The sequence below is a fragment of the Notolabrus celidotus genome, chromosome 15, assembly GCF_009762535.1.
Source record: "Notolabrus celidotus isolate fNotCel1 chromosome 15, fNotCel1.pri, whole genome shotgun sequence".
Lineage (NCBI taxonomy): Eukaryota > Metazoa > Chordata > Actinopteri > Labriformes > Labridae > Notolabrus > Notolabrus celidotus.
This window is the reverse complement of record NC_048286.1, coordinates 6,013,411-6,157,589: the sequence shown is the minus strand read 5'-3', so window position 1 is coordinate 6,157,589 and position 144,179 is coordinate 6,013,411. Positions and strand designations below refer to the sequence as shown.

General features: G+C 40.2%; 10 protein-coding genes across 14 annotated transcripts in view; 7 read left to right on the top strand and 3 right to left on the bottom strand.

Moving 5' to 3' along the window:
* Positions 1-14,893: 14,893 nt before the first annotated feature.
* Positions 14,894-17,752, top strand: LOC117826210 (frizzled-8-like). Its single transcript, XM_034702117.1, has one exon. It carries the CDS (start codon positions 15,152-15,154, stop codon positions 16,898-16,900), a length of 1,749 nt encoding a protein of 582 aa, XP_034558008.1. The 5' UTR covers positions 14,894-15,151; the 3' UTR covers positions 16,901-17,752.
* Positions 17,753-33,013: 15,261 nt separating this feature from the next.
* On the bottom strand, positions 33,014-34,144 carry LOC117826634 (gap junction delta-4 protein-like). The gene has a single exon (XM_034702835.1). It carries the CDS (start codon positions 34,142-34,144, stop codon positions 33,014-33,016), a length of 1,131 nt encoding a protein of 376 aa, XP_034558726.1.
* Positions 34,145-39,900: 5,756 nt separating this feature from the next.
* LOC117826215 (cyclin-Y-like) lies at positions 39,901-72,209 on the bottom strand. Its single transcript, XM_034702122.1, has 11 exons — positions 71,647-72,209; positions 47,590-47,664; positions 45,242-45,259; positions 44,901-44,935; positions 44,509-44,603; positions 44,362-44,397; positions 42,213-42,270; positions 41,964-42,083; positions 41,406-41,572; positions 41,031-41,193; positions 39,901-40,726 (listed from the first exon to the last, which is right to left on the bottom strand). Exons 1-11 carry the CDS (start codon positions 71,798-71,800, stop codon positions 40,610-40,612), a joined length of 1,038 nt encoding a protein of 345 aa, XP_034558013.1. The 5' UTR covers positions 71,801-72,209; the 3' UTR covers positions 39,901-40,609.
* Positions 72,210-81,350: 9,141 nt separating this feature from the next.
* On the bottom strand, positions 81,351-101,869 carry LOC117826217 (cAMP-responsive element modulator-like). Of its 2 annotated transcripts, none has more exons than XM_034702123.1 (8): positions 101,727-101,869; positions 98,577-98,691; positions 98,361-98,495; positions 95,105-95,193; positions 94,868-95,010; positions 92,283-92,450; positions 83,389-83,548; positions 81,351-82,975 (listed from the first exon to the last, which is right to left on the bottom strand). In XM_034702123.1, the coding sequence occupies exons 2-8, from the start codon at positions 98,679-98,681 to the stop codon at positions 82,831-82,833; spliced, it is 945 nt and encodes a 314-aa protein (XP_034558014.1). In that variant the 5' UTR covers positions 98,682-98,691; positions 101,727-101,869; the 3' UTR covers positions 81,351-82,830. The 2 variants fall into 2 exon arrangements, with proteins under 2 accessions (XP_034558014.1, XP_034558015.1); XM_034702124.1 differs by having other exon boundaries at positions 98,361-98,492; positions 101,727-101,868.
* A 7,140-nt stretch (positions 101,870-109,009) lies between these two features.
* LOC117826211 (tripartite motif-containing protein 16-like) lies at positions 109,010-111,174 on the top strand. The gene has a single exon (XM_034702118.1). It carries the CDS (start codon positions 109,060-109,062, stop codon positions 110,749-110,751), a length of 1,692 nt encoding a protein of 563 aa, XP_034558009.1. The 5' UTR covers positions 109,010-109,059; the 3' UTR covers positions 110,752-111,174.
* Positions 111,175-114,178: 3,004 nt separating this feature from the next.
* LOC117826214 (tripartite motif-containing protein 16-like) lies at positions 114,179-116,763 on the top strand. The gene has a single exon (XM_034702121.1). The coding sequence runs from the start codon at positions 114,204-114,206 to the stop codon at positions 115,878-115,880; it is 1,677 nt and encodes a 558-aa protein (XP_034558012.1). The 5' UTR covers positions 114,179-114,203; the 3' UTR covers positions 115,881-116,763.
* Positions 116,764-118,633: 1,870 nt separating this feature from the next.
* On the top strand, positions 118,634-121,219 carry LOC117826209 (tripartite motif-containing protein 16-like). Its single transcript, XM_034702116.1, has one exon. The coding sequence runs from the start codon at positions 118,681-118,683 to the stop codon at positions 120,355-120,357; it is 1,677 nt and encodes a 558-aa protein (XP_034558007.1). The 5' UTR covers positions 118,634-118,680; the 3' UTR covers positions 120,358-121,219.
* Positions 121,220-125,663: 4,444 nt separating this feature from the next.
* Positions 125,664-128,213, top strand: LOC117826213 (tripartite motif-containing protein 16-like). Its single transcript, XM_034702120.1, has one exon. It carries the CDS (start codon positions 126,136-126,138, stop codon positions 127,825-127,827), a length of 1,692 nt encoding a protein of 563 aa, XP_034558011.1. The 5' UTR covers positions 125,664-126,135; the 3' UTR covers positions 127,828-128,213.
* A 2,699-nt stretch (positions 128,214-130,912) lies between these two features.
* Positions 130,913-133,387, top strand: LOC117826212 (tripartite motif-containing protein 16-like). Its single transcript, XM_034702119.1, has one exon. The coding sequence runs from the start codon at positions 130,913-130,915 to the stop codon at positions 132,602-132,604; it is 1,692 nt and encodes a 563-aa protein (XP_034558010.1). The 3' UTR covers positions 132,605-133,387.
* An 8,091-nt stretch (positions 133,388-141,478) lies between these two features.
* pard3ab (par-3 family cell polarity regulator alpha, b) overlaps positions 141,479-144,179 on the top strand; it is a 372,199-nt gene continuing 369,498 nt past the window's right edge. For 3 of the 4 annotated variants that reach the window (XM_034702113.1, XM_034702112.1, XM_034702111.1), the window contains exon 1: positions 141,479-141,886. In XM_034702113.1, coding sequence (XP_034558004.1) covers positions 141,767-141,886 — 120 coding nt within the window. In that variant the 5' untranslated portion in view covers positions 141,479-141,766. The remainder of the gene's footprint in view (positions 141,887-144,179) is intronic. The other variant, XM_034702114.1, reaches the window with a different exon arrangement.

The following is a 144,179-nucleotide window of genomic DNA, read 5'->3' as shown; positions in this document are numbered from 1 at the left end:
CTTCAAAACAGTGCTTCAGAACAGATGGGTGACGTCACGGATACCACGTCCATTATTTATTCAGTCTATGGTGTCCGCCCCTTGGAAAGAGGCTATAGTCCTCGTCACAGTGCTTCCGGCCCTGACCCTTTTCTACGTGTCTTCAGTTGTCCTATCAAACATCGGCCGTACATTGCGTCACATCTGACTTCTCGTCTCTTGTCTTCTTTGAAATAATTGCAGTATGATAAACTCTACTCAGCATTTATCATTTCAAACTTCAACATAATACACTTGAAGTCGCTATGATTTCCTCTACACAAACAATCAGGGAAAGTAGCGGAAGCTGAAACTTGCAGTCTGACTAGCATAGAAATGGCACTGCCAACTAGTGTTTGGGCTGAGTTTTGCAGAGCAATGTGGAGACTCAAACATACAAGTATGTAGGGCTCACGGCAGCATTGCCAACTGCAACAGCTTAGAGTCAATGTAGAAGTATAAACAAGATTGAGTCATGGGTGTTTTTAATATGAGAGATATGGTTGCTCTTGATCCAAAGAGACAAGCTGGTGAAGGGCAACATGCCAGACTGGAAGCTACGAAACAGCTAACCACAAATGAATGACATAATCTTTGCTTACTCCAATTTTTTACAATGGGTCAATATTTTCAACTTCCCCCTCTTCATTTCAGAAGTTTATTTCTTTAGCTTTACTACACATTTTACTGATAGCTGTGCAGACTAAATTTGAGTACTGCAATCCCAGCCTGGTAGTTAAGATTGTTTATTTCCTTGATTATGTCTGGCTTACCTGCCTGTCACAAGTTTCACCCTTCCTACCTCTAAACCCTTCATCTTCATTTTCACACCCACCTTTTCCTCTTTACTCCAGCAGACCCCCTCCCTCTTCCTCACTCCCACGTAGACCCGTGTTCACCCCAATAATTCACTCCTGTCTGCTTGGGGGAGGCGGGAGTGCTCTCAGTTTACTGTGAGCCAGTTGATGTGTCTGTCTGTGTGTGTGTGTGTGTGTGTGTGTGTGTGTGTGTGTGTGTGTGTGTGTGTGGGTGTGTGTGTGTGTGTGTGTGTGTGTGTGTCTGTGTGTCTGTGTGTCTGTGTGTCTGTGTGTGTGTGGACTGCTGGATTTGGGTTGACAATGGGCGTAGGTGGGTCAGCAGGTTGGGTGGAGGCTGCTCGCCAGGTCTCGTCTGGGTCGAGGTCGGCTCATCACCTTGGTGTGGAATGTGTGGATCCTCCAGGTACAAACACATGTATGTACACTGTCTGCAGAGAGCAGCTGCAAACCTCAGCTCTGTCGAAATGTTTAAGTTGGAATGAGACAACTTCTGAAAACCTGATACAAAACAACCCAGTCTCACAGCAATTCATGAAATAGTGTTGAAAACATACCAATGAGAATCGTGCATCCCTATTTTTGTTGTGCAAATTTCAGACCTCAGTGTGTCAAAAAGAAGTTTAGTAGCTGCTTGCAAAACATGCAACTTAAGCCAGTCAGCTTGACATATTACATAGTGGCGGCACAAATTTTGTGGCTCATCAGCTTTCAGGCCTTTCAGTCAGGAAGCTCGGACTCTTTCACCCTGTCAAATAGTGTTTGTGTCCCTTTTGGAACCAGATCTAATGTATCTAGCAAATAAAAAATGGAATACATATTTTTATTATAACTAATATGCCTTGTGTTGCCAGTTTAAAAACTGCAAACACTTAAACTTTTCGACAGAAACCATGTAAGGGATGTGCGAATTGTTGTGCAAATAGAATCTGGACAGGGTGAGACAAGACTATGACTTGAAGAGGAGGGATGTTGTAGCACCAAATCACAACAAATGTTATCTGAAGACTCTTTCCAAACAGAGCAGGTCCAGACCGCACTCTATGTTCTATTATTAACAAAGACCCAACATCAAGACAGGATAAGATCCAGTCCCATCTCACAGACAAGACTCAGTCTGATCTCATCTTAATCCACCATGAGCAGAACACTTTGCAGCATTTAGCAAGTTACAGTGGCAAGGACAAACTTTCTTTAGCAGGCAGAAACCTCCAGCAGGACCAGACTCATGTTAGACACACATCTGCTGAGACCGTGTTGGAGAGAGGGATAGAGGGAGATGAAGAGAGAGAGAGATGATAGCGGTGAGATGGATAGTAGTAGTTGTAGCCTCTGGACTGCTAACCATACATTATCCCACTTATAATCCTACTACTAACTACAGATACGAAAAAGATGACGCTAAGCATTGATTTGAAATTGATTTGTAATAGCAGGTTCAACAGTTGGTAGCACTTTCATGGCAGCAGTATTCTTATCTGCCTATTTGTGGATTAAATTAACATTAAACTCAACATTTTCATTCATTTTCAAGTCTTAAAGCTGGGGTTGGAAGTCAGATTTAGATACACTTTTTGTTATACTGGTTAAAATGATCTTTATGTCTAGATGGAAATCAATACATAATGTGTTCTTTAAAAAGAGAGAAAAAAAGCCGCTATCTACACCCAGAGTAAGAAAGAAAGAAGAAAGAAAGAAAGAAAGAAAGAAAGAAAGAAAGAAAGAAAGAAAGAAAGAAAGAAAGAAAGAAAGAAAGGTACTTTATTAATCCCCAGGGCGGAAATTAAATTTTTTCACTCATGCTATTTTGGACATGCGGGTTAGACGGAGTCCTGAGTTAATACTACATTCAAATTCATGCTAGTTTTCTGTGACTACCAACCCTAGCTTTAACATTTGCGGGGGGTTTTGGCATTCTTATTAGTTGCAGAAAATAATCAGGTCCTTCCTTGTAACTCTTTTGTCTGCATTTTCTTCTCACCCAAACTTTTGTGTAACTCTGACAAAGCCCATACCCTGTAGTAGTTTGTGATTCCCTTGTGTCTGTTTTCTTCAATTTGTTAGACGTCTCTTTCACTCAGCTTCTTCTTCTGCTTGGTTTTACTCCTCTTGTCTTCTTTCCTCTACTGGTGACTGGTCAACCATTAACCACCAATCTTAAGTTTTGTGCCCTCCACAGGACTTGGGAGTAAAATTAAAATGATCTTCTCTAAAGTTTACGGGTGCGATCGGAGACTTTTTTTCCACATTGTCAACAGGAGGAGGTGACATCATAAACTTTGTAAATTTGCTGGGCTTCTTAAAGATATGAGCACAGAGTCTGACTAAATTCAACAGACACTGTTACTTAAGGAGCTAACAGAGGTAAATATTAGCCGGGAGTAAGTAATGTGTGAGTGAGTGTGAGTAAAAGAGAGGAAGGAGTGCATGGCTGACTGTTTACCCTCGGTGCAGATGTGTGTGGGTTGTCTTTCTGAGTGTGTGAGTGTTTATTAACCCGTCTGTGCAAATGTGTACATTAGACAGATTTTTACCAAATGAGTAAAACGAGGCCACTTAAACTGGACAGGAAATAAGCCGAACCCTCAGACTCACACGCTGCGTACATGTTATTTCAAGCCCAAATTACACATCATCTGATATCCGTCCTAAATGGCTTTTCCAGCTTCACTGCTCCAAAGTATTCTGAGGTAGAAGGACAGCCGTAAAGAGGGGCCAACAGGTTTACCAGCGGCATAAAGAAAAGGAGACACAAGGCCAGCTCCACTAAGTTGAGGGAAACCTGCCAAATCCCCAATTCCCTGAGAGAGGGAGGATAAGGCCCAGGTACTTCAAACATGCTAGGCTACTTGTCTCTTTTTCAAACATTTACACTCACAGCTGTAGCTCTGCTGGGAAGTTGATCTTCCCAAATGTTTAGGACTCTATTTGCTGAAGGGATTGGATGGTAGATTTTTGAGTAAATGTGAAATAAAACGAGAAACAGCTCTATTTCTGTCGTGTTGAAAGATATCGCTTGTTTCTTAAACGCAAATGTTGCTTGAGACAGACAAGTCCAAATTTGGCCCAAATCCATAAGCTCTGTCATTTCAGGGTTGCATTATAAAAGAAACACATAAGATACCAAAGTAAAGCCAGAGCACTGATGAAAGGAGATTACAATAAAACAAGTCATAAATTAGTGAACATGAGACTACCAAGAAAATAATGTATAGATTTCTTACCTACAATCTTTTTTCTGAGTTGTTTAAGTCTATGCAAACAAAATAAATGGAGGATGAAGTTGTTTTTTAGATTTCTCTAGACAAAAACAACTAACTTCTGGACTATAAAATGCAACCAGAAACCATTACCGTCACTAATGCATTACTGTGCATTAGTGACGTACTAACTGCAACAGAAATCTAAATTTCCCCCTTCAGAAGTTGGTGGAGACCAAAGACAGAGTTAAAAGAAAAGAATATCAGATTTTCAAGTTGCAGTTGTTTTAATACTATCCTCTTTTTGAAAACGTGACAAGTCTGAAAGTTCATTGTAGGTCTGGGGAATGACCCAAAGCAATGAGCTCAATGAACTTGAGATAAACTACAAATGTCCGAAAAACAAAATGTGCAAAAAGTAGCTGATTCAGTTTTCACTATAAATGAATAATGGTGCTTACAGCTGCAGTCTGTAACCTATTTTTACATCATTGTGCTCACCACTGACTCTCCAGAAAATCAGAGTTGTGTTGAGAATACCCCAAAGATGGTAAAATTGATTGGATAATGAAGACACCTTTTGAATATTTGGGCCACAACCAAGAACATGGACAATACTGCTGTGATTCATGTGGTGTTATGATGTGGATTTTAATGATAGTAACTAAAAGGAGCTTTAAATTCTCTCAACAAGCTAACACATGCTGCTTGATCAAGAACAAAGTGAATTTGTGTAAAATGACCTGTCACACATATGGCACAGCGGTCTTATTTAGAAAGGTGCAGTGTGTCAGCTCTGCATGCCACAGCTCACTCCAGAAGGACAAGCACTAATGGAACACTAATGGCTTTCAACATGGCTACATTTCCCACCTCGTCACTGTTTCTACCCGCTGGACAGCCTCGATGACAAGCTCCCTCTGAGTCCGCTCATAAAACACAGCCGACGGCTCAGAGGCAAAAGTGCCGGGAGGCTGTCGTCACAGCTCTTAATGAATCCTCAGGTCTGTGCAGGACCAGAGGAGGCCTAATGTCCGTGTTTACCACGATGAAGACGTCATCGCTTCTTAAGAAAGAGCGTAATTATAAACATGCTGCTGCTGTTTCCAGCGGTGGGGATTTAAGAGCAGCCCTCCTGTCGCTGCAGGGTCTCAATGACGCCCGCAGAACAAGTGACGATTTAGAGGGGCTTGTAGTAACACCCTCCAAATTTAAACTACAGTAGGTATGGGTGGATTATGGAGGGTGCAGGAGACAAGCAGAGACAAATGGCCACAATTAGGCAGCTGGTTTTACCACATGAGGAGAGAAACACTTCAATAATATTGCTTTATATAAGCTTCTTTCTGTTGAGGCCCTTCATTACCAATTGGTCCTGAACCAGTGCTTTAACTGGGGCGTTACGCTCTGGTCTACTATACCCACACTTTTGTATTTAATCCATTGGCGTACCAGGACATTTTCGGCATACTGGATCTTCTTACCAGCTGCCAGTACCATTTCCTGTCCTGTTTCTCTCTGCAATTTATAATGGTATCTAAAATGCATTACCCATTGCTCACTTTGTGACACTTGCGTCCTTTCACTAGCTTTTCATGACGCTTACTTGTCTGTTTTTCGCCGGAGAGCAACGTCAAATTAACTGGAACCTGCAAGTTTGTAAAGTGTTGGAAAAACAAAGAAAATACATACGCCAACATGTGACTAAGGGAAATACTGACACTTTCTTTTCCCACTTAAAGTACTGAAACCAAAACCAAAAATATATAACACAGAAGAACATATCAGACCTCAGTTGGAGTAAGAATTTCCAATATGGCAGCCACCATCTTTGGGTTTCATCATGCCTCTTCGGGAACAAAAAAAGTGACATCCATGTTTCATACTATAACAGGACGAGTCGTTCCCCAGGGGTGATCCAGGAACTCAATGGGTCCCTTAGGAGCCTCTAAATACCTGACTCCGCTATGTGTTTGTTATTGTATATTCTTTAAAGGCCTGCTCCTGTGAAATTTGGCCTTTGCACAGCAGTTCAGGCGGGGCGGATGAAGCCTGATGTGAGTCACGTGGTCTGCAGAAGCAGAGTAAGATGCAGGAGATACTACTTTTCCAGAAATATCTTTAGAAAATGTTAAGTTGTAAACACTGCCTGATGAATTGTTGTTGAATTTGGGGTAATAATCTACTAGTGAAACCATCAAAGTGAATCACTGACAATGAAACATTTCAAGCTCATTCTGACCTCTTAAGAAGAGCAGATAGACTTTAACATCGCTGGATGGATTTCTAAGTATCTAAGTACCCGGTAGTCTTTTAAATGTTTCTTTAAAAAATGTGATCTGCATGTTAAACTTTTCAGGTAGTAACTTGAGCACCAGGCTTCTTTCTCTCTTGACTTTGGCATTTCAGATGTTCCTTTGTGGTCATTAGTTTAATTAAAACAGAGAGATAAGGTCCTTTCCTTGCACAAATGTTTGTGTAACCAGACGTGAGCTCTTGGATATCTTCAGTACTTATGCACCTGTGCTACATTTCTGACCTTTTAGTTCTTATCTGCTGCTCATAATGTGTTTCAAACTGTGTGGGCGTGTGTGTTGGTTTCAGGCGGTTGGCTAACAGACCTGTCATGATCCAGCCCAGCAGTAGACTGATTGGATGGGAGGGTTTAGTGTCACTGTTTGCTCTGGTTAATGAGCGGAAGGAAGGTGAGCCAATACAATACACACACTCTATCAACAGAAGGACACTGTCAGGGGTGTGTGTGTGTGTGTGTGTGTGTGTGTGTGTGTGTGTGTGTGTGTGTGTGTGTGTGTGTGTGTGTGTGTGTGTGTGTGTGTGCTTTCAAGGGTGACTGCTTTAAGCCTCACATCCTACCTCAGGCTGATTAGTAGTGACTCTTTAAGTAAACACTCCGCTGACTGCAGAGGAATCTAACCTGTGGAAGGAAGGAAGGGAGGAATCCTCCATCCATCAACGACCAGGAGCGCTGAAGTGCACACCTGACCTCAAACTTAAATTTCCTCTGCTTGTGGACAGAAAATTAAAGACTTCCTATCTGAAATGAGACACTCAGAAGTTAAAAACACATTAAAGTTTTTCCATGAAATGAAGTTTCATTCAAACCTTCACAGTTTGAAAAACATGCCAATCTGGTCTCTGATCTGAAAAACGCAATACTTACCGCTCTGCGTAAAGTGACATATCATTAGACCGTGTGACATTTCCAAAGTCTGGATCATCTAAGTTATGGAAATACTTCTCCGTAAATGGATGCATGGATTTTTCTGAAACCCTTCATATAGTTATTTATACACTGATTATTTATCCGGCCAGTGAGAACTCAGTGACAGCAACGTTCCCTCCGAGATCAAGGGTGGCGTCTACAAGACCGAGTCCAAACTTAAGGAAAGTAAACATCTTCAGAAGTCAGGGGGGCCTCCACGTCTTATCTTGAAGTCATACATCAGATCTAATTACACCCAGGCCTCTTCACCAAGTTCTAAATCAACTAAATTACCCTGGGGAGAGAGGCGACACAAATATTTATTTAATTGCTAGCTTTAGAGAGATATTCAAGAGGAGTTCAATGAAACTGGGTCAGATTGGTTATTGGTGATTGCAGGAGGAGGTTGTGGGAAATGATGAGTTGCTTCGTTTTTAGAGAGAAGGTGATTTAATCTACGTGAAGCTGTGGTCTTTGTTCTCCTGGCAATCTATACAAAGCAGGTTTTATAGAACAACACATTTAAAAATCGCTCAAAACCTTAACGCCTTTCTTTGGCGTACATCTCGTCTTTAAGTGGTTAAACTGTGCTGCACTTATTACCACCAAGTCAACAATCACACTGGGTGGATGGGGGATGTTGGCAACAACACTTAAAGGTGCTGTGAGAAGTTTTCATGTTGTGTTGACTCTTAGGACTCCTCTGTAGTATTTGTGACATCACCCATCTGTTTCTGAAGCGCTGTTTTGAAGCCAGTCGTCTGCAGGGGCCATATTGGAAATGCTGAACACAACCAAACTTCGTCTGAGCTAGTGTGAGGGAAAGAGGCGGGCCTTTAGCGTTTTCGCTGACAGCTACAGTGTGCCCGCCTGTCAAACAAGTCAGCCATGCCCTTATTTGGGCAAAACTTGCTGGTTTAATATCTTTGAAAATAACGAGTTATACAAAAATTCAATACAGTTTGTGTCAATAGAGAAGTTAGCTTTTCAGACCCAAAAGTTTTTTGAACCAGGCTGTAAACATGTTTATTTCTGCTGCAAAGATTGTCTTCTTTGAATTTGAGTGTATGTGGTTTCCTCTGTTTCTGCAGCCAGTCTCAAGTGGACACTGGATGAACTGCAATTTTAAGTACTTCCACATGGGCTTCATATTTTAAGACTGGAGGGTTGCCGCTTGGAAATTAGAAAGACTGCATTTCCCATGAGCACCATTACCCGCTGTCATGAATATGTGTCTCTTTCAAAAAGCATGCTTTTTTTTTTAAGCAACTGAATGGATACAGATCTTCTTTTTAATCTTACTTTTCTTTGTTCAGAACAAATTTTAGCAGGATTCCAACCCGAACTTGGTCTCAGCAGATGTGTGTCTAACATGAGTCTGGTCCTGCTGGAGGTTTCTGCCTGTTAAAGGAAGTTTGTCCTTGCCACTGTAACTTGCTAAATGCTGCAAAGTGCTCTGCTCATGGTGGATTAAGATGAGATCAGACTGAGTCCTGTCTGTAAGATGGGACTGGATCTTATCCTGTCTTGATGTTGGGTCTTTGTTAATAATAGAACATAGAATACGGTCTAGACCAGCTCTGTTTGGAAAGAGTCTCGAGATAGCGTTTGTTGTGATTTGGTGCTATATAAATAAAGATTGATTGATTGAGGATGCAGAGTGACAAGGTTGCATATTGATTTGTAGCTACATCAAATTATTAACAGTAACGTAACAACGACTCAACTTCGTAAACTCTTATTTATTACTGTTCGTCAGCTTACAAAAGGTTAGCAGACATGGCGGTTTATTGTTCCTATCACAGCCCCGGTGTCTTGATATGGTCTCCGCTTTCCCAATAAATGTCTGAATAACGTAAATATGCACACAGTTTAACTCCTAAGTCTTCAAAGAGCAGTGAAGCATTCCCATACCAGCATAAACATGAAATCCCGTTCATAGCCATTTAGCCCTTTTAGCTAGCAAAGCCTGGTTGTAGAGTTTCTCTGTCAAAATAATACTTCAACAGGAAGCGTTGAGGTATTGTAATAGATAAGTGATTCTCAAATGGGGGTCCGCGTACCCCAAGGTACCCCTAGGGGTACGCGTACCCCCATTTGAGAATATCTTCATGTGTGTCAACGTGTCCTGAGTCTGCCTGGTTCAAAGTTTGAAAAAATGTTCCATCTGTCTGAGCATTTCAAACTGAATTTGCTCTTTTGTTGGATACCATTTTATGTCAAGGATCATGTCACTTTTATTTAAAGACTTTATAACATTTGCATTTTAACAGCTCATACCTGTCTGTGCTGGTTGCTCTGACTGTTTTGCAGCATTTTTAGCAGCATTAAATTCAGCTGCATTATTTCATTTGTGCACTCCTGTAATGACAAAAAGCCAAAGTGAAATGACAAAATGTCAATCACCTCAAATGTAGCACCTTATGTTGTTAGAAGAATAGTAGTTTGAGATTACCAGAGGGCCAAACTTCCCATGAGGAGGTCACAAAGACAAACATTTCAGAGTTTCACAGCACGCCTCAGTAGCTCTGTGAGAACCCCCCTCCCCGTCCCTCGCCTTTTTCTTTAGCAGCATGAACTTTGAGAGCCCTGGGAGAGTCTGGGGGTAAAGAGGGAGGCAAGATAGAGGAGTGGTGGGCAGACTGGAGAATGCAGAAATCGACTTCTAAACAGATGCAGTAATTCCATTTCCACTCCTTTAAATTTGGTATGCAGGGGGCCAGCGTGTAACTCTAAACCCACTATCGCTGCTGCACACAGAAAGCAGGAGGCGTAGTCGACAGTTGGTGGCTGGGGCCGCCGAGTCTATCAGCCTTGTTAATCAATACGGGTTCCACTCTGATAGACAGCGATTGGTGTAACCGATGCTCAGGCTGCTATTCCGTCCTCCTGGCGGGAAGAGGAGGCACCTGTTCCCCGCCACTTTCACCTGCGGTTCACAGCTCGGCTGGAGACGGCTGGCCCAGCGTGAGGCCTCTGGATCAGCCCCAAAATGTGGCTGCATGATCATGGGAATGTCTGAGGAGTCTCGTTCCACCATGAGAAAAATGTTCCACCTGTTCTGACATAATGACGGCTAGTATGAAAAATTAGAACTGAGCACTTTATAAACTACTAAGAGATTGTAGTTTGGTGAAAGATGTACAGCTCAATGTGCTCCAGAAGTTAATACTCAGATCTTTCACTTCCTTCATTTGCACCAACTTTAAAATATGGAGATTTAAGAAAATTATATATGTGCCTCTTTATTCTACCCCAGGGAGATAGAGGTTTTATGACTATCTTTTGGAGCATGCAGACAAGAAGAGCAGGTCAGCCTGAAATCTGTTTGTAGTCATTGCACTCCCCAAAAGATGCAACTTCTGAAAATAAAGTCAAATGTGGAGGAGATAAAAATCATAGTATTGCAGATGGAAACATAATGGTAACATTTACAAGGTACTTCCAATAGTAACTGAATTACGAACTGGGTTATTGCATTTTAAGAGGCCATGTCTGAGTTTTTTGGTACTGGCAGCGCCCGCAACCTCAATTTCAGAGCACTTATTTCCAGAGTTTACTGTTTTCAAGATACAGAAGTTGTCACACGATACTTCCGCTTCCCTTAGTAGTGACCATTAGGTCTGTTTGCTTCATATTCGCTTTCATTCAGAGTAATTTTAACAAGAAACTGCAAAAACTGCTGATGGGAATCTTGACATTGCATTAGCAGCTGAAGAAAAGAAAAGCAACAGGTAAATACAGATTTGAGGAGATGCAATTGTGGCATTTGTAGACAGTTTCTGCAGATTTGTACATGCAATAATGACTAAATGTTTCAAGCGCAAATACTATTCGATAATCATTGGCTTCTATTCAACGATTATTTGAATAATCATTGACCATCCCTAGTGAATACTCCAATACTTATGGCAGCCGACAAAGACAGAGGATCTGCAGCAGTCTTAAAGAGATGCCTGCTGGCTGCAGAAGCTCTAACAATGCAAATTCAAAAACACATGTGGAACACAAAATGAACACAACAGCGAAAACACACTGTAAATAAAATGAATTTAAAAAACGTGCTGCAAGAGGCCAAATCAACTGCATTGACAGAGGATGTGCTGCAAATATACAAACAATACAAAGTCAATTACAGAAAAAGTAAAGGCCGCTGCAAATCAGGACTATTTACCAGAACTGCTCCAGGCCTGCAGAGTTGTTGTGTTTGTTGTATGTGTTTTTGAATTTTAATCATTCAAGCATTTGCATGTTTTTCCTGATGAAGATTGAGGGGCCGTTGCAGATCCACTGCTCTTGTCAGCGATTCATAAATATTAGCTTAAAAATCCCTCCAATGTAGACAACTTCATAATGACATGGTAGTAGATACTAATGTTTGTAGTTTGGATTGTTTATTTTGGCTAAAGGAGTAATGATTGCCACATAAGACTACAGTGAGTGATAACGGTTCAAGGAAATGTTCTACTTTGTGTTGATGCCCGTTCACTCAACACTGTCAAACCTATCTTTTCACAATACACACCAGTCAGCCTGGACCCCCAATTTACAGAAGGTACAACGAGCCTCCTTTAGCAAATATTAGAGTTTAAAACCAATTAGTCCTGATAAAACCCTTTTCACTGTAAACACACCGCCTGTCTGACAAACCGCCTCAGCTCCATGTGAAGACCATGAATCCAATAAGAAGTGTGAATGACTTTAATTAGTGCTATCACAATGCTGTATCTGCTCATGTTAGCTTATTTCCTTTAGGCTGAGCTCGGAAATGTTTACACACACACACACACACACACACACACACACACACGCACACACTGTTCTGTTTGTCAGGCCCAGTGGTGTGTTGCTGTAATCACCGGCCCAGCATGCTCTGAGTGAAACATTGGCAGCGGCGTTAAGACAAACAGCCTCCCTCCCTATAGACCAAGACGACCCCCTGCTGAGGGCTAACAAGACCACATTAACCTCCTGTACCACACACACACACACACACACATTCCTCCCCCTTTTTCCACAGCATGCAAACACCTATGCATGTTTTCTCTCCTTCTCCCACTCAGGCATCTCGCTCTGAGGACACATGTGAAGACGAGTGCTGGTCCTTCACAGACTCGTGCTGGCTTGTGGATTTTTTTTAAAAACATTTGCTGGTGAATTATTGATTTATTGTTTCTTCATAACTTTGCAGCAGAAATGTAACTATTAGGGTTACAGCTCAAAGATCAACAGAAGCTCCTTCATCTCACAGATATGCATGTAATGATCAGAGTGTTGGAACTCAGTGATACAGTGACATAAAAAAACGCCAATGTAAAATGCATGTGAGAGAAGAAAACAAGTTTCAAGTTCTCTTTCCTCGATACAGCGATACAAGACTGAGGAGAGGGGGGAAGTGATGCAGCGTCTATTTCAGAATGTTTCATACCTTCTCACGAGATAGTGTCACTTCTCTCCCACCTGACTGTCCACTTCATAAAGGTGTCCTTTTTATCAGGGAGTTAATTCTGTGTCAGAATTAACTCAGCCCCTTAGATAGATGTCTCTCTGAATATTAGAGCAGCTCTGCAGAAGGAAGAAGAAAAGAAGGCTGAGAAGAAGACGCACTTAAAACTGCACTTGTATTGCAATAGTAGGCACCTCTGTCATAAGGCCTTGCACTGTTTGTAATCTTATTGTATTATATTTATTATTGCAGTTGGCTTATTTTTTAGCTTAGCTTGTTTTTTGCATGCCTTTTTAACTTATTTCTACAAAGCTTTGTATTTATTCTAATATTTATTGTTGCACCAAGGGTCTGAGAATAACAGAATTTCAAACCTCTGTATGGTAAGTACTGCAGAATTGACAATAAAAGAAAATTTGGCATTAACTTTTAATAGCATATCTATGTTTTAAATACTGTTTATTTTAACTTGAGTTTATTTGATTAGGACAATGCACATTAATCAACATTTCAACAGCATTTCTCAATGTAAATATGTCAGGATTAGAACAATAACTACATTTCATCCGTAGTCCTGAGGCAGGTACTCACATGAAACATTAAACCTGATTTAAAATTACAGGATGTCACAAGACAGTTAACAGGACACTACACAAACTGACTCACAAACAAATTTTACATACAAAACGTACACTTTGGTGACATTATAAAAACAGGATGGAAGTGAGGACAAAGCCCCAGGAACGGGCATCAAATGAGGAAACAGATTATCCATGAGTACATGACTGGTTTGTTTTTAATGTTTAAGTGTTTTTTAAAGGTACTGTAGTTCTCAAGCTCCCTAATATGAGCTGATAGTTTGTTCCAGGACTGTGTGCCTCTGACAGGCACTACCATTTGGCTGAATTTGGTTTCACGTCTCGGTACATCACAGTCTCCTTTTGTTTTTGCTCTAGTGTTTATCATACTGTGGCCTTTTTTTGATCATTTTGATCAATGATTGAAGGGCAAGGCCATTTAAAACTTTAAAAACAAGACAGATGTCAGCATAGATTTGAAAATTTTCAATGTTTAAAATATTATACTTCCTGACTATGTTGCAAGAAAGGAAATGGAGAGGTTTCCTGTCCTAAATATGTTTTCAAAAGTTAATTTCTCTCATCTATTTATTAGAATGCATTTCTCTTAGGTGTGTTGAATAAGATCAGGTGTATATCTGTTAATACCTTGATCAATTATTAATAGAGTATATATATATATATTAATGTGTCATGGTAGTTTTTTTCCTCTCCTGTATTGCCCTCACTTATTGAAATTGAACCCAATTTTTCATAAGACGAGGGCATGTGGAGATGATTTTCTGTAAAAGAAAAATCAAGGATTTTTTTTAACCTTAAATGTACATTTTGTGCTTTTTATTTGTTGTTCAATAAAATATATGTAAAAAGGAAACAGTTATCATATTAAATCAGATAACTTGCAGCAACTCTGTGATGTTTAACCTTTTATTTCTTGTCATAAATTCAGTGTAAGCTTTCAACCTTGACCAGTGAGACTTCTTCAGTCAGCTGTCAGATTTAAATGAACTAAATCATCACTCTCATCCCAACATAGCAGATTCATATCAAACCCATACATGTTCAGTGTTTCTTTGTCAATTTAACGTCTTTTTTAAAAATACTCTTACTGTTGACTTTATGGCCTTTTTGCCAGTTAAGCAATTATTATTCATTAAATCCTATTAATTCATACTGAGTTTTCATTATATTTATGATGAAGACAAGGTTTGGGTGAATAAAAACTTTCAGGACAGCTTTCAACAGTGAATTTACAACACTGATGCCGTGGTGCGTTCAGGCACATGCTCTGTCCTCCTCGCCTAATGAGTTTGTTAAGCATTTTGTCAGTTTACCCCCAACCGTCTGCATCCCTAATTACATTTCTTCCTAATGTCTCTATTGTATTATAACTCCCACTCAGCTTGTTTGTAGAGGGCAGTGTGTGTGTGGGGGTATGTCTGTGGGGGGGTGTATTTGGGGGTGTGGAGAGAGACAAAGTGATTATAACCCTTCCTCCAGGGTGAACATTTTAAACAAACACCTATGGAGGGAACACTTGATTGACTTATCCCCTCCCCGCCCATGCCGGGGGAGTGTCCTCGCTGCTGCTGTATAAAACCCAAACGCACCCTCACACAGCATTGCATGCAGAGATAGAGAGACGGTGCTAGACCGACACAAAGAGAGAGAGAGGAGACTGACAGTGCTCCAGACTGTGTGAAAGTAACGCGCCTGTTTTGGGATATTACAGAAACTACAGATGAACACAAACTGTCTGCGCTTTAGCATGAGTTCAGCAGCATTTCTGGATTAACCGGACTTGCAGCCTACTTGCAAAGTGCAAGTTCGCTGCCACTTTATCGAGGACGGAACGCGCACAGAAAACAACGATGGAGAAGAGCATCCCGGGATGGTGCTGCGTGCTGTTGACTCTCGTCCTGCACGGAACGAGCTGCATGGCTGCTAAAGAGCTCCAGTGCCAGGAGATCTCCGTGCCTCTGTGCAAGGGAATCGGCTACAATTACACCTACATGCCCAACCAGTTTAACCACGACACGCAGGACGAAGCCGGCTTGGAGGTGCACCAGTTCTGGCCACTGGTAGAGATCAAGTGCTCCGATGACCTGCGCTTTTTCCTCTGCAGCATGTACACTCCAATCTGCCTGGAGGACTACAAGAAGCCTCTTCCTCCCTGCAGGAGCGTGTGTGAGCGGGCTAAAGCTGGCTGCGCTCCGCTCATGAGGCAGTACGGCTTCCCCTGGCCGGACCGGATGAGGTGCGACCTGCTGCCCGAGCAAGGCAACCAGGACACGCTGTGCATGGACTACAACCGGAGCCAGACAACAACTGCGTCTCCTGTGGTGGCAAAGCCGACCAACCGCCCCCTGAAGCCCTACAACCCCAGGAAGAAAAGCAACATCGGCCGGGGGATCCCCGGGAAACACAAACCAGCCACATCTCCATGTGAGCCGGGATGCTTCTGCCGCGCGCCCATGGTGCCGATGACCAGTGACGGCCACCCGCTGCACAACCGCGTCAAGACGGGACAGATCCTGAACTGCGCCATGCCATGTCACAATCCGTACTTTACCCAGGAAGAGAGGACTTTTACCGCCTTCTGGATCGGCCTCTGGTCCGTCCTGTGTTTCATCTCCACTTTTGCAACTGTGGCGACTTTTTTAATCGACATGGAGAGGTTTAAGTACCCAGAGCGCCCCATCATCTTCCTCTCCGCATGCTACATGTTTGTGTCCATAGGATACATTGTCAGACTGGTTGCCGGACACGAGGAAGTGGCATGCAACAGGGAAAACGGCGCAGATCACATCCACTATGAAACCACAGGTCCTGCGCTCTGCACCATCGTCTTCCTGCTGATTTACTTCTTCGGCATGGCCAGCTCGATCTGGTGGGTGATTCTCTCCCTCACCTGGTTTCTCGCTGCAGGTATGAAATGGGGGAATGAGGCCATCGCCAGTTACGCACAGTACTTTCATTTAGCAGCCTGGCTAATCCCCAGCTTGAAATCTATCGCAGTTTTGGCGTTAAGCTCTGTGGACGGAGACTCTGTTGCTGGTATTTGCTACGTTGGCAACCAGAACTTGGATAACCTGCGCGGTTTTGTGTTGGCACCGCTTGTTATCTACCTGTTCATCGGCACCATGTTCCTCCTGGCCGGGTTTGTGTCTTTGTTCCGGATCAGGAGTGTCATCAAGCAAGGTGGCACCAAGACTGACAAGCTTGAGCGGCTCATGATCCGGATAGGAGTTTTCACAGTTTTGTACACCGTCCCAGCAACTGTCATAGTAGCGTGTTACTTTTACGAGCAGCACAACAGACAGACGTGGGAAATTACGCACAACTGCACGTGCATGAGTGACCCGAACAGACAGCGACCGGACTATGCTGTGTTCATGTTGAAATACTTTATGTGCCTCCTGGTGGGTATCACCTCAGGAGCCTGGATCTGGTCAGGGAAAACCCTGGACTCCTGGAGGACTTTCTGCACGCGCTGCTGCTGGGGGAGTAAAGCCTCAGCGGGCTCTATGTACAGTGACGTGAGCACGGGACTCACTTGGAGGTCCGGGACAGCCAGCTCCGTGTCCTGCCCTAAACAGATGCCACTGTCCCGGGTTTGAGCAGGAGCAGATGATGGTTATCCGCTCAAATGCATCTTATGTCACTTGACTCTAAAGACCTAACACCAGCGCAAATATGCTCTTTGGGGGGGTGGGTAACAGACTGTTTTTAGGGTGTTTTTTGGTAAATTATTCGAGGTGAGTCACCAAACTGCCAGTTTAGATGAAACTATGGTCACGAGCACTCCCCTAATGTGAGCATGTGTTTGCATTTTACGCTCCATTCAGCTCGTAAAACTTAAGACCAGTTTGGATTTAAACTTGTGCTCCTTTCTTGCCTTATCCAAATGACGTCTATGGGTTTGAATAGGAGAGGGGGGGTGGGTATAGGGGAGGGGGGGCTGACTAATTGTGTTGGGATTGTCCGTCAGCGTGTTGTAATTAGCACATTAATGAGCGCCTAATGGCTCCTCTTTAAATAATGAGACTGTCAGCAGCAGAACAATGTACCTGGCACGAAGAATGCAGAGCCTTATCTGAGCTTAATTGAATGCGTGCAGCTGACAAGATCCCCCTTGTCGATAGGTTATATGGTATAGCTGAGGCTCTACTTTTTCTTTTTACTGTAAAGAACCGCTGTGTCTTAAACATTAAGATTCACAATGAGACAGCTCTGCTTCAATGAGGCCATCACGCCGAGCTGCTTCTGTTCAACAGATGATTTATACATGATTCAATGCCTTAATACTGTCTCATACGGGTTGCATTAGCGCGTAAAGTGTATTTATATAATTATTTGTGTACATATATTGTACATTTGTATATGAAAATTTACGAGATTGTAAATATGTATAATTTCAACTTTGATAGAAGAATTTATTTTGAGAATAAAACAAGTTTTATTGAAATTTTCTTCATCTGTCCTGGTCATTCACGTCCACAACTTTGTTGTTAAATTGTACATTACAGAATATTTGACACATTTTGTTGAGGTGCCTGATTTTAAAAGAAAAATGACATCTCTTTTTAGCGCAAAGTGATAGAAACAGAACTTCTCTGTGCGTAATTGTGGAGTTTTACAGTAAAGGCAACATAGATATTCAACTCAATGTTGCCTTTAGGGCTCCATGGGATCTGTAAGCTTTATTAAATCTCCACGATGTTGCAGGTTCACATGCTGTGAGACGCGGGGGACAACATCGGCATGGCAATAGGGCACAACAGGTGGTCTTCTTAGTTTAATGCCCCCCTGCGCTTTAGTCCTGCTATTAACTTTTGGCTTTTGTCCTCTGTTAAACCGCTGATCCTGGATACATATGGACAGATTTATCTTATCTTTGTTTAACATTAACTCGTTTAAAAGTGATCCGTGTCAGCGGAAGAAAATAGTTTATCCTTGTTCTCTTGTTTTGATCAGCCTGTTTCAATTTTCTGAAGAAACGTTTGGAATGTGAACTCAAACAGGAAAAAGCAGCAGAAGCTAAAATAAAAATCATTTAAAGACGTTTACAGCAGTTACGCATATATCTTATTCTTCATGGTAATATGTGTGGACAGCGTCCAGGTAACTCTCAGTAAAGGTGGTGGTGCCTCAGGCTGAGGATTAAGAAGTCAGACAGGAGGACAAGACAGGGATTTTAACTGCAGGGCGCACTCAGCCGTGCGTAAAAGATGATTTCAGCTGTGCAGTGTGTGGTCTGTTATGTGTGCCAGTGACACTTAGTATCATTGTCAAACTGTTATTTGGAAAATATAATAAGACTGTAATATTGCAGGAGAGCGCTTATTAGTTAGGCCAACTTTTCTTGGAACTTACTGCAAGTCTCAACACATATCAGATTTGATTAATTATTCGTAAAGTTAAATGACACAAACGATTCTCACAATTAAGTCTATGTGCTAAAACGAAGCAGTAGACGGTGGAACCCCATGAAGGGTAAGAGAGGAGAGATAGATTAAGTTAGGCTGCCACCTGGTGGTCAAACGATACGGACAAGAACCGCCACCAAGCATTCCTTTAGTATAAACCATCTCAATTCAATGTAGCATTTGTTCTGATTGCATTCAGTCACCGAACAATTTCCCCATTCAGTAAAAAAAAACACAGTATAAAAAGTAAGTTGTTTGTAAGACATGTCTCTTTTTATAAAGCTCCTGTGACGAGTTTTGAACTAGTTATGAAACAGAATTAAATCTGATACTTCTTTATGACCTACAAAAGCAAATAAGACCATCAGTGACAATAATTGTTATTATTATACGTCACTGCTGCAGGGTCGGGGAATTGAACAGCATGCTGAAAACAGCCCATTATAAATGTTTTGACCACAAAGGTTCTCAGTGAGTGATGCATCTGAATGTTGAAAGAATGGAGGCACACCTCTACATTACAAAATCAGCCAACAGGATGTAGTCTCTGTGAAGTCCCCATAGCTTTCTGGAGAGACGTTAGCCCGACAATGGCGGACCTCACGTTGGAAATGATTCCATCAACGTGGACATGGGCAAAGAGGTGGAGCTGAGGCAGGCTTTTGGCCTCCAATCAAACAGCTACGACACACTCACCTGTCAGTCTAATCATGTATAACTCTGCCTTTATCTTATCCACACAGATTCACCAAAAAATGACCTCCTGTGCAGTGTGTAGGAACAATCAATGAGCTACACGTTATACTCTACACACTCCGTGCCCTGTCTCTAGCACTGCATGGCAGCACCTGTCCAGAAGCTGTATCTGACACTTCCTCATGTTGTTTTCCTTCTGTCTAGATCTTTACTTCTGTTGTACTTACTCTCAGATGTTCGTAGATTAAGACAAAAGCATCTGCTAAATGAAAATGTAACATTGTAACATACCCAAACATGTTGTAGCAACAAACGTGTTTCATTTTAATGTTAAAATTGGCCTGTAAACATGAGACCTATGGAGGATTCCTTAACCTCTGCAGCCAGCATCAAGTGGACAAATAAGAAACTGCAGTTTCTTTTAACACTTTTTGTTGTGGCTGCAAATGAGATTTTCACATCCAAAGGCTTCATGCTTTATGGCTGCACTGAATTCAAACTGAGGTGTTCTTTAAAAAAAATTTACATTCTGGATGAAAAGAACATATTCAGAAAAATCCTGAAGTTGCCTCAGATACCTGATAGCGTTCAGTTACACCTGGTGCAAAAGATGTGTTTCTTGTTTGTGTCTTAGCATTTATTCAGTAAAATGGTGGAAGACTCTGACTTTAACACAATGACCTCTGAAGCTGTCCTTAAAGTGTTGATGAAATACAAATCAGTTACTTCCTACACAGGTCAAGTCCACATCCGTCAAGTCTGTCTCCCTCAATAATTAAATCCATCAAAATCAAGAGACAGCCAGTCCTGTTTACTCTGAAGAATGAGGACAAATTACTCTGCAGCTGCTTAACCATGTGACAAGTTAGCTTCCTCTTCCAGTGTCTGTGTGTGTGTGTGTGTGTGTGTGTGTGTGTGTGTGAGTGTGTGTGTGTGTGTGTGTGTGTGTGTGTGTGTGTGTGTGTGTGTGTGTGTTTGTGTGTGTGTGTGTGTGTGTGTGTGTGTGTGTGTGTGTGTGTGTGTGTGCGTGCGTGTGCGTGTGCATGTGCATGTGTTTGTGTGTGTGTTTTGGCAGGATGAGAGGTATTTTCCCTGAAGCCCACATGCAAAATCTCCACAGAGGAAATGGGTTGAGAGGTCGTGCCCAATCCATCTCCCTTTAACATAAACAAGGCGCTGACCTGCGCGTCAAGGAAGAGCTCATCCCGGAGAGATCCCATTCGTGGAACAAAACTCTTCTTCATGGGCTAAACTGGGATGTTAATGAATGCCATCCTTGTCGACTGATCTGATTAGCAGTGTGGGTCTAATTTCTCTAGAATAAATCATGTACTGATGTCTGGGTGGTTTAGACTGGGCCGTTAAAGGTCACATCGCGGGGGGAGACTATCATTGCAGAGTGTATACAAAGCTGGGTGGGAAGCATGTTGCTTTCAATAACAGCTATTGTCATGTCATGGCTGATTTACATTGCAGTCTTATACAAATATTTCTTCTAGCAGGACTAACTGACATGCCATGTGATGGACAGATGACCTCACTGCTTTCTGCCCCCAAAGCATGCTGGGATAAACGGCTGCATTTCTCTGAAATAAAGAGAAAACAACTTCAGAGAACAAAATGTATTTAATAAAGATTTCATAGCACTTATCAAAACAGACGTTACAAAGTGCTTTACATCATAAAAACCCAGAATAATAAAAAGGTATGTAAGGGAGACATACAGAGCTAGCAAAACAATGTAAGAGGAACAGCTGAATAAAAGAGTAAAAGAGAAACTACTATAAATCAATCAATCTTTATTTGTATGGCACCAAATCATAACAAACGCTATCTCAAGACGCTTTTACAAACAGAGTAGGTCTAGACTGTACAGAGACCCAACACCAAGACAGGGTAAGACTCAGTCTTAGTCCACCTTAATCCACCATGAGCATTGCACCTCGCAGTATTTAGCTAGTTACAGCGGTGAGGACAAACTTCCTTTAACAGGCAGAAACCTCGAGCAGGACCAGACTCATGTTAGACAGACATCTGCTTCAACCAAGTTGGGTCTGGAAAGAGGGATAGAGGAGAATAAGAGATAGAGGGAGTGATGATAGTGATGAGACGAGTAGTAGTAGTTGTTGCCACTGGAATCCAGCACGTCTGTATCAACTGGGGTCTGGAACGTCCACAGCAGGAGGACGTCTACGGCAGCTCAGAGGAACCCACGAGACAAGGGAGCTCAGGGACTCCAGAAAGGTCTATGGTTAGTAACTTTCAATGCGATGGGTAGAGTTAAAGTAAGTGATGAGGCGTTGGGGGGAAGTGGGTGAGATAGGATCCTAGTGTGTCAGTGTGCTAGTTCCCCCGGCACTCTAAGCCTATAGCAGCATAACTAAGAGCTGGTCCAAGCCTGAGCCAGTTCCAACTAAAAGCTTTATCAAAAAGTAAAGTTTGAAGCCTAATCTTAAAACTAGAGAGGGTGTCTGCCTCCCGGACCCTGACTGGTAGATGATTCCAAAGGAGACTAAAAGCAATTAAAACAATAAAACCTTTAAAATCAGCAAAACAAATAAAAACAATGAGCTTCTAGCAGGACTAACTGACATGCCATGTGATGGACAGATGACCTCTCTGCTTTCTGCCCCCAAAGCATGCTGGGATAAATGGCTGTATTTCTCTGAAATAAAGAGAAAACATCTTCAGAGAATAAAGTTTATTTAATAAAGATTTCATAGAGAATAAAAGGAAAACAATAATAAAAGTAAATTAAAAATGAATGTAGCATCATGGATAAAACAATATTACAAGAAGGCCTTTCATAAAGATATGTTTTCAGCTGGGATTTAAAAAAAGATACTGATGCGGCTCTCCTGAGATCCTCAGACAGGCCGTTCCACAGTCGTGGAGCCTGAACTGCAAACGCTCGGTCACCCTTAGATTTTAAGTTTGCAACAGGAACTTTAAGGAGGTTCCTGTCTGAGGATCTGAGGCTGCGCCCGGGCTAGGGTGACAGCAAATCACATATACAGTATATTCAGGGGCCAGCCTGTGAAGTGCTTCAAAAGTGATAAGTAAAACATTCAAATCTATTCTAAAAGCAATGGGCAGCCAGTGTAAGATCATTAAAACAGGAGTGATGTGCTCTCTGTTCTTGGTTTTTGTTAAAAGTCTTGCTGTTGAATTTTGTGCCAACTGAAGTCCATCCATCCATCCATCCATCCATTTTCTTCCGCTTATCCGGGGTCGGGTCGCGGGGGTAGCAGTCCAAGCAAATTGACCCAGACATCCCTTTCCCCGGTGACACTTTCCAGCTCCTCCTGGGGAATCCCGAGGCGTTCCCAGACCAGGCAGGAGATATAATCCCTCCACCGCGTTCTGGGTCTACCCCGGGGCCTTCTCCCAGTTGGACGTGCCCGGAACACCTCTAAAGGGAGGCGTCCGGGAGGCATCCTTATCAGATGCCCAAACCACCTCAGCTGACTCCTTTCGACGCGGAGGAGCAGCGGCTCTACTCCGAGCTCCCTCTGGATGTCCGAGCTCCTGACCCTATCTCTAAGGCCGAGCCCAGACACCCTTCGCAGGAAACTCATTTCAGCCGCTTGTATCCGCGATCTTATCCTTTCGGTCATGACCCACAGCTCATGACTATAGGTGAGGGTTGGAACGTAGACCGACCGGTAAATCGAAAGCTTTACCTTCCGGCTCAGCTCCCTCTTCACCACAATGGTCCGATACAACGTCCGCATCACTGCTGACGCTGCACCAATCTGCCTGTGGATCTCACACTCCATTTTACCCCCACTCGCGAACAAGACCCCGAGATACTTAAACTCCCCCACTTGGAGCAAAGTCTCACTCCCCACCGAGAGAGAGCAATCCACCGTTTTCCGGCAGAGAACCATGGCCTCAGACTTGGAGGTGCTAACTCTCATCCCGGCCGCTTCGCACTCAGCTGCAAACCGCCCCAATGCCCGCTGGAGGTTCCCGCTCGAGGAAGCCAACAGAACCACATCGTCTGCAAAAAGCAGAGATGAGATTCCAAGCTCCCCGAACTGGAGACCCTCCTCCCCCCGGCTGCGCCTTGAGATCCTGTCCATAAAGATTACAAACAGGATCGGTGACAAGGGGCAACCCTGGCGGAGTCCAACACGCACCGAGAACGCGTCCGACTTTGTGCCAAGTATGCGGACACAACTCTCACTTTGGTCATACAGGGACCGGATAGCTCGCAGTAGCGGCCCCCGAACCCCATACTCCCGCAGTACCCCCCACAAGAGCCCCCGTGGTACACGATCGTAGGCTTTCTCCAAGTCCACAAAACACATGTAGACTGGATGGGCTCCCATGCCCCCTCCAGGAGCCTCGCAAGGGTAGTCGATTAATATATTTTTGAGTTATACCTGTTAAAAGCCTGTTACAATAATCTAATCTAGAAGAAATAAAAGCATGAAGAGAATGAAAGCATTTACTGTTTTCTTCAAGGTAGTGCAATTACACATGTCTGGACACTGTTGCAAAAGTTTTCTGTTTCCATTCACACATCCAGCAAACACAGAAGATTATCCTTATAAATATAAAAACAGTAAGTCCAATATTTCTTCTTTTCCCCCTTATTCATTTACATTTAGAAGAAAATCTGATAATGTGTCTCAAGGGGGAAAAAAATTCAATAGTGCAACCACTTTGCTGCTGTTGGAAACCAGCAGGTCAACTAAATAAAACACACATAATTAATTATCATCCATAGATAAAATCAAAAGATGAGATGTTTGGACAGAAAATGTTGCCTTAGCATGAACACTACCAGTCAAAAGTTTGGAAACACCTTCTCATTCAAAGGTTTGTATTTATTTTAATTATTTGAAACACTGTAGATTAATACTGAAGACATCAAAACTGCCGCTTCGGTACCGGTCTGTCGTGGTGAAGAGAGAGCTGAGCCAGAAGGCAAAGCTCTCAATTTACCGGTCAATCTACGTTCCAACCCTCACCTATGGTCACGAGCTGTGGGTAGTGACCGAAAGAACGAGATCGCGAATACAAGCGGCCGAAATGAGCTTTCTCCGCAGGGTGGCTGGGCTCAGCCTTAGAGATAGGGTCAGGAGCTCAGACATCCGGGAGAGGCTCAAAGTAGCGCCGCTGCTCCTCCGGATCGAGAGGAGCCAGATGAGGTGGTTCGGGCATCTGGTTAGGATGTCTCCCGGGCGTCTCCCTGGGGAGGTGTTTCGGGCATGTCCGACTGGGAGGAGGCCACGGGGAAGGCCCAGGACACGCTGGCGAGACTATGTCTCTCAGCTGGCCTGGGAGCGCCTCGGTATCCTCCCAGAAGAGTTGGTGGAAGTGGCTGCTGAGACTGCTGCCCCCGGACCCGGATAAGCGGAAGAAGATGGATGGATTGACATCAAAACTATGAAAGAACATATATGGAATTAATGAATGAACAAAAAAGTGTTAAACAAAGTAGAATATGTTTTATATTTTAGATTCTGTAAAGTAGCCCCCTTTTTCCTTCATGACAGCTTTGCACACTCTTGGTATTCTCTCAGTCTGCTTCATGAAGTTGTCTCCTGGATTGGTTTCTAATTAACATGAGCCTTGTCAAGAGTTCATTTGTAGAACAACTTGCCTTCTTAATGTGTTTGAGACCATCAGTTGTGTTGTTCAGAGGTAGGGTTAGTACACAATGGATAGCCCTATTTGACTACTGTTGTAATCCAGATTATGGAAAACTCATATTGTTTCACAGTTTTGATGTCTTCAGTATTAATCTACAATGTTGAAAATAGTTAAAATAAATAAAAACCATTGCATGAGAAGGTGTGTCCAAACCTTTGACTGGTAGTGTACAAGAAAAATATCAGCAAGGAGCTCAGACGTCTCTTTGTCTTCAGGGGGCGCTATAATCAACACAAATAGAAAGTTCCTCACAGCAACTGTGACGTTAGTATAAATGTTGCAATAAGTCAATATAATGGGTTTAAGTAATCTCAATTAATGTAAATTTACCAATTTTAAAGAAGTAAAGATTATAAGTCAAAAGGATACATTTCATAATTAAGTTGTGCTATATTATTTTAAAGGCTATGTAGGAAGTTCATACAAACTGATCACTGTCGCCTCTAAACCAGTAGGTTGCTGGTTCACATCCCAGTTCAGCCATCAATAAAAGGAAATGCTGTGTGAGTTTTCTTGAATGGATGGACACAAATAAACCTCAGTGTATTATCTCAGATTCAGTCAATTTAAACTCTTAAAGCAGCCAGGACTCTTTCTTTTTTTTAAGTGTGTTTTTCTGCAGTGTGATATCAAATACTGGAGGTATAGCTGCTTTAATGTCACTGATTCAGGATTAATATAACTACAGACAAACTGAAAGCATTGCAGATATCTCGGGCTGGTTTAACATCACCTCATCAGGAACATGAGCAGTGGACACGTGGAAGATTTGGTGCAGCTGGATGAAAAATCAGGAGATTAAAAAAATGACCGACATTCATGCTTTAGAATGTATTTTTGAAGATGGAAAAGTCAGGCTTTCTAGGAGCTGTAGAGGCAAGAGATCAAAGGTCATGCAAACAAGTTCCCAAGCTTAAACTCTTTGACATTAAAGAAAATCTTCTTCAGGTGTAAAACTCGGTTGTGGCCTCTCTTTTAGCAGCTGAATCCATTTTTGAGAGCATTTTTTCCAAACGTAGTGACACACTATTTTAATTTAAGACTTTTAGATGAATTAACTATTAGTCAGGAGTAGAATTTAGCTCAGATTAGGTTTAAATAAACTCAGATCAGGGTGAAGTTTTAATCAGAAGTCCTGTGTTTTGATCTTTGTTAGCAAAAGTCCATTATGAATTTATCTGCGCATGAGAAGTCCCAGCCAATGTGAAACCCTGAAGTCATCCAGCCTTGTTTTAAACCAAACCATCACTCTTTGCTCGCTCTCTCTTTTAACACACAGTCTCTCCATCCTCAGCATCAAACACAGACAGAATGGATTTTGTTTTCCCAGCCGTATCCCTTAGGGACGTTCCCCAACCCCCTATCCCCCCGAATCATCTAAACTGCAGCCACAGAGGTGAAGAGGATGCTGGGTAATCAATACTTCTGATGCCTCTGACATCTCCTCTGATGTGCTGTTGTGGTCAATGTTGGGTTTTTCCTCCGACTTCTCAATCTCCTCCGTCTGTCACCCCTGAGATGGAGGTGTGATATTACACCTGAGGCGGATGCAGGTTGAGGCGGTTGAGGAGGAGATCAATGGAGAGAGAAGACACCATCTCCCAAAGTTCTGCTCGGTATCGATTTCTTAACACAGCTGTAAATAAAACGTGCTTATATGAGGCTTTGTGCCTTATGAATGATATATCTAACAGTTAAAGATATTTCTTTACAGCAGACTCAGACACATGACAAAACTTTTCAACTTAAAACTCTCACTGTCTTCATACTGGATCTGTTCGGATGGATGACACATGCTCAGTGCTTTGGCAATAACTTGGAGGCTTTAAAAAAACATCTTTGAATATAAGGTGGTGGTGTCTATTTGAAAAGTACTGAACTATATTTAGAATAGAATGGAATAGAATTTTAGTATTTGGGTATTATAACACATAAAAAAATATATAACCTTTTTCAAAGATTGTAAAAAGCTGCTATGAAATTTTGGTCATGATATATTTAAAAAGAAAGAGGTAAAGGTCTCAAAGGAATGTTTATATTTTGTTTCAGCCAAGGGTTAAAGTTTAACATTTTGTTTTCTTTTCTTTTCCAGTTAAAAAAACAGACTTTTATATTTGTTATTATTCTTTAATTTATTAATTACTATTCACGTATTTACTATAATAATAATAATAATAATAATAATAATAATAATAATAATAATTACTTTCATTATTATTATTGTTATCATCATCACCGTTGTTACTATTATTATTATTATTATTAGTAGTATTATTATTATTATTAGTATTATTATCATCATTATTTTTATTATTATTATTATTATTGTTGTTGTTGTTATTATTATTATTGATATTATTATTAGTAGTAGTATTACAATCAGTATTATTATTATTACAATTATTATTATTATTATTATTACTATTATTATTATTTGGTATTTCACTTTGCCTGAGAAAAAGCTGTTTGTATTATAAGACTCCAAACATCACAGTTACTTTGATCATATTTGAGGCCAAATGTTCCCAGTGCACACTGCAGTAGCTACCAGTGATCACAAGATGGCAGTGAAAGCCACACTGTTCTCAGGTTATGTGATGACTGAAGGCTGATAATCATGCAGTCACTAAATGTGCCAACATTTGTAAGACATCCTTTCAAAATTCAACATCCATCCATCCATTATCTTGACCGCTTATCCCGTTGGGGGTCACGGGGGGCTGGAGCCTATCTCAGCTGGCTTTGGGCGGAAGGCAGGGTACACCCTGGACAGGTCGCCAAACTATCACAGGGCTAACACTGAGAGACAGACAACCATTCATGCACACACTCACACCTATGGGCAATTTAGAGGATCAACCAACCTGAGCATGTTTTTGGATTGTGGGAGGAAGCCAGAGTACCCAAAGAGAACCCGCGCATGCACGGGGAGAACATCCAAACTCCACACAGAAAGGCACCTGCTCGGCAGGGGATTTGAACCAGGAACCTTCTAGCTGTGAGGCAACAGCGCTACCCACTGCACCACCGTGCAGCCCCAAAATTCAGCATAAACCACAAAAATAATAAGCAATTTCAATGACTTGATCTATAACTTGATTATGTGTGTGCCCTTTAAAGAAAAAACAACAACACTTGAAACCATCCAGTTTTTTATAATAAAAAGAACCAGGGAGACAATTTTGAACAGAAACAGAAAACAGAAAGATAGTTTCCCATTATCTCCTGTGATTGTACTGTTTTGAGAAATAAACTCACAGCCAAGCCACACCCCCAACCTGTGTGATTGGTTAATATATTTTGGCATGTTCTGTGCATGTGTGTGTGTGTGTGTGAGAGAGAGAGAGAGAGAGAGAGAGAGAGAGAGAGAGAGAGAGAGAGAGAGGTGTGGTGGCTCCTTCAGGTTTGATAAAATCCACCTGTGCCACTACCTAAGAGCCTGATTTTTTGCAGCTGCTGACATGAGACACAATCGACCAATCAGAGGAGAGAAACCACCTGCAACTTAACTATAAAGCCTGCTCCAGACCATCACTGAGGCTTTGTTGCTTTCATTTTTACCTTTTGCAGTTAGGGTTTGATTAGCACATGCAAAATTGTCTTCACACATCAATCATATCAGAGTGTCTCTTATTTCTTTATTCAAAACCTGTGAAAGATGCAAAAATTAAAAGCTCAGTATGCAGAGAATTGATTTTCAGGGTTGGTGCAAGATTTGTTTTCAGTCTTATTTTAGACAGCGGGTCACTGTGGCGTCTTTAACATGGCTGAAATAATGTCTGCAGCATGTGCAAAGACAGACATGGTGGCTGGGATTGTGCCAAGGACACATAGCTGACAGAATTGTGACAGTGTGTATTGTGTGAGTGTTATGTTGATGAGTTGTGGGAAGGTCAGCCACAATAGACGCACACCGCCACTTTAAGGACAATGGTTTTCGTATGGAATTGGGTTGACGCATGTGAGCGGTCACTGGGTTCGCTTGTCCAACCTTTGACCTCCCCCAGTGACAGTAGGATCCTTTCTCCAGCTGAGCACCTGACCCATAAACGGGCCACCCTGCTAATGTTTCTGCACGTCTTAGCTGCCCCAGATACCACAGCAGAAGAAGAATGAGAAGGGTATGAGGCATGTGTTAGGGTCATGGCCACACTGGAGGTCGCATGTCAATGGGGTTGTGTTGTTGCATGTAGTCTCATTGTTTTTACCAGCAGGAGAGTCAAATACCAACCTAAGTCAAAATGTGCAGTCTCAATATGATGTTTAATACATTTTTAAAAATAATGAAACAACCTCGCTGTAATCTTCACTGCTTTAGATTAACTGTTTTATTCCATGGAGTAAATGTATGGGTAGAAAATATGTCCTGATAAACCCTAAACTCAAATTGGGGCCAAGTGTGATATTTTTTCCCAAAACCCTGTGGAGCGCCCCTGCATGAAGCTTTCATAGCAAGTTGGCTGAGTTAGGTATGCAGCTATAGGGTTCTAGTCCTGGATCAACAGGACAGAGGAGGTTTGTAGGCCCGGTGTTAGGGATAAACTGTTAGGGAATGTTAGCAGGTAGTGAGCTGAGATTCAGTTCTTAATGTGATGATTTAAAATGAATGAAAGTGAATGGAATGGAATGGAATGGAACAGAATAGAACGGAATGTAGTAGAATGGAATGGAATGGAACAGAATAGAATGGAATGTAGTAGAATGGAATGGAATGGGATAGAATGGAATACCTTAATTGTCATTGTTCAGCAACAAGGTTAGAAGTGCTGCATCTGAAACAGGTGACAAATAGTCAATAAAATCAACAAGTAAGACAGAAAACATAAACAGTCATTCAGTGGGTAATGAATAGAACTCAATAAATAAAATGTATCACTTAATAAAAAACACTATTGTGTACTTTATTGTGCTTAACCCCTAAAGACCTAGACCACTTTTGGGGGCTCCAGACTTTTGTTTTTCTAACCTATTAAAAGACTCAGCATCAAGTGCCATACATCATTTTATTTAGGAGAACCTTATCTTTCGCTGTGCTGCATTTAAAGTACCAGTTTCACATTTGCTTTGTCTGATAATGGATGAAAATACTGAAGTTTTTTAAAAAAACGTCTGGAAAATTAAGTCATTTTTTACTGTGAACTCAGACAAAATATCAGGAAGTTTTGTTTTGTTAGATAGTTGTACTTACTGTAGGTGTTTTAGACTTCCAAATTAATTTTTGTCGGTATCAAACCTTTAATAAGAAAGTTACAGCCATTTGTTATAGTATTTTCTGAGGCAATTTTTTGTGGAAAAAGCAGGTGTATTCTGACCTTGTAGATGTGTGTAAAAAAGGTATGAGAGTAAGTAGAGATGTTATTATATCATAAATTAGGACACAGAAGCAAAAGTGACTTTTCAGATAAATACATTCTGATCAGTAACACATGCAAACATGGTAACAAATAGTGGGAACTGTCTTCATAAATTAATTGAAATATACTTGGTGCAAATAAACAAGGACTGGACAGAAAGATTGTGTCATCTAGTTTGATTTATCAGCCTGCACATGGGTTAAAATTGTTCTTCAGCCCACTGGTGACCAGGTTTTCGAGCAGTCTTAAAGGCACTGGGATCTGGAGATGTCCTCCGAAGAAGACAGAGCAGCCAATGATTCTGTCTGCCATGTTTATCCCCCTCTGCAGTGCTTTGTCATCAGCCAATACACCACATGAGTCGCAGTATGCCAGCACACTGTTAATGGTGTAGGGAGTAGTATCAATCAATCAATCAAACCATATTTATAGAGCACCTTTCATATAAATTGAATGCAATTCAAAGTGCTTTAAAGTGATTGAAGAAAAAAAAAATATATATATATATAATTACTAAACATAAACCAGAAATGTAGTACAAAGGGAAATAGTTAAGAAATAGATAAATGAAAGATAAAACATAAATAGTTATCAATAAAACATGTAAAGATAAAAGTCTAAGATAAACAAAAGCACTAAAAATAGCAATACAAATTGTTAATTAGGTAAAAATTGAAGAGTTAAAAATAAATAAAATAATAGAATATTGAATGTATTGATATTAACATGATAAATCATATGAAAATAGATGGGTCTTTAGTTTACTTTTAAAAGTCTCAATATCTCTGTCAGATCCTCTCAGATCCTCCGGCAGGCTGAAAGCAGCGTCACCAAATGTTTTTGTTCTCCCTTGAGGAACAGCTAAAAGAGAGGAGCCGGAGGATCTGAGAGGCCTTCCTTGTTCATACACTAAAAGCATCTCTGAGATGTAGTCTGATGTTAGGCCATGCAGCACCTTAAAAACTAGGGAAGGAATTTTAAAATCAGAACGAAAAGAAACAAGGAGCCAGTGTAAAGACCTTAAAATAGGCGTAATGTGTGCTCTCCTTCTGGTCTTTGTTAAAACTCATGCCGCTGCATTCTGGATTAATTGTAGTGGTTTATTGTCATCAGCAGCTTTTTTTTCAGTGTGTTATTCCGAAGCACTCTCAGGAAGTGTTCATTAACAGGACTACATTCGACTCATCACAGCACCTGAGGTCTGTCTGGTCACTGTCGGAGTCATCAGTCCCTTAACGCCCATAAACACATCCAATACTGCATCCTTAGCAGTGCAGAAATAACTGACTGTTACTATGAAATATTTTTATGCAATAAACTGATTGCTCTCTTTCTGTACGTCAAAAATGATGGAGACTTTCTGAAAAGTGCACAAACTATTATCATCATCTTCGTAAGAGTGAGTCTTGAAATAAGGAATCAGTGTTGGGTACGTTGCTCCTGCACCGTGATCTTAAACCACATGTTGAATCTGAGTGAAATCAAACAATGGTTGTGATAACTTTGAAGGCCTCATGTTATTTGAGCGTCATTACCTTTAGTCAGGTCACGGCTGGGTTGTTGTGTGGTCATGTGAGAGGTCAGAGGTCAGAGGTTAGGTTAGTGTGTCTGTTGTGATTGCCAGCACTCCGTCATCTCGACGACAGCTGAGCACTCTGACTACTCCTTCGACAAGGTCGGTCCTGCATCGTGGGTGACTTTTTCTTTCATGAGACAGACACAGTTTAGGATTTATATTTTATTATCTGTTAAAAATAGCATTCAGTGAGCATGCATGAAGAAAAATGACACATTCATTTTGACACTTGGAACAAAACATTCCTAAACAATCAATCAAGGTAGCTGATTTTTCATCCACTGTTGAAGTTTGAAACATAGAGCTGTGTTATCTATGTGGAAGAACAACTGATTGGTTCTTTTTCTTAATATATATATTTAGCTTTTATTAGACTTTTATAAAGATGTATTAATGGAGATTTTTGCTACCAAGGGGCAACAAAACAGGTTAAAAAAAACAGTGTAATTTCTCTTTAATTCATCTAATCTTTTCCTTTCTAATGTCCATGATTGTCCAAGCTCCTTTTATCCCACGTCGACAAATAATGAAGCTTGTTGTGCCAACTTTAACTTCTTGAAGAGTCACAATGTAATGCTGTTTAGTAACCTTCAGCCAGTCTGATGAGGTAACTTCTTTATGTGTTCAGGAAAAAAGTTCCAAGTAGAAGTTCAGAAAATGAATCATCTTGTAGGCTACAAACAACGCCTAAACTTTCACTTCTTTGTTTTCGTCTCCTGGGTGTGAGCTCTGCCTCATCATGAGCATCGATCGCCCCAAATCCCCGTCCTAAGTGGACTGTTTTGGTGTTTCTACTGTGGCAACTCACTCACCACACGCTGGACGGCTAGATCAGTTGCTTCACATTCGTAACATTGCCATCTGATGTGTCCAGACTGGCTCAAGGTCTTATGTCATGGTCAATGGTTATTACCATTCATCCCTGTAACTATCAGCAGTGAGCTAGAACAACCTGCTCAGAATCAAAGTGAGAACAGAATATCTGGACCTTTGTAAAGCTGGATCTCTGTAAAGTTACACCCACGCCCTCTTGTCCTGAGAGTCGCTGCTATCAGACTGTTGTCCAGAGTTTGCAGCAACTGAAGTGTGCTGTCCCAGCTTTTTGACACCCATAGGTGTTGTCACTCTGGGGTTCAGTGGTGGTATCCTGTCAGGGCGAGGGGACATTGGAGGTCTCAGGTGGCTGTGGTGGACGAAGTGAGTTGGTATTGGAGTGCTCATGGGAGTTGGGGACAGAGACATGTCCGCTTTAGCTTCTTTGCTGTCTGGCCTCTTGTCACTGTTAGAATCGTCACTTTTACAAAATGCTTCTCCGTTTGCTTTCGTGTGAGGAGGTTCGTCATTCAGCACAGCAGCGTGTTTCTCGTCTTTCCCTCCATTCTTTGCACTTCCACTAAGGCTGACTCTCCGTGTTAAAAGAACCTCGCTGTCTTCAGTCGTGCTCGTCGTTGTAAACACACTGCTCTGCTCTCCTTTACTCATCTCCTCTAAAAGCATCTCCCTTTTCTGTCTCCATCTCACCATCGCCTTCATGGAGCTCACCAGGTCGAATAAGCTCAGCAGGACTGACAACGAGGCAACACCGAGCATGAAGTTCAGCATCAGGGTCTTCTCAGTTGGTTTGGAGATGTAGCATTCAACCCCAGACGTGCAGGGAGCTTCATAACAGAGGAAGCTCTTTGGAACGAACAAACCAAAGAGAAAAAACTGCCCTGCTCCAAAAACCACTTCGAGAAGGATCCGAAGAACTACAACGAGGAGGTACGTGCAGTAAAACCGCGGCGCTCCCCATTCACGTGGGAGTTCATGAAGTGGAGCTTTATGCAGGGACAGTTCTCTAGAGGAGCTCGAGTTCCCAAAAGGGGATCCTCCTCGGCTCCTGTCCAAGTAGAAGCCCCCGAAACCCAGAGACGAAACGGATACGACTTTATGCATGACGTAGGTTGCAAACAGCACATGAGGAAGACAGAGGAGGATGAGCTGGAAGAGCCAGAGACGGAAGACAGATACGGGAGCGAACGTGTTGAAGCACACGTTGGAGCAGCCCGGCTGGATGGTGTTGCAGATAAATCTTTCCTGCTCGTCGCTGAAGAGGGTGAAGCCGGCCAGCAGGACGACGAGCAGACGTAAAACCAGCATGAGCATCCACCAGATTTTACCTGGAATAGAAAAGAGATTTAAGTCCAGGTAGAGCTGGGCGATACTGAAAAAGATTGTATTACGATAACATTTTTCATAACAGTCGATATCGATAATTATCGCAATAAATATGAAATCATTATTTCATTTAAATTTGAAAGCAGATTTTTGCTCCTGAGTGAAAGTTGAAGACAGTTTGTTAGCTTGTATCTGGATTTAGTTTTCTGATAAGCTTCTTGAATCTATCATTTCTGATGGTGGTAACAGGAAGCAGGTCTTTAATGTAAGATGAGTTTTTGTGAAGTTTTAGTTGAGGTTGAGATAACATGCATAATTTTTTTAGATGTAAAACAAAAGCTAAATCCAATTGTATTCGGTGTATCAGTTTAGTAGTATTGTTTTGAGTGGTGCACTTCTATTTAAGATTACTAAAGGTTACAGGCAGAGTTATGTTGTTTCCCACAGTGCCATGAAAGCGTCACAGTTATTCAGTGTTCAGTTGTGTCATGATTGCGGTGGACATTAAGCATTACATTTTTTATCAAATATTTCTTATATTTATATTGAGAAAAAATATATCATTGTAATTATCATTATCGATTTATCCCCCAGCCCTAGGTCCAGGCATTGCGTGTTGGGGCAGGGCAGAAAGCTGAGATTGAAGTTGATATTTTGGGTAAAAAGATGGACAGGAGGATGAAAATATTGATCTTTAAGATTATTTTTTGAGAATTGTTTAAGAAAAATCTGCATTAAAATGAAAAAATTTCCTGATATTTTTAAATAAAGAAGAAATGAATGATTGGGGGGAGGCCATGGGATCAGAACGAATCACCAAATTAAATAATAACACCTATTGTCTTATTGGATTTAATGTTGTTCTGTATTTTCATTGTTTGAAAAAGAAGTTGTAACTTTCTTATCTTTATCTATTATTTTTTATTTTTTATTATTATGGTCTGTTCTTGGTCATATAGGTGAAGCACTAACCCACACAAAAGGTGCTATATATCATAAAGTTTGAATGATTGATGGAAGCTCTTGACAAAGTTTCACTGGTAGAAACACCTCTGAGGACAGATACAAAGAGGAGAGAGAGAAAACCCCATCCCAGTCGTTGCCCAAAAACATGCTCTTAAAGACATATACCCTTACAGTCATGTGGATTATGAATAAATAAAGAGTCATTTGAGTTAACAGATGTCAAAATACTTCCATAAAGAAATCAAAAGTTGATTTTCTGCAAACATATTGTCAAAAACAAACAAATTAAACTTACCCATAAAAGAGACATTCTGACTGACAGTAATGAAGAGTAGATCTGCTGCTCCCCTCATCCTCATTCTCCAGCACAAACCCAGAAGACAAACTTCAACTAGTCCGTATAAGAGAGAAGTTCTCGAGCTGCCGTTCCTACCAACTGTTCTCAAACTACTGACCCTCACAGCTACACTAAACGCAGTCACCTCTAATGTTTTCTTACGCCTCTCACTCTTGTCTGCGTGGGCCAGAACCTGTCGAGAGAGCTATTCTTACCCGGCTGCCATCAAAGCATTGTTGGGATGTCGAGGTACCAGTCAGCCTCACTGGAAGCTGCCAATCATTGCAGGCAGGCTTGTAATAGATGATCTTAAAGTTAAGGAAGGCAGTTGGTCAATCTCTGATTCAGATCAATGTACTTATCACATCACAGGTCAGTGAATGATGATGATTTAATGGACACATATGTTTTGGCAGCTTTATCTAAATGTCTTTGGAAGCTTTGGGGGGCAAGACAGGAAAAATAATAGTACTCATGATGGGAGAGCTTTAAAAAAGATCCATCACATTTTTTCAAGTTTAAGTTACTTTTATTGTTATCAGAGGATTAAAAAATAGTTAGAATCCAGCATAACTTTTAAAATTACATTTTTTTTTGTTTTTAAAAGATGTGAAAAAAATGCTGATGTTTTTCTTTTGTGGGTTAAGAAGTCATAAAAAATAACTTTTCCAGGTGAGCTTATTCCAACAAATATCCCAGATTCTTTTTTTTTTTTTAATTTAAAGCCTTTTTTTTCCTTTTTTAATATTTGGGAGGCAACCAGAAACTTATGGAAAAAACGAATTATCAACTGTTTTCACATAAAAAAAAAGAGAGAAGGGAGCTAAAAAATATGATCCAACAAAATGTTTCTTTTGGTAAATTTATTCTGCCATATTTTCATCCATTAAGATGGCAGAAAATCAAAGTATTTCTAAAGGTGTAATTGTAGAATTTAGCGGCAGTTAGCAGTGATGAGTTGGTAGAAATGGAATATAATACTTGCAGTGGTGGAAAAATGTTTTTGGACACCCCATGCATTTGTGAAATATTGCATTGAGAATCACTCTTAGGTCTTCAAGTGCAATTTCTTTTAGTACAGTCACAGACGGGTTTATTTATTTTTTGGTTCAGTTTTGAACAAATTCTCTGTTATTTTGACTTTGATACCAACAATGCTGAGAACTGACATTTTGAAACCGTCAAGAATTTAGCTTTGTTAGTTTTTCTTGTAAACAATAAACAAAAAATATATAATTTGTATTTGTTTAAGTCTGCCTAATGCTTGAAACACAAAAAATATTTTTTTTACCAATATTTGAGATTGTATAAAACTTTAAGGGTGTCCGAAAATTTTTGTTCCACCAATGTATAAGTATATCTATATAATATAAAATAAAAAAATCAGGTTGTTTTTGTGAATGCAGAATGAGATTTTTATACCCACATAAAGAGCGTGTCCCCGTTCCACAGAGGCCGCCATCTTGCACCGCCATGTTTCTACAGCAGCACAGAACAGACACACTACTAACATACATGTTAGGAGGGCTTTAATTCATTTTCAAATCACACAGCGTTGTTGTCTGAGAGCATCTCTTTTATTAAAAACACAAAAGAACACATCCATAAATAATTCACCATGAACTTGTCTCAGTCTTACAAACTCCTCATACACTGGACTAAGTTAAAATGCAAAGTAATTATACTTCAGTGTTTTAGTGTTCAGAAAAATAACAACAAACATGGAAACCTGATTAATTGTTTGCATGTAGTCACTAAAGTCAAATTAAATGTGCAGTTGAAGCACAAACTGTCGGCAGTTTGAACACTTTTAAAGACTTGGCTCAGCAGTCAGGGTTTATCTTTATAGAATCACTTCTTATTGAAAAGTGTGCCTTTAAGGTTTCTCTTTTTACAAGTTGTGTGTGAAGCATAAAGAGTCAGGACTTTGAGGTCAGTGAAAGTATACCCACGCCAAATCAGGCGTTATCCCCCATGGCTGGTTACTTAAGGACAGAATAACAGTCAGCACTGGTGTTGTTGGTCACATACTAAAGATAGCAGACCTGGAAGATGACTGAAGGTTGTAAAAAGAGAGCGACAAAGTATGTTTCCAACAATAAACACATTTTCTGGGAGCAAGGGGGAAGGACTCATGAAGGATTTGTAGCCTGATTCTTAAAATACAATCCCAATCATATTTGTAGTTTCCTTGGGACTGTATCATTTTGTTGAAAATATAATTTTCTGTACAAATCTTCAGCAAAGCCTCAGTGTCCTACAAAACTGTCCAAGAAGACCACATGTTGATGAGTATCGGCCTTGTTTACATGAGAAGGGCCCCATTAAAAACGGGAAGACTTCCCTTTGCGTTTTCACATGACAACCCAGAAACAACTGAAAGCGCTGAGTACACATGCCCGGCCAGTAGTTGGCAGTATAACAGGATGCTAAAAAAACAATGCGCCTGTTTCAACAGAGTGGTGAGAACAAACAAACAAGAAGACTTGAAAAGCGTTAACTTAGTCTGAAGAAGCGTAAATGAACTCAGTAGAGCCAGCAGCACAATTACAGCTCAGTAGTCCGCCATTGTTGTTATTATCCTCCAACTGGGAACGTAATACGCACTTCTGAATGGGGCTGTGACGTCTCTGTTATCAGATCCATGTATCACTTGTTTACACAACGATGGAAGGGGTTGCGTTTTTAAGAAATTCCACTCTGCATCCCCTTTACAAACGTTTGTATTCTCAGCCACCCAGCCACAAAATTGAGCATAGCATTAGTTCAGGCAGGCCACGAAGTCAAGCTCAGCCCTCACTGCATCAGCTGCTCTTAACTGTTCTCAGCTGATTAAATCTACGCATCCTATTGGCAGATAGCAAAATGGGCGTTCTATTTAAACTGCTTCATCCTGCCTTCTCTTACTACTTCCACTACAAACCACTTTACAACCCACTTTCACCACAGCTCCTCCTTTCTGCTTTGTCTGACAAGGGACTTCCACCAGATCCGTGTCCGGTCCGTCTCAGATCCGCTGCGGTCAGGCTGCGTTCTGAAAATGCAACTGGTTGGTGTTGACGGACGAGAGAGCCAAGGGGCCTGGAGAGCTGGAGACATGTGACCAAGGTTTTCCAGTGGTAATCACTAATCAAGAATTATCCGAATTATCCATCCATGTTGTCTTTCTGGTCCTCTGAAAACCTCTGACCTGTTGACTCCAGGCCTGGCTCCGCTCATCATGACGGTTTGTTGTTGTAGTTAAGTGAAATACGATCTGGCGAGTGTTTTATTCTGAAAATCAACAGGATGTTTTAATTTGGTTTTGGTGCCTGAGTTCCTGTCCCACTCCATCTGCTCTGTGCAGATTGATGCGTTGTGCTCCGGCATCTGGCAAAAATAGTCTTGTGTATCTGATCCGTTGCAGTCCGACCTGCCGGATCAAAGATGCAGCCAGAACACAACGGAGCGGATCCAGTGGGAGTTAACACATTGACTAGAATAGAAACCGATCAGATCTGGTGCTGTGACGGATCGGAGACTGACCGGACACGGATCTGGTGGAATTTGACCATGGTTTTATCAGTGTCATATGTAACGTCACTGATGCTCGCTCTGCTCTGTATCTGAGGGTCTTTGCTGCTGCTCTCCCTGCATTTGCTTTTCATGTGTGCACTTGATAGAGAAGGGAGGTGTGCTCTGCCCACCTCAGGCTTTGCCATTCTCTATGGGCGTATGGCTCTGCTCTGGGAGCTCCCTGCCCTTCCACGTAGACATGTTGAAGGGCAGGGAGCTCCCAGAACAGAGCCATATAGCCAAAGCTAACTTATTGCATGCAGATAATTATTTTTGACAAGAATGGTCCAGACTTTTGAAGATTTTCCTGTGTAAAGAGGGGTTTAGATAGAAGTTAAAGTTTTACTGTAACATCATAGTTAGCAATGTAGAATAAGAAATGTAAGGTGCAAAGAACCCCATGTTGTGTTTTTATCCTGTCAATTAACTGTCTAAAAAAATACACATTTTTTAATTTAAACTGATAATTTTATCGACCCTCTCATTGGTGGTGAGTGATTTTACAGGTTTGATTGATTTGACCTCTTTCATTCACCTTGTTTTGCTTTGTTTCATTCTTGCAAAGCCTTTTGTAACATGCGTATAGAAAAGTGCTTCATTACTGTCATTATTACTATAAATGTTCCCTGTGCACATTGAGGTAAGGGGCATTGTTCCTGAAAAGAGTTGTTGCTGCTCATTTTTTGAATGTATTGTTTTAATGATGTAAGTGGTAGAGACACTATGCCTTGGAGATGAGGCACATAAGTTTAACCCCGTTAGACTACCACAACCTGACATTTACCACAGCTCTCAAATACCCACATCTGTCTGCAGAGAGCTGTCGTCTCTCTACTTAATTGGAGTGTCATCTTAATTTCTTCTGCCATCTACAGATTTTCTGCCATTCCGTCTTCAAACCAAGACTTTATTTAAATAAGGAGCATAACAGTAAATCAAAAGATGAAACAGACTTCCTGAGTATCAAGAGGTTTGCAAGAAATACTGTAAACCTTGAATATGAAGACGTTCCAGAGGAGAGAACGTGTCAATGCTTTTATTACTCTAAGACTGTCAAAAGGACATAAATAACTGGGAGAAAGTCCTGTGCTAAGCTACTGTTTTTGAAATGTTGTAAGTACTAAGAGTTTAGGCCGCTGCAACATGTCCCACAAGTTCACATTATCAAGTAAAATAAATAATATGCTTCACTGTGAAGTTGCGAGGCCGTCTCAAAGGCAGATTATGTCAGATCTTGTCCGGACAAAACCAGAAAACTGAACACATAGACAAGTTCAAAAAGCCTGGGAAGTTTTCAAGGCAGACTTTTCCAGGACTGTCTTCATTGGTCCACAGCTAGATCATTATCCTCAGAGGATAAACCAACCTGGAACTCCTGTCTTTATGTTATTAATCAAAGGTTTGAGGCACTGTGAAAGCATCAGCTTCAGTAGGAAGTCTTTATCCCCAGACGTCAGGTCGTTGGATTATCTGGGTATCCAACCTTGAGTTTTTGAACCTCATTGATCCGTGTCCACACATACGTGTATTTAAAGAGTCCACTCGTCCAGTTAGTGTGTGAAGCCTGATGCCAGTGTTCAGTATGAGGCGATAGGTTAGGAGAGGATCGCAGGAACCCATCTGATCCCACAAAGATTGTCTGTGCTGGCCGAGCGCTTCCTCGCAGCTTTCCGTACGTCCTTGTACTTGTCATCACAGAGCCTGGAAATAGCCTGAGGAGAGGACATGGGAAGGGTTTTTATTGCAGAGGGACAATCATAGAAAGAACTCTCACTCATCAAACATAAGATGAGCATAATTTTAAGCATTGTTTTGGAACCGTAAAGCCACTATTTGAAGATTTTTTTGGGCTGATAAAGCATTCATAACATTTGTGTGAGTAGGAAGAAGAGACACTTGATGAAAACAACTCGACTCTGAGGATCAGGGTCACTGAAAAGATCGATTTGGAGACTATTCTGAGAAAAAAATAAAAATAAAAAAAGAGTCTGAGAAAAATAAAAAAGTCTTGGTCACCTCTAGTTTCTGGGCCTTTTCTCTGCTTAGCGGCTCCAGAGGGAAGCTGAGGTTGTTGGACTCTGAAAGCGATCGCAGGTCAAAGTAATACTTGGCGTAGACGCTGGACGGCACGTTGATGTTGAACTGCAGCAGCTCCAGAAACTGGCGCTCCAGCTCATTCCTGTAAAAGGAGAGGAAGCTGGTGGTTATTTTCCTAGGATTAGTGTCATTGACCTTCTGGCAAATATCCAGTGTTATCTGGTCAAATGTTGCCTTAAAAGGTAGGGTTTTCATCTTCATCATAATCCAGACCTCATCTTAACATGAAACTTAATTCAAACCCAAAGTCTGAAAAATGAACCCAGTACCATTTCTTCCTGGGAATGAACTCACATGTCCTCCACGGTGATATCCTTGAGGATCTGGCAGTAGTCCACGTTCCAGACGGCCTGGTCGTCCCAAACCTTTGAGGCCAGCAGGATCGCACCCAGAACGATCCGTTTCCAGTTACCCGGACAGATGTCGATCTCTGCGTAGGTCAGGAGCCTCTCCAGGTAGACCTGCACGACAACACAGAGACAGGAAGCATCAGAGAACTAGGAAGTAAAATAGGATAGTAGGAAATACGTTTAACTCATAGAGGCCAAACATTTTTAAAGCCATAAAAAACACAATAAAAGCCTCCAAAAAACTCTAAACGTGTCAAACGATGTCATTTATTTTGATGCTCTGTCAAGAGGTATACATTTCATCTTTAATTCCTACATTCATCAGTGCTCACAGACTACATGGCATTTTTGGATGTACAGCCTCATCGCCACTTTGCACACATCCTTGGCTTGTCCCAACACATCAGGGTTCGATTCCCCCTGAGGCCCGAGCAGAAGCTGTGTGCGTGTGAGGTTACGGTTATTCTTTAAAATGAAGACGAAGGAGGTAGACACTTCTTACCAGCGTGACGATGGCGCACTCAGAAGTGAGCTGAGCGGCGCTGAACAACGTCCTGACAAACCGATAGATCTGCTTCTGCTCGGGGTCCAGTTTGTCGTAGTCCAGGGGCACCTCCGTTTTCTGGACGAGGAGTGGAAGAAAGAGGTGAAGAGAGGGAGGAGGGGCACATTTTTAACAAAAAATGAACAAACATGCCAAATAGACCAAGAGATGCAAAATGTAAAAAAAAGCAAACTCATCAAGTCTTACTGAAAGAGGATGAAGCTTCTCGTCGAATATATCCAACAACATCCCTCCATCCGTGTCCCTGATAGATGTAAACAGTTACATGATTAAAGTCCTGATTTAGAGGAATTGATCATCTTGTACAAAGAACTTTGTGAGATCTTCCAATGACGCGTTATAAGTAGGGATGTAAGGATACATCATAAGACAGTAAAAATCGATACAAATAAGTCAAGTCAAGTTGAGTCAAACTTTATTTATAGAGCACATTTAAAACAACCTCAGTTGACCAAAGTGCTGTACAGATATTAAAATATATATGCTGTGCATTATGGGAAACAGTACGCGAGGCAGACTGGTCCGATGCATACTGAGATATTTTCCCGAATCAGTAGACATCAGGGGAGTTTTGGCATACTGCAGATTTTGCTGTTGTTCACATACTACTTACTACATACTGAATTTTGGACATATCAGTACGTACTGCTAGTATAGTAGGCGATTTCGGAAACAGCCTAAGTCTCTTGTGCTGCTCTCTCCTCACTCGCTGAGTTGAGTATAACAGACATGGCGGCAGCAGGTGAAGACCGAGCAGTTCAGGATGCACCTTTGTGTTTCCAGTCTGAGGTACAGCAGCATTCAAACATACATCTATTGTTTTGTGTCAACAGTTCAACCTCTAGATTGCATCCAGTAAGGTTTGTTAAAAAAACAAAGAGATGATTTCTGCAGAATCACCCTGAGAACAGCAGAGTCTGCAGAAGGGATGCAGCAATTAACCTGCCATCACTAAGAACCCCACTTTAAAATCAAAGAGAGGACAGAGAGAAAAAGAGAGAGAGCTCCAGTGATTCTGTTCTCACTCTCAAAAAGGGGGCCGGTGTTGGGCGCAACCTGCACAGAACAAAAACAAAGTGACGCCTGTGGTGCACCAGCTTAATATGCCGTGCCTATGGAGAGACACAGAGTCTACGCTACATTAGCTGGACTGTGACAGAGGGACCAAGCTGTCAACTTTTGTATCCGTCAAAGAAACGAGTGCAGTCGGCAGTGTGAGAGCATCTCAGGTACACGAAGAATGAGCAAGGAGTTTTGGGGAGGCTGACCTCCAGTCTGCAAAAACCTGCAGCTAAAGGGACAAACACATGAAACAACCTAATGCTACATGCCCGAGTAAAGGCAGAATAACTGAGGTATGTTATGTTAGAGGAAATTTACTTAATGATACAGTGAGGTGGTATTAAATGGGAAAGTTGGGCTTTCAGTGCAAAGTAAACGAATGCATCACCGCAGATTTAAAAGTGATTTTATTTATTAGTAATGTTGGAAAATAAACAAATGCATGATAATGGTGATAAACTGTGATGATGACTCAGACTATAACCATCTAAATCCCCACTCGTTGTATGCAGGCCTGCTTATCATACCTAAAGTCTCTAAAAGTATGGGAGGTAGAGCCTTAAGTTATCAGGCACCTCTCCTTTGGAATCATCTACCAGTCAGGGTCCGGTCTACTTCTAAGAGTAGGCTTCAAACTTTCCTTTTTGATATAGCTTATAGTTAGAGCTGGCTTAAACTTGGACCAGCTCTTAGTTAAGCTGCTATAGGCTTAGACTGCCAGGGGGGAACTGACACACTGGGATACCCTCCCTCCCTTACTTGCTTTAACTCTCCCTGTCCCATTAAAGTTACTAACCGTAGACCTTTCTGGAGTCCCTGAGTCCCCTGACTTAAATGAAAAGAGCCTCTCTCCCTCTAAAAAAGTCCCATTCAACATGCAAATATAAAAGCCTCTTCCCTCAAGCTTCTTAAGCCTAGCTTCTGCAGGATTCTAGAAATCATCAGTGCATGTGATGGAGGAATGCACAGCGCATGTAGGGGGCGTGGTCTCAGTAGCCCTGCAGTAAGCAGTGTGATATGTGCATGTGATTGAGGAATAGCATAGATATTCAATTGTGCTTGCATGGAATCTGGTTGTTTTAGTCAGGATTATGCTAAAATATATTTTAACCAACTATATTTAAGTTCCCTATTAAGAGCCAACCTTCAATTTAGTAAATTACTGGTTTATTCCCATAAATTCCCGTTAATTCTCATGGAAAGTTTCCAATTCCTGGAATTTTGGAACCCTATTTTTGGCACACTGAAAATGAAAGATGACAATAATGCTCACCTGTTTTTTATATGATAGTAGATCGCCAATGCTACACTGTAAGGAAACAGACAACAAATATATTAATACTTAGATATAAAATAAGTCTATATAGTGAGTCATGCGCCTTTATTCTTCAGGGATAGATGCTCTTCATCATCGACTTACCATTTGATGGTGTATTTGAGGTTGGGCTGGCTGACTGTGTTGTCATCTAGGAAGATGGTGGAGCAGGAGCTATATTTCCGCCTTGATGTGCCGTGCTACACAAACACACACACAGAGTGAGTGTTATTAGAGTGTACATGTTTTTGTCTGACCCACATAATGCATGCCAGGGTGTCATGCTCAGGGGGGAATAAGAATTAAGGACATGTGACCTACAATTTACATTTTCAGTTCCCTGTGTTATTTTGAACTGAGTAAATGCTGCGTGCAAAGGCCAACTGGTTCTGATTCAGAGCGTGACTTACTGTAACAGCTTCTTTAAATCAGATGCAACACTATGAAACAGCAGATTTGGATTGTGCATTGAAAAAACAGAAAACATGAACACTTACGTTGTTGATGAAAAGGCTTTTCCGTTTATCTCGAACTGCAGAGAGAGACAGATGTGTCAATAAATGTCACGTCTCCCACACTGACAGCAGCACAAGGACACACACACACACACACACACACAGACCCAGCAGTTATCAACCAGACACACATGCTGTTATCACAAAGAGCAAAGCACAGTGAGGAGTTTACTCTTCAACACGCTACAGAAGCTGTTTGTGAGGGTTGAGAGGTCACAGTGAAACATCCAGTCAGAAAGCAGAAGGTTAGAGCTGCAGTAGACAGAGGAGAGTGTGCGCTTACACCACTAGAGGGAGACAGAGTCACACTCAGGACTACTCACCGTTTCTGTAGGACAGCTCTGAAAAAGATCAACCAAAACCTTATTGAGTTTGAAGTGGAGTCACTGATTCTCAGAAAGTGAGGACAGATGAATACTTCATTAAACTTTTAAATGTGTAATGTTTAAAGATAACACAGATAGGCGCCTGTAACTCTGACTCACAGAAGATAAAGTGAAGACATAGTGAGCGTTAACTCTGTCTAAACCTCTCTCATGTTCTCATGTTCAAATAGGATTCAAAATATCTTCTCATCAACCAGGAAACTTAGGATAATGTTTCAGAGATGACACCAGGAGACAAAACAAGACATTCACCGGGACAAGACACTTTGATTTCCTCCTCACACAGTCACTAAGGTCCCCATGAACTAGTCACCTGAACACTTATATGTGATGTCTGTTGTATTATTGTTATCCCCTATTATTGTTATCATCATAGCTGAGGACTAGACATCCCCTTTACCCACAGTACAGTGATATGATGTAACATATATAATCTGGTTGTAAATACTACTACTACTACTACTACTACTACTACTACTACTACTACTACTACTACTACTAATAATAATAATAATAATAATAATAATAATTATTATTATTATTATTATTATTATTATTATTATTATTATTATTATAAAATCAGTCATATCAATAATAGAAATACCAATATCAATAATAATAATAATGATGATGATGATGATGATGATAATAATAATAATAATAATACCAACAATAATAATATCAATAATGATAATATCATAATGATAATCATGATCAGAATCAGAATCAGAATTCATATAGCACTTTTTAAATCAGGGTCAAAAGTGCTTTACATAGAAGATAAACTAAAAATAAATAAAAGAGAAATGTGAGGAAGAAAATGACTAAAAGTTAAAAAACTGCAGGAAGGTAACAAAAAAATGAAATGACAGAGATATAAAGGAAAATAAAAAGGTTCTGATAAAAGATTAAAATAATCTAAAGATCAGAAATATAAAATATAAACACATAACATTTAAAAAATCCTGCCAATGATACTGCCTGAAAAAGAATAAAACATCAAACACATTTAGTCCCACTGAACCCCTTTGATTAAGAATCGGAGCTATTAGAGCTTTATGTAATGATAAAGAAAAATGTCTGTAGTTTTAAACTGTCATGGAGCTTGTTTACACAAGAACACCATAATACATGAACTGCTGGTGGTGTTATTTTGCTGCTGTGGTTTCGTCTCTGCTGGAGATTTGTTGATAAAAATAAAGAAGAAGGGAATAACGTCAGCTCTGCCCTTTTCAAACCACAAAGAAAAACTGAGGATGGAAAACCAACATGTGATTTATTCCTTAAAAGACTGATTACAGCGTTTCATTTCTTATTTTCGTGTCTCCACAGCAGGCCGAATATTCATCACAGGGTCATACGAGTGCATTGAAAGCGCAGCAGTCTGTGAGACCATGCAGATAATTATTAATGCATGCATCATCTTATATCTGTGGAATACCTAGGATTACGTTGAGTAAAACATTCTTCAGATGCAGTTTTCAGACAGCGTGTAGGCTCTTTTTGTTTGTTAAGACAAACATTGAGCTCACTCAGTTGTGACTTTAAGAAGCATCCTATTATTCCCTCTGGCACATGACAGACCCCCTACCCACAGGATGCTGCTCTCAGTCTGACGCCTCTGGGCAACAGCATATATTAGCATCAGCTAAAAAGAGCTCCTAAATACAGTCTTGGTGGAAAGTCCCAGAGCTTCAACTGATTCATGAATATCAAGCTTAAACAGTTATGATCTCCAAACAGGATAATATAAGCAGAGGACAATACTTTGCATTTTAAGAGCAGCCAATGTGGATGTGCTTTAATATGTATTCCTTGTTATGGCCAGCAGGGGGCGGTTTCATGTGTTTGCAAAAAGCAGGCCTCACAGAGAATGAGCCTCCTGCTCAGTAGATGCATTTCCTCAGTTCACATTTTCTTTGAGTTTAAGGTCTCAACCTCTAGTTTCAAGTCTTTTTCAGTGCATTATGACATTCATCTTATAAACAACACTCCAATAAAGACTAAAATGCTTGATCATGTTCATGGATCACTTGTGTTTTGCAAGTTGCAAACTGTCAACCAGGACAGAGGAAAGCAATGCGTGCATGTTCCCAAATCATACGTGCCAACGATGCTCATGTCTTGTTCCCAAAGCCAAGATCACAACAGCCAAAATGTCAAACTCTCAAAGCAATATCACTGAAACCTACATCCACTTCACTTCATGCTTTGAATCCAGTTTGCATAAAAAGAAAAAAAAAACACTGATCTATTATTTATCTCTTGTGGAAGAGAGCACTCACCGTCGTTCTGGGATTTGCTGAGGAAGATGGTGCTGGCCCGCGGATGGTCGGAGGGATTGTACTCCATGTTCAGCTCTGTAAGAGAAAAATACAGAAGTTGGATATAACAACAAATAGAGACTTTTAGTTTCCCTAAAAGCATGCAACACCATTCATTCTCTCAATGAATGAGCAGTGATGTGCAGCTTTTACCATCTCGTGATTCGTACACCTCCAAGATTTTGAAATCTTGGCTGAACACAGTCAACATTATGTGCATCAGTAGCAGCAGTGCTGTGACCAGATCTAACTTAGCTTTAAGCTAACTCTGGTACAATGCATCAAATGGTAACAATTATCTTTGTTATTGTTCATGCTACTTTTATAAATAAAGCTAATTGAATTAAACGAGTCTGTCTACCACTTCAGTGCATCATGAATCATTTCAGCAACAGTACATGAACTGCTACCTCATCTAATTTCATAACATTCCCAGCAGCCTTTGCGCTGAATTCAGTACTTATTGGCAAATGTTGGCATGATGACTAGAGTTGCCACCCGTCCCGTTTTTCCCAGAATTGTTCTCATTTTTCCCCAGCTGTCCCAGGAAAATAAAAATCTCTCCCAGGACACAATTTGTTACCTCCATTGGATCCTGTGATTGCACTGTGTAATCATGTAACCATGTGAAACTGTGACTGTATTCTATTTGTGTTGTTTTGTGTCCTTGTGTGTTGTAACCTATATTGTGCTGCCGTCTTGGCCAGGTCACTCTTGAAAAAGAGGTTTTAAATCTCAATGAGTCTCTTACCTGGTTAAATAAAGAAAGAAAGAAAAAGAAAAAAAAGTAACAGTGGCCGAGACCTCCGCCCCAAACAATTGGTCAAGTGTCCCTTTTTTTTCACAAATCCAAGGTGACAACCCTAATGATGACCCAAGCAAGCTTTACATGCTAACATCCTAAAACATCTTACATTGCCAATGTGATTGAGGTGCTGATGTTAGCATTTAGTTTAAAGCATGGGTGTGCCAAGGTAACCTCACAGTTCCTTGTAGCTTAACATGTTAGCATCATCATGAGCATGTAGGGTTGCTGTTATATGGAATAATATTAAAACCCCTCTCTTCCTATGTAGAGCTGCTAGTTTGACTATGAACCCTTACAAACACATAATACAGCATAAGAAAGCTGATTCGATGACACAACGATTCAGAGATAACTGTTTAATTTAAACAGCAGTCCAAGCCCTCTCTGTGAAGAGAGGGCTGTATGCTTCTTATTGTTCCACATTCAGGCATGATTCATGTTCCCATCCAGAGCTAATCTGAACTGCATCACAACCTGAGGGCATGAGCCACTGATGCATGTACAGTATGTGCTGCATCTAATAAACAGGGATGCTCTAAAAAGATGTGCCCAAATCATAGAAAATATGCAAGAATGTTATGCTGCCTTGATTCTTTATTATTTCAGCAGCTGCTTTATAAAGAAAGACTGTAGTAGAATAAGAAGTCTTCATGCTGGAATGGAGATCTCCAACAAAACAAAACATGTTACATTGTTCCATATGTGGTGTGATAACTGCTGAACAACAGCTTTTCACTGGTTTCTTTCTATAAAAAAAATAAATAAAAAAAAAACAGCATTAGCTCATCATAAATCAAATGTAACCATCCTCAGTATATAACATTTAAAGCCTGAACTTTGCATCTTAAAAAGTGAAATCCATCAGCACTCCTCGTTCTGTGAAACACTCTCAGAGTGTAACAAATGTGTGGAACCAGCGATTAAAAATGTCCTATATGCATGGACATAAAGCCAACATTGTGACTCCTATAGTCAGGTTAGCCAAGATTAACACAGCAAGGTTAAAATAGAGGCTATTTCATTAATACACACATTGAAAATAAAGTCAAAAATGACAGAAAACCTTCCCTCTGTGATTGTTCTAGTAAAAATAATACTCTTCTGTGTCTGTGGAGATACTAAAATAAAACATCAATCAATCAAAGAACATTTGTATGGCGCCAAATCACAACAAACGTTATCTATCTGAAGACTCTTTACAACCATAGCAGGTCTAAACCATACAAACCCAATATCAAGACAGGATAAGATCCAGTCCCATCTTACAGACAGGACTCAGTCTGATCTCATCTTAATCCACCATGAGCAGAGCACTTTGCAGCATTTAGCAAGTTACAGTGGCAAGGACAAACTTCCTTTAACAGGCAGAAACCTCCAGCAGGACCAGACTCATGTTAGACACACATCTGCTGGGACTGATTTGGGGTTGGAAAGAGGGATAAAGAAGATGAAGAACATCAGTGTGTTACCAGACAGGAGTGTGTGACCAATGCTATCCAGAACAGGACCCTGGAGTCTAATTGGCCAGAGAAGACACTGAGGTTCTGTGTATAACTACACTCAACATGCTCAATTGGACTTAATCAATACACATGTAGAGTTTCGTTATATCACCTGTGTGGTTGCAGTTAGAAAAACAAAAAGTTTACTTGCCAGTGGTGCTCAGAAAAAAAAAAAACTAGGTGACATTAATCTCTGCTGAAGCTCAGAGATGTTTTGAGCACGCAGAGCAGCTTCATTCAGAGAGCCAGATCACTGTTACGTGTTGTGAGGAGGACTTATCTAAAAGAGATGGAGGTATTTATTTTTGTTTGAAGAGAAATCAAAAACAGAATACCTTAATAAATCTGTAAATATGACAAATGTGTAGTTTGATTAGAAATGTAATCTTAACTGTCATCGATCAAGTTGTGTTTTTTCTCTTGCAAGGAGGGAGAAGCCTCCGAACTGCCTGTGCTTCTCTGGCACAGTAAACAGAGTGATGGATGAACCCATGCAGAGTGTGATTATGTACACATTGATTGTGGAGGATTATAACAGACTGAGGGATTGTAGCATGTTGAATAAGGCGCAGCTGAAACATCTTTGTATTTTATTTCACTGACAAACAGACTTAAGAGCCTTCTGACACACTTCGGCGTGCAAACTCTTTGTTTACTTGCTAAACTAATTTTAATCTGAATGCCACTTCCGCTGGCAGCTGAACCTCGGCTGGATGATCAGCAGGAACCTTAACACGCTTTCCCCTTTTGACATTTTCAGAAACACATCTGATTATTTCTGGTTGGAGGCCTCTGTGGCTCAGCAGCCTGAGTGGACTGAGCTTGGATTAGCCTTGTGTCGGTTTAGCACCTTATGCAACTGCAATCAGGGTTATTGCTGTATCCGGCCAATTTCAACACGTTCACATATTAGAGTTTCAACAGGAGCAGAGCTGTTCACTGTGAGATCACTTCCCAATATAGAGCACAGCGGATTTCAAATGATCTGCTCCTTAAAATATTCTGACCTAATGTCGCAGCTTTATTTAGCAGATGCTTTTGTGCATCTGAGAGTAAGAACAACAAATGCAAGGATCTTGAAATGAGGGACACAACATGAGTAAGTGCAACAAAGTACTCCACACAGGTTCTGACATGCAGTGCTCGAGGCAGTGCAGTGTTTGAAAGCAGGTTTTTTCTCTTTAAGTAATTAACATCATCACCGCCAAAGCATCAGCAACAGCATGAAATCTTAGTATTATCATCTATGCAGCTGTCATCAACATCATCTCTAGTTGAATGTAGTCGTAACTAATTCCACCACCAGAGAACTAGAGGAGAGGAGTCTGGTTAGTGACTTTAGGCCAGTTGATATGAGAGTACCAGGAACTTTCACTGACAGAGCATAGCAGGCGAGAGGGATGATGTAGTCCAGGTAGACAGATTTCTTGTTTCCTATAAAATCACAATCCACGCATGAACCTTATAAACTTTTACTCAGGGTCTGAGATGGTAATACTCAGTTAGCCTGCAGGAAAGTGTTCATGTTTACAAATGATTTTGTTCATCTATTTTAAAAAGCAGCAATGAGACATGTATTTGTCTCAGGGGACATGTCTACAGCCTGTCAATACACAATTCTACAAGCACTGAAGGTCTTCAGGGCAGGAATTTAAAGCCACAATGAATGTTTAATATCTTTTATATCCTGTATGTTATTGATCAGGGCCCTTGAGTATTTAAAGGGCCACACAGATGTTGAAGTCATGCAGAATTAATGCTGAAGATGCTGAAAACTCAGCAGGTTGGTGGGTTTTTGTCTTGTTGCTTTGAACAAAGACTTGCCTTTAAAGAAGTCTTGAACATCATTAACAGCATGTGATCAAGTTATCGAGACTTGGTGATTAAAACATCTTAGTTGTTGTATTAATTAATAGAATAGAATCAAATTAAATTAAATTATACAATTAAATTGAATTGAAAAATGTAATTAAATAATTAAATTAAATAATTAAATTAAATAATTAAATTAAATTAAATAATTAAATTAAATTAAATAACATAAAATAAAATAATAAATTACATTAAATTAAATTATAAAATTAAATACAATTAAATCAATTTGAATTGAATGGAATTGAACAATTCAATTAATCATTAAATTCATGAAATCATTAAATTAAATTCTATACTTAAATGAAATTAAATAGAAATAGTATATAACAGAATAAAATGGAACAGAATGCAATTGAATAGAATGGAATTGAATAGAATGGAATGGAACAGAACGGAATGGAATGAAATAGAATAGAATAGAATGGAATTTTAAATGTGTATTTAAGAGGTTATATTAATCCAAGTTCCAAGACTAGCTAATTATTGAACATGTTATTAGATGTCTTAATCTATATTCTTGCTTACTCATTTCTAGCATATCCTATTGTACTTCTGTGTTTTACATTTGGGATCATTTTATTCAGATGTTACACTACATATTTTTATTTTCTTCTTTATTTTGTAGCCAAAATTGTTTTCATGTTTCTCTGTGACTAACTTGAAGCAGCTCCATTGTTTGAAACCAGTTCGCAAAGAAACGTGCACTCAGTGGCACAACACATAAAACTTGTTTGATAAACCTGGATGATTGAAGCATAAATCTGACTGAACCTGACCCACTGCACCCACCTGCTGGAAATCCCAGAGTGCACAGCAGCAGGGTGTCGAGTGTTGATATGTGATATTCACCACCTCTAGTAAACTTTAACGAAGACTCGCGGTCGGCATCTGCACAGTGAAACAGGAGAAGCTCGGCTAACCTATTAGCTGGCAAGTAAACCTGTCTGTCTCACTGCTCTTACATAATGAATTAACAACAGACGCACCCTGCCCTTAATGCACAAATCCATAATTGCACTTCACCTTTTCCTCTGAGAATATCCTTCAGCCTGGTTTGAGTTTTGCATTTCTTTTTGTCTCATGTTACTGATGTCGATGAGAGTGTTTAAAAGTTGTGATCAAGAACAAAAGGCAGCACAGTGAGCCGCTGATGGACAGTTGTTAGATTTTGCAGTTTGTGGCTCAGATTCTGTGTCGGCTTCTTTTAAGCGTCTTGCTGCGTCAGTGTCTCCGGGTAAACTGCAGCGCACCCTTAAATGTGGCCGTGTCAGCAACACAGTGCTGCTATCTCTTACCACAGGATGCTTTATGACGAGAAGACCTCCCTCCTGTCTGTTTTCCTCAGAAATTCATCTGAGGTCTCGTCATCAGACATCTTTCAGGTTTATGTCACACTTCCAGGTTTGGAAGTTGAAACTGAGACCGTGGAAAAACAAGCCCAGTATTTTTCTAAAAAGCTCAGAGGGTCAGAATTGAAAGAGAAGTTTCTCAAACTAAAGGGTGACTTCTCAAGCCCCCAAAACTGGCGCCATGGAGCGTAAGATTACTGCATCTTCACTCATGACCACCTGCATACACACACATGCAACTCTCACTAAGGGCATCTCTTAACACCATGGACTCCGTGAATGCTGCTTTTTTTCTGCTCAGTACATTTCAAATACAGGGGCAGGTCACCCGGCTTCTTGCAGACATTTTAACAGAAGTCTGGGGGGAATAAGTCTTGATAAAGTCAGGGTGAAATCCCAGCTGTTTGTGTTCACGAATGCAGCTCATTTGGACATTGTTAGGACATTTTCAGGAGTGGGAAGAGCACTTACTGTATATCTATCAATAAAAACATTGCCTTTGATTTGCTGACTCTGCATTTTTAATCTAATGATATTTGTCTGCCAGCTAAAAATACAGGCGGTGAGTAGAATTTTTCCTCCACTGAAAGGCTAACAGATTTCCAAAATAAAAGCCCTCTTCTGAGAACAAGCTCAGAAAAGCTGCAGGCACCAAATGGCAGATCAAATGAGCCTGTAAAGAATGGATATACAGTACCAGTCAAAAGTTTGGAACACCTTCTCATTCAATGGTTTTTTTTATTTTAATTATTTTCAACATTGTAGATTAATACTGAAGACATCAAAACTAGGAAATAATCTGGTTTTGCCTTAATCTGGATTACAACAGTAGTCAAATAGGGCTATCCATTGTGTACTAACCCTACCTCTGAACAACACAACTGATGGTCTCAAACACATTAAGAAGGCAAGTCATTCTACAAATGAACTCTTGACAAGGATCATGTTAATTAGAAACCATTCCAGGAGACCACTTCATGAAGCAGACTGAGAGAATACCAAGAGTGTGCAAAGCTGTCATGAAGGAAAAAGGGGGCTACTTTACAGAATTTAAAATATAAAACATATTCTGCTTTGTTTAACACTTTTTGGTTCATTCAATAATTCCATATATGTTATTTCATAGTTTTGATGTATTTTGTATTCATCTACAGTGTTTCAAATAATTAAAATAAATACAAACCCTTGAATGAGAAGGTGTTTCCAAACTCTTGACTGGTAGTGTATCTTCTAAAGCTATGTTGATATTAATTTATGTGTTGTCTTTTTCTCATGCAAAATAGAATTGAGCTCACAAAGAGTTAATACTGGACTTAATTGTGGCAACCTCCTGCCTTGAGAATTGAAGCCAAAGTGTTAAAAACTGCAGTTCCTCGTGTGTCCACTTGAGGCTGGCTCCGGAAGTACCAGAAACCACAAACACACCCATTCAAATAAGGCCGATGTTTACAGCAGAAATAAACATGTTTACAGCCGGGTTAAAAAAATGAGTCTCTATATGCACACACTGTACGGGGGGTGAATTTTTTCAATCACAGAAGTTTTGAAGATATTAAGTTTATACGTTTTCCATTATGAGAGGCACAGCTGAGTTGATTGACAGGCAGGAATACTGTAGCTGTTAGTGAGGAGGCTCAAAGCCCGCCTCTTTACGTCACACTAGCTCAACAGAAGTCAGGTTGAGTTCAGCATTTCCAATATGGCTCCCGCCGACGATTGGCTTCAAAACAGATGGGTGACATCACGGATACTACATCCATTTATTATACAGTCTATGCTTAATTCATTAGGTAGACTGAAACACAACATCCATGTGCTCTTCCATCATAGCAGACTAAGAACTGTTCTGTCATTCTACTGTTTCTCACATTGACCCCCTTACATTAGCTATTAGAGTCACTAATTAATCAAACAATCTGTTCCAGCAGTGAACCCTTTTAATCAAGACTATTTCTTTATTCTGTAATTATCAGACTTCACCCTCCGGGATCCTCTCAGCCCCAAGAGCTGCTCTCCCTTGGAGAACTGTTGGAGTTAAGTCTGCAGTGTGCTGTGATGTGAATGTGATCCCTGTGTTATTGTTGGAGGCTGTGGAAGAATGAAGGCTGATTCGCTCCCATGCAGTCAGTCAACATGTCCAGTGTTCAGTCATGCTTATTAATCTTTAACCATTTAAACAGACCTGTGGCAAAGTTCTCCCACAGCGGCTCTGCACTGGGTCGAAGGATGAGAGATTAAAGGTATCACTGTTTGGGATAAATATGATATTTTGTAACATAAAAACAGAAATGCGTTATATTGAATCCACATGTTAGAGCACATTAAAGGTATATTGACCAACTACAGACAGTCTAGGGGGAAAAAAAGAGTCTGAATATGTAACAGCACTTGTAGAAGATTAAAAATGTCTGTTTATTTTCTGTTCTTCTGTTAGTGTTGTAACTTTGTTCCATCTTCATTATCATCTCAGCCGTCAAACAACAGGAGGATGTTATCCTAACCCCCCTGATACTGTTTCAACACCATGCAACCACACACACTCACACTGACCAAAGGCCTTGAGTGTAAGCGACCCAGCTTAAACAAACAGAACTGACCTGCACTCACATGCACATGGGCTCATTTCAGGGGAGAGAGAGTTTCCTGGGAACATCACACTCTATAACCATTACTGCCGCCACTATGACCACAGTGCTGTTCAGGAACACACGTGCAAAAAACGCATCACAATCTGCTTTTCAAAAAGATATCACTGAGGCAACTTTGAAGTCCAGGCAAGGCCAGAAAAGCATCTTCATTGTTACCAGATACAATAAAAATCTGACAACCTGTCACTAAAGCTAATTGCAGTGATTGTTTCAACACTAATGCCACATACACACACAGATGCACAAAGATGCCTTTTAAACAACATATTATTTTTGGTACCAGGGGCTTTAGAAATAAGAGGCTACTTATTTCAGTCAATCTGCAGATTTATCTGTAATCATTAAGCATCGGAAGCGAGAGCACATTACCCTCATCCTTGCCTCCCTCCACTGGCTCCCTGTTCATTTTAGGATTCATTTTAAAATTGTATCGTTTGTTTTTTAATCTTTAAATGGAGTAGCTCCACAGTATATTTCCAACCTCCTGCAAAGCTAAACTCTCGCGAGGTCTTTGAGGTCTACTGGTCAGCAACTTCTTGTGGTCCCTAAGACCAGGCTGTGGCCCCCAAACTATGTAACCAGCTTATTTTACCTCACTGTGCAGCACTTTGCTAAACTTGATTGTTTTTTTAAATGTGCTTTATAAATAAAGTGATTTTGATTGGATCAGAAACATTGGGAACATTTTCTAAAAACAGAGAGAGTTAGCAAAACATTCACCCAAGCACTCAAAGCAAAAACAGAGAACTTTGTGAAATATGTTGTCAGGATATCAAACCGTAAACGGGGAACATTTGGGATCATGTGTTGGATGTATGACCTATGACAGCACAAAGTTAAAACTTATGTAGTGATGCCTGCGAGCTACTTCAAGCTGCACTGATTTCACACTCGACTTGTGTCATTCACATAATTTTTCTTTGGTGGCCGATGTAAGCTGCAAGATTCCAAGTCTCTGCCTCCTCTCTGGTGTTGCAACCACTGGCCTGGTTCAGTAGTGCACTTCACTTTAAGTTGCAACAACATCACATTTTTATGGATGGGCTTTTACAGGACACGTCACCTGAGTGTGTTTTAATCCAGATGTTATTTTACTTTTCAGGCAGTATCACTGGCAGCTTTTTATTATTTTATATATATTTCTTCTTTTGTATATATTTTAATTGTTTTAATCTATTTTATCTTTTGTTGTTTTTAGTCTTCCAACATTGTTTTATCTTTTATGAGTTGGCAGTTTTAACCATTTTATCTTAATTTCTGTCATTTCTTCTTGCCATCACACCGCTGCAGTTTTTTCTAAACTTTAAGTCTTTAGTTTCTTTCCTATTTGTAAAGCACTTTATAACCCTGTTTTGAAAAGTGCTATGGAAATAAAGAGTATTATTATTATTATCACTCTTTAATTCATGCGTGTCAAAATAAAACTGCAATGAGCGATGAGGCCAGAGCATCGACGTACATGTGTTAAGGACAGATCAATGATGTGCTTTCTTTGTTTGTTTGAAATGAGATCCAAATCTGGTCCGTTGGTTTCCTCACTCATCAGCAGCCACTGGAAGCATCAGTAATGTCCTCACTCAGCTGACGGCAATCACCTGAGGGAGGCTATATAAGGAGGTCTGCTTGGAGGTCTGCTTGTTTATCAATCATGTTATTTACCCTCCATCAGTGACTCCCATTTCTGGTCCATTTCTTTCTTAGTCTATCATTTTGATAGGATCTGTGGATGTCTGTGGAGCAAAACGCCTCTTCTGACACCATTCAGAAAATACAAAGGCCCATTTTACTTTGACTCTTTATTTAGGAGCAGGGTTTTTGTTGGTTTCCCAAACTGTGACTCCTGTCCTAACAACTCAAACTATGTTCTGCTGCTTTAGTAAATATCTGAAACTATTTAAGATGCGAGTCGTCTGACTGAAATGTATTTAAGTTGGATGCTGATTTCCTGCATGTGAAAGCTTTCAGAGAGGCCTGTGAGATGGGTTATAGATTCAGGCTGTCCTCTACAAACATGTCCTGCATCCAGGAGAGTAGAGGTCCAAGTTCAGGGGGGAGTGGTTAAAGCACAAGCTCCATGTACTGAGGCTGCAGCAGTCACTGGTTCGACTCCTGCCCTCGACCCTTTGTTGCATTACTCCCCACATTTCCTGTCTCTTGTTGGCTGTCCTTTCTGATAACGCCAAAATGCCCTTAAAATAATTTTTAAAAGAAGGCAAAGTTCAGTCATTTAAAGCGGTATTTCCTTTTTTTTTTTTAAAGGTGACATATCATGCAAAATCAACTTTTTAATGGTTCTCTACCTGAAATATGTTTCCCTGGCATGTCTACAAACCCCCCGAAAATAAAAAAAAATCCATTCTGCCCCTGTTCTGATTTCTCCACCTTTCTGTAAATGTGTGTGAAACCAGACGTTTCAGACTTCCGTGTTTTTGTTACGTCACAACAATATCCAGTCCGTCACGGAGTCAGAGCTCAGAGCTTGTTCAGCCCATAGACTGTATAAAATACAACTCAACCCCTCCTCTGTTTTTCATTCCCTGCACACATGTGTGCTAACAAGGAGCTTAGGAGGGAGGTATGCTAGTTGTAGGCTGTCTTAGTAAACACAAAGGTCAGTTTAGTGGATCTAGTGGATGATTTTTATTTTTCAAGGAAAAGGGCTAGCGCTAGTTAGCATAGCCACATAGCTACATGTTCGTAGCTGAGTACCAAGACACACGTCGACATACTGATAAATAAAACAACAAGAAACACTCAATCTGTGACCAATGGTTCAGAAAGGTCCTGCTGCAGGCGCCTCTCCTCGTCAGGATCAGATTCTGGATCAGATTCAGAGGGTTGAAGTAACGCGGGTCTGTGAGCAGCCGTGTATATTCAGCCAACATGTAAACATTAGATCAACGTGCTGGACAGCCGAGGCCACATCCACTTCCTGAGGGGGCGTGGTCAGAGAGAAAACAGCCTGTTCTGAGCCAGGCTGAAGAAGAGGGTTTTTCAGGCATGCCAAAATCTGATTTCAAAGTGTATTTTTGAGCTTAAACTTTAAAGACATGTTTTGGGGACCTCTTAGACCAATGTATTTTGATGAAAATGAGTGGAATATGTCACCTTTAAGTGGGGTTGCATGAGGTACTTGTTTATAGTGCATAGAGGATGCCGGTCAGCTCCACCACTTTGTTTAGAAACCAGTCAGAGAACCAACACAAAATAAAGGTGTTCTCTTGTGCCCACAGTAACAGCGTGTAAACATCAGTTGTATTTTTGCTTGTTTTGAAGCCAACAGACCCGTCCAGCTGATGAGTACAGAGCTGGTGTACGAACACTTATCTGTTGCATCAGCAAAAATTGCAAAAATAAATAGGATTTCCGACAGCTAAGTAAAGATCTGGAAAAGGTCTAGGTATATCATGAGACCAACAACAGTGTTTGGGTCAGAAATTCTTGAAATGAGCTAAATGACATGGTAGACTACGTTTAATATCTTCAAAAATAACGCGTTATAAAAAAATCCACCCCCCGTACAGTGTGTGCCGATCGAGAAATGAGCTATTCAGACCTAAGCTGTTTTTTGTACCAGGCTGTAAACATGTTTATTTCTGCTGCAAAGATCATCTTCTTTGAATGGGTGTGTATGTGGTTTCTGGTGTTCCTGCAGCCAGCGTCAAGTGGACGCTCGATAAACTGCAGTTTATAACACTTCTGCTTCATATTATAAGATTGGAGGTTGCCACTTTGGGAACCCTGGCCCTGTCTGCAGCGAATGATAGCCTAGCATCTGTGCTGGTACTAATTTCCGTCATCTGAAGTTTCTTTGATTTGTCATGTTTCAAGAGAGGCCACTTGTCAAAGCATAAAAAAGTAGCACCAACATGGAGTTTTTGCATGGTTGAGTCATAAAAAATAATGGTTGGTTTCAGGAAAATAACTCCATATTTACATGATGACTTCATGAGAAGCATCATTGGTGAGAAAGAGACTGGCCTTTCTTGCAGAGAACACTTACGGTACTTATTTGTACAGCCAGCATGAAAGATCTTCATGTTACAGACGTAGAAACAACACTTATGTTACATCACTTTTTGTGTCTACTCGGAGGGGCAGCAGAATTTGGGCATGAGGTCAAAAGGCCAGGTCAGATGGTACATTATCAGCTGTGGGTTTGGCTTTGATGGGTTTCATACACCGTCCTTTCAGATGTCGTCTTTGAAAATGTAAATCAGTCTATCTTTTAAGTGTTTCTTTCTCCATAGCTCAAAGCCAGTGTGCCGTTCTGAAGTGATAATTAGTGAGAGGAGGAGGTGTTTGAGTATACCGGGGAGTAAATTACTCTCTCATTAAACAAATCAAACAAGGACCCTCTCCTGTGAATATCATGAGCCTGAAAGGAATTCATTATCACTAGCAAAGAGGAAAAAGTCCTTATTTTCAGATTTTGTCACAACAGTTGTTTTATTTTCGGGTGGGGGGCTTTTATTCCAGATCTGACCCTTAAACAGAGCTGCTTCCTATCCCCCCATGCAGAGCTGAGCCAGTCATCAGCCTCTGGTCAAACACATGGCGGCTGCTGCTTCTATTGCTGCTGCTGCTGCTGTAAAAATAGCACAGAGGCTTGATGTGTTCCTTGACAGTGGAAAGAATTGGCCTTATTGTGCTACTTCAGCATAACTGTGATGTATAACTTAATTCCCATCGGACCAAACTTTAAAATTGCCAACAAGGCCAAGAGTGCACACAGTTTTCTACAGCAATGTGGTTTGGATTCTTTGGAGACCGAATCTTTGGTTTTCTGTTTATTATAATCCGTCACTGCACTTTGTTTTTCTATAAATTGCTTTATTGCATACCTGGCTTGTCATAAGCATTAAATTACATGACATTTCTCACTTATTTTGCTTGTATCCTAACCTAAAAAGAGAGCAGAGCAGCTGATTTTTTAAAAACTCATGAGGCTCGTATAAATGGGACCTTGACCTTAGATGTACATTTCAAAGCATGAGGATGAAGCTTCCTCTGCTTTAGCAACATCGGCTTCATCTCCTCCTCTTCTTTCCTTTAATAGTTTAATTAGTCACTCTTTGTCGTCTGTGTTAAGTTCTTTTAAATGGCTCCACCACGAGCTAGAGTTCAAGGCCTCAGTTGGCCACATAACGAAAGCATCTCTAATTCATCCTCATCTGACCATCATCTGCCTTTAACTCTCCCTCACATTTCTCCTATTATTCAAAACCATGCTTCTCCTCACACGCCCACCAGATGTGTTTTTCCTGTCATAAGCAACCAGCTGATTAGTCACCTGCCTACATACCTGTTCCCTGTTAGACAGTGAGAGTACAATTGTGCCAGATTCCCATCTACACTAAGTAGCAACCTGAGCTGTTAAGAATTAAGATAATCTGGAAGTGACATAAACTACACAGTCTACTTGAGGCAGGCTCCAAAAGGCAATGAATCCCCATTAGGTCCAATTTTTAGAGCAAAACTAAACATCTCTAATATGGTGAATGCCATTGTTTGGCTCAAATTGCCTCTTCAGAAAGCAACAGGGGATATCACTGAGACAACGGCAATGTTTCATACAGTCCACAATCTCCACCCGTAATCTTAAGCACTGACACTCACAGACTTTAATGGCATCAGGCCTGGAGTGCACAAGTTTGTGAGCCAGTCAGGGCTAGTAAAGCTTAGGGCAGACTATCATGACATCACACATTGCCTGGAAACAAGATGATCCATTAGATATTAAGGAAAAAGGAGTTTCAGTTTCTATTTCTTACATTATGGCGATTAAATACTTTAGCAAAATCTCAGAAATTTAGAAAGCCAATAATATTTAGAAAAAACAAACTCTACCAAAAAAAAAACCTTCCTTCATGTCACACTTCTGCAGTGGATTCTGGGTAAATCTCAAGCAGCAACCTCGGGTGTTGAAAAATGAAGCCAATGCTTTGGTGCAGAAAAAAAAAGCAGTTCCTCGAGTGTCCACTTGAGGCTGGCTGCAAAAGCCCCAGAAACCACATACACGCCCATTCAAAGAAGACGATCTTTACAGCAGAAAAAAACATGTTTACAGCCTGGTACAAAAAACTATTCTAGTCTGAATAGCTAATTTCTCTATCAGCACACACTGTGTACACTGTTTAGAGGATGTTATGGTTTTGAGTTTTGCATAGCTAGGTGCACGGTTGACTTCACTTACAGGAAGGCACCCTGTAGCTGTTAGTAGGGAGGCTTAAGGCCCACCTCAACTCCATTTCTTTGATTCTTTCTAGACCAACGGTTGGGTTGACTCAACATTTCCAATATGGTGCCATCATTTGGCTTCATAACACTGTTCTACATGGTCCATGATAAGTCTCAAATGAAAGTCTGGATATGCAGACTTCCAGAAAGTCTTTCATTTGTTGTTGTACAGTCTACATCAGAGCACTTGGTTATATAACAGTGGGACAGCTTTAAGCACTAAGGCATGTTGCTCAAAGTCTGTGAGTCAGTGAGGAGATTGTGATTGGGTCATTCTCTCTAAATCTTCATTCACTCTTTCACCAGAGTGCCTAAGTTGCATTATTTTGGTTGTCCTCTTTCTTGAACGTCATCCTGTAGCTTTAAATAAACCAAGAAAGGACTGCTTTATTCTCAACTGCTTTGCCTGTCAAGTATGAATGTGAGAGCTGCTCTTTGAGTATGAAACCCCTGTGTGTCACCCTCTTAAACATGGCAGGTTACAGCCAACAGAAACAGCATGTGGACTGTCTGATCATGTATGACATAGAAACACAGGACATGGGGTTGAAAGGTAAAGGCATGATAAAGAGCAATTATCTGAGATTACAGCCATGTATGTGACAAGGTGTGAGAACAGAGTGTCTTAGGCATCAGAGATTTGGGGGAAACAAGTAAAAGGTGGATTCATACAGCCATACCACTCTCGATCTATTATACAAAGATTAAAGACACTATTAGCGATAATAATGAATTTTATTTTTGAAGCCTATTTAAGAAGTTTAAGTAAAACAAAGTCCAGGCACCTACAAACATGTGGATGCACTGTTTGATTTATATTACAAGTTACTGTTGCTCACTGTATATTAGATGTTTCAATGTCTGACTTGTAAGTCTTAGTCTGTTTTAGAAACTAATTTTAATGTATTCATTTCTATTTTTTATGTGCATGAGTGGTTTATGTTCAGTGCTATTATCTTGACTGTGTAGCTGCTATGAATGCAATTTCCCCGTAACGGTTTCACGGAGCATCTCTCCAAACAATGAACAATAATTATCTGTAATTAACTTGTAGCATTTTAAAGCAGAAGTCTGCAACTGTCAGGATTACAAACCTCTTGGAATCTACAACTTCCTAATTATATTTCAAGGCGGTGTGAAGAGTTTTCATGTTGGGTTGATTCTGGTGCCCCCTTTGGGTGTAATCGGTAGTGTTCTTCTGGGATGAAGACTACTTTTCCCATGAGCACCATCACCCAATGTGGAAGAGATGTGCCTCTCGTCAGAGTACATTGGTGAAGCAAATTAATGAACACAGATCTCATTTTAATCCTTCTTTTCTTTGTGAAGGACTGAGTGATGAGGTGATGTAGTGATGATCAGCTGTAATGTAACAACGTGTTTGTTAGCTTACAAAAGGTGAGCAGACGTAGCGGTTAGCGTTAAATTTGACGATTTATCTTAATGTGATCCTGAATGTACAAAAATGGAAATATTTTACAACCTTCTACATGGTTTAGTGCAGATAATGCACAAATTTGGTATTTTCTATACATATTGGGCCTGATCTACTAAGATCCCAAATAACCAGCGCTAATTTGCATGTGCAAATAATAATTTTGCACGTGCTATTTCTGGGCATGTTGCGGGTGATCTACTATGACTGCGTGCGCAAATGATAACGAGTGCAAAAGTGGTGCGGACCTCCCTATTTTACGAGGATTTTGCGTGTGCTATCGGCTGTCACCATGGAGAGTTTGAGAGAACAAAGTGACCTTAAGCGATAAATGAAGTTTGAAGTCATGTTGGAGTTGGAGGTCTTTTTGGAGGAGGGAAATAAACACATCGGTGAACTCCAACAGAGACATCTCAGTGTTAGAAACACGATTTGGGAGTCCATCTGTGAAAAGGTGAATGCTGTGAGAAAAAACAGAAGATCTGCCAATGGAATAAACGCATCTACTCTACTCCAAAACGCAATCAGTGTTTTGATGGAGTTTAGAGAGCGATTTGATGAGGCTAAGTCTGCCACTCTTGCTCTAGCTACTTAATTGGGAAGTCAATCGCAGTTTTGAAACAACCAGGGCCAGAAAAGTTAGGCATCACTTTGATCATGACAGTCGCCTCACTGACGCAGAGAACAACTTTCGGGTGAAAGTTTTTAATGTCTGATATCATCATCCAGCAACTGCTCCGAAGATTCACCAGCTTAAATGGAACTGTGAACATTTTTGAGGACATGTCATGTTATCTATTGAAAATGACAGAGCAAAGAAAATGGACATACAGTGCATCATGGACAAGTCCGCGGAGCTTAAGGCTCGTCCAATCAATGATGAGTATGCCGAGTAGGACATATTGATATTTTGTTTGTATGTGAACATGTGGGCCGCTGTACCAATTTTACTAAACTTCATAGCTGTTGATACAGTGACCTACTTTACTCTCATTAGTTAAAACAGTTAAAGTGGGTGTCAGAATGATGCGGTCGCTATCCGTGGTGCTGAACTGCTTTGAATTTGTGTTGTATTTTTGTTGTTCTCTTGGTTTGTTAGACTTCATGTCTGTTTGATTGACTTCAAAATGACATAACTGTGTGTAAAAAAATGTAGTAATGCTTGTAAGCCCCGCTGTTGAGGGCATGTTGTAAAGCAATGTTATGATGAGCTTTGCAGTGACCGCAGCCATGTGTGCGTAACGCTGTGCCAGTTTGCACCTGCCTTTCAAACGTGCTAAATATAGACGCAAAAACAGCGCCCGCTATCTGCTTCAGGTTTGATAGATCACATTGCGTGTGCCAAATGATCACATTTGCATCTCCTCCTCCCAGTATTTTGCGCATCCTGATAATCTGCATGTATTCTGCATATTCATGAAGGCAAACACGCTAAATGGATAGCGGGTGCCATTTTGCTCATTTGAAAGACGCAATCCTCGGTGCACACGGTTAGTACATCTGCTTTGTTTGTTTTTATACACGCAAACCTTTAGTAGATCGGATCCTATGTATAAAGACTAATTATGAGGGGGATACTGTGAAATGCTTGAATATGAACAGTATGTAAAGGCTAAACATCGTCAGAGCTCTCCGAACTGTCTTCGGACTCTGACTCAGAGCCCCCATCTAAATCAGTTCCATTTTCCCATCAGAAAAAACACGTCTGGGTGAAATCACTGCAGCAGTCAACAACGTGGGTTTGAAATCTGAACTCCAGCTGAAGTTTAAACATTAGGCTTTAATAAAAGTAATTCTTTACTTTCTTTAAATTTGACATTTACCAGCTCTAAATCCACGTTACTGACCCAGAGTTCACAAAACAAACTTTTGCTCTGCATCATTGAGGAACTGTTTTTCCTTCCACCCCTCCAAACACTGTACTTCAATGTTAGCACATCAGCTGACGCATGATGCCTCACACAAACAGCAGTCATCTTACCAGAGGAACACAGTGGGCTTTGTCAAACAGAGGCAGATCATATGACAGCTTTGTCCGTCTCCATGAACTTCCACCTCCAGGGTGGGGAGTGAGATGTGTTGGTATCTCTACATAAAGAGTGTTTCTCCTCAACCACAGTAAACTTTACATTTTAACATGTGTACATGTGTTTGGCTTTTTAATTCCATGACTCGTTTTCACTGATTATACAGGCACATGATTTAACCTTAAAATCTGGTTTATAAGACGCATTTTAAATCCCATTATGCCGTATAAAAAGTGACCTCCGAGACCTCCGGCGTAGACTACGCCGTCGGTTCGATGCAGAAGTATAAATCAGGCTTAAGACTCATAATCTTCAGAGAGGCTACCTTCATGTTAATATTTGAGTCCCAGACTGTAATAAATATGAATGTTAAATCAAAAGTTAGACAAATGGGACCACAAATTTCAAAACTATCATCACTCTGAACTAAAGAAGACTTTAAACTAGGGATTGAGAGCTAGAATAATTTAAGTAAATGTTTTTGAGGTAACACGAAGTGAAAAAGTAAATTTTGTTGACTTATTTTTTTGCAAACAGTCATTTAAAGTTAAAGCACTTCACTATTGGCTTTACACTTTCAGACCTTGAGACTCAGGTGAGCTGCTTGAACTGTCTGAGGTGCAAAGTCATTTATTTTTGATCATGCATTTTTTATAGGATGCAAACAAGAATCCACCAAGTTTGTACCAGATTTCATAACGCTTGCACTGCTGCATGAAATGGTTTGTTGTTTTCATGAACTGACCTCATACTTACTTCATGTATACTAGCTTAACTCAAAAGATACTGCAATGAGATATTAGACTGTCACTTGGGGGAGCTGGACCTAGACCAGTCTTTGTATTTTCCCTATTAACATTGAAAACCAAATTCAATGGGGGCCTTTAAAGTTACTGTACTGCATCTCTTTACTTTAAGTTTTCCTAACTTATTAGCACACAATAGCAGGCCCATTCAGTCAGGAAACAGATGATGTCTTCAAAAGCAGAACGTCACGCTCCAAATCAAGACATTAATTCTTGGCAATCACTTGTCCCTTGTGGCTGCTCCTATCTGCTCTGACACAGACTCACAGCTGCCTCTCTGGGCTCGTCTTTTGGGGGGGAGCAGTTTCTCTGATGCTGCAGATCATAATGAAGCCTACTAATCTCCATGGCACAGTCTGTGAACTCCTAATAGAGAAAACACATTAGACACGCTCCCGTTTCAATCACTGCACTGCTGAGACAGACGGCATCTCAGCACGGGTCGTCTTTATCCTCGTCATGAAGCGTTGGCGCACTGTCAGTCATTCCGTCTTTGAAGCGCCTTCAGGTCACTTTTTTCTCCTCGGTCATGGAAGCCTTTGGCTGCACACTCCAGCATTTTATGCACCCGATGGAAGTAATGATCCAAAGCATTTCTCACTTAACTATGCTCTGTCGGCAATAATATGACACCAGCTCCATGAGCAGAGCTGGACTGATTTATTGATTTGAAATGCTCTGGGCAGAGATCGCATCAGTGCATATGTTTCACAATATGTGTTGTAATTAGAGCTGGGAGAAAAAAAGATGTTGTTTCGATACATTTTTTCATATCAGTCAATATCGATAAGTATCACCACAAAAATGAAATAATAATACATCTAAATTTAAAGGCCGATTTTTGCTCCTGAGTGAAAGGTGAAGAAACCAGACAATCTGTGAGCTTGTATCTGGATTCGGTTCTCTGAAAAGCTTCTTGAATCCATCATTTCTGAAGGTGCTAACAGGCAGCAGGTCATTTGTGTAAGATGTGAAGTTTTAGTTTGTAGATTCTTATTTTTCTCAGGTTGAGATAATTTGCATAATCAGATTTATTTACCCACATCCTGAAAGTATATTTAATGAAGTGTATTAAGTTAATAGTTAAAGCAGAGGCGACTCAGTGTCAGAATAACGACTCTGCTTTGAGTCGTTAGTCTGTGTAAACTTACATTACGTACCAAACATCTTGAAGCCCTGCCTACCTCTAACCCTGCGACATGATTGGCTGTTCAATGCTGTCTTCTTCTTCTGTCTAATGTTGGGTGGCAACTAGCGTTTAAGGCACATTAGCGCCCCCCTTTCCAGTGGTTGGGGGTGTAATTACAGGTTCAAATATATCACATTTCTATCTAACATTTGTTATATTTATTTTGAGAAAAATGATATCACGATAATTATTGTTATCTAATTATCGCCCCGCACTAGTTATAACGAAGGATTTTCCTAGCTCCATAGTTTACCAGCAATTTCTACCACGGATATGTAGCTTAGCAGAGCAGACAATGGTCCACACTAAAGGGGTGTAAGTATCTAATAAGAAGAAAGCAGCCCTCTGGTTTCTTTTGCATGCTCATATAGTTTCCAAATTGGTGCACCCAAGCGTCTACGTTCATGTCATCGTCCAGTATCACCAATTTAGCCCCCAAATTGATTGTGGTTCATATTTTCCACAAATCAGCACCAGTACCCGCCTCAAAGTGACAACACCAGTCTAGCTTTACCTCCAGGGTTACTGTAACAACAACATAAACACCCGCTGTGATCCAGAGCACTCTACTTTATAGCAATCACAAATGGTATGCAGGATAAAAGTGGCATGCACTCTGCAGGTTTACAAGAGGAAATGACATCATTGATCAATAACATGACGATATTCTGCCATGCTGACATTGTAATTAAAGGGAAACACTCATTTTGGTAAGAGGCTGTAAAGACTTGATTTTCATAAAGGGCCTACCTAGAGCAAAATACGCAGAGTAGCAGGAGTTTTATCGTCTTTGTTCAAATGTTTGAGGCACTGAGGAACATAAGACAGGGTTAAACCTTTACGTTCTTTACTAATAAGAATAATAAGAACATTTGTAGAGTTCTGTTTCAAAATCTAAGACCCTGAAGGCTTTTGTATTTAGATTCTGACTGGCCCAACTTTTGCTTTTACACCAATGAAAAGTTGCTAAAATACAAGCTGATGACTTTCTCTAAGATGTTATTATTTTATCATTGTTTTGAAACTTTATTTTATTATTTTTTGGTGCCAAGTGTTTGTGACAATTTTGTATCTATTAATTGTAGTTTAATGCTGCTCATTGTTTATTTACTCAGATACTTCATTTATTTCTATATGTATAGTCTTAATGGCTAATTTATTCAATGTATGACTTCATTTTAATGTTTTGGAGTTAAGTGAATAAGAAAGCAGGGTATACTGTACGTCAAGGAATGTCACTCTAGATAGAAGTTCTGCAATGCATATCGACCCTCTCATCCAGAAAGAAGTTCCAAATTACAAACTTCAAACTGTAATCCAAGTGTCAAGGCTGTCCATGTTTTAATTAGTTTAAAGTAGAGAACAAGTTCTCAATCACACGCCTGTCAGTCTAAGTTTTGACGGGTGACAGGTGTGTCAGTGCGGCTACAGTGATACAGGCATTGTACCGAGCCATCGAGGTGAAGAGGGAGCTGATTTACCCATCAATCAACGCTTCCATCCTCACCTCTGGACTTGAGCCTCTGGTTGTGACCAAAAGAATGAGATCACAGCTGAAATTAGTTTCCTCCACAGAGTGGCCGGATTCAACAGATTGCTTAGGAGAAGGTCATTTCAGCTGACCTGCTTAGCCTGCTCCTACGGTGACCCGATCCCAGATGAGCAGAAGTATGGATAGATCGCGTTCATCATCAGCTGACTCCACTCTAATGGACATATCTCCTTTCTTTTAATTTATGCCATAATACTGTCTAATCAGATCAGTAATAATGTTAAAGTGTCTTAAAAACTACAGCAGAATAAATCGACCAGAAGATGTTTCATATTTATTTTAGGCAATAAATGCATTTACAAATCTTCTCACAGTGCAGATCCATTTATAAAGCACAACTTCTTAAGACTGACTGAACAACTAATGTGGCAACTCACTGACGGACGCTGCATCCCTGCTGTATTACTGTCTGACGCCTTAGTCCTTGTTTAGGCTTCTGTGTTGACTCTACACTGTAGTGGCTGACACCGTCGTGAGAACTACACTTGCGTTGGAGTGTCCGCATCACTCTGCAATACAACGCCCAATTGCTTGTTTTAGCAGAGCGATTTTCATGTTAGTCACATCACCGGTTTCTAGTCGCGCTACATTCTCTGCTTGTTTGCGCACCGCAAACTGTTGTTACTCTGCGCATGTTATCAGAGCATATTATGTTTGAGTAGGAGCTGAGAAATGTTGAGAAAACTGGTGATCATCCTGAAACTATTGCAAAGAAGAAAAGAAAGGCAACGTTGATGGAGATGTAATGTACAACAGATGTACAGTCACTCTGGACATAAAAAGCTACCATAGACTGTATAAATAATGGTCGTAGTTTCCGTGATGTCACCCATCTGTTTCTGAAACGCTGTTTTGAAGCCTATCTTCAGCGGGGGCCATATTGGAAATGCTGAACTCAACCTGACTTTGTCCGAGCTAGTGTGAGGTAAAGAGGTGGGCCTTTAGCCTTTTGGCTTACAGCTACAGGGTGCTCACCTGTCAATCAAGTCAGACATGTCATTATTTGGACAAAACTCGTAAATGTAATATCTTCAAAAAGTACAAGGTCCGTATCTGATAGGTTTCTATTCTAGTCAATGTGTTAACTTCCACTGGGTCTACTCCAAGTTTAATATCTTCAAAAATAACGCATTATAAAAACATTCACCCCCCGCACAGTATGTGCCTATCGAGAAATTAGCTACTCAAACCTAAACTGTTTTTTTAACCAGGCTGTAAACATGTTTATTTCTGCTACAAAGATCGTCTTCTTTGAATGGGTGTGTATGTGGTTTCTGGCGTTTCTGCAGCCAGCCTCAAGTGGACGCTTCATGAACTGCAGTTTTTAGCACTTCCGCATAGGTTTCATATTTTAAGATAGGAGGTTGCCGCTTGAAAGCTACCCAATGGACCGATCACAGGGCTTGCGGCCTGCATCGTTTCAACCCGTAGTTACATTTTTGAGGAGGTGCACGTCAGGCTACAGATCTACTGCGTATGAGCAAACATATTTCAGATTTCAGAATGTTCTTGTGTAGGAGACAACATTATCGTTGGAAAATACAGTGTGCAATGATTAATAATCTGACCTACTCAAGAGGCAGATTTTTGATGACATCATGCATAACAAAGCGGCCTCATCCTGGCCTTTCAGAGTGTCTAAACAATTTCTGTTATACAATAAAAAGGGTCCTACAGTTTCTGAGAAAATCCATTTCTATGTCATGGTTTGGCTGCTGGCTGCACATAGACGGCCCATTTAGACGACACTTTCCAGTGTGAATGGGTCAATTGTAATGCATATTAGCATGTGTCAGTGGAGGGGGAGCTGCGTTCCATAGTTGCAGTTTCTTTCATGCACAGGCTGAAAACAAAGAGCAGCACAAAGGAGTCTGCCCTCATGAACAGGATGTTGTCTGCAGCTCTGTACCTTTCTCTCTCTGCGAGGACTCATGGGAGTGGACATGCACACATGACTCCTGCCATGTGCCTTGCTGTACGCATGGCTGTTATAATGCATTTCTGCCAGTCACTCAATACTACAGTCAGATGAGTGTGAACAGAGGCCGGAGGCAGCAGGATATGAGAGAGGTGGATTTTTTATGAAGATCACAGGAGAGGTCAGAGTGATCATCCAAGATTAAAAAATCATATTAAAGGTGATATTGGGCCTTCTGGGAATCATCTCAGCTGACCCCGGTCTATGGGGTCACCAGGCTTCATTTCTTAATATCCCACAGTTCATAAAATACATTCAATATTGATTTTAAGTTAACTTTTAAAACCTCTCCCATGCTTTTATGATCCATCTGTCCTGATTTTATGAAAAGTGCTCAATCAATGTCTGTATCACCTAAAGACAGTGTTGTGGTGCATATAAGTTGTATTATATGAACTATAGGAACTATATAACATCATCAAAATGTCTCTTTTGTCTCACTGGGTATAATCCTGCAATGTTTTCTCAATTATGCGTTAAGATTGTTAGTTTTTCATCCCCTGTAGTGAAGTCATTGCTGTATTTTTTCTATTCTATGTTCCCATCAAACTTTCTCACTGCCTTTACTTTCTCATCGTGCTGACAGTCAATACACTCATCATTTTTTACCGTCGACGTTCTCCCTGTCGCTGATATGCTGCAGGTTGCATCCCGTCTCCTCCCTGCTCAGCTCCGACTCCTGGTGGTACGACTCCAGCCTGGAGTGAGCATTTCTGCGGAGCTTGGGGCTGGCAGACACGCAGCAAGAGGTCGTGCTCCCCATCCTTCCCCTCTATCGACCCCAGAGGCCGGTGTGCGTCAATAATCCTGTGCGACGATGTAAGAGCTCGAAACGAATGGGTCACCAACTCCACGGAGGCGAGCCGGTCACCACAGAGCAGCAGAGCGCAGGGGGTGCATCCGCTCAGCAGCGCCCATGGGTCCTGTCAATCCTCGGTGTCCACGGAGACGAAGCTGTCAAGGAGGATGAATATATGTCACTTCCACCGGTAGTACCGGATGTATGTTACATGATGCATGGTAAATGAGGACGCCATGCGCCCCAGGCAGAGAACAGTGGGCGCACAGTGGAGTGTGAGCGGTGTGTGATCGGTGCTGGGCTGCTGTCAGCGAGACAGACCGACAGGGAGCCGCACAGCGAGAAAAGGTTCCGGTTCAAGTGGGAGGTTACAAACAACAGAGCAGGGAAGATACACAACACAGAGAGCTGGGGTTAAATACTGAGAAGACTCAGTGCTTTATTTTTAGGTCCTATAACAATGTATTAGTATGGGGATTTATTATTATTAATTACGGAAGAGGATTAGGGCCACTGATGTAAAAAAAATAAATAAAAAAAGAAGGTACATTTATTATTATTATTATTATTATTATTTTTATTTTTATTATTATTTTTATTATTATTATTATGAGAAAAAAGTCAGAATTCTAACTTTTTTCTCGGAATAATAATAATTTAAAAAAAAGTTGGACCTTAATTATTTAATTTTTTCAGTAGCCCTTAAATCAACCTCATTCTATCTGTGGACTTACTTTCTATTAGTTGGCGGTTTAGCATCACAGATTGTTTGCCATGTTAATCTACTTGAATACAATAAATCAATTACAGTTAGCCTACAGTTATATGTAGGCTACTTGTCAACAAACAATGTTGTGTACTTTTTTTATTCTTGTTTCTTGTTTTTGATTTTTATTCTAAAAAAAATAACATTCATCTTTACGTAGCACTCAGGGTTTATTAATAAACTATATTGTATAGAATAATAATTGTCATCATGTGCTAATTCAGGTGGGTTTTTTGCTAATCTTGCTTTCTTACATGTGTCATGTCTTTTTGAGTCAAAGGTCTGTTATTATTGTTACTTTTATTATCTATTATTGGTATTATTAATCTTTTTTAAATTGATGGTGGTAATGTTATTATATAAGGATATTAATATTGTTGTTCTTGTTGGTAGCATCATTGCTGTTATGAGCACTATTTGGAACTCAGGCAAGCCACATCAATAAAGTAATATCTTATCTTATCAGTATCTTCTTCTGAATCACAGCTGAATTTATTATTTATTACTGTGGGTTTTTATGATGTAAAGCACTTTGTAATATCTGTTTTGATAAGTGCTGTATAAACAAACTTTATTAGTGGTAGTATTATGTTTAATTAATTTATGATTTTTTTATTCTTTGTGTTTAGAGGAGGGGTTGACAGTACTAACCTTTGTCTGAAAACCTGCTTTGTACACACAGTGAGCCTTGAATTTTGTTGTTTTGTTCTGAAAAAAATAAAAACACATTTATTAAAAAAAAGAAGAATTTAATCTATATAGCACTTTACACAACCAAGTTACAAAGTGCCATACAAATAAAACAATTAAATAAAATAACAAAACAAGGTACATAACTGTTATAACAAATACAAATAAAACAACTGATAACAAATGGAGGTGGGTTGTGGGGGTTAGGCTTTGTTTGCTAACATAAATCTGCACATATTAACTAAAACCATGATGACTATCATTCTGGTATATTTGTAGAACTATCTGCAGATAACAACATGCATAAAAGAGACAAATGTAATGAATGAACTTGCTCTGCTAGATATTATTGTATCATGGTGGGCCAAATCTTCAGTTCACAAAACAACAAACAAATAAGAGTCATCCTATCGGATCAAACCCATGCATCCACTTAGGGGAGACTGGGGGCAGTTGTAACACTGACTTCTTTCATGAATTATAATAAAACAGTTTTTTCCTCATTAGTTAAAATAAGACAACAACGTCACTAATTGATGAACAAATAACTGATTCTTAAATGAAAAGATGACAAGTGTATTTCAAGTAATCTGTTAACTATGGAGGAAAATGTAAAAGATGTTACACCTGCCTCTGGTCTGCTTTCTTTATAATGTGCAGCAGGGGGCGACTCCAGTGGTTCCACTGTAGTAAATATAGCTTGAAACCCAGTTTTCATTATTAGAAGTCAGCATCTCATTCATCACAGTCAGGCTTTAGAGAGGTACAGCATGTTCCAACGTTAGCTGTTAACTCAGGGTTTGCTAACCCCTTGTCTCTCTCTGGCTCCACCCTCTCTTCCTAATATGGTCAATTCAGGCCACTACAATCATACAGGAGTACAGGACAAAGGTCAGCAAAGAGGTCAGAGGTACTGCTTTGTCCACAGGGGGCACCAAATCAATGCAAACCAAAACTTCCCCACTGGAGCTTTAAAGAAGTTAATGTTCAGAGAGAAGTAGGCTCATTCAACTTGCATACAATGAGCAGTGGAGTCTCCCCCTGTTGTCCATTAGAAATTACTTTACTTTACTGAGGCCAAATCTCAATGTCCTCTCTAAACCCTAAGCCCTGAGCCCTTCTTGACATAATTTACGTCAGCTAGAAAGTGATTAAGGCTTACAGCCTTAACTGCCCCTAACTGTGTTAGGAAGTATTATTGTACAATTTTGACTTTCCATAAATTCAAGGTGCATAAGGGACTGACTGACTGGCTGTCATGTGATCCAGACTCTAACCATACAGCTGCTTAACCAGAAAATGTAGAATATATAAATATATTACTATAAATATATTAATCATGCTGTTTATACACATATGTGTGAAGATAAATATATATTAAGGCTGATTAAGGCTGTTTTTCTACATTTATACTTACAGGCAAACTTTTTTGTAACACAATATTAGTTGTACCTCCTGCTTCTTGTTTACATCTTTCTTTTTTTATTTCATGTTTACCCTTTAATGCTCGAGGGCTTCCCCTGGGAATCCCGTGTTTCACGTCACAATGTTATGAACTATGGGTAATTACCTCGCGCTAAGTCAGCCCTTTATTCCCACATACAGAAAGGGGACATAAAGGGCTCAAAAAGTCAAAAGTCACACACTTGAAGATTTGACAGTGGGACAGGCCTAAACCCTCACAGACTTAGCAGGAGCGTACCTCAAAGTCAGTGAGTGTTTGAGTGTGGACCATAGACTGTATGAGATTGGGCCTTACAGTCTGTGGATAGCATGAGTGCAAAGTGTGGGTCAGGGTGGCCAAAAAGCATATGCAGGCTGACATATGGGGTGATCATACGAGACACTTGGAACCTCCTGGTAGGGTGGTATTATTTTCATCTGGAGTTATAAATAGTATGGAAGTATTGATACTGAAGCGGCTGGTGGGTTATTATATCATGTCTAAGGGCCAAAGTGGGATACTTATTGGGAACGTGACTTTAAAATTTAAAACAAACTGGGAAAGAGAGTTTTAAGAGAAACAGTAACCAATATCATATCAACACAAAAGTAGGATTTGGGTGCAGTGGTAAGTGCTGCTGCCTCACAGCAAGAAGGTTCCTGGTTTGATTTCCTTGCCATGCAAAAGCCTTTCGGTGTGGAGTTTTCATGGTCTGTGCATGTGGGGGTTTTCTCCAGGTGGACGGTCCAACAACATGGTCTTTGTAGGAGTGAGTGAGTGTTTGTCACTACATGCTAGCCATGTGTCAGACTTAAAACCTGTCCAGGGTGTACAATGCATTTCACCTAATGACAGCTGTGAGAGGCTCCAACCCCCTTAGGACCCTGAATGGGATGCATGGTCAAGATAACTGATGGATCAACACATTTGGTTTGAGTCATAACAAAAACTCTGAATAATATCTGACTGAGGTTAAGATGAGCACACTTTCCAATTCTCAGTGTGCAGTGGCGTGTGTCGACCAGCAGATGTCCCCCTTCACCATCCCACTGAGGCTCTGTTTGTTTTATCAAGGTATCTCAGTGCTTGTAGGCGGTTATTTCTGAGGTGGAAATTTCCACTCCACACTGGACCCGAGGCCATGAAGATGTTTGGAAGGCAACAAAATGAAATATTAAAGAGCCTCCTACGCTTGATCTTTTCAAGGTCCAGCTTGTTTTCAGTTTGAGTTGCATGGAAAAAAACAGGGAATAAAGATGCAGGGGGAACACTTTAGTGCAGTTTTCATCAACTACAGACTGGCTAAACTTGGTAGTTTCTTTTCTTTATACTTAAATGTTGTAGACATTGCAGATGCTTGACTCTTTCAAAGCTCAGTTGTAATAAAGGATTGTATTATTACGGTATTTTGAATAAGGAGGTGGATGCTTTTGTGTTGGAGAGCGCGAACATTTTCTGTGCATTCACAGAAGTTTCAAGGTTTCCTTCAGAGGAATTTTCTCCTCTTCAGCAACCTATTCACCACTCTCCCTTTCTCTCTCTCTCTCTCTCTCTCTCTCTCTCTCTCTCTCTCTCTCTCTCTCTCTCTCTCTCGCTCTCTGTGTGTGTATGTGTGTTTAAATATGGGAAAGCAGAGTTTTTTGTGTATGCTGCAGTGAGTGTCAGAAGCTAGAAATGTCACTTTCTCAGTGTGCATTGACATTTAAAGGGTTAATGCGTATAATCATCGGAGACAATACAATATATGTATTGTATTAAAAGAGTTTATCTACATGTGTGAAAGAAGAATCAGATTAAAATGTGTTGAAATGACCAATCCTAAAAAATCACACCGTTATTGCAGCTTTTAACACCATCAACCCCTTTCAGGTCATCTGCCAAGGGTTGCCATGGAAACTAACAATTTCCATGCGTGTTCATTTAAAAAAAAAAAGTAATTTCTTTCACTGGATCATGACAGCTTTGTGAACTTAAAAAAATATCCTTACAACATTACTTTCACTTGGTTTATTGTGATAGATCGTTTTAATTTGTCACCAAAAACCTTAAAAATGTGACTCAAGGTACTTATTTGAATGTTCCTAAACACACCACAGGAACTCAAAGTGTGAATTTTATCATTTTGCTCTCTTAGAATGACAGTTTTTTGCTCATTTAGAGTTACAAAGCACAAATTAAGACATAAATCCACAAAAAGAGGACAGAAATCCATCCCTTAGCAAAGACAAGCAAAACAAAACCTTCATTCAACAGGGACTCAGCAGCCTTGACTTCCAACCTGCTTACTTAACAAACAAGATACGCTGGTTCTTTAATGGTATAGTAATCAACATCTCTATAAAATCCTAGCATGCTTCAAAGGGAAACAATTGCGATGGCTGTGTGGGAAACATCCTGTAGACATGCCTCATGTCTGTACAGCTCAGTAGGAACAACTCAAGGTATGAAGAAACGCCGTAGCACACTTTGGCCGTGACACCGGTGAGTCACTGCAAGCAAAAGTCCTGTGCTGCAAGTTCACAACACAACACTGTGTTGCGTCGTACATAATTACATGCTATGAATCTGAAATGACAGATGCGTCTGATGAAACACTGTGAACATTACCTAACATATTGTTTATCTGTGCAGGTGCTGCTGATGACTGAAAGTGAAGATCCTTCTTCAGACATTATTTCATGTAAAGAGCTCATATCATCTATGACCTTTCATAAAGTTGCCGTTGCAAAATGCAGGCTTACTTACATACTTGAATCTCCTGAAGTAGTATGGGAGGCAGAGCTTTCAATCATCAGGCACTTCCTCTTTTTTAGCTTGTACCAGTTGGGGTAAGTCAGGCTAAATGCAGGCTTGCACATCTTATGTCTCCAAAAGTTGCATGGGAGGCAGAGCTTTCAATCATCAGGCAACTTTTGTAGAAGCTTGTACCAGTCTATATGCAGGCTTACATATCTAAAGTCTCCGAAAGAAGTATGGGAGGCACAGCTTTCAATCATCAGGTAACTTTTTTTGTCGACACTTGTTCTAGTTTGGGGAAGTGAGGCTGAACGCAGGCACACTTATCCAAAAACTCCAAAATATGAATGGGAGGCAGAGCTTTTCAACCATCAAGCACTTCTCCAAAAGTTGTATGGGAGGTACAGCTTTCAATCATCAGGCAAGTTTTGTTGAAGCTTGTACCAGTCTATATGCAGACTTACATATCCAAAGTCTCCATAAGTAGTGTGGGAGGCAGAACTTTCAATCATCAGACACTTCTTCTGTGTAAGCTTGGTCTAGTGTATGTAAGTGAGTCTAAATACAGGCTTACATATCTAAAGCTCCAAACGTATAGCATGGGAGGCAGAGCTTTCAATCATTTCTCTTTTTGTAGAAGCTTGTTCTAGATTGGTTAAGTGAGGCTGAACAAGGGCCCACTCATTCAAAAACTCCAAAAATACGAATGGGAGGCAGAGCTTTCAGTCAACAGCCATCTCTAATGTGAAGACTTGTACTAGTTTGGGTTAGTGAGGCTGAATACAGGCTTACCTATATGAAGCCCCAAAAAGTAGTATTGGAGGCAGAGCTTTCATTCACCAGGCACCTCTAATGTGAAAGTATGTACCAGTTTGGTTTAGTGAGGCTGAATACAGGCTTACCTATATGAAGCCTCCAAAAGTATTACAGGAGGCAGAGCTTCCATTCACCCATCTCTAATCTGGAAGCTTGTACTAGTTTGAGTTAGTGAGGCTGAATGCAGCCTCAACTATATGAAGCCTCAAAAAGTAATATGTGAGGCAGAGTTTCCATTCCCAAGGCACCTCTAATGTGGAAAGACGTACCAGTTTGGGTAAGTGATGCTGAATGCACACTTAATGACAAAGAGTCTCTAAAAGTAGTATGGGAGGCAGAGCATTCATTCATTAAGCACCTCTGACGTGGGAGTATGTACCAGTTGGGATAAACGAGGCTCAGGACCAAGCACTAAACATAGGGTGACCAAACTCTTCTGTTGCCGTCCCCTCCCTCTGGAACTCTCTCCCAAAACCCATCTGAGACCGTTCTAAGCTGCTGAGATTCAAACCATCAGTCAAAGCCCACCTCTTTTGAATTGCTTTTAATTGCTGATGTTGCTGTTCTCAACCTTTGTTTTGGTATTGTATCTTTTGTTCTTCTTTTATTATGTGACTTTTGTAGAGTATTAAAATTATCGGTTGAATGTGAGGTTAAATATCTAAACCATTCAAAAGTCGTATGGGAGGTACAGCTTTCAATCATCAGGCAAGTTTTATTGAAGCTTGTACCAGTCTATATGCAGACTTACATATCCAAAGTCTCCATAAGTAGTGTGGGAGGCAGAACTTTCAATCATCAGACATTTCTTCTGTGTAAGCTTGGTCTAGTGTATGTAAGTGAGTCTAAATACAGGCTTACATATCTAAAGCTCCAAACGTATAGCATGGGAGGCAGAGCTTTCAATCATTTCTCTTTTTGTAGAAGCTTGTTCTAGATTGGCTAAGTGAGGCTGAACAAGGGCCCACTCATTCAAAAACTCCAAAAATACGAATGGGAGGCAGAGCTTTCAGTCAACAGCCATCTCTAATGTGAAGACTTGTACTAGTTTGGGTTAGTGAGGCTGAACACAGGCTTACCTATATGAAGCCCCAAAAAGTAGTGTTGGAGGCAGAGCTTTCATTCACCAGGCACCTCTAATGTGAATGTATGTACCAGTTTGGGTAAGTGATGCAGAATGCAAACTTAATGACAAAGAGTCTCCAAAAGTAGTACGGGAGTCAGAGTTTGCATTCATGAAGCACCTCTAAAGTAGGAGCATTTGCCAGTTTGGATAAACGAGGCTTAGGACCAAGCACCAAACATAGGGAGACCAAACTCTTTCTGGTCCCCTCCCTCTGGAACTCTCTCCCAAAACCCATCTGAGACCGTTCTAAGCTGCAGAGATTCAAATCATCAGTCAAAGCCCTCCTCTTTTGAATTGCTTTTAATTGCTGATGTTGCTGTTCTCAACCTTTGTTTTGGTATTGTATCTTTTGTTCTTCTTTTATTATGTGACTTTCAATCATCAGGCAAGTTTTATTGAAGCTTGTACCAGTCTATATGAAAACTTACATATCCAAAGTCTCCATAAGTAGTGTGGGAGACAGAACTTTCAATCATCAGACACTTCTTCTGTGTAAGCTTGGTCTAGTGTATGTAAGTGAGTCTAAATACAGGCTTACATAGCTAAAGCTCCAAACGTATAGCATGGGAGGCAGAGCTTTCAATCATTTCTCTTTTTGTAGAAGCTTGTTCTAGATTGGCTAAGTGAGGCTGAACAAGGGCCCACTCATTCAAAAACTCCAAAAATACGAATGGGAGGCAGAGCTTTCAGTCAACAGCCATCTCTAATGTGAAGACTTGTACTAGTTTGGGTTAGTGAGGCTGAATACAGGCTTACCTATATGAAGCCCCAAAAAGTAGTATGGGAGGCAGAGCTTTCATTCAATGTGAGCTTTCCTCTAATGTGGAAGCATATACCAGTTTGGGTAAGTGAGGCTGAATACAGGCTTACCTATATGAAGCCTCCAAAAGTATTACAGGAGGCAGAGCTTCCATTCACCCATCTCTAATCTGGAAGCTTGTACTAGTTTGAGTTAGTGAGGCTGAATGCAGCCTCAACTATATGAAGCCTCAAAAAGTAATATGTGAGGCAGAGTTTCCATTCCCAAGGCACCTCTAATGTGGAAAGACGTACCAGTTTGGGTAAGTGATGCTGAATGCACACTTAATGACAAAGAGTCTCTAAAAGTAGTATGGGAGGCAGAGCATTCATTCATTAAGCACCTCTGACGTAGGAGCATGTACCAGTTTGGATAAACAAGGCTCAGGACCAAGCACTAAACATAGGGTGACCAAACTCTTCTGTTGCTGTCCCCTCCCTCTGGAACTCTCTCCCAAAACCCATCTGAGACCGTTCTAAGCTGCTGAGATTCAAATCATCAGTCAAAGCCCACCTCTTTTGAATTGCTTTTAATTGCTGATGTTGCTGTTCTCAACCTTTGTTTTGGTATTGTATCTTTTGTTCTTCTTTTATTATGTGACTTTTGTAGAGTATTATAATTATCAGTTGAATGTGGGCTTAAATATCTAAACCATTCAAAAGTTGTATGGGAGGCAGAGCTTTCGATCATCAGGCCTCTGTGGAGGCATGTACCAGTTTGGATAAGGAAGACTAACACCCCTCTTTCAGGGTTATGGTTAGAGCTCTCCCTTAAGATGAAGCCTTAAGTCAGCCCTTCTTTATTCCCACAGTGAATCTACTGCTGCTATAGGCTAATTTTATCAGGGGTATCCGGGCCTTATCATGTAAAATTGCTTTGTACACCTTTAACTTCAATGCATGAACATTTGGCCCAAGTCCTGATGACAAGGAAGTAGTGCAAGCTTTGGGTAAACAATGAGTGACAACCCATATCTCATTAGAATATTTTTATTAGATAAACAAAAATATTTTTGGATTTACAATTCAAACAAGGAAGTAAACTGAAAAGAAAACACCTGGTAAAAGATGGAGCAATTTTAAAACAGCCAAAGACTACGTGCAGAGAAATATAACCAAGTTGATATCAAAGAAAAACTAAATCCACTACTTTTTATTGAATTAAACAGAGTCAGCATTCTTCTTTGAACACAAACCATGAGGATGTGTTTGGACTGCCACAGGAGAAATCATTATGTTGTAAGTAATATAAACAAAAAGATAAACACCAACTATTACTGAACAAGCTTTGGCAGCCATAAAGGAGGGTCTGTAAGATACTATCATAAAACATATTCAGAGGAACAAACTGAACAACTACAGGAACCGGAAAAAGCAAGCGGTTTTCAAAAGTCACTAGACATCAACACAAGATGATATATTTTTGTTCAAATAAACTTTAAACACACATACAAAAGAGAAAAGAAATTGGCATCACCCTTTAAACAGAGCTTTTTAAATATGCAGCCATAATCAAATACAGTTTTATACCACAGTGGATATCACTCATTTGATAGACATAACTTGCATGACAGTAAAGCACAACAATTCCATTTTGAGTTATCTGATGATGGGGTTACAAAAACGTAAGTATTTTTAAGGATAGAGTAAACAATTAACAGAATCAACAACTAGCTCATGTGTTTCTTAAGGAATAAAACTTGTGGAGAGAAATACTTTAAATTTTGATAATTATCCAAACTGACACTTTGGTTTTTTTTCTGTGCTTTGAATCATTTCAAACACTACATTCAATTCACTGTACTAATAATAAATACATTATTCTTCTGGACTTTCGCTAACACATCCAGATAATCCCTTTTTATATCAGCTTGAAATACTTTTTAAACTTCAGTGTACGACGCCAAACATAAGAGATTTTGAATTCTTCCGGTTCGCTTTTCAAAAACCGTTTGAACAAAAATAAGGAAGGAACTTCTACACAAACTGAAAACTAGCAGGCAAAATCCAGGAAATCACTTCACTGTGAAAATGTTTGAAGCTAATTCTCCTTTTTTGCATGAAGGAATGCATGAACCAAGAATAAAAGCATTAAACACACATGACAATATCAGGTAAACACTTTTGAGTTGCCTTGATACAGCTGGTGGTGGATCTGCGTAGATTAATGTGCACCTCATCCGACCTCGGAGAAACTTGCTGGTAGCGAGACCTGGCTGACCCCTTACGGTTTTTCATAATCTCTGAACTTCAGCGGGACATTTTCAGGAAGCACCTGTATTTCCTCTTCCTGTTCCTCTTCTTCGGCTGGCTCTCATTGGCTGGCTCTCACCAGTGCACAAACGCGTCAGCAAGCTAAAGTGTGTGCAACACTTGAGTCTGTACATGCAAAGAGCACAAGACAAGAACAAGAGCGAAACTGACAAGCTCGAGCTGTTCGAATTCCCCGGGACACTTCTGTCTTCAGGGTACACCATGCCTGAGTGAGCAGAGAAACAAAGACGGTCCAAGCAGTTTTTGCTCCAGAGTTTTCTTTTCTTTTTTTTTTTTTTTGTGTTTGGCTGTAGCAGTTTGTAAACAGGCCCTTGTCTTCAGCCCGTGACCACAACCAGCCGCCGCTACTCGGCTTTGTGGCAGTAAATGTCTTTCAGTGCTTTCAGCTCTTCAATCAAGGTCTTGTTTTGGTTTTCCAACACAGCCACGCGGTTTTCCAGACATTTGACATACTCTTTCTTTTTCCTGCGGCATTCGCGGGCTGCCTCCCTGGAGAGGAAGAGAAGAGGGGGAAACATGTTTGAGTCTCTTGATGAAATATGAAAATCATTAAGGCAGCACTGAGAATGCAAACTTTCTACCATGAAAGAGAGAGCAGGTGTTTGAGAGGCTAAGTTCATGTTTTAAACTTCCACATTTCAGTCATGTTGTCCCAAACAACTATTCTGCTTTCCTCCAGCAAGATATTCATATCAATCATTAACGTTAAAGTGTCTCGCACACTAATAAAAGTAGTTCTTGTTTTATCTTTCAAGCCTCCTGAGCAGCAACACAACAAGATCCACCACTCCAATGATTACTCTCTTTACATCTTGTCCAAGAACATAAGGGTTAATATCTCACTCAAGCCCAGAAGTCATTCAGCTTTATCACCATCTCTCGCTTTAGGCACTGTCTCCTACCTGTTTTTCATGAGTCGGACCTCCCTCTTGCGGGTGATCTCCTCGGGGTGGTGCACTGGGGGGCTCTGCATGGAGCTCGGCGAGGTGGCCATCACGATGCTCTGGGCCAGGCCTGAGTTCGGCGAGCGCAGCTGGTAGGAAGGGATGTCTCCTGTGGCAGCTGTGAGGAGAAGATGGGAAAGAGAGTTAGGAGGCAAAGTCGTGTATCTTACTTTCATTCAGACTTTTCGATTACATTTACAGTTAAACACTCATCTTAACATTTCAACAGAGGATGTTTTCACACCAGCTTCAGCCTTATCCTCTCTCCTTCCGGCCTTTAAAGGTCAGTTTCCTTTGAGTACCTGACCAAGCCTGTTGCCTTTTCTTGTTCTTTTTTTGCTCCACTTCTTTCCACATACATAATTATTCTATAATGCAGCAAGGGCGAAAACAGTAGCTGTGAATATTTCATATCTTGTGCAGCTTGTTATTAGGCCGTAAACAGAGGCTCGGCAAACAAAAGCTCTCTTAGATTACCAAAGAAGTCTGTTTAAAAAATACTTTGTTATTTATTTCATCAGGAGGCAGTAGCAGGGTTGAAAAAAAACAGTTTCCAACCAGTTAATCTGCCTCAGTACTATCAGTTATGACCTGATAGCCTCAAACACTTACTTATCAGACATGCACTCCTCCTGAAACGGCCATATTTTGTTTAATTCTGTTTTATTGAGTCCCACATGACCATGTCTGGACTCCTCCTGGTGCAACATGTGGTTTAATATTAACAGCATTGTTCACATTTTGCTCTGTTGATTCATGCTCAAAAGGAGGAATTCATGTCCTGTGCACTGAAGCTTTTCCCTCCACTGACTTGTCCTACTTCCTCTGAACTTGTGAGCTGATATTTCTTGTTTACCACACTTTGACCCGTGTGTACTACTGATAACGCAGGTTCATTGTGTTTGTCAGTAAGAGGACACTGATTATGGAAAAAAGCAGCTTTGTGCACGCAGTTAACACGCTGCTTGAGTTGAGTCATCAATGAGATGACTCAACTGTTGACTGCTCTGCCTGCTGTCTCTCTATCACACTAGTTCAGTTTCTCTTTTTCAATTTGTTCCTGAGAAGTTTCGGTCCTCTCTCCTACCCCCCTGTTTTACTGCGCACACACTCATTCAGCGAAGACAGCACACAGACGCACACGCATTTACGCACACGCATTTACGCACACAGAGCGTCTCTCTTCTTCTCTCTCTCGCTGTGATAACAGAGTGACTCTCGCACTGCTGACGTCAGTGTGTGCGTCTCACTCGCCCGTTTTGCATTCCCTCTTCCATGCCTGGCCTCTGTTCCAGGAAACTGGAGTGACGTCAAGCAGACGACTATCTTACCCACCTCCCCCCTCACCACCACCACACCAATGACACCCGCCCCCTTCAGTTCTTACCCCCTCCCCTACGTGCCTTTCTGCCTGACAACCACTGGAGTGGTTTGGAGAGCAGGCAGAGTCCGTGTCGGAGTGTTTGTGTGTGTGACACCGGTAAACAAACTAACAGGAGCATAGTTGAACAAACTAACAGCATACTTCCTAACCTGTTGGATCTGCTTTCTTCCTTTTTTTTTTTAAAGCACAGCATTAAACTGTCATTCTGCTTTTCCTGTGTTGAAATCGGAGGGACAGCTGTCAAATCTGCGGCTTGCTTCTTCCTCAATTCCACAAAGCATGAAGTCAAAGTCACTTTAAAGTAGTTTAGAATAAAAGTAATGTATCCCATCGAGAAAATGAGTAGTTTTGACATCTGATGCGTGAAAGATTTGCTCATGCTCAAGAGAAATGATCCACAGGAACAAATGAATGTCACTTGTTTGCCTCCTACAGGTGTAACACCTCATAATTAATGGCACAGAGCTGACAACACACGCACAAACATGTCAACAACAGGCGGTAAGAGTGAATGAAACATACTTTCACGCATACGACATTATAAAGAATGAAAAAGAAAGTCTACCTGACTCTGTCTCATCCCCAGTGACAGCCATCTCCTGTCTCCAATAATCCAGCACCACGGCAGCAAAACACCACAACACAAACAGAAAAAACACGCTCCTTCTCTTTAATTCTTCTTCCCCGACTCGAACCTCTCTTTCTCCTTCTCTCTGTTTTCCCTCTCAGCTCTCTCTCTGAACCGGAGTGCTCACTCGTCAACTTTGCAGCCCGATTACAATTACAGGCATTGACATCACAATGACATCACTCCTGCCCGCTGAAGTCAGTAAAACACCCTGGATTAGAGTTCCTCCCACCCTCCCCTCGCCTTCTTTTCCCTCCCTCCCCCCTGCTGATCAGACTCTGAAGCACAATGTGAGCCGGGCGGGCAGAGAGAGAGAGAGAGAGAGAGAGAGGGAGGGAGGGAGGGAGGGAGGAGGAGGGGGTGTATTTTTAGCACCAGTGACGCAACTAGAGAGACGCTCAACAAACAAGAGGATATTGTGTCCCAAGTGGCTGCCATGCAAACTGTTGAGCACCCTGATTGAAGTTAGTTTTGTGTCTTAAACGACCAGGGGATATATGACGGAGGGAATACAGATAATTACGGGTTTAAAAGTGCTGAATTTTACAGCACAACAGTCATTAAACAAAGCTGAGGGAAGATATTATTTGCAGTTGTAAACATAGTGGACTGATTGACTGCTGGGAAAGTCCTCTGCCACGCAGGAAGCCATGCCTCTTAGGTTTTCAGTAACTTCAAAAGCAGATTCTTCTAAAGCCGCCAGCCAATAACTCTGTGGCTTGGGGTTGGGTGACAGCAACGGACTGTATAGAAATAAAACAAAGAAGCAGCGTCATCATTACTTAACAGAATAACTAGAAAGTTACAGCCAATAAGAAAAGCATGCTTCAAATAATCAGCAGAGATGGGATCTGATTGAAAAAAACATAATTTCATGTTTTAAAAACACTGGTCATGATATAATAAAGTAGATTAAAAAGGAATATTAATATTTATTTTATTGTATCATCCCTAGAGCAAACAAGTCTTTCTTGTTTCATTGTTTCATGTATCCTGGGGTTTACCCTGCAATCTCCATCTTAGAAAGTAAAAGCTTAAAGTGGTAGCATTAAGCCTCTGTAATGGTTCTCAGGATGACAGGAGTTGTCAATTATTTGAATGTAGTTTGTTCCAAATATGTCATTTTTTAAATCTTTAATGACATGATCAGATATTGTTTTAGAAATGTTGGCATATCATCTGGTTTGACCGTCTGAAGATTACAATTCAGCTTCTTTAAATTTTCTGGACATTTTCTGGAGCTCTGCCTCCAAAATATTCCAAAGTTGTTTGTTCACACATGTCCCTCAGAGTGTGATGTTTTCTCTGTTTGGCAGGGCAGTGGTGGGTTTGAGGGGGGGGGTGGTGAGTCTCAGGAGGCAGGACATGACATCAAAAGATACTGTGTCATGTTCAAAACATGACTGTGGGTGAAGCTCAAGAGACTGATGCTATGATGACAGTGTTTGTATTTATACCAGCGCTACATGTAAGCGGACAGATGTGCAGACATCTACGCTGCTCTGGTCATTAAAATGATTCTCCTTCTGCTACCTCAGCTGTTTCAGAGAGACTCTTCATCTCCTCTATCCCTCTCTCCAACCCCAACTCTGTCTCAGCAGATGTGTGTCTAACATGAGTCTGGTCCTGCTGGAGGTTTCTGCCTGTTAAAGGAAGTTTGTCCTTGCCACTGTAACTTGCTAAATGCTGCAAAGGGCTCTGCTCATGGTGGATTAAGATGAGATCAGACTGAGTCCTGTCTGTAAGCTGGGACTGGATCTTATCCTGTCTTGATGATAAGATAAGAGATTCCTTTACTCGTCCCACAATGGGGAAATTCAAGTGTCACAGTAACAGAGTAGACAGTGCAAAAGAAATATATAAAGCAAACAAGAGCCTATAAAGTAACAATTATTAAAAAGTTATTAGCAATTCAAATTAAAATCAAAATTAAAGAGGTAAAAAATAAGCATATCTTAAAGTCACACATATATATATACATATATATATATATATATATATATATATATATATATATATATATATATATATATATATATATATATTATGGTTATTATTAATAATATAAAACAGAGTATAGTCTATACCTGCTCTGTTTATAAAGAGTCTTCAGATAACATTTGTTGGGATTTGGCGCTTAAAAAAAAGTAAAGATTGATTGATTGATCCTGTTATGTTTTGCTCTCCTGGTTTCATGAAATACTGTATACATCATCACTCATTTCTACATAAGCTCACTGCAACTTGGGGTCTGGTATGGATCTGTATCTGTTCACACATGCAGCTCACCTTGAAAATTTCTGCGAGTTTTGAGCATAGACTGTATAAAATATGTGACGTCACCCATCTGTTTCTGAAGCGCTGTTTTGAGGCAAATCGGCGGCGGCAGCCATATTGCTGCTGTCAGGCCAGTGTGGCGTAAAGAGGCGGAGTTTGAGCCTCCTAGCCAACAGCTGCAGTGTTCCTGCAGTCAGCTGTGCCTCTCAATGGAAGACTTGTAATCTCAATATCTTCAAAATTGCCGCGTTAGAAAAAAATTCAGCCCCCTCACAGTGAGAGGACATCGAGAAATGAGCTATCCAGACTACACTCGTCTTTTGTACCAGGCTGTAAACATGTTTATTTCTGCTGTAAAGATCGGCTTTTTCCCATTCATGTGTATGTGACTTCCAGTACTTCCAGAGCCAGCCTCAAGCAGATCCTTGATGAACTGCAGTTTTTAACACTTCCGCATTGGACTCATATTTTTAGACCGGAGGTTGCCGCTTGGTTTTGAGCCATTTGTGCATGTGTGAATACAGCTTACGTTAGTGAGAGGCCACATGATTTTAACACTTTTTAATCACAATTCATAACAAATGCATAGAAGTACACTGGTGAAGGGAAGATAAGTACAACACGATTGTTATGAAGTGTTTTTATAAGGAGAACACTTTAAACACTTTGAAGTAGTTCAGCTGAATGAAATGGCTTCACAGCTGAATGAAAAATAAAAAATCTTCAACATGTTTTCTTTGCATCGCCGTCATTGTTTTGTTTTCTGTGTGCAACATTTCGACCTTATTCAAATACAAAAAGCACAGAAAAATCAAGTTTCAGTGTGAGAATTCAACAAACTGCAGTACCTTGGGTGTCCACTTGAAACAGTCTCAAAAAACCAAGGAGAACCCATTAGTTTCCATGTTAAAATCAAGCGGCAACCTCCGGTCTAAAAATATGAGTCAATGCGGAAGTGTTAAAAGCTGCAGTTCATTGAGGATCCGCTTGAGGCTGGCTCCGGAAGTACCGGAAGTCACATACACATGAATGGGAAAAAGCCGATCTTTGCAGCATTAATAAACATGTTTACAGCCTGGTACAAAAGACGAGTGTAGTCTGAATAGCTAATTTCTCGATGTCCTCTCACTGTGAGGGGGGTGAATTTTTTTCTAATTCAGTAATTTAGAAGATATTGAGATTACCAGTCTTCCAATGAGAGGCACAGCTGCCTGTGGGAACACTGCAGCTGTTGGCTAGGAGGCTCAAAGCCCGCCTCTTTACGTCACACTGGCTCGACAGAAGCAATATGGCTGCCGCTGCCGATTGGTCTCAAAACAGCTCTTCAGAAACAGATGGGTGACGTCACGGATACTACGTCCATATTTTTTACAGTCAATGGTTAAAATGTGCATATATACAGCAAGATAAACATGTTTACGTCTGTCTACAGCCTGGTACAAAAACATGGTTTAGGCTTCATAACAGAGGTCACCGAGACAACATCATGTTTGACTGTTTTATACATTCTGAGGAACACATCTTCAACCATGTACACATCCCTACATGCAGAATGATCAACAGCAACCTTCATTCTCCTGTTACAGCTGGACATTACTTTGAGAAAATTGCACATTTGTAAAGAGACAGAAGGGGGGCAGAGTGTGAAGAAAGTGGTGCTGTGTTCTCTTTAGCCCGGCACTGCGTGAAGAGATTTTTAGATTGAAGGTCAGATTTGTTTCCTCGGCTGTAACCTTTATGTCTGCAGTCTTTTGAAATAAGTTGGGCCTGTTTGTCCTCTCTGTTTGCTTCTATCACTCTTTTTCAAACAACAAGTCTGAGGGGAAAATATACCGAAACAAAAAGAGTGTTTTTTCAGTTGTTGTGGGTTAACCCTCTGGATGTTTATTGACACTTTAACTTTACTTGTTTATGTTATACCTTTAAATACCATCCTCTGCTGTTACATCATATTTTGTTTCTTTTGATTTTATAATTTAATTGACATAAGTCTAAACTCATTTCCACGAACAGAGGCTGTCATGAAAAAGAAAGCCACGGTTCATTTTAAAGAATCGATCCCAAAACTAGAACCTCACTGCGTCCACATGTCTTCTTCTCTTTTGTCCTGATACTTTATACTTGTCCTTGAAACATGTCCCTATAGGCTGTCTAACAGGCAACCATTAGTGGCTGCTTCACAGCCTCTAAGAGTGTGGTCCTCGTGGTGATGACAAGGTGACTGTGATGAATTAGCACATGTATGAGTCATTGATATGAAAACCCTGCTGCTTTTTTTTCAAGGATGGCAAAACAGAAACAACAGTTCAATCCTCCTGACTCCGTAAACGCTGTAAAAACAGGTGCAACGCCCCAACGTTTGACTCCTGCTCTTAAAACACGGCCTCTAGATAATAGAGGAGGAGTAATTAAAGATGAGTCAGGGTATTTGCTTTTTATTTTCACACCTTTCATCAGCCAAAACATCCCGAGAGGGCTTCTTGGAGGTCTTAATGCCTTAAAGGTAGACTAACATGTCTAACTCAGATTCTCCTTCACCAAACGTTCTTAAGAACAACTTTGTTCTTTAAACTAGAGCTGGGCGATATTGAAAAAGATGTTATCATGATAAAATATTTCATATCAATCGATATCGATAATTATCACGATAAATATGAAATCATTATTTCATTTAAATTAAATGCAGATTTTTGCTCCTGAGCGAAAGTTGAAGAAACCAGACAGTTTGTTAGTTTGTATCTGGATTTAGTTTTCTGATGAACTTCTTGAATCCATCATTTCTGACGGTGCTAACAGGAAGTAGGTCTTTAATGTAAGATGAGATTTCTGTGAAGTTTTAGTTTGTACATTCTTGTTTTTCTTAGGTTGAGGTTATTTGCATAATTTGATTACATTTACAACAAAGATCAAATTGTGTACTGTGTATCAGTGTAGTAGAGTACTGTTTTGAGTTGTGCTCTCCCCTTTAAGATTACTAAGGGTTATGGGCAGAGTGATGTTGTTTCCTACAGTGCAGTGAAGGCATCACGGTTATTCAGTGTTCAGTTGTCCTACAGTTGCAGTGGAAATTAAGTTAGAAATGCACAGCTGAAGTCGTCTCTGTGCCCTTCCTTTACCCACATCTGAAAGTTTATGAAGTGTATGAAATTAATAGTTAACGCAGAGTCGACACAGTGTCAGACTAACAACTCTGCTTTGAGTTGGTAGGATTTGAGTTTTATTCTGTGTCACTTTTATTATGTGTCGCTCATTTCGACTGTGTTCACATTCAGCTCCAAACATCATTAAGCCCCACCTTCCGCTCACCTTGCGACATGATTGGCTGGTCAATTCTGTCTTCTTCTTCTTCTGTCTAATGTTGGGTTGCAACTAGCGTTTAAGGCTCACTAGCGCCCCTCCATTTTAAGTGGCTGGGGGGTGTAATTACATGTTTATACATATATACATTTTTTTCTAACATTCGTCATATATTTCTCAAGAAAAATTATATCACGATAAGTATCGTTATTGATTATAGCTCAGCCCTACTTAAAACCCACAAACCATGGATGGCAGACAACTTCCTTCAACTCAATGACTCAAAATCAGAAATTATTTTATATGGCCCAGCGGCGAAAAAAAACCCTCATCATGAACAATCTAGATGAATAAGCCATCCACGTAAAACCATCTGCAATGAATCGTGGAGTCATTTCTGACCAGGACTTCAAATAAAGAAAGTTTTCCAGTTCTGCTTTCATCAGCTCAGAAATATTTCAAAGGTAAAGTCCATTATTTCATCAAAAAACTCATTCACGCTTTATTTCCTCCTGCCTTGACTACTGCAACACACACACACTGTTCAATCACATCAAAGCAACAGCACTTAGAGTAACATCTCTGTGAAGTCTTATCATAAAGGGAGAAAAAGTTGAGAAAAGTCTGTCTCAGGATACTCTCCCTTCAGATTTGAGATCAAACTTTTCATTTCACAAGTGATATCAGCGAATAACTGTGTTTATATTCACAACCAGTGCTACGAAATATAACAAAAGAAACAAATCAGCTCATTTATGTTTCACTTCTAGCAGCAATAGCTCTGTTTCATAAAAACTACATTATCTTTTTATTGGAGTCCAGTGCGCAATTAGTTCATGATTCAATTTGGGCATCCTCTTCTCCTCTGGATCCTATGTGAGTTCCAAGTGTGGCCCTGCAGGCTCATGCCCTTATATGGGCGTTTAACTGGTGTACACCAATGCTAATTTGCAACATCGAGAACAAGCTTCAAACTTTCGAGGATGCAGCATTCAGCAGAGCACAGGTGAGAACAATTCTGCTGTTAAAGAAGCGTTCATGAATCTGATGTAGACTTCTCTCTCTCTTTAATTTCAGAACAATTTTAAGATCAAGTTTTGCTATGTCGGGTGAGAGTTAGAGATGAAGGTTGTTTATATTGCCACAAGATGATAATTGTTCAGTTTCTTAGCCGAGGAATAACTGACAATAACCATGATTCTTTGCCACTTATCCCAGGACTCATGCACACATTTGAGTAAATTGACCCTTATGACTTGACCTTACCTTGGATGAGCACCTGTCCTCCCTGGATGTAGAGCTGCTGTGGGGTGTCTCCTGGCTGAGCTGCACTCTGCAGGATTGTGGCTCCGGGCACTTGGGTGGCAGAGTCAGCTACCAGGGCTTCAACTCCAGGGCTTGCCAGCTGGATGGCTCTCCCCGGAGTGAACGTGACTGTGGGGTGGAAAAGTTGAGTTATTGCTTGGCTGCAGTTTGAATGTAATGGATTAACAGAGTGGGGTCTGGTATCTGAGTTTAAAAGCAAACGTTTTATTCATAGTCCTCAGAGAAAATGTGAAACAGGTGATGACGTTTGAATCGAACTCCTCTCTGAGCAGATTTGAACTAATTAACAAACAGACTCAGTGAATTACTGGATATTATGTGAGTGTTCAGTGACTTGGAGGTCATTGTGGAAATTACAGTTGAACTGAATCTTCCTGTCGACTATAATTATGAAGACATACAATTACAGGGAACTATATTTACTGCACCTATATCGTCAAAATGACTGTAATCAACCTGCTGAATCTGTGAGATGTAGGCTAAAGAGAAAGTGAACAGTACTGAGACACATTTCTAATGTTGTCAAACACTCATCAGTCTAACATAGCCAAAATTATACACTTTGATACACATGGTGCATACAGCTTTGATGAAAGGAAGAGTTATTAAAAAAGTCACCAACTTTTAAAACATATGCACATCCTCAACTCACTATGTTATATTTAAATTCCTGTTAGAACCCAAATCACCCAAACAGATCAGATTTCTCAGCATTTTCCTCTTTTATCCCTGTTTGTCTTTTATTACTTTTTGTTTGAATCTCTTTATTACCCTAGAATCTCTTTCTTTTATTTATTCCTAGAAACTCTATTTATTTTATTTATTCCTAGAATCTATTGATTTAATTGATTCTTAGAATATCATTATTTTTTCTTATTCCTAGAATCTATTGATTTGATTGATTCTTAGAATATCTTTATTTTATTTATTCCTAGAATCTATTGATTTTATTGATTCTTAGAATATCATTATTTTATTGATTCCTCGAATATCTTTATTTTGTTCATTCTATGAATATATTTGTTTTATTCACGCCTTGAATCTCATTATTTATTTGATCTTTTCCTATTCCTCTCTATACATTGTGCTGTAAACGACATATTTGACATATTCCTCTCTTATATTTCTACTTTCTTTATTTCGTCACGCTTCACAAAACTTTCTGTAATACCCAAATTAGGGTTAGAGCTACTCTCAGGATGAAAAAGTTAGAGAATTTGCAAGTCATAATATCGTGAGAATAAGTCACATTTTAAAGAATAAAGCAGCATAAAAAAAGGGAAATTAAAAAAAGAATAGACTTAAATTTGTTGGAATGAAGTCGTAATCTTATAAGCATGAAGTTGCAATCCCATGAGAGAGAAGTTGTAGTAACAGACTTTGATCTATACTTTAAACAACATATAGGAGAATACCAGAGGAGCAGCCAGCTGTCTGCGGTAACATTAAGAATATGGATCAGAAGTGTGCACAGACTTCTCTTCTGTACAATAGACTCAATTTCTTCCACAATATTCAGAATTCTGTTACTTAAGACGATGTGGTGCTGATGGGCTTAAAGACTGGATATCTAGTTATTGATGAGAACCATATTAAAGAATAATAATTAGTGCAGGCGGCTTGCTGTTCCTCCTACCTTCCCCTTCAAAATAAAATACAGGGCTAACCATAATCAAAAACATTATTTTTTTTCCTTATTCATTTACAACTTCATTCCCATTAATTTGAGACTTAACATTTGTTATATTGTGACTTTATTCTCATAAAAGTATGATTTTATTCCCCAAAACTCAATTTTTTCCCTTCTCTTTAGGGGCCCTCATACTGCGTCGGACAATATGACACAAGGCAAACCACTTCTGTGCACAGGGGCCGCAAAAGCAACAAGATGTAAACAAAATAAAACAATACTTAATATAAAGTTAAATATATTCAAACAAAGTCAACATTACATTAACGATTTTTAATACATTATTTTTTTGTTTGAGAAAATCAAATATATGAGTATGTATTTTTTGTTTTCAGTCACTGAGGTTGTTTTTCTATGAACCTATGAGTACATGCTTTAAAAAATGTTCTGTTATATATTTCTATTTATCATTTTATTTATTCTAGGTGTCTTTTTTGTTATTGTTGTGAAAAATTGTGCTATTGGTACATGGCTTTGAGTAGGATTTTTGATAAGTGTATCACAACTCCCAAGATGCATTGCAGCAGGAGGTATTTAAAATGAGCATCTATTGAGGTGGAGGGCTTTCTGTTTTTGAACGACACAGTCACACTGTTTAAATACGCCACAGCTTCGGTTTGTGCCTCTGGTTGAACTCCATGTTCTCAACTGATAGACACAAAAAAAATATGTGATTTATTATTCATAACAAAACAGCCAAAGAATGCTGTCACATTGTAAACATGAAGACGTGAAATTTAAGACCCAGTCCAATTTGCTATCCCATGAAATATTTACATGGAGTCAATAAAGTGATGCAAGTGCTGCTAAGATGCCCGCTCATGTGTGTACTGACTATACTGTCCCGAGCTGGTCTGGTAGATGGAGGTCGGCCCTGCTGCTGAGGCTAAAGTGGAGACCTGCACCTCCTCCTCCGCCTTCTCTTCATCGATTTTAGGAACAGCTGGAGAGTCTGATGAAAGCTCATTGAGTATTTTCCTACGTGAAGAAGAGATAGCATTAAGTGCTTTCACAGGATCGTTATCACACTTTACACACAACACGCTCGCGCTTACTGCTGACATCTTCTCACCGGTATGACGGACGCCTGGAGAGAATCTCTCGTCTCTTCTGGTTGCGCGTGACGGACTCGTCATCCTCCCGCTCCGCTACTGTGGCAATCTGTGGAAAAGAAGAAGAGGTGACTAATCCGCAATATTGTTTTTTCTTTTCTTTTGGCAACATCTTTGATGTTTAATATTATTTCTGAGGGGGCGTCGTGTTCTTTTATGAGAGAACTGGGATGTGTTTGAGAAGAGACGGATGACGTCAAAGAAGGAACCTTAATCTCTAACACATCACATGTCTCAGCAGAGGCTTGACGGATTTCTATGACACATCTTTATTTCATTGAATCCTGATTTCTTTTTTTTAAAAGCTGAAACTAAATCAGTGTTGATTTTCAACCTGCACTAAAAACACGATCATATCCTAGAGCTGGGCGTTATTTTAAAAAATGCTAAAATTAAAATCATTATTTTGTTTCAATTTAAAGGCAATTTCTTGTTCCTGAGAGAAAGTTGAATACATTTTGGTAGCTTGTGTCTGGATTTAGTTCTCTGATGAGCTCCTTGAATCCATCAGTATTAAGTCCACAGTTAACGCAGAGTCGACACAGTGTCAGACTAACGACTCTGCTTTGAGCTGCTAGGTTTTGAGTTTTCTTCAGTGCCTCTAGTTTCAGCTGTTTACATTACGCTCCAAACATCTTCAAGCCCCGCCTACAGGGCGTAAAACTAACACCCGCCAAGCGCCAATGGCAAGAACACACACCCGCCAGTGGCCGATGGAAAATTTTGTTACTGATTACTTTGAAGGTTTTTAATGTCATGCATGTTTTATATCCCTGACCTCTGAGTAGTGATACGTTCAATAAGATCCTCAAGCAGTCTTTCATATCTGATAAAAGCAGATTTTAAGCAGCAGGCACTTGCTGTCTTGGCTTCAGAACAATCTGGTAACAAGAACTTGACGTTGTATAACTGGTAACTTGCATTTGTTACATTAAAAAGAGGTTGTTATTATATTATTATCCCTATAAGCTACCCCTAATTATTTGAGAATGTTTGAGTCAACGCCCTCCTTTCTCCAAGCAGCTTTTCACAGAAGTATGAAAAACCTGTTTACATTTTCTCACCCGATATTAACAATAATAATGTAATAATGATAAACCATGAGTTTAACAAAGTTGTGTGTTATCAGTCAGTGCACTTGTATGACTCATGCTGGTGTGTAAGCTTCACACAGGCTGCTTTGGCACGGTGACGAAGGCGGAGGCTGGGTTACGTGAGGTCAAACAGAAGTGTGTTGATAATACAACCGCAATCCAGAGAAGTTGGAACGTTGTGTAGAGGAATTGATAGTTTGCATATCATTTAACACTATATTTATTTGAAAATAGAGCAAAGACAACATATCTTATGTGTAAACGTTTATGTTTTTAAGAAAATATCATAGCATTTACCACCGTGTTGCACCATCTCTTTTTTTAACAACACTCTTTAAGCTTTTGGAACAGACAGACCAGTTTAGCACCTGGACTCTTCTACTACAGAGCCATGCTGTTGTGATACATGCTGAATGTGGTTTGGCGTTGTCTTGCTGAAATGTGTAAGGTCTTCTCTGAAAAAGGCAGAGTCTGGATGTCAGCATATGTTGCTCCAAAATCTGTTTGTATTGTTCAGCATTAATGGAGCCTTCACAGATCACAGTCTCTACTTTTAAGATGAGGCTTGAGACTTTCCTTTTGATGAAGCTTATAGTTAGAGCTGGCTCGGGCTTTGACCAGCTCTTAGTTATGCTGCTATAGGCTTACGGCCAAATTCCACCAAATCTGTGTCTGGTTCGACCCAATCGGTCACGGCACTGGATCTGATAGGTTTCTATTCTAGTCAATGTGTTAACTTCCACTGGATCCACTCCATTGCGTTCCGTTTGCGTCTCTGATCCGACAGGTCGGAGTCCTCCGGATCAGATATGCAAGATTTCTATTTTTGCCAGATGCAGGAGCACGACGCATCAATCTCAACAGAGCAGATGGAGCGGGACAGGAAGTCAGGCTCCAAAACAAAATGAAAACATCCGGTAAATTTTCAGAATAAAAGACTCTGTGTTATCACCAGATCGTATTTCACTTAACTACAACAACAAACCGTCATGATGAGCGAAGCCAGGCCTGGAGACATCAGGTCAGAGGTTTTCAGAGGACCAGAAAGACAACATGGATGAGGAGAGGAGGAGGAGAATTCTTGATTCAGTAATTACTGCGGGAAACCTCGGTCACATGACTCCAGCTGTCCGGTGGTCCTGCTCCGTGCTGCGTTCTGAAAACGCGAAGAACGAGAGAGCACGGAGCCAGACCGCAGTGGATTGGACATGGACCGGACATGGATCTGGTGGAAGTCCCGTGTTCGACTACCGGGGGGATCTGAAATACTAGGATCCTATCTCACCCCCTCCCCCCACTCCCACATCACTTACTTTAACTCTCCCTGTCCCATTGAAAGTTACTAACCATATACTTTCTGAAGTTCCTGAGCTCTCTTGTCTTGTAGGTTCCTCTGGATCTCTGCCGTAGACGGCCGGCTGCTCTGGACGTGCTGGATACCAGCCGCAACAGCTACTACTACTGTCCTTCTCATCACTGTCATCTCTTCCTCTCTCTTTCTCTTGTTCTCCTCTATCCCTCTTTCCAACCCTAACACGGTCTCAGCAGATGTGTGTCCAACATGAGTCTGGTCCTGCTGGAGGTTTCTGTCTGTTAAAGGAAGTTTGTCCTTGTTACTGTAACTTGCTAAATGCTGCAAAGTGCTCTACTCATGGTGGATTAAGATGAGATAAGATCGAGTCCTGTCTGTAAGATGGGACTGGATCTTATCCTGTCTTGATGTTGGGTCTTTGTTAATCATTTAACACAGAGTACGATCTAGACCTGCTCTGTTTGTGAAAGTGTCTTGAGATAACGTTTGTTGTGATTTGGCGCTACATAAATTAAGACTGATTGATTGATTGATTGATTGATTGATTGATTGATTGATTGATTGATTGATTGATTGATTGATTGATTGATTGAAGTCAGTCAAGACATGACTCTGTCAAATCTTTCATATGGTCTAGAGGTATTTAAATTGTCTGGAATAACTTGAGACTTCTCTGCAGACTTGGCATGGACTTCATCAACTTGAGACTTGCTCAGTTAAATCCAGAATTGACTCTGACTTGCGAATCATTGGAGAGTTGGAAGCTAAACTCAAGTATAAATCATATCAGAGGCGATCTTATAATCTCACCAGGGCAGTTTGGACTGGAGGTGACTGTATGACAGACATCTGAGGGGTCTGGATGACCCCTTGGACCTGCACAGTTTGACCGTCAGGTAGCTCGACGATAGTCACAGCAGGAGATTCTGCAGCCACTGACTCCTGCTGGGCACCAATGGAGACATGCAGAGTAAATACTACAGGTATAAAAATGACTTGAAATAATAATAAAGCGTTTGTGTGTACCTGAGGGTCTGCAGGAGTTGGACTTGCTTCATTCTGGTTCTCATCTCCATTTTTCACAGAATCATTTAAATTGCTGTCCAGCTTTGTGGAGTCCAATGTTTCCATAGTGTGTCACCTGGAGGAAATACAAACAGGAAGATCATCAATTATTTTATTCTATTTTATTTTATCATTACTATTATTACTGTTATTATATTTTTAACTATGTAAGTACATTGTTTTAATTCCCTGTCCCATGTTTCTAAGCTGCTGTAACCAAAGAATTTCCCCCAATGGGGGATCAAATAAAGCATATCTTATCTTAGGCCTTTCTTAGATTAGATGACCCATACACAAGGATGACCAAAACTGTAGGGTTAAACAGGATTATGCTTCACATACCTCTTCTACTTCTCATTATGATGATTTCTAAACATGGCTAAATCTTAAAAAAAATGTTCTTGCTTTCCAAAGAAGTTCATAATTGATGTCTCCCTTCAATGGGACCCTTATTTTCACACTGAGAGGTTTCAAGTGTGAAACCTTTAAGTTAATGTTGTCTAGCCTTCATTCAACCATCTGCCTCTCCAAGTTTACAAATGTGCTTTCCAGTAAAAATGAAACATAGACATTTCTATGGAATTAAAACATTTTTGAATGTTATCTTGCCTTTTTACATTTGCAAATAGCACAAGGTAAGGGAAGGTATAAATGTGAAGTGAGTCGAAAAAATACATCTTGAAAAAAAATATGAATTTATTATTTTTACCCGTGCAATAACACACCTTACTATGGATTTATAAGATAGAAGTATGATCTATCTATCTATCTATCTATCTATCTATCTATCTATCTATCTATCTATCTATCTATCTCAGTTGAAAATGTCCTTGCAGTAAAATTAAAGCTACACACAAATAAGTATTTTGTTTGCAAGTTTTGGTTTTATTTTGAGAATTTTAAAATAAAAAAAATGTTTGTAAGACGTTTTTGAATCAAACTGGACGCAATGTTATATTTGAAGAGTTCATTAGTACTTATACTTCTGCGTCTCCCCTACGCAGCAGGGGCTGACGCGGACATGAGCACCACATACTTGTGCGTCGGTGTGTCTGTGTCACGCAGCAATTCTCCGCCGAAACACTTGAGGGCAGTGTGGTCTCTCTGAATGTCGGGTCGTCTGCTTCCGGCCCCGCTACGATCTCTGTTTACTTTTCCACAGAGTTTCAGAGCGTGTTATGTTAATCTACAGCTGATACATGTTGCTGTTTATCATACAGATATGATTACATGAAGAATAGAGAGGAGGAGATGAAATACACAGCCGATGTGCGGCCGATGTCTGGGATCCCGGAAGTCCTGTTAATGCGGGAAACACAGTGCCGCTGAGCGGACCAATCACAGGGCTTGTGGCCCGGGGCGATTCTACATTTTGGAGGAGGTGCACGTCAGCTACGTGCGTAGGCCTCTGCGTAGGTACGGGAGGCTACGCCGTTGATTCGACGGTAAATCAACCTTTACTGTGTCTGTGTTGTAAAGGGACCTGCCTTGGGACTACGGAGGAAATTTAGCATCTGTGCTAAGTCTGGCGCATTTACATTGATGCTCAATGCATTAATGCTGCTTAATGTGCATTGTCCCAACTCAATAAACAAAAAAATGAAATAAAATGAAATTTGCAAAAACAGATAACTCAATTGTTTCAAAATGTTTCAAAAAACATTTTTTTTATACAATTTTTATTTAACCCTCCTGTTATATTCGTTTCTCTGGAACAGCAATAATGTTCCTGGGTCAATTTGACCCGGGACATATGCAATTATCCAAAAGTGTCAGAAGCCCAGGTTATCCCAATACACATTTTTGTAATCTAATTTTTAACTCCATTACTAACCATTTAAATCAAGATTTGGTCCATTGATGTTCTTTAATTCTCACCGATCATGGTTATATGTGGATTTTTCATTAAAATTCATGTTAAAACTTTTTTTAATGTAGGCCTACATTGGAAAACCCAACCTATATACAATAGTTTTACATGACAAAGATTTTTGTTTATTTTATTTTAAATTTTTAAAGTTTTATGAAGTGATCCTCTTCTGTCACATGCTGCCCAGATTTTTATGCTGCATTTAGCTGGTTTAGAAGGCATATATTCAGTGGCGGAGCCAGACAGTTTTGACCTGGGTGGTCAAACTGGGGCACTGACTGTTAAGGGGCTGGCCAGGCGTGGAAAACATTAGGGGCTTACCCCAAACCTAGTAGGGTTACCACCAATAATCACATCTACTTTAACTTCTTTTCATAGAATAATGTAACAAATGTTACAAATTTGTAGATTTCTAATGTTAACATTAAAAATGTAACTCGACAGAGTGTCAACATTTAAATATGCTGAACTGAACTCTTTAAGGACTCAAAATGAAGATGATTGTCCAAAAATCAAAGCATCAATAAAAATAACATTCAAATGCAAAGAAACTACTGTCTCTGCAGCTTGTTGAAACACAACAACACAATAACTGATTTGAATATAAGTAATGCCTCTGACATGGCAAATGGCCAATCAGTTTTCGGAGGTGTTCATGGCCACCCCTGGTCACCCCCTGGCTCCGCCACTGCATATATTGCCTAAAATAGACTTTAAAAAGGGTCAATTTAAACGCAACATAACAGGAGGGTTAATTGATGTCAAGAAATAAAGTAGAGTGAAAATACTCACACACAAAAAAACACAAAACCAGACAAAACAAAGAAATAACAGCATGTCAGCATTAGCATGGGATTAGTTTGCTAACATTTTTATTAAGTAAATGTGACATTACTTATTAGAGGTATCTTGAAAAAAATTTAATTTATTTAAAAAAAAAAAAGTTAGCTTTTTTTTGCAAATGAACTCTTCATTTTATAAATGGGGTATTTTGGGAATATTTTATTTTGAAGAGACGCCGTCAAATGACTTCCGACATCCATCTAACCCACTCGAAATTGATGCAGCTTTCAAACTTGAGCAGAAAGGAACTGCAGCCAGCAGAGCCCTCGAGAATCTGCCTCAAACTCCATGTTGGTCTGATTATACAACAACCAGAGCAAAGTGTTAATGTTTGCACACTGTCCTCCCAATGTCCGTCCGCCGCCGAGCAATAATGTGACAGCTTTGTTGTGACTTACCGAAGTTTTACGTAGTCTGACTCGTCACTAATTACAGTATGGGTGGACGCTTCGCCTTCGCTCACGTAGTTTCACGTCAGCGCTGATGATGCTGTGCCGAAAATGTCGACCGACGAGTCAGTTTAACGTCGAAGATCGTCGAGGTGGAGCAAGAGGACTCACTCCTACTTACTTCCGGGTTCGCTATGCTAGGAGTGAACATGTTCTTAAAAAGCTTACTTAATGCTGTCTAAATGGGTGACAAGTCCAATTAAAATGCTGAATATTAGAAACATATTCATATGTATGGAAATATATTTAATTTAAAGCCTTAAAAACGTCTTCTGTGCTACAAAACTGTGTTCTCATAACCCTAATATGACTGAATGGTGGAGTTCAACTCAACAGAAAAATGTGAATTCACGAGTAAACAGGACGAACTTTTTAGCAATGAGTTGTAAGAGAAAATGCAATAATGTTTTTAGAGTAATATTCTGTTGAGTGCATGTTTTGTGTTTTTTTTTTCAAGCTAAAACAGAATAACCTCAAGCCTAAAGGAACAAAAAAACACAGTTAATGTTTGCACTGAATACATTCAATTATTTTTATGTAAAATAAGCATCTTACATGCACAATTAAGGAGAATTCTGAGTGTTTTATTGGTGTGACCTACCTTATTACAAAACAGAGTAATGTGGCCATCTTCTGGTTGAACAAGTAACAACACTTCTCTTTGACTATTCTTGTTTTTTTTTGTTTTAATTGTATTAATTGTTTGCTGCAGGGCACCTTTGAAAGGGAGACTTTGGTCTCACTGGGTCCTGCTAAAATAAAGGATAAATAATATAAAAGTAATTAAATCGCACTGTGTTTTTCATACAGTGTTTTTTTGTAATAACATGGTACAATTTATCTGTACAATAAATTACCTTACTATCTATTAATACATTAGAAGTGTACACTACATACACTGCTTGACAAAAGTCTTGTCACATAAGGATATAGTGGAAAAGTGACAGAAGGTGGATTTTTCTGATGAATCATCCACTGAACTGCATCCCGATCGCTGCAAATACTGCAGAAGACCTGTTGGAACCTGCATGGACCCAAGATTCACCCAGAAAACAGTCAAGTTTGGTGGAGGAAAAATCATGGTTTGGGGATCCAGTATGGGGTGTGTGAGAGATCTGCAGGGTGGATGGCAACATCAACAGCCTGAAATATCAAGAAATTATTGGTGCCCATTACATTCCAAACCAAAAGAGAGGGCAAATTCTGCAGCAGGATGGTGCTCCTCCTCATACTTCAACCTCCACATCAGAATCAGAATCAGCTTTATTGGCCAGGTATGCTTGAAAACACAAGGAATTTGACTTTGGTAAACTGTGCTCTCTTTGTACAAGGCATAAGAATAAGAATAAACATCAGCTATAAATACAAAAGAACAACAAATAGGCATGACTAATATGTACAGGCTAAAATAATATGATAAAGTGCAGTGGTGAGTAGCAGTAATATGATAAAGTGCAGTGGTGAGTAGCAGTAATATGATAAAGTGCGGTGGTGAGTAGCAGAGGTAGTTTTTACATTATAAAAATAGTAGTTGAATAATACAAAAAATAGAAATATGGAATTCTGCTTGGAGAATTGTTGCATTGTATATTTACATGTGTATTTACAGAGAGTATTGATCCAACAGGTATGACACTGTTATGTTTTAGTGTTCATCAGAGTGACAGCCTGGGGGAAGAAACTGTTCTCATGGCGGGTTGTTTTGGCGCACAGTGATCTGTAGCGCCTGCCAGAGGGGAGGAGTTTGAAGAATTTGTGTCCAGGGTGTAAGGGGTCAGCGGTGATGCTACCTGCCCGTTTCCTGGCCCGGGACCGGTACCAGTCCTGGATGGGGGGCAGGTCGACACCGATGATTTTTTCTGCAGTCCTTATAGTCTGTTGCAGTCTGTGTTTGTCTAGTTTGGTTGCAGATCCAAACCAGACAGTGATGGAGGTGCACAGAACAGACTGGATGATGGAGGTGTAGAACATGATCAGCAGCTCCTGGGGCAGGTTGAACTTCCTGAGCTGACGCAGGAAGTACATCCTCTGCTGGGCCTTTTTTCTGATTGTGTCTATGTGGGAGGTCCACCTCAGGTCCCGGGAGATAGTGGATCCCAGGAACCTGAAAGAGTCCACAGTAGACACAGTTCTGTTCAGGATGGTGGGGGGGGGGGGTACTTTTGTTTTGTTGTAATCTGAGGAGATCAGATTGGCCACCTCTTTCTCCTCTTTTAAATCTCTTTTAAAAATACACTTTTTAAAAGAGATACTATTATTTATCAGGTAGTATCACTAGCAGATTTTTACTCTCTTTATTCTTATTCGTTGTTTAGAGTATTTCAAGATTAATCTCAACCTCTTATCTTAACCTTTTTTTATTTAGCTTTCTGTGATTTCTTCTTGCTGTCACCTCCCTGCAGGTTATTGCTTTTTTATTCTTTTATTCTTTTTCATTGTCTTCCTAACATTTCTTTTTTATTGTCTTTAGTTTCATTCCTATTTGTAAAGCATGTTCTAACCCTGTTTTGAGAAATGCTTTATAAATAAAGATGATGATTATTATTATTTGCTTGTAACTTCAGAATAGGGATCTCTGGGGGAGGGACCCCCAAGGATAGAACAGTGGAAGAAGGTGTCATTGTTTGCCATATGCCATGACCTAAAGTGGCTGGGCTTTGATGACATAATTGACCTTTATAAATGAATACAAGTATTTCATCTAAAATTGCAAATGTGCATCTTGGATTTTTGTCAGTTTTGCTGAATTCCTTTATTTGTCTCTGACTCTGGTTGACCCCAGAGCCTCCATCTGTCCTCCTGCATGCCAGCAGAGGTCCTGCTGTTCAAACAGCGCCCCTGCTGTCATCAAAGAGCACTGCTCCGCCCGGCCAAGTCCCCTCCCTTAATCTCTGACAGCGTGGTGCAGACAGAATTCAGAGCTGTTTGTATGCCTTCTGCAAAAGAATGAAATGCTGGATGGAAGAAAATACTTAAATCGCAAAATGACCCTGTTTTCTTGTGTAAAGTACATTTTTCAAGTTAAAGATTGTAGCATTTGACCTTTGCATGAGTTTTCCTTGTAAAAAAAATCAATTTGATGTCTTAACATGTGTCTTCCTTAAGATTTAATCTCATGCATCACTTGTTTTTTGTCATACATTCCCAACATAAACCATAAAGCTTCTTTTTATTATGTGGCTGTAAATTGGAATGAAAGAACAATTCATTGTCACTTTCCTCTAAATCATATGGCATCAGTAATTCTGGCCTGTGTCCCTGTCCCCCACTGCTTCCCCTCTGGTCCTCTCTCTTTCCTCACCCTCCAACCTCATCCATCCTCTTGGCACTGTCCGGCGGTCAGAGGGTGGATGATCCAGATGGTGGAGCACCAGCAGCAGAAGGGGGATCCTCAGGGGGGCACAAAGGCCTGAAATCAAGGGGCCAAACATGACCTGGGCCAGACAGCTCTTTAGCACAAAATTAGCCTGGGATGAACAGGTAACACAAAGACATGCTGTTAATACCATCAAAGAGGAATTGGACTGTCAGTTATGGCCTTTGCAGCTGGACCAGAGGCAAAGATCCATCATTTAACCTTAGATTACTTTGTTACGGCAAATGAACAGTTGGATGTATATTTTTCAGGAAGTTATGAGGCTTCATGGGAAGCTGACATACAGATATCATTCACAGACGTAGAATGGGTTAGGATCATAGACTGTATAAAATATGGATGTAGTATCCGTCACGTCACCCATCTGTTTCTGAGTGCTGTTTTGAAGCCAATCGACGGCGGCAACCATATTGGAAATGCAGAACTCAACCAGGCATAGTGTGACGTAAATGGGCGGGGTTTGAGCCTCTTAGCCAACAGCTATGTGTTCCTGACCGGGAGTTAAGTCAGTCATGTCCTTATTTGGGCAAAAACTCGTAATCTTACTATCTTCTGAACCGTCGCGTTAGAAAAAAATTCACCCACGCAGGGCCAAGCCGTTTTTTGAACCAGGCTATAAACATGTTTATTAATGCTGCAAAGATCGTCTTTTTCCCATTCATGTCTATGTGGTTTCCGGTGTTTCTGTAGCCAGCCTCAAGCGGATTCTTGATGAATTGCAGTTTATAACATTTCCGCATGGGCTTCATAGTTTGAGACCGTAGGTTGCCGCTTGGGTAGGATTCAGGAATGAAAATAAAAAAGGCCAAATGAATTGTGCACAAGATTGATCCAGTTTCAAATTCTAAATAAAGTTTATTGGACGATATCCAGGCTGCATATGTGAGGTGTCTTGATAAATATGGTACTCTAGTATATGCTCTGGAGCTGCTCCAGGTTTCACTCCCTGCCTGTTAATCATGGATGACCTCTCTGCTCTAAGTAAACTAGCTCCAGCACTTGCAGTTTTGAGGTGACGGACTGGCAGATACTCTGACCCAATCTCAATGTCTACACTCAAGCACTCACTTACTATGAGGCGCTAGTCCATGAGGGCTTAGGGCTGTCCCACTGTCAAATCATCAAGTGTGTGAGGGATCTCACACCGACTATTTGACCCCTCTATGACCCCTTTCCATAAGTGGGCATTTTTGTAGACTTAGCTTAAGGGAATTAAAGAGTTCATAGCATTGTGACGTGAAACACGGGATTCACAGATGAAGCCTGTGACCTTGGAAGGGTAAATGATTGCCGTAACATAAGATAAAAAAAATGTGCAACATTAAAAAGAAGTATGAAAGTTGCAATGAAAAATAAAGGCAAAAAAGTTTGCCCGTAAGTATAAATACATAAAACAGCCATAATCTATTTATCGTAACATATGTGTGCAGTATAATTTATGTATTTATAGTTATACAGCCTATTTATAAATGTTCACATTTGTGGTTAAGCAGTCTGTGAGATCACAGTCTGGATCTCATGACAATCAGACAGTCAGTCCCTGAAGCGACTTGAATTTGAGGAAAGTCAAAAATGTGCAATAAAAAATCCTAATATTGCTAAGGTGAGCTACATGACTTCATGCAGGTCACGTGAGAAGACGCTGTGTGCTGTCCCATTCCAGTTCTATAGTTTGAGCCCTTACAGCCTCCTGCCCTCAATCACTTTCCAGGTGACGTCAATTAAGTCAAGAAGGGCTCAGGGCTCAGGAGGACATTGATGCTCTCTATGAGTCCTCTGTGCTCCTCCTCGTCATCTTCACTGATGCATCCAACGGTGGAGGGGTCTTCGAAAACTTCTGGAGCTGGCAGGAACCGGAGTCCGGGAAGAAGTCAGAGGTGTAGAGGGTGAAGAGGAATGGCACCAGAACAGTGGGGTGCGCCGGAGCTGCTTGTAACCACCTCAGAGATACAGCCATCCACTCTGACATACTACTCCTTCTGCACCTGGCTGGGGGTGAAGGTGGAAGAGGGGGAAGGGTTGAGCTGTGGAAAGATGTCCATCGTGGTGTTAATGTTCGTCATTAAGGAGCGGGAGAATGATGGGGGACTGTCCATACAAGCTGCTGATGGGCTGAGGAGGGGGAAGGTAGCCAAATTGCTGATTGGACAAAGAGTTGAGTCTTCAGCAGAGATGTGAATGGGTATTAAAAGTTGAATCCATTTAGAAATATTCAGTAAAATCTTGAATTCATAAGAAAACCATGTTGATTGTTAAAACTGTAATTATGTATTTGTAGTGATTGTAGGAGAAAAAGGTTCTGTAAATTCCTTTTTTGATATTTTGTACTCAATGCATCAAAGATCTTTACTCACTTTACACACTTGGTCTGGGACTTGAACACTTGAAGTTCTGGCTGCACTGGTTCTCTGTTTGTTTGGGTCTTGTGACAGCCAAGGGTGAAGTTTGAAATCAAATAACTTCTTTAATGTTGAGATAACTGCCTTGAGTACATATAAGTTTTGTTGATTTGTCTCCTTACTTTAATAACAGTCGACTTTTATTTACAAATGTTTAGAATTTTTTTCTCACATTTTCAGTGTGAAATGTTTACTGAATGTACTGATGAAAACTTTACTTTATTGTGAGGAATAAAAGTCTGTGAATATCCAGTCCAAATGTTGTGTCATTCTGAGCTTGATTTCCAAAGCAGACACTGTCCCTTTAAGAAAAGTCTCCTTCATTATTTGTTTTTCTCCGTGAAATGTAAAAACAACCATGAAAACATTTTTGCAGTAAAGCTTCATCTATTTCATAAACTAGACGATTCAAAGTTATGAAAAAACATGGTTGTGCTTTGTTCTACCTCTGGTAGGGTATCTGAAAACCAAAGTCTTGTTGGTGGGTTTGTTTCTTTAAGAAGCTGCTGATGGGTTGAGGAGGGGGAAAGGTAGCCAAGTTGCTGATTGGACGAAGAGTTGAGTCTTCAGTGGAGATGTGAATGGGGGCTGTTGAGGTGGTTGATGACCCACTATCACTATCTGAGCTCACCGTGGTGGGGTTTGTGTCGAACCTGTTGAACGGGTTCTGCTCAGAAGCAAGATCTGGGTCTCCTTCAGCTCTCAGGCTTGTTGCAGCCTGACATCTGTTTCATCCCACTCCACACCTCTTTCGTACTGTTCTGTACTCACATGGATCACATGGAGTGTCCCGGCTAAAACAGAGGAAGAAAAATAAATCAACAGAAAAATTAAGAACAATATTTCTCACATTCCCTATACCACCCAAAGCAAAAGATAAACACTTTAAAATTATGAACTGTATTTATCCTTCTGAAGAATTGCACCCTTTGAATTTGAAGATAATTTAAGCCCCCTTTGTGAAAATGAAGTGGAGTCCACAGACCATGTTTTCTTCTCATGCCAAACTGGGAAAACCTTCTGGATTGATATCCATGAATGGTTAAAAGTAAAAATTCAATCCATTCCAAATTACTTTTCAATGAATGACAAAACTTTTGGTTTGATTTAAAAAAAAATGAAAGTGATGATATCTGTTTTAACATAATTATATGCCTCTCAAAATTCTTTAGTCATAAAACAGGACTATGAAATTGTATTGTTTCTGTATCTTTAATGTTTATTTATGTATGTTGCTCCATCCTCATGTACCCATTGTTTGTTATGTACATTTTTAAAAATGAAGTAATACAAATAAAAATAAAAAGCTGTTAACTCCTCCCCTTACTTCCTGCTCCACTCTGACTTCATTTCAGTGTTCCCTCCCCCTCAGATCTACACTTTGAGGATAGGTCTAAGTAACACGGGGGAGGGGGAGGAGCTGCACACACATGCTGTATAAATCAGAGCTCCACCACAGTTTGAACTCCACGGCAGTGAAGCGACTTTGTTTTTACAGAGAGGAGAAATGGCACAGAAAGGAGTTCAGCTGGACCGAGAATCCTTCTCTTGTTCGATCTGTCTGGATCTACTGAAGAACCCGGTGGCTATTCCCTGTGGTCACAGCTACTGCATGAACTGCATTAAAAGTCACTGGGATGGAGAGGACGTGAAGAGAGAGTTCAGCTGCCCTCAGTGCAGGCAGACATTCAAACCGAGGCCTGTCCTGGGGAAGAACACCATGCTGGCAGATTTAGTGGAGAAACTGAAGAAGACTCGACCTGATCCTGCTCTTCCTTCTCAAAGCTATGCTGGACCTGAAGATGTGTCCTGTGATGTCTGCACTGGGAGGAAACGGAAGGCCTGTAGGTCCTGTTTGCAGTGTATGGTCTGTTTTTGTGAGGAACACCTTCAGCCTCATTTTGATTCACCTGCCTATAAGAAACACAAGCTGGTGGAGCCCTCAAAGGAGCTCCAGGAGAGTGTCTGCTCTGTTCATAATGAGGTGATGAAGATGTTCTGCCGTACTGATCAGCAGTCTATCTGTTATCTCTGCTCTGTGGACGAACATAAAGGCCATGACACAGTCTCAGCTGCAGCAGAAAGGACTGAGAGGCAGAGAGGGCTTGAGGGGACTCGACTTGACATCCAGCAGAGAGTCCGGGACAGCCAGAGAGATTTGTATGTGTATGAATTGATTGTGGACTCTATCAACCGCTCTGCTGATAAAACAGTGGAGCACTTTGGGAAGACTTTCACTGAGCTGATCCGTCTCGTGAAGGAAAGACACTCTGATGTGAAGCAGCAGGTCAGATCCAAGCAGGAAACTGAAGTGGGTCGAGTCAAAGAGTTTCAGGAGAAGCTGGAGCAGGAGATCACTGAACTCAAGAGGAAAGATGCTGAGCTGCAGAAGCTGTCACTCACAGAGGATCACAACAAGTTTCTACAGGACTACCCCTCACTGTCAGCACTCAGTGAATCTACACACTCATCAGGCAAACCACCAGGCATCAAGACCCGTCATTGGGGGTACTATGAGGATGTGACAGCGGCTGTGTCAGAACTCAGAAATAAACTACATGACGATCTCAGAGAGGGATGGACAAACATCTCACAGACTGAAGTGGATGGTTTACTGTCACAACCAGAACCAGAGCCCAAGACCAGAGCTGAATTCTTGAAATACTCACGTGACATTACAATGGATCCAAACACAGCAGACGCATTTCTGTTGTTATCTGCTGGGAACAGAAAAGCAACAATGATGGAAGAAGAACAGTCTTATTCTAGTCACCCAGAGAGATCCATGTGGAGTCAGGTCCTGAGTAGAGAGAGTCTGACTGGACGTTGTTACTGGGAGGTGAAGTGGGAAGGAGATGGACTAAGTCTGGCAGTGACATACAGAAGTATAAAAAGAGCAGGGTGTATGCCTGACTGTACTTTTGGACACAACAAAAAATCTTGGGCATTGGATTGTAACCCAAGCTATTATAGCTTTTGCACTAATGACATCCAAACTCGTGTCTTAGGTCCTCAGACCTCCAGAGTAGGAGTGTACCTGGATCACAGTGCAGGTGTTCTGTCCTTCTACAGCATCATCTCTGACACCATGACTCTCCTCCACAGATTCCGGACCACGTTCACTCAGCCTCTATATGCTGGACTAAGGCTAGGTTGGAGTTTTCCTGGTGACACCGCAGAGTTGTGCAAACTGAAATAGAAGATCCACATGACAAAGTGCTTGCAATGTGAGACAGATACGTGAAAGATCACGATTTTCAAGGCTTTCTTTGTTGATATTTTGTACTCAATGCATCAAAGATCCTTACTCACTTTACACACTTGGTCTGGGACTTGAACACTTCTCTGTTTGTTTGGGTCTTGTGACAGCCGAGTGTGAAGTTAGAAATCAAATAACTACTTTAATGTTGAGATAACTGCCTTGAGTACATATAAGTGACATATTTTGTTGATTTGTGTCTTTATTTTAATAACAGTCGACTTTTATTTACAAATGTTTAGAATTTTTTTCTCACATTTTCAATTTTTGCAGATATAACGTGTGTGATTGAGTGAAAATTTTACTGATTGTACTGATGAAAACTTTACCTTATTGTGAGGAATAAAAGTCTGTGAATATCCAGTCCAAATTTTGTGTCATTCTTAGCTTGATTTCCAAAGCAGACACTGTCCCTTTAAGAGAAGTCTCCTTCATTATTTGTTTTTCTCCATAAAATGTAAAAACAACCATGAAAACATTTTTTGCAGTAAAGCTTCATCTATTTCATAAACTAGACGAGTCAAAGTTATGAAAAAACATGGTTGTGCTTTGTTCTACCTCTGGTAGGGTATCTGAAAACCAAAGTCTTGTTGGTGGGTTTGTTTCTTTAATGACAGACGTTTAGATGGAGTAGCATAAACATGTGATTGTAAACAAACACTTTAATTAAAGGGTTAATGATTTCATTGCCTTCAGAAGTTGTTCATTACATGTGGTCTCACAGATTAGACAACACTGTCCTCTTTGCACCACAAGATGTCACTACTGATTCACATGTGAGGATCTGTTGGACACATACTGTATGTAGGTGCTCATTTTCATTTAGCAGGTTGCTGTAAATTCAGAGTAAAGAGCTACAGGACTGGTTTAGGAAGATCAGCACATGACTCCTCTCTCCACAAACACAATGTCCTGTCTTTGCTGACACACTAATATCTCATCCTCTTTTCATTTCTCTCTATACTTGTGATGGATTTATTTTATTTGAGGTTTTTGGATTTGGACATTTTATTGTCCCCAAAGGGCAATTTAGTTTGCAACATTAGTCCCTACACACATCATATACACACAAGCAATACACATAATAAACAAACACAAGTTCACACATTTAATTTAATACATAACTACGTAACTCTTGTGGATGACATCATTTTTTCTGCATATGAGACCAAAGGTTCCACAATCCTGTGTGAAATGGCAACAACCCCAACATCTGAGGGCACAAATGACCTAAGACAGGGTTTCCCAAAGTGTGGGTCGGGACCCCCTTGGGGTTCGCGAGACAAAAACGAGGAGTCGTGAAATGTCTTCCAGAATGTTTGTTTTCTTTATAAGTTATCTAAAATGAGTGCCTTTAACCAATTATAGTAAAAACTATCAACACAAATAGTAGCTAAACTTTAAATAAAACCTTGAAAATAAAATATGTAATTAGTTTTCTTCCTTTCTTTTTGCCAGATGACTTCTAAGTTTAGGGTTAGTGAACAGTTAATTATCAAAAGCATCAGCAGCAGTAGATTAATTCATAACAGTACAGGAAACACAGACACATGCTCATGTAGGTCGGCAAATTTTCTCCAGACCAGCTAAATGAAGCCACATTAAACCACTTTGAAGGACAGTGGGGGGTACAAGTCTTTGGCATTTATATTTTGGGGGTCGCAGGCTGAAAAGTTTGGGAATCCCTGATCTAAGATATCCCCCTGCTATGTGCCATTGGGGAGAAGGATGCCCCTGACCAAGAAGACCGTAAGGTCTGAGGAGGCCTATGACACACTACAGGGCTGTTTTTAGGTGACAGACTGGCATCAACTACATCAACTTCTGTGTGGACTGCATCGTTCCACTGGACTGTCCTTTCAACAAGCCGTAGGTAACAAAGGAATTCAAGGCCATCCTGATTGCCAAGAAGAGGGCTTTCAGAGATGGTAATCTGGACAAGATGAGGCCAATCTAAGGGCAGCTGAGAGTGAAGATCAGGGAGGCAAAGGATAGATCTGACTATAATAACTGTTTATTGATTATTAGATCTGACTATAATAACTCTGTTTATTGATCATTAGATATATCGGACTATAATAACTCTGTTTATTGATCATTAGATAGATCTGACTAAAATAACTCTGTTTATTGATCATTAGATATATCTGACTATAATAACTCTGTTTATTCATCATTAGATAGATCTGACTATAATAACTGTTTATTGATCATTATATATATCTGACTATAATAACTCTGTTTATTGATCATTAGATAGATCTGACGATAATAACTCTGTTTATTCATCATTAGAAATGTCTGACTATAATAACTCTGTTTATTCCCTGACAGTGATCTCAGTTTGATTTAATCTTGTGTTGTGTGTGACAGTTTTAGACGTTATATTTCAGCTGCAGCCCTGACGGTATCAAACTGAGCGCTGTAGTTTAAGGACTTATAATAAAAATGAGAACATGATTCAAAGTGATAAGCACGCTCACTTTTATATTTAATGCAGTAAAACAACTTCATCTGAATAATCTGACTTCAGACTATGTTAATATATGATGTCAGGAAAGATAATCAATAACTGTCATCAGTATTTTATATATAAAATCATACAGGTAGACAAAGTGTCCTGCCCGGTGTCTTCTCCACTGCGGGCATGACCGCAGTTCTCCCCCCTCCCCTCGCGATCAGCCCACAGAGCTCTGTGATCGAGCGAGCTGATTGGTCAGTGGGCGGAGTTTTCTACAAACTGATCTCTGATCCTGAGCATAACAGGTTAGGAGTTCAGCATTGGTAACCATGGTGATCTACCCTGGTAAGGAGAGAACCAGAAGTTACCTCGATAACCACAAATCAGGCTTCTGAGTACACCCCTCTGTTCATGCTTGTTCACTGTGAAAATAATAAACAACTATTCATAGAAAAAATACGTTTTGATGTTGTCCATTACCAGAAAAACTGATATTATTCAACCTTTATTTAATCTTTATTGATCCCAGTGAGAAAGTCACAGAGATTAAAATCGCTATTTTATAAAGATCTAAAACAGACAGAAAAACAAGGTTTACGACAACAAAAGAGCAGACACTATGAGCAGACACAAGCACATCATCGGGGAGGTGCTTTCATACTATGGATACATGAAAAACACGTGTTCACGTCTCCGTGCTAAGAAACAGAGAAGAGAAACATGAGTCAGAGGCAGTTAACTCCTCCCATTACTTCCTGCTCCACTCTGACCTCACTTCCGGGTTCACTCCCCCTCAGATCTACAGTTTGAAGATAGGTCTAACGAACACGGGGGGGGGGGGAGGAGCTACATCCACATGCTGTATAAATCAGAGCTCCACTACAGTTTGAATACCCCGGAAGTGAGCTTGTTGTTTTTACAGAGAGCAGAAATGGCGCAGAAAGGAGTACAGCTGGACCGAGAATGCTTCTCTTGTTCGATCTGTCTGGATCTACTGAAGAATCCGGTGGCTATTCCCTGTGGTCACAGCTACTGCATGAACTGCATTAAAAGTCACTGGGATGGAGAGGACGTTAAGAGAGAGTACAGCTGCCCTCAGTGCAGGCGGACCTTCAAACCGAGGCCTGTCCTGGGGAAGAACACCATGCTGGCAGATTTAGTGGAGAAACTGAAGAAGACTGGACCTGATCCTGCTCTTCCTTCTTACTACTATGCTGGACCTGAAGATGTGTCCTGTGATGTCTGCACTGGGACTAAACTGAAAGCCTGTAGGTCCTGTCTGCAGTGTATGGTCTGTTTTTGTGAGGAACACCTTCAGCCTCATTTTGAATTACCTGCCTATAAGAAACACCAGCTGGCGGCTCCCACCAAGGAGCTCCAGGAGAGTGTCTGCTCTGTTCATAATGAGGTGATGAAGATGTTCTGCCGTACTGATCAGCAGTCTATCTGTTATCTCTGCTCTGTGGACGAACATAAAGGACATGACACAGTCTCAGCTGCAGCAGAAAGGACTGATAGGCAGAGAGGGCTTGAGGGGACTCGATTTGACATCCAGCAGAGAGTCCGGGACAGAGAGAAAGATGTGAAGCTGCTTCAGAAGGAGGTGGAGGCTATCAACCGCTCTGCTGATAAAACAGTGGAGCACTTTGGGAAGACTTTCACTGAGCTGATCCGTGTCATGGAGAAAAGACGCGCTGATGTGAAGCGGCAGGTCAGATCCCAGCAGAAAACTGAAGTGAGTCGAGTCAAAGAGCTTCAGAAGAAGGTGGAGCAGGAGATCACTGAGCTGAAGAGGAGAGATGCTGAGCTGCAGAAGTTGTCGCTCACAGAGGACCACAAGCAGTTTCTACAGGACTACCCCTCACTGTCAGCACTTAGTGGATCTACACACTCATCAGGGTTAAAGGCCCATCCTCTGGGGTACTTTTGGGATGTGACAGCAGCTGTGTCAGAACTGAGAAATAAATTACAGGATGTTCTGAGAGAGGGATGGACAAACATCTCACAGACTGAATTGGATCTTTTACTGCCCCAACAGGAACCAGAGCCCAAGACCAGAGCTGAGTTCTTGAAATACTCACGTGACCTCACACTGGATCCAAACACAGCATACACACGATTGCTATTATCTGATGGGAACAGAAAAGCAACAATGATGATAGACGAACAGTCTTATTCTAGTCACCCAGAGAGATACACATGGTGGCAGGTCCTGAGTAGAGAGAGTCTGACTGGACGTTGTTACTGGGAGGTGAAGTGGGTAGGACGTGGACTTCGTCTGGCAGTGGCATATAAAAGTATGAGCAGAGCAGGAAGTTGGAATCAGTGTACTTTTGGACAAAATGAAAAATCTTGGGCGTTAGATTGTGACCTACACTGTTATAACTTTTGGAACAACGACGTCCAAACTCTTGTCTCGGGTCCTCAGACCTCCAGAATAGGAGTGTACCTGGATCACAGTGCAGGTGTTCTGTCCTACTACAGCGTCTCTGACACCATGACTCTCCTCCACAGAGTCCAGACAACGTTCACTGAGCCTCTACATGCTGGATTTTGGCTAGGTTGGAGTGTTCCTGGTGACACCGTAGAGATGTGTAAACTGAAATAGAAGATCCAAATATTCAAAGGGAGCAGACTCTTTAGTACAGGAGAAGACAAGAGCCGCTGAAAAGACAAGAAAATCAAGGTTAATTATTTTTAATTATCTTTTATCTCATACTTGTCACTTTTTTCTTAAAATTTTGAGATTAAAGTCAGAATTCCAAATAAAAATAAAGATTAAGGTGCAATCCTTTTTTTTATTCAGAGAAAAAAGTCAGATTTTTTTCTTAAATCTCAGAATTTAAATTTAAATAGTGCACCTCCATTTTTTTTTCCAGTGGCCCTAATCCTCTTCTGTGCTTTCGAGAGGAAACGTGCAATCAGCCTGTAAAAGCTTGCCCACCTTGTTTAGACACATGGCAGACCTTTGCCCTAGAATCACGAGGTCTGCACAGGGGTGTATGGTGTTACAAGTTGAGTTCATTTAGAAGTAATCACTAAAATCTTCAAATCATTTGTAAACCATTTTGATTATTAATACTATAATTATGTATTTTTAGTGATTGCTATATCTTGTTGTGTCTTTATATTTTGTTTGAGTCCTCCTCTTCTCACACATCAAACGGGCCCAGTGTACAGATCCCTGAAGTTCTGGCTGCACTGGTTCTCTGTTTGGGTCTTGTGACAGCTGAGGGTGAAGTTAGAAATCACATTAAACTACTTTAATGTGGAGATAACTGCCTTGAGTACATATAAGTGACATATTTTGTTGATTTGTCTCTTTATTTTAATAACAGTCGACTTTTATTTCCTAACGTTTAGAATTTTTTTCTCACATTTTCAATTTTTGCAGATATAACGTGTGAGATTGAGTGAAAATTTTACTGATTGTACTGATGAAAACTTTACTTTATTGTAAGGAATAAAAGTCTATGAATATCCAAACCAAATGTGTCATACTGAGCTTGATTTCCAAAGCAGACACTGTCCCTTTAAGAGAAGTCTCCTTCTTTATTTGTTTTTCTCTGTAAAATGTAAAAACAACAATGTAGACATTTGTGCAGTAAAGCTTCATCTACTTCATAAACTAGACGAGTCAAAGTTATGAAAAAACATGGTTGTGCTTTGTTCTACCTCTGGTAGGGTATGTGAAAACCAAAGTCTTGTTGGTGGGTTTGTTTCTTTAATGACAGACGTTTAGATGGAATAGCATAAACGTGATTGACACTATAATTAAAGGGTTAATGATTTCATTGTCTTCAGAAGTTTTTCATTACATCTGGTCTTACAGATGAGACAACACTGTCCTCTTTGCACCACAAGATGTCACTACTGATTCACATGTGAGGATCTGTTGGACACATACTGTATGTAGGTGCTCATTCTCATTTAGCAGGTTGCTGTAAATTCAGAGTAAAGAGCTACAGGACTGGTTTAGGAAGATCAGCACATGACTCCTCTCTCCACAAACACAACGTCCTCTCTTTGCTGACACACTAACATCTCATCATCTTTTCATTTCTCTCTATAATTGTGATGGATTTATTTTATTTGAGGTTTTTGGATTTGGACATTTTATTGTCCCCAAAGGGCAATTTAGTTTGCAACATTAGTCCCTTACCCACATCATATACACACAAGCAATACACATAATAAACAAACACAAGTTCACACATTTAATTTAATACATAACTACGTAACTCTTGTGGATGACATCATTTTTTCTGCATATGAGACCAAAGGTTCCACAATCCTCTGTGAAATGGCAACAACCCCAACAGCTGAGGGCACAAATGACCTAAGACAGGGTTTCCCAAAGTGTGGGTCGGGACCCCCTTGGGGTTCGCGAGACAAAAACGAGGAGTCGTGACATGTCTTCCAGAATGTTTGTTTTCTTTATAAGTTATCTATAATGAGTGCCTTTAACCAATTATAGTAAAAACTATCAACACAAATAGTAGCTAAACTTTAAATAAAACCTTGAAAATAAAATATGTAATTAGTTTTCTGCCTTTCTTTTTGCCAGATGACTTCTAAGTTTAGGGTTAGTGAACAGTTAATTATCAAAAGCATCAGTAGCAGTAGATTAATTCATAACAGTACAGGAAACACAGACACATGCTCATGTAGGTCGGCAAATTTTCTCCAGACCAGCTAAATGAAGCCACATTAAACCACTTTGAAGGACAGTGGGGGGAACAAGTCTTTGGGAACCCCTGATCTAAGATATCCCCCTGCTATGTGCCACTGGGGAGAAGGATGCCCCTGACCAAGAAGACCATAAGGTCTGAGGAGGCCTATGACACACTACAGGGCTGTTTTGAGGTGACAGACTGGCATCAACTACATCAACTTCTGTGTGGACTGCATCGTTCCAACAAGGACTGTCCTTTCTTATACAAACAACAAGCCGTATAAATAAATAAACTGATATTATTCAACCTTTATTTAATCTTTATTAATCCCAGTGAGAAAGTCACAGAGATTAAAATCGCTATTTTATAAAGATCTAAAACAGACAGAAAAACAAGGTTTACGACAACAAAAGAGCAGACACTATGAGCAGACACAAGCACATCATCGGGGAGGTGCTTTCATACTATGGATACATGAAAAACACGTGTTCACGTCTCCGTGCTAAGAAACAGAAGAGAAACATGAGTCAGAGGCAGTTAACTCCTCCCATTACTTCCTGCTCCACTCTGACCTCACTTCCGGGTTCACTCCCCCTCAGATCTACAGTTTGAAGATAGGTCTAACGAACACGGGGGAGGGGGAGGAGCTACATCCACATGCTGTATAAATCAGAGCTCCACCACAGTTTGAATCCCCCGGAAGTGAGCTTGTTGTTTTTACAGAGAGCAGAAATGGCGCAGAAAGGAGTACAGCTGGACCGACAATTCTTCTCTTGTTCGATCTGTCTGGATCTACTGAAGAATCCGGTGGCTATTCCCTGTGGTCACAGCTACTGCATGAACTGCATTAAAAGTCACTGGGATGGAGAGGACGTTAAGAGAGAGTTCAGCTGCCCTCAGTGCAGGCGGACCTTCAAACCGAGGCCTGTCCTGGGTAAGAACACCATGCTGGCAGATTTAGTGGAGAAACTGAAGAAGACTGGACCTGATCCTGCTCTTCCTTCTTACTACTATGCTGGACCTGAAGATGTGTCCTGTGATGTCTGCACTGGGACTAAACTGAAAGCCTGTAGGTCCTGTCTGCAGTGTATGGTCTGTTTTTGTGAGGAACACCTTCAGCCTCATTTTGAATTACCTGCCTATAAGAAACACCAGCTGGCGGCTCCCACCAAGGAGCTCCAGGAGAGTGTCTGCTCTGTTCATAATGAGGTGATGAAGATGTTCTGCCGTACTGATCAGCAGTCTATCTGTTATCTCTGCTCTGTGGAGGAACATAAAGGACATGATATAGTCTCAGCTGCAGCAGAAAGGACTGAGAGGCAGAGAGGGCTTGAGGGGACTCGACTTGACATCCAGCAGAGAGTCCGGGACAGAGAGAAAGACGTGAAGCTGCTTCAGAAGGAGGTGGAGGCTATCAACCGCTCTGCTGATAAAACAGTGGAGCACTTTGGGAAGACTTTCACTGAGCTGATCCGTGTCATGGAGAAAAGACGCGCTGATGTGAAGCAGCAGGTCAGATCCCAGCAGAAAACTGAAGTGAGTCGAGTCAAAGAGCTTCAGAAGAAGGCGGAGCAGGAGATCACTGAGCTGAAGAGGAGAGATGCTGAGCTGCAGAAGTTGTCACTCACAGAGGACCACAAGCAGTTTCTACAGGACTACCCCTCACTGTCAGCACTTAGTGGATCTACACACTCATCAGGGTTAAAGGCCCATCCTCTTGGATACTTTTGGGATGTGACAGCAGCTGTGTCAGAACTGAGAAATAAATTACAGGATGTTCTGAGAGAGGGATGGACAAACATCTCACAGACTGAATTGGATCTTTTACTGCCCCAACAGGAACCAGAGCCCAAGACCAGAGCTGAGTTCTTGAAATACTCACGTGACCTCACACTGGATCCAAACACCGCATACACACGGTTGTTATTATCTGATGGGAACAGAAAAGCAACAATGATGATAGACGAACAGTCTTATTCTAGTCACCCAGAGAGATACACATGGTGGCAGGTCCTGAGTAGAGAGAGTCTGACTGGACGTTGTTACTGGGAGGTGAAGTGGGTAGGACGTGGACTTCGTCTGGCAGTGGCATATAAAAGTATGAGCAGAGCAGGAAGTTGGAATCAGTGTACTTTTGGACAAAATGAAAAATCTTGGGCGTTAGATTGTGACCTACACTGTTATAACTTTTGGAACAACGACGTCCAAACTCTTGTCTCAGGTCCTCAGACCTCCAGAATAGGAGTGTACCTGGATCACAGTGCAGGTGTTCTGTCCTACTACAGCGCTTCTGACACCATGACTCTCCTCCACAGAGTCCAGACCACGTTCACTGAGCCTCTACATGCTGGATTTTGGCTAGGTTGGAGTGTTCCTGGTGACACCGTAGAGATGTGCAAACTGAAATAGAACATATTCAAAGGGAGCAGACTCTTTAGTACAGGAGAAGATAAGAGCCACTGAAAAGACAAGAAAATCAAGGTTAATTATTTTTAATTATCTTTTATCTCATACTTGTCATTTTTTCTTAAAATTTTGAGATTAAAGTCAGAATTCCAAAGAAAAATAAAGATTAAGGTGCAATACTTTTTTTTAATTCTTAAATCTCAGAATTTAAATTTAAACAGTGCACCTCCATTTTTTTTCCCAGTGGCCCTAATCCTCTTCTGTGCTTTCGAGAGGAAACATGAAATCAGCCTGTAAAAGCTTGCCCACCTTGTTTAGACACAAGGCAGACCTTTGCCCTAGAATCACGAGGTCTGCACAGGGGTGTATGGTGTTACAAGTTGAGTTCATTTAGAAGTAATCACTAAAATCTTCAAATCATTTGTAAACCATTTTGATTATTAATACTATAATTATGTATTTTTAGTGATTGCTATACAAGCTATATCTTGTTGTGTCTTTATATTTTGTTTGAGTCCTCCTCTTCTCACACATCAAACGGGCCCAGTGTACAGATCCCGGAAGTTCTGGCTGCACTGGTTCTCTGTTTGGGTCTTGTGACAGCTGAGGGTGAAGTTAGAAATCACATTAAACTACTTTAATGTGGAGATAACTGCCTTGAGTACATATAAGTGACACATTTTGTTGATTTGTCTCTTTATTTTAATAACAGTCGACTTTTATTTCCTAACGTTTAGAATTTTTTTCTCACATTTTCAATTTTTGCAGATATAACGTGTGAGATTGAGTGAAAATTTTACTGATTGTACTGATGAAAACTTTACTTTATTGTAAGGAATAAAAGTCTGTGAATATCCAGACCAAATGTTGTGTCATACTGAGCTTGATTTCCAAAGCAGACACTGTCCCTTTAAGAGAAGTCTCCTCCTTTATTTGTTTTTCTCTGTAAAATGTAAAAACAACAATGTGGAGATTTGTGCAGTAAAGCTTCATCTACTTCATAAACTAGACGAGTCAAAGTTATGAAAAAACATGGTTGTGCTTTGTTCTACCTCTGGTAGGGTATCTGAAAACCAAAGTCTTGTTGGTGGGTTTGTTTCTTTAATGACAGACGTTTAGATGAAATAGCATAAACATGTGATTGTAAACAAACACTATAATTAAAGGGTTAATGATTTCATTGCCTTCAGAAGTTTTTCATTACATGTGGTCTTACAGATGAGACAACACTGTCCTCTTTGCACCACAAGATGTCACCATTGATTCACATGTGAGGATCTGTTGGACACTGTATGTAGGTGCTCATTCTCATTTGGAAGTTTGCTGTAAATTCAGAGTAAAGAGCAACAGGACTGGTTTAGGAAGATCAGCACACAACTCTTCTTTCCCAAACACAACGTCCTCTCTTTGCTGACACACTAATATCTCATCATCTTTTCATTTTTCTCTATAATTGTGATGGATGCATTTTATTTGAGGTTTTTGGATTTGGAAATCTTTATTGTCCCCAAGGGGCAATATGGTTTGCAACATTAGTCCCTACACACATCATATACACACAAGCAATACACATAATAAACAAACACAAGTTCACACATTTAATTTAATACATAACTACGTAACTCTCGTGGATGACATCATTTTTTCTGCATATGAGACCAAAGGTTCCACAATCCTGTGAGAGACAAAAACGAGGAGTCAACCCCAACAGCTGAGAGCACAAATGATCTAAGACAGGGTTTCCCAAAGTGTTGGTCGGGACCCCCTTGGGGTTCGCGAGACAAAAATGAGGAGTCATGAAATGTCTTCCAGAATGTTTTTTTTCTTTATAGGTTATATGAAATTAGTGCATTTGACCCATTATAGTAAAAAATAACGACACAAATAGTAGCTAACCTTGAAATAAAACCTTGAAAATAGAATATGTAATGAGTTTTCTGCCTTTCTTTTTGCCAGATGACTCCTAAGTTTAGGGTTAGTGAACAGTTAATTATCAAAAGCATCAGTAGCAGTAGATTAATTCATAACAGCACAGGAAACACAGACACATGCTCATGTAGGTCGGCAAATTTTCTCCAGACCAGCTAAATGAAGCCACATTAAACCACTTTGAAGGACAGTAGGGGATACAAGTCTTTGGCATCTATTTTTTGGGGGTCGCAGGCTGAAAAGTTTGGGAACCCCTGATCTAAGATATCTGTTAGATCTGGCCCTCCTAGTTTAAGTGAACCTCCTCCCTGTTGGCAAAAGTCAGGTAGTTTCCTGATCACTATGAGGAGTCATTCATTTGAAATTGTGCACTGAAAACAGGAGGCAGAGAAACCTTCACAATGTAATGAAATAGATACAATGTTCCTTTTCTGCTGGACTACACTAAAGTTAGGTGAGCACATGAACCAAGCAGCAACATCTGGTATAAAAATATGAAGCCAATGTGGAAATGTTAAAAACTGCAATTCATCAAGGATCCGCTTGAAGCTGGCTCTGGAAGTACCGGAAACCACATACACACCAATTCAAAGAAGCAGATCTTTACAGCAGAAATAAACATGTGTACAGCCTGGTACAAAAGATGATTGTAGTCTGGATAGCTCATTTCTCGATCGGCACACACTGTACGAGGGGTGAATTGTTTTTCTAACACAGCAATTTCGAAGATATTAAGATTAGGAGTTGTCCATTATGAGAGGCACAGCTGACTTGATTGACAGGTGGGAACACTGTAGCTGTTAGCTAGGAGGCTCAAAGCCCGCCTCTTTACCTCACACTTGCTCAACAGACTTTAAGTTGAGTTCAGCATTTCCAATATGGCTCCCGCCGACGTTTGGCCTCAAAACAGCGCTTCTGAAACAGATGGGTGAATACTACGTTCATTATTTATACAGTCTATGGTATGAACATGAGGTCCATATCACTCACTCTGCATTACACTCAATACTTTTTAAATGAACTCTTAAATACCACACTTAATGTCTCACCAGCCATATGATGACTTCTCTTAAAATCACCAACATCATGTGAGTGATTCCTCAGTTTTTACATCCAATGTATAGCTTGACAGAGAAAAACACAGAAAGTCAACTTAGAAGACAACTTATACTTGTGGCCATCGCATCAGCTGTTGAGGTGCACCTCATGGTCTTCCAAAGTGTATGGAGTGTATAATTACTATAAATATACGTATATCATCAAGCTGGACGAGCTAAACTAAGCTAACCAAAGTTCATATTGGTTGATTCAACAAGTGGCTCTCACATCTTTGAGGCGAACATTTTACAACTTGTGTGATGTATCTGCAATGTTTAGTTTCACTAAATGGAGTCTTAACCCTTTAATGCACAACATGGGTCAAAAACATAGACTGTATAAATAATGGACGTAGTATCTGCTACGTCACCCGTCTGTTCCTGAGCGCTGTTTCGAAGCCAATCGTTAGTGGGAGCCATATTAGAAATGTTGAACTCAACCAAACGTCTGTGGAGCGAGTGTGAGGTAAAGAGGCGGGCTTTGAGCCTCCTCACCAACAGTTACAGGGTTCCCGCCTGTCAATCAAATCAATCATGTCCTTATATGGGCAAAACTCATAATCTTAATATCTTCTGAACTGTTGTGCTGTGAAATAATTTACCCCCCCCCTTACAGTGTGAGAGGAATTAGCTCTTCAGACCAAAGCTGTTTATAGAACCAGGCTGTGCCAGAAACTTATTTCTGTTGTAAAGATCGTCTTCTTTGAATGGGTGTGTATGTGGTTTCTGGTGTTTCTGCAGCCAGCCTCAAGTGGATGCTCCATGAACTACAGTTTATAACACTTCTGCACTTATCCTCATGGTCAAGGACGTAGGTTTGATTTTAACGGTCAGGACCCCCTCCCCTGAAGTGTCGTACCTTTGCGCTGCCCCACAGTTTGGGAAGCACTGGACTTACAGGGAGCTAAACCAACCAAAAAACAGACCTGTCTCAAAGACGTATTTGGGAGGCGGTGCCGAAGTGGGACAGGATTTAACCCTTTATGTGTCGCATGAAGCGCATTTCTGCCCCCTTCACATTTCAGCCATCGCTTGAGATTGGTAGGGACACATCCCTACGGTCCATACGCAATTCTACGCCACTGCTCATGGTACACTTCTCTTGGTCAGCTTGCTGCCCCAGAACGATTATCATACAGAGAGGTAGATAGGGTGGAGGAGTATGTCTTGAAGTGGGGGCGGTATCCATCATTTGTAATGTCTGACTGAAGACGTTTCCAGCTCAGAAAAGGGGAAAATAATTTCAGTTGAACTACAATATAATGATGTAAACAATTGTGAGATTACTGTGGTAGAATTAAATAAGAAGCACTGTCAACTTTTAAACTGTCTGTGCATCACTGTTTTTATTTCTATTATATTATTATCATTATTATCATTATCATCATCATTATTATTATTATTATTATTATCATTATTATTATTATTATTATCATTATCATTATTATTATTATTATTATTGACATTATTATTTGATGGTTTTTATTATATAATAATAATTATAATGATAACAATGATCATAATTATAATTTTAATAACTCTAAAAATTTGTTTTATTATCGTTATAACAATAATACTGATAATATTGACACAATAATAATATTTGTTATTAATAATAATAAATACACAAATAAATATAATATTGTCTTTCCTGTCTTTATCATTATTTAAAATTATAATGACACGTTTTTATTATTATTTATATTTAATAATATTAATAATAATATTGCTGTTTTACCTACTATTATTATGATTAGTATTATTAATAATGATAATAAACATTATAATTCTGAATTTATTAATAATGATAATAATAATCAGAATAATCAGAATAATCAGAATAATCAGAATAATCAGAATAATACTAATAATAGTAATAATAATTATAATAATGATATTGTCGTCACTTCCATTATTATTATTGATAATAATGATAATTATTATTGTTATGTTTATAATAACAATCAATCAATCAGTCAATCATTTATTTGTATAGCACCTTTCATACAATTCAAATGCAACCCAAAGTGCTTTACCGCGATTGAAAAACGAGAAAGAAGCAGAAATGAAACAATGGCAAGACATATTAGGGGACAATAATAATAAGATAAATAGTAATAATACAAATGTAATGTCGTTGTCACTCCTATTATAATTATTGTTATAATTATTATCATTACTATTACTATTTGTTTTATATTATTGTTTTTTCTAAATGTATCATGTTTACTTCAGTTTTGTGGTCTTTGGTGTTCAGGCTTGTTCAGTACCTAAAAACATCTTTTAATTTATTCAACCTTTATTTAATCTTCACTTAATCCTGGTGAGAAACTCATGGAGATTAAATTCTCTCCATATTAGTGTCCCGGCTAAAACAGACAGAAAAACAAGTTTCACGACAACCAAAGAGCAGACCTAAACACATAATCAGAGAGGTGGATATGATACATGAAAAACATAGAATACACCACCACCATAGACAGTTGGTGTTTATGTGTCCCTGCTGAGAGACAGAGAAGAGAAATATGAGTCAGAGTTTGTTAACTTGTGCTCCACTCCTTGTTCCCTCCCCTTACTTCCTGCTTCACTCTGACCTTATATTTCCTTGTTCCCTCCCCTTTAGTTCTACAGTTTGAATATGGGTGTAACTAACACGGGGGAGGGGGAGGAGCTGCATAAACACGGCGTGTAAAACAGAGCTCGACCAAAGTTCCAGTTCCACGGAAGTGAAACTTTGGTTTTACAGAGAGCAGAAATGGCGCAGAAAGGAGTTCAGCTGGACCGAGAAACCTACTCTTGTTCGATCTGTCTGGATCTACTGAAGAATCCGGTGACTATTCCCTGTGGTCACAGCTACTGCATGAACTGTATTAAAAGTCACTGGGATAAAGAGGATGAGGAGAGAGACTACAGCTGCCCTCAGTGCAGGCAGACTTTCACACCGAGGCCTGTCCTGAGGAAGAACACCATGTTAGCAGATTTAGTGGAGAAACTGAAGAAGACTGGACTCCAAGCTGCTCCTGCTGATCACTGCTATGCTGGACCCGAAGATGTGGCCTGTGATGTCTGCACCGGGAGAAAACTGAGAGCCAGTAAGTCCTGTCTGTTCTGTTTGATCTCTTTTTGTGAGGAACACCTTCAGCCTCATCTTGATTCACCTGCCTATAAGAAACACAAGCTGGTGGAGCCCTCCAAGAAGCTCCAGGAGAACGTCTGCTCTTTTCATGATGAGGTGATGAAGATGTTCTGCCGTACTGATCAGCAGTCTATCTGTTATCTCTGCTCTGTGGACGAACATAAAGGACACGACACAGTCTCAGCTGCAGCAGAAAGGACTGAGAGGCAGAGAGGGCTTGAGGGGACTCGACTTGACATCCAGCAGAGAATCCAGGACAGAGAGAAAGATGTGAAGCTGCTTCAACAGGAGGTGGAGGCTATCAACGGCTCCGCTGATAAAGCAGTGGAGCACAGTGAGGAGATGCTCACTGAGCTGATCCGTCTCATGGAGAAAAGACGCTCTGATGTGAAGCAGCAGGTCAGATCCCAGCAGGAAACTGAAGTGAGTCGAGTCAAAGAGCTTCAGGAGAAGCTGGAGCAGGAGATCACTGAGCTGAAGAGGAGAGATGCTGAGCTGCAGAAGCTGTCACTCACAGAGGACCACAACCAGTTTCTACAGGACTACCCCTCACTGTCAGCACTATGTGGATCTACACACTCATCCAGCATCAAGACCCGTCCTCTGAGGTACTTTGAAGATGTGACAGCGGCTGTGTCAGGAGTCAGAGATAAAATACAGGACGTTCTGAGAGAGGGATGGACAAACATCTCACAGACAGGGACTGAATTGGATGTTTTACTGTCACAACCAAGACCAGAACCAGAGCCCAAGACCAGAGCTGAGTTCTTAAAATACTCACGTGACATCACACTGGATCCAAACACAGCATACACAAAGCTGTTATTATCTGATGGGAACAGAAAAGCAACATTGATGAAAGATGAACAGTCTTATTCTAGTCACCCAGAGAGATTCATTGAATGGAGGCAGGTCCTGAGTAGAGAGAGTCTGACTGGACGTTGTTACTGGGAGGTGAAGTGGAGAATTCCTGGAGTTCGTCTGGCAGTGGCATACAAAAGTATCAGCAGAGCAGGGAATAGGAATGAGTGTGGTTTTGGACTAAATGAAAAATCTTGGGGGTTAGATTGTCAACCAAAGTGTTTTACCTTTTGGAACAACGACGTCCAAACTCCTGTCTCAGGTCCTCAGTCCTTCAGAATAGGAGTGTACCTGGATCACAGTGCAGGTGTTCTGTCCTTCTACAGCATCTCTGACACCATGACTCTCCTCTACAGAGTCCAGACCACGTTCACTGAGCCTCTACATGCTGGACTCTGGCTACGTTTTAGTGATGTTGGAGACATCGCAGAGTTGTGCAAACTGAAATAGAAGATCCACATGACAAAGTGCCAGCAAAGTGAGACAGATACGTATAAGATCACAATTTTCAGAGGGAGCAGACTCTTTAGTACAGGAGAAGATAAAGGCCACTGGAAAGGCAAGAAGATTAAGGTAAAATATTGTTTTTAATTCTGAGATTAAAGTCAGAATTCTGACTTTTTCTCAAAACGTTTACTTTTTTCTCAGAATTCTGGGATTAAGGTCAGAATTCTGACAAAATAGGGTGCGTAATTTTTTACCATGAGTTTAATCTCATAAAATTTACTTTATTCTCAGAATAATAAGATTAAAATTATGAGAAACAAGTCAAAATTAGTTGGGTTTTTTTCTCAGAAAACTGTATTAAAGTCGTAACTCTGAGATTAAAGTCAGAATTTCGGGATTAAAGTCAGAACTCTGAAAAACAAAAATAGGGTGTAATATTTTTTTTACTATGATTTTAATCTCATTATTTTTAATGTTGTGTCTCAATTATGAGATTAAAATCAGAATCATGAGATGTTTTCTCAACATTTTGAGAAAAAAGTTATAAAATATGAGTAAACCTCTCAGAATCTAAAAATAAATATTGGACCTCAATTTGATTTTCCAGTGGCCCTAATCCTCTTCCGTACTTTAGAGAGAAAACATGAACTCAAAACACTTTTAAAGACATTTCAGATTAAATAAAACCAGGAAAGGTTCTCTGATACAAATATGTTTTAAGAAGTGACTTCAACGAGAGCAGCGAATCAGATCACTTCAGGGCCTGGACTGTAAAAGCCCCCCCCCCCCCCCCCCCCTGTTTATACAGATAGTGGACCTTTGCCCTAGAATCACGAGGCCTTCACAGGAGTGTACAGTGTTACAAGTTGAGTTCACTTAGAAGTAATCAGTAAAATCTTCAAATCATTTGTAAACACTGTTGATTATTAAAACTGTAATTATGTATTTGTAGTGATTTATCCAAGAAAAGGTTCTGGAGCTTCCTTTGTTGATATTTTGTACTCAATGCATCAAAGATCTTTACTCACTTGGTCTGGGACTTGAACACTTGAAATTCTGCATACACTGGTTCTCTGTTTGGGTCTTGTGACAGCCTAGGGTGAAGTTAGAAATCAAATAACTACTTTAATGTAGAGATAACTGCCTTGAGTACATATAAGTGACATATTTTGTTGATTTGTCTCTTTATTTTAATAACAGTCGACTTTTATTTAATTCTGTTTGATTTTTTTTCACCCATTTTAAATTTTTGCAGATATAACGTGTGTGATAGAGTGAAAATTTTACTGATTGTACTGATGAAAACTTTACTTTGTTGTGAGGAATAAAAGTCTGTGAATATCAAGTCCAAATGTTGTGTCATTCTGAGCTTGATTTCCAAAGCAGACACTGTCCCTTTAAGAAAAGTCTCCTTCTTTATTTGTTTTTCTCCGTGAAATCATTTTTTGCAGTAAAGCTTCATCTATTTCATAAACTAGACGAGTCAAAGTTATGAAAAAACATGGTTGTGCTTTGTTCTACCTCTGGTAGGGTATCTGAAAACCAAAGTCTTGTTGGTGGGTTTGTTTCTTTAATGACAGACGTTTAGATGAAATAGCATAAACATGTGATTGTAAACAAACACTATAATTAAAGGGTTAATGATTTCATTGCCTTCAGAAGTTTTTCATTACATCTGGTTTTACAGATTAGACAACACTGTCCTCTTTGCACCACAAGATGTCACCATTGATTCACATGTGAGGATCTGTTGGACACATACTGTATGTAGGTGCTCATTCTCATTTAGCAGGTTGCTGTAATTTCAGAGTAAAGAGCAACAGGACTGGTTTAGGGAGATCAGCATTCAACTCCTCTCTCCACAAACACAACGTCCTCTCTTTGCTGACACTAATATTTCATCATTTATTAATTTTTCTCTATAATTGTGGTTGATAGCATTTTATTTGAGGTAGTTTCCTGATCACTATGAATGCCACTCATTTGTCATTATGCACTGAAAACAGGAGGCCGAGAAACCTGAACAATGTAAGAAAATAGATGCAATATTCCTTTTCTACTGGACTACAGCAAAGTCAGCTGAGCACATGAACATATAACCCACTCTACATTACACTTAATACTTTTTAAATTAACTCTTAAATACCACACTTAATGTCTCGCCAGGCATACGATGACTTCTCTTACAATCACCAACATCATGTGAGTGATTCCTCAGTTTTTACTTCAAAGGTCTGTTTTTATTTCTATTGTATTGTTATTATAATAATATTATTATTATCATGATTAATACTAATCATAATATTTCTTCTAATTATTATTGATAATAATAAAATATAATCATAATATAGTCATTCCTCCTATTATTATACTTATTTATATATAATAACGATAATACATTGTCGTTGCTACTATTATTATTATTTTTGTATTTATTATTATATTATTATTATAATTATTAGTATTTATTTTTTTGTTTTTATATTATAATTTTTTCTAAATGTATCATGTTTACTTCAGTTTTGTGGTCTGTGCTGTTCAGGGCGCCAGTGCGTGTTTATGCTTTTTCACTGTGAAAATAATAAACCATCAATCATAGAAAAAATATATGAAATAAATGTGTTTTAAGGCTTTTCCAGTACTTTCAAAAACTTCTGCTATTTATTCAATCTTTATTTGATCTTTATTTAATCCTGGAGAAACTCATAAAAAGATAAATCCTTGTGTTGAGTGTCCTGGCTAAAAAAGTCAGACAAACATGATTTGGTTCAGACATGCAAACATAACCAGAGAGGTGGTTATACTACGTTAAAAATATAGAATACACCACCGGCATAAATCAACAACAGTTGTTGTTTATGTATCTGTGCTGAGAGACAGAGAAGAGAAACATGAGTCAGAGTTTGTTAACCCCTGCTCCACTCCTTGTTCCCTTTTCTTGATCCTGCTCCACTCTGACCTTATATTACCTTGTTCCCTCCCCTTCAGTTCTACAGTTTGAAGATGGGTGTTTTAATAACACGGAGGAGGGGGAGGAGCTGCATATTTCAATTCCACGGAAGTAAGTTTGTTTTGACAGAGAGAAGAAATGGCGCAGAAAGGAGTTCAGCTGGACCGAGAATCCTTCTCTTGTTCGATCTGCCTGGATCTACTGAAGAATCCGGTGGCTATTCCCTGTGGTCACAGCTACTGCATGAACTGTATTAAAAGTCACTGGGATGGAGAGGACGTGAGGAGAGAGTACAGCTGCCCTCAGTGCAGGCAGACCTTCAAACCGAGGCCTGTCCTGGGGAAGAACACCATGCTGGCAGATTTAGTAGAGAAACTGAAGAAGACTGGACTCCAAGCTGCTCCTGCTGATCACTGCTATGCTGGACCTGAAGATGTGTCCTGTGATGTCTGCACTGGGAGAAAACTGAGAGCCAGTAAGTCCTGTCTGTTCTGTTTGATCTCTTACTGTGACGAACACCTTGAGCCTCATTTTGAATTACCGGTCTATAAGAAACACAAGCTGGTGGAGCCCTCCAAGAAGCTCCAGGAGAACGTCTGCTCTCGTCATGATGAGGTGATGAAGATGTTCTGCCGTACTGATCAGCAGTCTATCTGTTATCTCTGCCCTGAGGACGAACATAAAGGACACGACACAGTCTCAGCTGCAGCAGAAAGGACTGAGATGCAGAGAGGGCTTGAGGGGAGTCGACTAAACATCCAGCAGAGAATCCAGGATGGAGAGAAAGATGTGAAGCTGCTTCAACAGGAGGTGGAGGCTATCAACCGCTCTGCTGATAAAACAGTGGAGCACTTTGGGAAGACTTTCACTGAGCTGATCCGTCTCATGGAGAAAAGACGCTCTGATGTGAAGCAGCAGGTCAGATCCCAGCAGAAAACTGAAGTGAGTCGAGTCAAAGAGCTTCAGGAGAAGCTGGAGCAGGAGATCACTGAGCTGAAGAGGAGAGACGCTGAGCTGCAGAAGCTGTCACTCACAGAGGACCACAACCAGTTTCTACAGGACTACCCCTCACTGTCAGCACTCAGTGGATTTACACACCCATCAGGCACCAAGATTCGTCCTCTGAGGTACTTTGAGGATGTGACAGCGGCTGTGTCAGGAGTCAGAGATAAACTACAAGACGTCCTGAGAGAGGGATGGACAAACATCTCACAGACAGGGACTGAAGTGGATGTTTTACTGTCACAACCAAGAGCAGAACCGGAGCCCAAGACCAGAGCGGAGTTATTAAAGTATTCACGTGACATCACACTGGATCCAAACACAGTGAACACACGGCTGTTATTATCTGATGGGAACAGAAAAGCAACATTGATGGCAGAAGAACAGTCTTATTCTAGTCACCCAGAGAGATTCATTGAACGGTGGCAGGTCCTGAGTAGAGAGAGTCTGACTGGACGTTGTTACTGGGAGGTGAAGTGGGTAGGACGTGGACTTCGTCTGGCAGTGGCATACAAGAGTATCAGCAGAGCAGGGAGTTGGAACGAGTGTGGTTTTGGACTAAATGAAAAATCTTGGGCATTAGATTGTAAAAAAAACTATTATATCTTTTGGTACAACAACATCCAAACTCGAGTCTCAGGTCCTCGGTCCTTCAGAGTAGGAGTGTACCTGGATCACAGTGCAGGTGTTCTGTCCTTCTACAGCATCTCTGACACCATGACTCTCCTCCACAGAGTCCAGACCACGTTCACTGAGCCTCTATATGCTGGACTGTGGCTAGGTTGGAGTGTGCCTGGTGACACCATAGAGATGTGCAAACTGAAATAGAAGATCCACATAACAAAGTGCTTGCAAAGTGAGACAGATACGTATAAGATCATCATTTTCAAAGGGAGCATGAAACCCAGACTCTTTAGTACAGGAGAAGATAAGGGCCACTAGAAAGCCAAAAAAATGAAGGTACTTTTTTTTCTAATTCTGAGATTTGAGTCAGTGTCAAAACTTCAACTTTTTTTCCTCAGAATTCTGAGATCAAAGTCAAAATTCTGACTTTTTCTAAAAATTTCTACTTTTTTTCTCCAAAACCTTGAGTCCTTTTAGAAGTAATCAGTAAAATCTTCAAATCTTTTGTAAACCATGTTGATTATTAAAACTCTAATTATGTATTTGAAGTGATTGTAGGAGAAAAGGCTTCTGGAGCTTTTTTTTAAATATATTTTGTACTCAATGCATCGAAGATCTTTACTCACTTTACACACTTGGTCTGGGAATTGAACACTTGAAGTTCTGGCTGCACTGGTTCTCTGTGTGTTTGGGTCTTGTGACAGCCAAGGGGAAAGTTAGAAATCAAATAACTACTTTAATGTTGAGATAACTGCCTTGAGTACATATCAGTGACATATTTTGTTGATTTGTCTCTTTATTTTAATAACAGTCGACTTTTATTTACAAATGTTTAGATTTTTTGGTTGTGCTTTGTTCTACCTCTGGTAGGGTATCTGAAAACCAAAGTCTTGTTGGTGGGTTTGTTTCTTTAATGACAGACGTTTAGATGGAATAGCATAAACATGTGATTGTAAACAAACACTATAATTAAAGGGTTAATGATTTCATTGCCTTCAGAAGTTTTTAATTACATCTAGTCTTACAGATGAGACAACACTGTCCTCTTTGCACCACAAGATGTCACTACTGATTCACATGTGAGGATCTGTTGGACACATACTGTATGTAGGTGCTCATTCTCATTTAGCAGGTTGCTGTAAATTCAGAGTAAAGAGCAACAGGACTGGTTGAGGGAGATCAGCACATGACTCCTGTCTCCACAAACACAACGTCCTGTCTTTGCTGACACACTAACATCTCATCATCTTTTCATTTTTCTCTTTAATTGGGGTGGATTGCATTTTATTTGAGGTTTTTGGATTTGGAAGTCTTTATTGTCCCCAAGGGGCAATATGGTTTGCAACAGTGTCAATCAATCAATCAATCAATCAATCAATCAATCAATCAATCAATCAATCAATCAATCAATCAATCAATCAATCAATCAATCAATCAATCCATCAATCAATCAATCAATCCATCAATCAATCAGACTTTATTTATAAAGCGCTTTTCATACAATGACATACAGGGCAGCATATTTGAGACAGGAGGTGAAATTACTCATTCATTCATTTTTTATGTGATTTCCTGCTGGGTGTTTATTTGCTGTATCTTTTCAAATCAATGTATTTTAACATTTAATAGTCCAAGTAATCTTTGAATATCTTCCAAAGCTTGATCTGTAAGGCAACTGGACTGGTAGAAATTGCCTTACGGAAATTGCCAGTTGCCTTACGGATCAAGCTTTGGATTACCATGACCTGGATGACTGAGAACCCTCACAGACTTTGAATATCTTGTTTGTTTGTTTTTTCCTTTCTTATTATATGAAAAAAAAATCGTTTTGTATAATTACATCAAGTTTACACACATGGGTAAGAAATTAGTCACATACATTTACTATGGTATTTGGTGGGAACCTTTGAAATTTGAAGGGTAGTGGTACAAAAAGTAAGAAAACACAAAATAAAAGATGGATGTTTTATGATCAAAAAAAAGTTAATTGAGGAATACCTGGGATTCTTGGTGATGAAATAAATTTATTGCAAAGATATAGCACATACAAACTCAGCCCGGTCACGTTGCACCCATGTTGTGCATCAAAGATTTATAAAATTCTTCTAACCAACTCTTTAAGAATTACCTCACCATCACACCTACTACACAATCACTGTGCAAACTGGTTTTAACCTTTGACCTATTACACCACTTCTTACCGTAGTATTATTTATGTGCAGCAGCATCTGCTAAATGTGTATAATGAAACTATGTTCAGGCCACAGCTGAACCCCCTCACCTGTGTGGGTGTTTAATCCATTTTGACATGTGACAAGTTTGTGTGTCCTTCAGGCCAGATGAGAAGCCTGATCGGTGCACAGCTGCTGAAGATGATCGACCAATCAGAGAATCCAGCTGTAAAATCTTAGAGACAGTTTTGTTCTTATCAGCTCGTCTCAGTGCATGTTGCATGCTGTTACTGATCAGTGTGTCAGGGTGTAATGGTCTGTTTTTGTGCGTTTGGAAAGTTTTTGAACTTGTTAGAGTTTTATTTCTATCACTTTCGTACCTTATGAGACAGATTGTGTTTCAATCTCAGGTTAGAGTCCCCTTCTTTATTTTTGATCAAATCTTTTTAATTTATTTTTAATTTTTTGGGAAAAATGACAAATAGTGTACATTGTGATCACATTGTCAGTGGCAAGTATGGCTAAGCAGCTGCACACAAATTTAAGTTAGGATGTTCATAAATAAATGTACACACTCATAAAATAAAATAAATACACAAATAAATTAAATAAGATAATATAAAATTGAAATAAATTAAAACCCACCCCAGAACAAACTGAGACCACCAGCTGCATCAGACCACAACACAGATCCTAAGAGAGGCTAGATCTGTCCTCTCAGTTTTTCAGTAAATGAAGCCCACATTTGAATTTTACAGACGTAGTATCCGTGACGTCACCCATCTGTTTCTGAAGGGCTGTTTTGAAGCCAATCGTCAGCGAGAGACATATTGGAAATGCTGAACTCATCAAAAAGAGTGTGACGTAAAGAGGTGGGGTTTGAGCCTCCTAGCCAACAGCTATGTGTCCCCACCTGTCAATCAAGTCAGTCATATCCTTATTTGGGCAAAAACTTTTAATCTTAATATCTTCTGAACCGTTGTGTTGGAAAAAAAATCACCCCCTTACAGTGTGTGCTGATAGAGAAATTAGCTGTAGACCCAAGCCGTTTTTTGAACCAGGCTGTAAAATGTTAATAATGCTGTAAAGATCGTCTTTTTTGAATTGGTGTGTATGTGGTTTCCTGTGTTTCTGCAGCCAGCCTCAAGTGGACGCTCAATGAATTGCAGTTTATAACGCTTTCGCATTGGGCTTCATATTTTGAGATTGCCGATTGAGAGTAACACTGTGGCCAAAACAGGTACAGAGAATAGACTGTATATAAAATGGGCATCATCTCGCTCAGCTTGAAGTGAGGCCGCCACAAAAACTGCTCCCCCTAGTGGCTGGCTGCAGTATAGTTCAAAAACTCTGTCTCCCCCATTCATTTGAATGGGTCTGCGGTCAAACTTTAAAAAACAAATATGTACGAAAAGTTTCTCACATCCGTATGCTGTGGTGATATGTAGTTATTATCTGACTGTTTTGTGTTCAAGGCCTCTTTTTTCTGAAAAGTTTCTTTTTCGTTAGTTATTAGAGTTTAAAAAACGCTGTTTTACAGCCGGGTTTACTTTGATTGACAGCTGCCGTGGAAAGAAACTCCATAGGACCTCGGGAAGGTACGCTGTAGTGCGGAGCTTGTTACCGTGGAAACACACAAATGCCCTACTGCGCAGACTCTGGCTGCAGAAAATGTACAAGATGTCAGCTTTCTGGAACGGGATATTTTGGCTTCAAAACCGTACAATGGGAAAAGGCGGATTGACGCTGTTCATTTTATATGCAGCCTATGGTATAGACAAGGAGAATATTGTAGATAATCAAGAGGAGACGCCATTCCAAAAACAAGCAACCAGCGGGCACTCCCAAAACAGATGAATAAATGTGCCCTGTAAGCCCCCTGAGGGGTCTGGAGTCAGGCATTGAGTGCAGCCTGGGAGCAGCACGCACAGATCTTCTCTGTTATATTCTCCCTGTCTTTATTAATCTCACACAGTGTTACTTCTTTTTGTAACCACAGTTTTTTAAATACTGCTTCTCTCTCCCGAACAAGCTGGTTCACAAGCTTCACCTCCCTAAAAAGTCCTCTTCATTAAAACACTTGAAGTCAATTCACTGTTTTCCACCCTGACTGTGTGAGTGCACATCTCCTCTGTGTTACCTTCTGTTCATAAAAAAGAAAAAGAAAGCCAGCAGCGTTTCTATTAGAGTCATGAGGTGATGCTGTTTAATCTGTTGTGACAGCTGCTGAGGCGGTGGTTGGTGGCCTGTGAGCGCTCCAGCTGTTTTAAGAGTTAAAATAGTCTCACAGCTGCACACTGGCACGAAATGAGGATCTCATTTAACCAGTAACCATTTAGACAACACACACTCTCCACATGCTTTAAACTCAGTGGCTCCACTCTCTTTCCATGTTCTCATGAAATTACTATTCATTCTTCAATCAGGGTACAGTGTGAGGACATACAGCTGCACGTGTCACCACCTTAAATAATGTACCTGATTATAATGTCAGAAATGACGTAGGACTAAGAGGAAGCAGAAGTGAACATGAAATTTGATCCACCAGCTCAGGTAGATGCATTCTTATTTATTTATGTATTTTAAAGTAGCTGGTCCCTCTGGTGCAGAGGCGTTTAGTGGAACAAGTCCATCCGCGTGCTGCAGCAGCTGTTCCTGAGAGCTTCCCAGATGGATTCGGTCTGTTTTTTATTTGGGGGTTTGGTTCAGTTTCAAACCTCGATGGAACGAGAGGGACTAAAATAGGAAAAGAGCAGGTGCATAAGAAGCCCTGTGGCTTTTAACAAGTGATGATGTATTATTAAGTGCAGCAATAAAAATATATATAACAGAGTTTAGAAGATAATTTAGATGTAGACCTATTAAGGGAATGTGCTTGCTTATTACAGCGTCTGCCTGACTTTAATGTTGACCTCACATCTGATTTCAGACCCAGACTTTAAACCTCAGCAGCAGTAAATATCACAAAGAAGTGTTCTTACTCACTATGACTTTACATAACTTTCTATTCCTGCAGGAAACGTTATCTGCATCTCTGAATCAGTTTAACTTCATGATATTTTCAAACTTTGAACTCTCCTGTGAATGCATCATTACTTCCCTGAGCGCCAAACAATGCACATCCCGACCACAGCGGGGGGACAAACTGCAACTGTGGCCTTCCCCGCTCCTCTGGTGCGTTCAAGTTCCACTCGTTAATTCTAGCTTCAAACTCTGGCAGTCTCAGATGATTTTGTCTTTGCACAGGGATGCATGACTTTTTTTTTGGTTATGTGGAGAGAAAATGTATTTCATTTGGTATTAGAATTAGCATATTGTCCATATGAATGCAACAACAGTTATAGTGTACTTTTTATTATGTTGGAATGTGGAAGGAATGTATAGAAACTCGTTCACAGTTAAGTAAAATGAAGGCACAAGACAGAGAAGACTGAGAGAGCAGATTTTCTTGATGCTGCAGAGAAGAGCTCAAGGACAACAGATAGCACATCTTACTCAAATTACAATGCATGTGTTCATTACAAATACAGTGTGCAGTAATTTTTATTTATTATTTATTTATGATGTATTTATTATTTAATTTATTTAATTTATTTAATTTATTTAATTTGTTTATAGTATTTAGTATTTATTTATTTTATTTCATCCCCCCTCTGCCAACTTGACTATGGCGTCCAACGTTCTCAACGCTGCCATAGCCAGACTCCAGACAGACCATCAGCGTGCCCTCTTCCTGATCTCCTGGGACTTCAAACATTTATTTATTTTCTAAATAGCTTATCATTTTTCAATTTGTATAACTTATTGTGTATGGGATCAACTGTAATGACTGAATTTCCCTCCCCTGGGATAAATACAGTATTTCTGATTCTGATTCTGATTGAGCAGCATTTAACAGATCAGAATTTGTAAACTTTGTGGAATATAATATTCATAAGCATGTTTAAATAAGTGTGTAATCACCTGAATATTCTCATTTGTTTTGTTTTAGAATGAGCCTTTTATATCTAAATAAGGAGTAGGTCCGATTGCATGAAGGCCTCTGTCTTGCACAGGTTGGCAGACAAAAAAGGTGGAGAAGAAGAAAAGGAAGAAGAAGGAGTAAAACGTAACAAATAGAGGATCATACTTATCATGCATCACAGCAGCTTCTTGTCCTCAAAGGCCACGGTTGCAAGGGAGCGTTTAAATCCAGAATCTGGCATCTACATAACCCTAAATATTCCCATTTGTACACACTGCACCTTTAAATTTCTCTGCACCTTCTGTAGCCCTTTGATTCAACCAGGGGTGGTATTTTGGGGAGAGAAGCTAGGTTGAGTCTAAAGGCTCATGACTGACATAGGCCTGGAGAAATATTTGAAGGCATGCAGTAATGAAGTTGTGGGGCCCTGCATGGCTCTTCTGGATTCAACACTTGGCTGAGCACTGGATACAGATGATGTAGTAGCACTTACAATATAGTTTAAATACTTTGGGACACAAATATCTATAATTTGCTGATTCTTCCTGAAAAATGAAGGCTGCAAGAACATTAAAATCTCTGTTTTGTTTCACACTTTATCTGCTTCTTCTTAGAATGAAAGAGAGCATTGGTTCATGATGTGAAGTTAAACTTCTATAGTTGATTTTGGTCACCAAAGAGATCAGTGAACTGAACTTCAGAGGGCCATGAGTCTTTGAAATATCAATTATATTTCATTTTGAAAACATATGGGGTTAAGTATTACATGCACTGAACTCATTTAAAAAATATATTTATTTGGAATTTCCTTTTACTGCCGTCCTTATTTATTGGGGACCGAGGTGATGATGAATTTAAAAATAAAATAGCATAACTAGGATGTACTCTTGAGTGGTGTAAAATTTAACTTGTAAACAAAGATTTTATGTTATTTCTATTTTGATTTATCAGCTAACATTTCATTAAAGAAGAAGAATTATGAAATGATGGAGGTCGAGCTTGTCTGTTGGATGAGTGAGTTAATGTCTAAATAAGTCTTTTTTTGTTCTGTTTGTTTGTTTGATTTTTAATTTAATTGCCCCCTCTGTTGTGTTGTATTGTTTGTTTGTTTGTTTTGGTGTACATGTGTATGTTAAATGTAAATTTAAAAAATCATACAAATAAAAGAAATATAGAAAATGTATAAATCTGACAATAAACCATTTAATAATTTGATCTTTTAATGGGAATTACTGAGGATTCATAATAAATAATGAATAATGATGATAGTTAAAGCTGCTGTTGGTAGTCAGAGTAAACATCTGTCAGAGAGAGGGACTTCCAATATCAACACCATCCCTCCCAACCAGATTTCCTCTTAGCCCCCCAACACAGATTGGCGTGCGCAGTCATGATAGTGCCGGACTCATAACCAATCAGAGGACGTAGCAGGGGCTGCCCCTTAACCAATCAGGACAGAGGATTGGAGATTAGCTCTGATTGGTCCGTCATAACGGGAACGAGGGGAATAATAACATTGCTTGATATAAAGGCATTGGAAAACGCAGAGATTTCGCAATAGTCTCAAATTACTTCACTTACCGATGAGTACTGATGGGTATTATGACCTTTTCTCCAAATCCAGCAGAAAAAAAGTAACGTTTTTTACACCATTCCTCCCAACAGGAGCTTTAAATGTCAAAGGGCATTCAAAACATAACTTATGTTAATAAAAAAGAAAAAGAAAAAAAGATCTGAAGCGGAAATCAATTTTAAATGTGGTTTTATCAACTCAACTCAAATTATTTATATAGCACCTTTCATACATACAAACATGAAGCCCAAAGTGCTTCACAAAATAACAGAGACAGAACACTACAGTAATAGTAAAATAAAAAAAGGCCTTATTATAAATAAATGACTTAAAAATAAAATAAAATTAATACAGTAAAATTTATGAAATAAGTAACAGTAGAAAGACAAGTTAAACATAAGGTCAAGTTAAAAAGATCAGATAAATAGCCTACAAGAAAAAAATACTGGAAATATTACATAATATTACATACATTGCTTGTATCATATGAGCCAGTGAGAGCCCTCAGGTCTTCAGGTAGTGGACTTTTAATTGTACCAAACGTAAAAACTAAGGCAGCTTTTTATTATCACGGCCCACGCCTGTGGAACACCCTGGCTGAGGATCTGAGGGCTGCTCAGAGCATCAATATTTTTAAAGGCAAACTCAAGACCGACCTTTTTAGTCTTGCTTTTAACTAAGTTTTATTTGTATTCTTAATAGTTCTATTTATTTATTATCTATTTCAAATTTAGTCACCTTTATTCTACTTTATTTATTTATGTACTTATTTATTTATTTTAAGTCTTGCATCTTAAGTTCTTTTAATGGTTTAATATTTTTGTGTTTTATTATCTTAGAAATGTATTTTATTTTGGTGATTTTAAATTCCTGAGTTGAGTTTTAACATCTTATTTTACCTCCAGTGTTTCCTCATTAAGATATCATGAGAGCGTTTCCTCAGTTCGTTCAGCCATTTCTTTTTTATTCATTTATTTATTTGTTTTTATTGTTTTTATTATTATTGTTGCATATTGCGTTCTTAACCTTAGGATTGTGGGGTGGGTTTGGGGTCGGGGCTGGGGCTGGGATCTTTTTCTTAATTGATTCTATTTGAAGTTATTTTTTGTGTTACAATGTCATTGTATGAAAAGTGCTTTATAAATAAAGTCTGATTGATTGATTGATTAATAAAAATTAACAGAGACATTTGGGCTCTGTCCTGGTACCAAGTCTATTAACATTTTAAACGTATTTTTCTATCTCCACTGGTCATCCTGAAAATGTGCTCAAAAGAATATTATTCAGGATTTCCGTAGCCCGTCCTCATCCACGTTATAACGTTGGATCTCTGGATTCCAACCCTCTTTAAGACCCCTGAACGCAGCATGTGACCGAGCATTAGCTGAGCACAGGGACAGGGATTGGGATAGAGAGAGCGAAGGAGGGAGAGAGAGAGAGAAGCTAAACAGGTGGTCTGAAAACACAGAAAACAATGTCGTCCGGCGGGGAGAAGCGGAAAGACTTCTAGTCCCCGCTTCTGTGGAGGAATACCGGGACAACCGCGGAGCCAGAACCACCAAAAACTCCATGCTCCTCTTTCATTTGGACACGGATTCCCACTCCTCCTCTGCTCGGTGTTCCACTCCGAATCTGGGCAACATCTCGGATACTAAACCATGAAAGTCACGGTGTGTTTTGGCAGGACCCGGGTGGTGGTGCCGTGCGGGGATGGAAATATTAAAGTCCACAGTCTCATCCAGCAGGCTGTCATGAGATATAAGAAAGCTATAGCGAAGGTGAGTGGCGGATACTTTGTTTTCTTGCTGCTTTTGTTTTCCTGGAAACAATGTTGCGACGTCCTGGGGGCTCTGCAGCGGGCGCACTCAATATGGCGCAAACTGGAATCAAATGCATTGAGGAGGGAAAGCGTTCTTATGGCTGCAGCTGCTTTTTGCTCTCTTTGCATCACATGTGTTGTAATTGAACACTCCTGGGCTGCACACGCGTGTTGTGCGCCGTGTGTGCTGCTGCTGCTTTCAAAGAAAAGCGCACCGCCATTGTGGTTCTTGTGTTTGTAAACCCACAAAACTTCTTCCTCTAGGGTTGGAACTGTGGAGCCGGACTAACGCTCCCGTTATTTGAAACAGCTTCACCTCATGAGAAGAGGTGTTACCCACTCATCTGGCGTGCAGGCTGAAATATCCAGCTCTGAGACTTTAGATCATGCCTTTGAAAGTTGCCAGGAGAGATTAGCTGACTAGCAAGTTAGCCATCAGGCTGCAGAAGTAGGATTGCACTGTGAGGCGTTCAGGTTCCAGAGCATATATACATGCATTTAACTGCATTAAAGTCCTGCAAGCTAAGTGTTCACTATTAGGGTTGCAAAATTCCGTGAAGTTGGAAACTTTCCATGGGAATAAACCAGGAATTTACTCAATTGAAGGTTGGCTCTTAATAGGGAACTTAGGAAGGGTTGAGCAAACATGCAGAGGCTAGGCTTGAGAAGCTTGAGGGGAAAATGCTTTTTTATTTGCATGTTGAATGGGACTTTTTTGGAGGGAGAGGGGCTCTTTTCATTTAACATTTTGAATGGGACTTTGTTGGGATTGTATTTTTGTTAATTTTTGAATGGGTTGGGTGGGGGGGGATGAGTAATATTTAACTCAGGGGTGTCAAACTCATATCAGTTCAGGGGCCACATACAGCCCAAGTTGATCTGAAGTGGGCCGGACCAGTAAAATCAATCAATCAATCAAACATAATAACCTGTAAATAATGACAACTCTAAATGTTTCCCTTTTGTTTCAGTACATTCTGAAAATGTTCACCTTTCTATACTATCTTTCTACAAAAACAGCTGTTGTGTTTTCCACCATGATGAGTCTCATAGTTTCAAATATTTGACTCTTTAAGCCCTGAAACCTGCTGTGAACACACCAAACACACAGGTTACCCATTCACCTGACACAGAGTGTAATGTTTACTGCAAAAGAACAGATAGATTATAAGAATGAAGAAGGTAAAGCTGATTATTTTGGACCCCTCAGCTCCAGCATGAACAGTTTGCTTGCTGAACAGTGTTGTATGCAGGGGTGTAGTGCTAGTGTTAGTAGTTAGTGGATCATCTTATAGTGCTCTAAAAAGTCTGCATGAATCACAACCGGATTATGCAAACAGCAAGTCATCTATTTTCTCACTTTGAGAAAAAAAGTCTCAGAATAAAAGCGGCGTTCAGGTGCGCTCCGTCAGCACTATGATTTATGTGACCCCCAGAAGACAAATTTGAAATAGTAGTTACTGTTATTTAAAAAATGCAGTTAATGTTATCTCTGTAATTTTTTTTCACTTTGCAAAGTTGTTCCAAGGGCTGGATTGGAACATCTGGCGGGTCGTTTTTTGGCATTCATGTTTTTGATCTTCAATGAAAGACCTCATTGTTCAATAAAATATTGAACACACATATTGATACATTTCTACTTACAAATAAATCTGTTTTAATTGCATTGTTTTGGATGGATGTCTGCTTATAACAAAACACATATTAATACTTCGGTATAATACCTTTCCATTAAATTACCCTCAATTCCCATTAATTCCCATAATTCCCACGGACAGTTTCCAATTTGGAATATTTCCAAAATTCCCCAGCTTAACTTCCCATGGAAATTTACCAGAAATTATCCACCCCTTTGCAACCCTACTCACTATGTTATCAAAGTTTTATCATGCACTATTTCAAAAGAGCGTTATGTTCTGTCTTCTGGTGGGCTCAGAGTGGCTGCACTTGGAGGTAAAGACACGTTTTAAGAGCTGTCGTGAATAAACCAGGCTTCAAAATGCACCAAGCACGCATTCTGATGTGTTATGATGCATCTTGGACTGTAAGCAGACATTTGGCAGCAGAGCAGAGCAGGCACCAGGCCCTGCAGGAGAGGGAGGGAAACTGCAACGAGTGCCAGGCTCCAGCTGACTGCTGGAGGCATGGACCTGCCTCATAAATCATGGAGATAAAAGTCAACCAAAGGAAAACTTGTAGCATGATGTTGGGGTAGCAGCAGATAACCTTTGAACTATAGCTGCTTTATGTGT

Bases quoted from the DNA above. Each gene is read 5' to 3' on its own strand.
- LOC117826210 (XM_034702117.1), top strand. From the start codon at position 15,152: ATGGAGAAGAGCATCCCGGGATGGTGCTGCGTGCTGTTGACTCTCGTC.
- LOC117826634 (XM_034702835.1), bottom strand. From the start codon at position 34,144: ATGCTCATGCTGGTTTTACGTCTGCTCGTCGTCCTGCTGGCCGGCTTC.
- LOC117826215 (XM_034702122.1), bottom strand. From the start codon at position 71,800: ATGGGGAGCACGACCTCTTGCTGCGTGTCTGCCAGCCCCAAGCTCCGC. The intron at 44,398-44,508 runs GTAAGTCGATGA...GTTTCCTTACAG, and splicing joins CTCAAATACACCATCAAATG to TGTAGCATTGGCGATCTACT. The intron at 42,084-42,212 runs GTAAGACTTGAT...CTCCTCGTCCAG, and splicing joins AGAAGCTTCATCCTCTTTCA to AAAACGGAGGTGCCCCTGGA.
- LOC117826217 (XM_034702123.1), bottom strand. From the start codon at position 98,681: ATGGAAACATTGGACTCCACAAAGCTGGACAGCAATTTAAATGATTCT. The intron at 95,194-98,360 runs GTGAGATTATAA...TCTTTTCCACAG, and splicing joins CTCCAGTCCAAACTGCCCTG to ATTGCCACAGTAGCGGAGCG. The intron at 82,976-83,388 runs GTAGGAGACAGT...CTTCCTCTCCAG, and splicing joins GTCCGACTCATGAAAAACAG to GGAGGCAGCCCGCGAATGCC.
- LOC117826211 (XM_034702118.1), top strand. From the start codon at position 109,060: ATGGCACAGAAAGGAGTTCAGCTGGACCGAGAATCCTTCTCTTGTTCG.
- LOC117826214 (XM_034702121.1), top strand. From the start codon at position 114,204: ATGGCGCAGAAAGGAGTACAGCTGGACCGAGAATGCTTCTCTTGTTCG.
- LOC117826209 (XM_034702116.1), top strand. From the start codon at position 118,681: ATGGCGCAGAAAGGAGTACAGCTGGACCGACAATTCTTCTCTTGTTCG.
- LOC117826213 (XM_034702120.1), top strand. From the start codon at position 126,136: ATGGCGCAGAAAGGAGTTCAGCTGGACCGAGAAACCTACTCTTGTTCG.
- LOC117826212 (XM_034702119.1), top strand. From the start codon at position 130,913: ATGGCGCAGAAAGGAGTTCAGCTGGACCGAGAATCCTTCTCTTGTTCG.